General features: G+C 43.7%; 2 protein-coding genes across 3 annotated transcripts; one reads left to right on the forward strand and one right to left on the reverse strand.

Annotated features, from left to right (window-relative positions):
* Positions 1–14,994: 14,994 nt before the first annotated feature.
* Positions 14,995–71,340, reverse strand: LOC144693969 (transmembrane protein 145-like). Its single transcript, XM_078564249.1, has 16 exons — positions 71,159–71,340; positions 63,171–63,245; positions 60,777–60,854; positions 59,489–59,575; positions 53,069–53,170; positions 49,722–49,806; positions 49,572–49,643; positions 49,410–49,478; positions 39,038–39,118; positions 37,629–37,707; positions 33,456–33,549; positions 27,395–27,567; positions 26,020–26,140; positions 19,823–20,032; positions 16,726–16,806; positions 14,995–15,331 (listed from the first exon to the last, which is right to left on the reverse strand). Exons 1-16 carry the CDS (start codon positions 71,297–71,299, stop codon positions 15,314–15,316), a joined length of 1,566 nt encoding a protein of 521 aa, XP_078420375.1. The 5' UTR covers positions 71,300–71,340; the 3' UTR covers positions 14,995–15,313.
* Positions 71,341–71,518: 178 nt separating this feature from the next.
* Positions 71,519–119,568, forward strand: hps3 (HPS3 biogenesis of lysosomal organelles complex 2 subunit 1). 2 transcript variants are annotated; one of them, XM_078564251.1, is made up of 17 exons: positions 71,519–72,154; positions 72,470–72,988; positions 74,831–75,002; positions 76,648–76,733; positions 78,310–78,502; positions 81,913–81,994; positions 83,968–84,119; positions 84,847–84,955; positions 85,035–85,216; positions 92,393–92,570; positions 93,996–94,226; positions 99,749–99,925; positions 101,943–102,143; positions 112,204–112,308; positions 114,944–115,150; positions 116,117–116,207; positions 117,368–119,568. In XM_078564251.1, exons 1-17 carry the CDS (start codon positions 71,941–71,943, stop codon positions 117,493–117,495), a joined length of 3,027 nt encoding a protein of 1,008 aa, XP_078420377.1. In that variant the 5' UTR covers positions 71,519–71,940; the 3' UTR covers positions 117,496–119,568. The 2 variants fall into 2 exon arrangements, with proteins under 2 accessions (XP_078420377.1, XP_078420378.1); XM_078564252.1 differs by having other exon boundaries at positions 74,834–75,002.
* Positions 119,569–125,645: the final 6,077 nt, after the last annotated feature.

Below are 125,645 nucleotides of genomic sequence, written 5' to 3' on the forward strand. Positions count from 1 at the left end.
CTGAACAAATTCACTTGAGTCTGCTGATGAGCTTTTATCACAAAGAATAAAATATTTATAAAACAAGAAAAATGAAATATATTACATCAGACAAAAATATTTGGAACGATCGCAATAGAAACACAAGAAAACGCTTCAAGTTCACATTTGTCCTCTATCCCAGCAATATCTTTACAAACACAGAGGGCTGAATTCTCTGGTCGGCGAGTGGGGGCGGGGCCTGCTCACCGACGCGTAAAATGATGCGTGGTGATGTCGGGCGGGCGTCCCGACGTCACCACATGTCATTTAAGTTTTCAGTTTGGCGGGTGCACTGCCGAGTCGGCTGCGCGCCCGCCAAACTGTCAAAGGCCTATTAAGGCCATTTAAAACCTAATTAACTCAATTAAAGGAGGTGCCCGTCCAACCTTAAGGTTGGCGGGCAGGGAAAGAGCCCAGGCGGCCTTCATATTTATCATGAAACCTCACCCATAATTTTTCACATTAATTCTTTGACATGTCCCCACTCATGTGACAGTGTCACATGAGGGGACATATTTTAAAAGTTTTTTTTCTCCTTTATTTAAATGTACAAGTCAAACTAATCTCCCTGAGGCACCTCTTCCGGGCGAGCGTCACGATGGGTGGGCCTTAATTGGCCCGCCCACGTAAAATGGCGGCGCAGCCCCAATCGGGGGCGCCGATCGGGTTCGCGCCCGCCCCCGCCCCCGCACAACCCACCCGATGGGGGGGAATTTTTTCCCATAAATTAGTGAAGAATTACCACTACCTTGACACAAAGGCTTCTCACTTGGAAATGGCACAGTTGCAAACGGTTTTCTTCTGGTGAATTCCTGACCAATCATTCAATGCTTTTCACCCAACTCATGTCTCTCCCTGATGGTTTCTTCAACTGCAGCGCAAACAAAATGAGTTCCCTAAAGTAGCACCTCTGCTAAACAGATCACTTTACTGAGTTCTATAACTGACTATTCAGTCAACTATTGTCCCCTTGTAGCCTTTCTTATCAGAGAGCTTAGAATTCCTGTCCCCTTTCTCTCACTGATACATACTGAACTCTTGTTTTCCTGTCTTTTCTCTGTGCCTGTGTCACTTAACCACTGCTGCTAGGCAACAGTAAAGTTTTTCCACTTCGGGTTTTTTCAAAAATCAGTAAGCTTTTAACCCATCTCTTTAACTTCAGGGTTGTAAAACCTCATTAAAATGGAGATATAGAAACAAACCCAAAAGACCTGACCGTTAATCAGGAGTCTACCCAGACTCCCAGGCACCAACACTCACAAACAACCTAAGTGAAACTGAAACCATTTTACCTTTCTTAACACACAAATATATATATATATTCAACTTAAAAATTATACACTGTTCATAACATATTCAAGAAGTTGCCATGATTTGCATACTTTGAAAGTTAAAGAACATTGAATGCTTTCCATCAATGACCAAAAACAATCCAGCAAGCAGGTTAAACAATCAAAACAGCAAACAGTGGAAGGTCTTTCGTTCCATCAAATCTTCTCTTTGAGTTTCAAATATGTATGTCAATTAAATCCCTTCATACTGCTATGCTAGGTAAACAACATAATAGCCTAGATAGGCTTCTAAAAAATACACAAAATCAAATACATAAGGATCTGGATAAATTGGGAACATGGGCTGATGTGAGGCAACTGACATTTAATGTGGATAAATACAAGGTAATGATATCAGATAAGGCAACTAACGGGCTGTGTAAACTAAATAGTTCTAGGCCACAGGGATATTCAATTTTAAAATTCCCATTTTCCTTTCCATAGCTTCACTCCTCCCTTTCTCTGTAACCTCCAACCCTACAATTCTCCAAAATATCTGCATTTGAATATTTCTGAAAAGAGAGACATGGTACTGGAGCTCTGCGGTCTGCACACATCAGGACAAACAGAAGAATACCAAATTTCAAACGATCATAACAATTTATATTACAGGAGAAAGGATGCTGTTTGATTGCCAAGAATCGCATAACTGGGTTGCAGATAGGGCTTTAAACTGGGGTGGGGCGGGGGGGGGTTCAGTTACATGGAAATATAAAAAATCGAAGTTTAAGAAGAGGGTAAGAGTGCAGGTTAGTGACGAGGCTGATTGTTACCAAAAAGTGAAAGGGACAGAGTGTGTGTACGCCATATTGCACCAAAGAATCATATAAGAGTAGGGAAAAATGACAATAGGGTAAATTTAAAGGCTTTGTATCTGAATGCATGTAGCATTCGGAATAAAACTAATGAGTTAACAGCGCAAATAGAGATAAATAGGCATGATTTGGTGGCGATTACTGAGATGTGGTTACAGGGAGGACAGGTATGGGAGTTGAATATCCAAGGGCACTCAGTTTTTTGGAAGGATAGACAGGAAGGAAAAGGAGGTGGTATAGCTTTATTAGTAAAGGAAGAGATCTGTGCTATAGTGAGGAATGATATAGGCACTGGAGAGCAAGACGTAGAGTCAGTCTGGGTAGAAATAAGAAATAGCAAGGGACAGAAGTCCCTGGTGGGAATAATCTATAGGTCCCCAAACAGTAGTTCAGCAGTAGGGCACAGTATAAACCAAGAAATACTGGGGGCATGTAAGAAAGGCACGGCAATAATCATGGATGATTTTAATATGCATATAGACTGGACTAATCAAATTGGCAAGGGTAGCCTCGAGGGAGAGTTCATAGAATGTATTAGAGATTGTTTCTTGGAGCAATATGTTGTGGAACCATGCAGGGAGCAGAATATTGTGGATCTGATTTTGTGTAATGAGATGGGATTAATTAATGATCTCAGAGTAAAGGATCCTCTAGGGAAGAGTGATCATAGCACGATGGAATTTCAAGTTCAGTTTGAGAACGAGAAACGTGAGTCCCACACTAGTGTTCTGGAGTTAAACAAAGATAACTACATAGGCATGAGGGCAGATTTGGCCCTAGTGGACTGGGCAGGAAGACTACAAGGTGTGACAGTTGATGAATAGTGGCAGATATTTAAGGAGATATTCAATTCCTCCCAAGTAAAATATATTCCAAAGAGGAAGAAAGATGGTAAGAGGGGGAAAAAGCATCCATGGCTAAGCAACGAAGTTAAAGATAACATAAAGGCAAAAACTAAGACATACCAAATTGCAGAAGTCAGTGGCAGGTTGGATGATTGGGAAATTTTTAAAGATCAAAAAAGGGTTAATAAAAAAAATAATAAAAAGAGCAAAGGTAAATTATGAAAGAAAACTAGCACAAAATGTAAAAACTGATAGCAAAAGCTTCTACAAGTATATCAAAGGAAAGAGAGTAGCTAAAGTGAATGTTGGTCCCTTGGAGGATGAGACTGGGGAGTTAATAGCGGTGAACGCAGAAACAGCAGAGATGCTTAATCAATACTTTGCCTCAGTTTTCACGGTGGAGGACACTAGTACCACCCCAATAGTAACAGGTAGAGCAGAGGGTATAGAGAAGGAGGAACTTAGAACAATCACCATCACTAGAGAAAAAGTACTGAGCAAACTATTGGGATTAAAGGGTGACAAGTCCCCAGGACCTGATGGCCTACATCCCAGGGTATTAAAGGAAGTGGCAGTGGAGATAGTGGATGCATTTGTAACAATATTCCAAAATTACCTGGATTCTGGAAAGGTTCCAATGGATTGGAAAAATGCTAATATAATACCCTTATTCAAAAAGAGTGGGGGGGGGGTGCAGAAAGTAGGAAACTATAGACCAGTTAGTTTAACATCTAGTGTTGGGAAATTGTTAAAATCCATTATTAAGGAAATAGTAATGGGGCATTTGGAAAGTCAAAATGCAATCCATCGGGGTCAGCATGGTTTTATGAAGAATAAATCATGTTTGACTAATTTGCTAGAGTTCTTTGAAGATGTGACAAGCAAAGTGGATAATGGGGATCCTGTAGATGTAGTATATCTGGACTTCCAGAAGGCCTTTGATAAGGTGTTGCACAAGAGATTAATACACAAGATAAGATCACATGGAGTTAGGGTAATATATTAGCTTGGATAGAGGATTGGCTAACCAACAAAAAATAGAGAGTCGGGATAAATGGGTCTTTTTCCGGATGGCAAGCTGTAATTAGTGGGGTGCCACAGGGTTTGGTCCTTGTAAACTATTTACAATCTATATTAATGACCTGGATTCAGGGATAGAAGGTACTATAGCTAAATTTGCAGATGACACCAAAATAGGTGGGAATGTTGCAATGAAGAAATAAGAAATTTACAAATGGATATGGACAGGTTAGGTGAATGGGCGAAAATTTGGCAGATGGAGTTTAATGTGGATAGGTGTGAGGTTATCCATTTTGGTCGGAGGAATAAAAAGACAGCTTATTATTTAATAATAATGGAGAGAAACTTCAGAATGCTTCAGTGCAAAGTGGTCTTTGTGCGTGAATCACTGAAAGCTGGTATACAGGTACAGCAGGTAATAAGGATGGCAAATGGAATTTTGGCATCTATTGCGAAAGGAATAGAGTATAAAAATAGGGAAGTATTGTTGCTACTGTACAAGGCATTGGTGAGACTGCACCTGGAGTACTGTACACAGTTTTGGTCCCCTTACTTGAAGAAGAATGTAGTTACACTGGAGGCAGTTCAGAGGAGGTTCACTGGATTGATTCCAGAGATGCAGGGCTTGTCTTATGGGGAGAGATTGAGCAGTTTAGGCCTATACTCGCTAGACTTTAGAAGGATGAGAGGAAATCTAATTGAGGTATATAATATACAAAAGGGGATAGACAAAGTAGACGTGGAGTGGATTTTTCCCCTTCTGGGGCATTGCAGAACGAGAGGCCATAGTTTTAGGCTAAGGGGTGGTAGATTTAAATCGGGGGTGAGGAGGAATTTCTTTTCTCAAAGGGTTGTGAATCTGTGGAATCAGAGTGCAGTGGATGCCGGGACGCTGAATAAATTTAAGGATGAGATAGACAGATTTTTAATTCATAACGGGTTGAAAGGTTATGGGGAGAGGGCGGGAAATTGGAGTTGAGGCCGAATTGAGATCAGCCATGATCGTATTGAATAGGCCGAATTGCCTACTCCTGCTCCTAGTTCTTATGTTCTTATGTTGACTCTGATTGGCCAAGGCATTGCCCTGGAGAAACTAACGGGGAACTAATGGCTCCCCAAGCTCCCAGGCAAGACATAAAAGGTGCAAGGCTTGAACATGCAGAGAATGTGTCCCTGACGTATGAATGTATGTCACTTCCAGCAAGAGTAAATGAGGTACGTTACAAGTTCAACTGATTATCTTAACGTGGTTGTTAGTGTAGTTATTAGCACACTCAAGATTGTTCAGCAAGTGCTGCCCAATCGTTGAATCATATAAAACAATAGACTTTTGTTTTGGGTTTTGCAAGTGCAATTTTGAAACTGTAAAAGTACTTCATTGGCTGTAATGTGTTTTGATATGTCTTGAGATTAGGAAAGGCTCTGTATAACTGCAAGTGCTTGCTTTTATTGTTTAATACATCTGAGCATTGAGGAAATGCTGAAGAGTCTGTTGTTTACTCTGGATAAAAGCAGGATGACGGGAGATTTTATTCGGAATTCTCCAGAGAATAGGTAATTAGAATCATAGAGGTCTGCAGCACAGAAAAAGGCCCATCAGCCTATTGAATCTGCGCAGGTCAAACAAGTACCTAACTATTCTATTCCCATTTTCCAGCACTAGGCCCATGGCTTTGCATGCCATGGCATCGCAAGTGCACATCCAAATACTTATTAAATGCCATGAGGGTTTCTGTCTCTACCACCCTTTCAAGCAGTGAGTTCCAGATTCCCACCACCCTCTGGGTGAAAAAGTTCTTCCTCACATCCCCTCTAAACCTCCTACCCTTTACCTTAAATCTATGTCCCCTGGTTATTGATCCCTCCACAAAACGGAAAAGTTCCTTCCGTCTACCCTATTTATGCCCCTCATAATTTTGTACACCTCAATCATGTCCCCCCTCAATCTCCTCTGCTCCAAGGAAAATAAGCCCAGTCTAACCAATCTCTCCTCATAACTTTCCAGCCCAGGCAACATCCTGGTAAATCTCCTCTGCACTCTCTCCAGTGCAATCACATCCTTTCTATAATGCGGATTCCAGAACTGCATGCAATACTCTAGGTGTGGCCTAACCAGCGTTTTATACAGTTCCAGCATAACCATCCTACTATTATATTTTATGCCTCGGCCAGTAAAGACAAGTATCCCATATGCCTTCTTAACCACCTTATCTACCTGTTCCGCTATCTTAAGGGACCGGTGGACATGTACACCAAGGTCCCTTTGATCCTCGGTACTTCCCAGGGTCCTACCATTCATCGTGTATTCCTGTGCCTTGTTTGTCCTGCCCAAGTGCATCACCTCACACTTATCCAGATTAACTTTCATTTGCCACTGATTAGCCCATCTGACCAGCCCATCTATATCCTCCTGTAATCTAAGGCTATACTCTTCACTATTTACCACGTCACCAATTTTCGTGACATTCACGAACTTACTGATCAACCCTCCTACATTCAAGTCTAAATCGTTTATATATAGATCACAAATAGCAAGGGACCCAACACTGATACCTGTGGAACCCCACAGGACACAGGAATCCAGTTACAAAAACACCCCTCGACCATCACCCTCTGCTTCCTGTCACTCAGCCAATTCTGGATCCAATTTGTCAAATTGCCTTGGATCCCATGGGCTCTTACCTTCGTTATCAGTCTCCCATGTGGGACTTTATCAAAAGCCTTGCTGAAGTCCAAGTAGACAACGTCAAATGCATTGCCCTCATCTACACAACTGGTCATCTCTTCCAAACATTCAATCAAATTGGTCAGACATGACCTCCCCTTAACAAAACCATGCTGACTGTCCTTGATTAATCCCTGCTTCTCCAAGTATTGATTAATTCTGTCCCTCATAATTGCTTCCAATAGTTTCCCCGCCACTGAGGTTAGACTGACTGGCCTGTAGTTCCCTGGGTTATCCCTTCCTCCATTCTTGAATAACGGTACCACATTGGCTGTCCTCTAGTCCTCTGATATCTCTCCTGTGGCCAGAGAGGTATTGAAAATTGTTGCTAGCGCCCCTGCTATCTCCACCCTTGCCTCACTCAACAGCCTAGGATACATTTCATCTGGGCCTGGAGATTTATCTACTTTTAAGCATGGCAGACCACTTAAAACCCCTTCCCTTTCTATGCTTGTTTCTTTAATTATATCACAGTCCGTCTGCCTGATTTCCATACCCACGTTGTCCCTCTCACTTGTGCACACTGGCACAAAGTATTCATTTAGAACCCTTCCTATGTCTTCCAGCTCCACACACCAATTAACACTATGGTCCTCAATGGGCCCTACTCTTTTCCTGGTTATCCTCTTACTCTTAATGTACTTGTAAAATAACTTTGGATTTTCCTTTATTTTACCTGCCAATGTTTTTTGTGCCCCCTTTTTGCTCTCCTAGTTTCCTTTTCAAGATCCCCCCCCCACATATTCTATACTCCTCTGGGGCTTCCGTTGTTTTTAGCCCTCGGTATCTGCCATAAGCCTCCCTTTTTCACTTTATCCAATCCTGTATATCCCTTGACATCTAGGGTTCCCTGGATTTGTTGGTCCCACCCTTTATCTTTACTGGAATATGTTGGCCCTATATTCTCCCTATTTCCTTCTTGAATAAGTCCCACTGCTCTGGCACAGATTTACCTAAAAGTGGTCCAGTCCACTCCGGCCAAATCATATCTGATCTTATTAAAATTGGCCTTCCCCCAATTTAGGACTCTGATTTCTGGCCCATCCTTGTCCTTTTCCATAACAACCTTGAATCTAACGGAGTTATGATCACTATCTGCAAATTGCACCCCCACTGATACCTCTACCACTTGCCCGGTTTCATTCCCTAAAACTAAGTCCAGGATCGCCCCCTCTCTTATAGGACCTTCTATGTACTGCTTAAAAAGCTCTCCTGGATACATTTTAAGAATTCTGCTCTCTCTAAACCTATCACACTATGACTAACCCCGTTAATGTCCAGGGATTACTACCTTTGAGGTCCTGTTTTTTAATCTGCTTCCTAGCTCCCTAAATTCTGCTTGCAGGACCTCATCCCTCTTTCTACCTATGTCATTGGTACCAATATGTACCACGATCTCTGTCTGCTTGTCCTCCCCATTTAGAATGTCCTGCAGCCGTTCAGTGACATCCTTGACCCTGGCACCAGGGAGGCAATGTACCATTCTGGAGTCACGCCTACGGCCACATAAATGCCTGTCTGTTCCCCTTACCAATGAGTATCCTTCCACTATTGCTCTTCTCCTCTTTTTCCTCCATCCCTGTGCAGCTGAGCCACTCACAGTGCCATGAGCGTGGTTGCACTCCCCAGAGGAACTGTCACTCTCACTGTTTTCCAACACAGAAAAATGGTTCTTGAGCGAGATGCACCCTGGGGATTTCCTGATTACCTGCCTGACGGTCATCCATTCCCTCTCTGTCTGCACTTCTGTAAGCTGTGGGGTGACCACGTCTAAAAACGTGCTATTAACAAAACTCTCAGCCTCACAGATGCACACCAGTGCTTCTGGCCGCCGCACAAGCTCCGAAACTCGGAGCTCAAGTAGCTGCAGCTGGTGACGCCTCCTGCATACGTAGTCAGTCAGAGCGCAAGGAGTGTCTAGGACTTCACACATGTTGCAGGCGGTACATAACACGGGACTGGGCTGCCCTGTCATGCCTCTAGTTGAAAAAAAAAACCTTACTTTAAGTTAAATACAGTAAAAAAGGATTTAAATTATTTATGTGCTTTAAATAAAAACTAGAACTCTTACCTTTCCTTAATCTATTTTAAACTGGAGAAAAACTGGAGAAAAACTGGAGAAAAACACTTACCACTACTCACCAATCAGCTCTCACCTTTGTGCTGACATCACTTTTTGAAGCTTCCCCAGACTTGTGCTGGTTCTGATCTCTCCGCCACTCTCTTGCGCTGTCTTGTGATGTCACTGTTGTTATTTTCAACAAGAGCTGAATGCAGGACACTCTTCCCAGACCACTTCATCGCGATGCTGATTGCAGGACACTCTTCCCAGACTGCTTCACCACGATGCTGACTGCAGGACACTCTTCCCAGACCGCATCACCGCGATGCTGGCTGCAGGACACTCTTCCCAGACCGCTTCATCGCGATGCTGACTGCAGGACACTCTTCCCAGACCGCTTCATCGTGATGCTGACTGCAGGACACTCTTCCCAGACAACTTCACCGTGATGCTGACTGCAGGACACTCTTCCCAGACCTTTTTTTTTGTAAAAATATACTTTATTCATAAAATATCTTCAATCACATTCAAAACCATTTCAAAAACAACATTACAAGGGTACAATCCAGGTTAAACTTTTACAAAATGTATCACCAGGTGCATCAGTACAAACAATATTACAATCATTTACAGCCTTTCATTTTGATCTGTACAGCCCGAGGGGCTCTAAACAGTTCCCAGTCTCTCGGTGCGCTGTGGTAGAAAGGTCTTAGACAGCGACCCTTCCCCATTGCGCCTTTGCGGCAGCTGCCCCAAGCTTTAGTGCGTCCCTCAGCACGTAGTCCTGGACTTTGGATTGTGCCAGTCCGCAACAATCGGTCGGGGACAACTCTTTGTGCTGGAAGACCAACAAGTTTCGGGCAGACCAAAGCGCGTCTTTCACCGAGTTGATGATCCTCCAGCTGCAGTCGATGTTTGTCTCGGTGTGTGTCCCTGGGAACAGCCCGTAGAGCACAGAGTCCTGTGTCACAGAACTGCTCGGGATGAACCTCGACAGCAACCACTGCATCTCTCTCCAGACTTTCTTTGCAAAGGCACAATCCACAAGGAGGTGAACAACGGTCTCTTCCCCACCACAGCCACCTCGAGGGCAACGTGCAGAGGGGGTGAGCCTCCTGGCGTGTAGGAAGGATCTGACGGGGAGGGCCTTTCTCACCACCAGCCAAGCTACGTCTTGGTGCTTGTTGGAAAGTTCTGGCGATGAGGCATTCTGCCAAATGACTTTGACAGTATTCTGCTGCGGGGAGGCAACTTCACCATCTCCGAGGTCAAGGAGGTGGTGGGCGGGCGACTCCTCGTAGCAGACGTAATGTACAAGAACGCTCCACTCCGGTTAATTAACGTGTATGGCCCGGCACAAGGGGCTGAGCGGCTGGAGGTTTTTCAGCAGCTCCCACTGCTGCTGGCGACCTCCAGGCCGGTCATTCTGGGCGGGGACTTCAACTGCATCATCAATGCGGCTGGACGATCCGGCAGGGCCGGAAGCAGATTGGACGCTACGTCCAGATCCCTGATGGAAACAGTTAAGGATGCCAAGCTGCACGACGTCTTCAGCAACCCTGCAGACGGAGCGCAGCGTAGATACACCTGGTCGCGGCCAGACGGGTCCATTCGTTCCAGGATAGACTTCCTGTTTGTGTCCCGTGCATTCACAGTCAGATCCACCGAGGTCAAGCCGGTGTTCTTCTCTGACCACTGCCTCCTACTGGCGGACTGCCACTTGGAGAAGGACCTGAGGGTGGGCAGGGGGGCATGGAAGCTAAATGTGCAACTGCTGACCCCAGAGAACATTGAGGAGCTCAAGAGGGATTACAAAGGTTGGAGAACCGTGAAACCCCTCTTTGAGTCCCTGACACACTGGTGGGAAGCGATCAAGGGAAGCATCAAGAGGTTTTTCATCCTCAAAGGCACCCAGAAAGCTAGAAAGGAACAGAGGGAAATGTCCCGACTCCAGAAAAAGATGCAGAATCTGCTCCGGCTGCAGTCGATGGGGGTCGATGTCAAGGAGGAGCTCCAAGAGGTGAAGGGCCAGCAAGCCTCGCACTTTGCCTCGGAGGCCTCCAAGATCATCTTCCGTTCCAGAGTCCGCTCCGTGGAGCAGGATGAGACGTGCTCACGTTTCTTCTTCCAAAAGGTACACAGAGAGCGCTCTGTGATCAGCAGCCTGAAGGAAGAAGACGGCTCAGTAAAGTCATCACGGTCCGACATTCTGAGGATCAGCAAATCCTTTTATGCCGGATTGTATGACGTGAAGCCCACGGACAGCACGGCCTCCCAGTCCTTCCTGTCCTCTATCACGGAGGTCTTAGACCACAGTACGCGGGAGAGCCTGGACAAACCGCTAACTCCTGATGAACTGACTAAGGCCCTCGAGTCCTTCAAGAAGAGTAAAACCCCCGGAAGCGACGGCTTGCCGGCGGAGTTGTATTCGGCTCTGTGGGACTTGATCGGCCCAGACCTGCTAGGAGTGTACGAGAGTATGCTCCTGGCCGGTAGTATGTCAGAATCCATGAGGAAAGGCATCATCACCCTCATCTACAAGCACAAGGGGGAAAGGGAGGAAATTAGAAATTGGCGACCCATTTCACTGTTGAATGTGGACTATAAGATTCTGTCCAAGGTCATCGCCAACCGGGTCAAATCCGCTCTGGAATTGGTGATTCACCCTGACCAGACCTGCTCTGTGCCAGGCAGGAAGATCTCTGACAGCCTGGCGCTGCTCAGGGATACGATTGCCTATGTACAGGACAGGGGTGTGGATACCTGCCTCATCAGCTTGGATCAGGAGAAGGCCTTTGACAGAATATCGCACACCTACATGGGGGATGTGCTCTCCAAAATGGGGTTTGGGGAGGGAATTCGAAATTGGATCCAACTGCTCTACACTAACATCAGTAGCGCAGTCTCAATCAATGGGTGGGAAACAGATAGCTTTCCGATTAAATCTGGAGTCAGGCAGGGCTGTCCTCTCTCGCTTGTCCTTTTCGTGTGTTGCATAGAACCCTTTGCCGAGTCCATCAGGAAGGATCCGGGCATAAGAGTGACGATCCCAGGCAGTGGAGGCACTCAGGTAAAAGCCTCCCTGTACATGGACGACGTCGCCGTCTTCTGCTCGGATCCGCTGTCGGTGCGCAGACTGATGCACATCTGCGACCAGTTCGAACTGGCCTCGGGAGCCAAGGTAAATCGTGGGAAGAGCGAGGCCATGTTCTTTGGGAACTGGGCTGACCGATCCTTTGTCCCCTTCACTGTCAGGGCTGACGGCCTGAAGGTGCTGGGGATATGGTTCGGAGGGACCGGGGCATGCGTTAGAAACTGGAAGGAGCGAGTGGCTATGGTGAAAAGGAAACTGGGCATGTGGGAGCGACGCTCCCTCTCCATTGCGGGTAAGAACCTGGTCATCAGGTGTGAGGTACTCTCGCTGTTGCTGTACGTGGCGCAGGTCTGGCCCATTCCAGACTCCTGCGCGACGGCGATCACTCGAGCCATCTTCCGCTTTATCTGGAGGTCGAAAATGGATCGTGTCCGCAGGGACGCGATGTACAAGCCTCTAGATAAAGGGGGAAAAAACGTGCCCAACATCGCCCTCATACTGATGGCCACCTTTGTGTGCGGCTGCATCAAGCGGTGCGTAGACCCTCAGTACGCAAACACCAAGTGTCACTACGTGCTGAGGTTCTACCTGTCCCCGGTGTTGCGAAGGATGGGTCTGGCCACGCTGCCGCGGAACGCTCCAAGTAGTTGGACCGTGCCGTACCACCTGTCCCTGGTGGAAAAATTTATGCAGAAAAACACCTTTGACCACAAGTCCATCAGGCAGTGGTCAGCACGTAACGTCCTAGAGGCCCTGAGGGAAAAGGAGAGGGTGGACCCTGTGGGATGGTTCCCCGAGCAGACTGTCAAAGACACTCTTCCCAGACCGCTTCACCGCGATGCTGACTGCAGGACACTCTTCCCAGACCGCTTCACCGCGATGCTGACTGCAGGACACTCTTCCCAGACCACTTCACTGCAATGCTGACTGCAGGACACTCTTCCCAGACCGGTTCACCGTGATGCTGACTGCAGGACACTCTTCCCAGACCGCTTCACCACGATGCTGATTGCAGGACACTCTTCCCAGACTGTTTCACCGCGATGCTGACTGCAGGACACTCTTCCCAGACTGTTTCATCGCGATGCTGACTGCAGGACACTCTTCCCAATTGAAGCCTGTTAATGTGTTTGAGATTGCCACAAACTCTAGGATGAGTAAACAGGGGCTTAAATTTAGAAAAGGGAATTCATACAGAGATTTTAGATTCAATTACCTTATGCTGAGAATAGTGAAAGTCTGAAATGGAAATAATTTGGAAATGTTTAGAGAATTAGATGGATATTTGAAGCCATGCACAATTTAGAGTTATTAGTTATTTGTTACAGCCAGATGGGCTATAGTCTTTTCTGGACCAGTGCTTACTTATGTGCATATTATTTAAAATCACTATTCACCAAACCTTCTATGTGAATGTTGCATCTGATGTCTCTCTTGCCTCCCCTTTCTCTTTACATTTGCTTTTCCATATGCCTTTGTCTTCAGTTCTGATAATTGATACACATCTAAAATGTCACAACATTTTCTCTTTACAGGGACTGATTGACCTGTTACACATTCCCGACATTTTCTGCTTTCATTTCAATTTCTAACATTTGCAGTTTTCCTTTTAAACTTCTCAGTTTTGTCCAAAAAATGGTATAGAACAGAAGGGGGAACCAGAAGAGCACTAAGTCACACCACAAAAGAACATGTCCCATCTAGAAGACAGTAAGGAAACTATATATATATCATCAACCTGGCTAATTTATAAGAATGTTTTTTTTTAAATGGAAAAAGAGTTTATCCTGTCATGCATAACTAGCCATGGCTCATACCAGAGATCTATGGACACACACGCCAAGGTCCCTTTGTTCCTCAGAACTTCCTAGTATCATGCTGCTCATTGAATACCTCCTTGTCAAATTACTCCTCCCAAAGTGCATCACCTCACACTTTTTTTAATGCCCCTGTGGCTGCAGAAAATCAAATCCCAAAGAAATGCACTAACACTCTTTATTTTTCAAAGGCAGAGCTGTGGGCAACAAAGATGGTATGTCTGCAAGAACTCCTCTATTAAGCCTCTCAAGAATCCAGACCTGGAAAAATACATCCTTTGTCCAAAACCCAGGAGAAGAAGTGGAACCTTTGTCACATGGCCTTCTTCAAGCTGCTAGTACCTGCATTGCCATGTAGAACTGAACCCACACAGTCTACCATTTTACCACCTAACAGGTAGCAGCAGAAAGAGCTCTGTCCAGGTAAATTGCCAGGCCCTCATCTACACAGTGTACTACTGGAACATTGGAACTCCTGTATCTGAGCCTGTAAGACTCATTAGTCTTTACGTGCCTTCTTCCATTGGGGAAGTCATCGCTTCTGGGAAGACGGATCACCCTGCAACAGTTTCAGCCTGCTAACCTCTGAAGGACTTTTGATTCTGGACTCTGGACTCGCGTGAAACCATAACCCTTATTTTTATTGTGGTCTTGACCTGTACTCCTTTCTTTCTCTTATCTTTCTTTTATTGTATCAGTGCAAAAAAGGGGCGGACATTGCAAAACCCCCTCCTGCATTTTGTTTGTGTGCAAAATAAACAAACCCTCTTATTCATTGAATGGAGGAGCAGGCTTGAACGACCAAATGACCTACTCCTGCTCCTAGTTCGTACATTCGTATGTATGTATTTTACCCTATTTTGAGTTTGAGTGAAGTTATTAAAAGAGGACTAGATCACTCAAAACTGAAGGGTTGGGGAGACTATGCCACCACTTATAAAGGGGGAAATCAAAAATACCTTTCTGTTTACAGATGGGTAGTGAGAGGAGAAATCAGGGCTGCTTAAATTAAACCCCCTCCTGTCCATAACACACAGCTTTGCAGTGTAGACGAAATAGCAATCTTCTTGCCTTTCCTTAATTTTCTATTCATACTTGATCTAGGGTAATTCACCTTCTTAAAGGCACTTAAGAAGGGACAATAAATGCTGGACTTGCCAAGGACACTATATCACATTAATGAATAACATCTACTAACTTGTATATAAAAAGAAAACCTCTTCAAGAATTTAGATGTTTCTTCGTGTCAAATATTGTCCAGATCCTGAAAGATCTGCTTTTGTATTTATTTTATAATCAGGTTTTTCAGTTACCGACACAAAAAGATACATTTCACTGAGATAACTGCAATATTTATTTCTTGTAACTAAACATGTTTTGAATATGAGACTTAAAGTGGATAACCTAGCATACATAATAAGTGTTCTAAATACAGCTGCATTAATTACGCCCGCAGAGTTAGAATTAGAATGCCAACAGTAATACTGTCATACTGGACTTTACATGTTCACTTTTAGCATCAATCAGAGTTGGATCCATTTAAAACTGGCTTTCTTGCAGATGACAAACTTGGGAGTTCCTCATTAAATCCATAGGTTTGTCTTGACAAAAATGAAAATAAAACTGAATCAATTTAAAACATACAGTATGTATTCATGTTTTCTACAGTGAGCTTCCAACCCTTTTAGTCTCTAATTGAAGTAATCGTTTTAACTCAATTGGCTGGAATTTGCCAGCCGCTCACACTGCGGGATCTACCAGTCCTGCTGATGTGAACGGAGATTTCAATGGCATACCTGCCTCACCACAGCGGAACCTGGCAGGGGGGGGTGGGGGGGGGGGGGGGGGGGGGCGGGTGCTGGAGAATTCCAGCCAATTGTTACTAACTTTCATGTCTGTGAAAAAGTTTGCTCCCATTTTCTCTATCAAAACTCTTTATAATTCTGAACACTTCTATTAAATCTCCCTTACGAGTCTCTCAATACCTGCTTCTCTAAACTCGCCTCACATATAAATTATACCATGCACAAAACACAAGGAAGCAGTAAGCCATGTGTAGGGGTAATTTTATACATTTCTCACCAGCAGTGGGTTTTTAAAATTGACCTCTCAAAGGCACAAAAATTATGCACCATGTTGCTGCTGCACACGCCTATTTTTTTTTTAAACTTCCATTATCTACAGCTTGTCCTGAGCTAAAATACCGTTTTATTCCCCATGATGGGAGTATAGATTATCTATCTTATCATGTGCACAGACAGGAGCTGACATAGGTACCAGGGGTCACGGTGCCACACGTGACCAAATTGGTGGCTTTTCTCCAGACTATATTATGCCCAAGCATTCTCTTCTGAATCAAAAGGTTATTTTCATATGAAATTAAAAATATTTTTCATGAATTAAAGCAAGGGCCGGAAACATAATGGCCAGGATTTTACGGCCCCTCCCGCCTGGTGGGATATTACGGTGCCACCGAGCTGAATGGAGATTTAAATGACTCACCGGGGTAGACACGCCGCGGCAGAGGCTGTAAAACCCTGGCCAATGAATTTGTATGTTTATAGGAATCAGTTAGCATAATCCACAATATCATTCTACAGTAGTTGAAAGGAAACACAAGTGAAAAAACATAATTCCAGGTCAAGTCTTACAAGTCTTCAAAGTGCCAAAAGCATATAATAAGAAAGCCAATTGTTTCCTGCTGGTTTTTCTGACTTTGATAATTTGATCTCCAACTAAGGACAAAAACAAAGGATACACAAGCAGCTGCCAATCTACAAAGGCTTTCCTCAATAGTTATCCCCCAGGTCAGATAAACACACCGCTCCATTTTAGGAGCTAAACATCACAATCACCAAGCTCCAGATCCCAAACTGAGCAATGGTAAGGGAGATCAGGTGATAGTTTGAAGAGCTTTTTGGGTAGAAATATTTCTAAAGCATAATCATTTTATTTTTAACTTAACGTTTTAGATGTAGAACTTATTGTATTATACCTCTTGCTTCTTAATGAACCCAAATCTGGAATCAATTGGGCTTTGGGTTCTTTCCAAGAGACCTCTAGTCAAATCTGTATCCTATCAAGTAAAACAAATAAGGTCAATCACTTGTTACAATCCAGTTAGGGGCCGTTAACATTTAAGAGAAATCTGAAAATTTTGTTTTAACCAATAGAACTACACCAGAAGATTTCACTTTTTTTTTTAAACAAAACAAAACTTTATTGTATATACAAGAATTAAACAAAACAAGTACTATTAACAATATGGTTTATAACTCAGGTTTGCTTCTTACTCCCCCAAAGAATTCTCTTGTAAGACACATCAATCTTAAAGTTATTTACATCTGTACGGACCACCCATAAGAATATCACAGTCCTCTGGAGCTCCAGCTATTCTCAGAGGTAAACTTACCATCTTGGCTGCGGGTGCCTCAGTCTGGTTACTTTTCAATGCTTCCAAGTTAAGCTGCTGGTTGCTTTCTTTGGCACATGATTCTGAGGAGAACCAATGTAGATTCTTCCAGTAGTTTCAAACTAGGCAATCTTCCAGCTTCTGTTCCCTTACATAATTCAAACTGGGATTAAGCCTCCCCTGCATTCCATGTGGTCAGTAATGAAGTTAGTTTCTTTACTCTGCTTTCAATGCAGGGATATCTAACTACCATTTACTTTGGCAACTTCTCTCGTGAGCTGCAAACCACATGAAGTCCAAACTGCAACTAACTAACTCAGCAAACACCCAGATAAATTGAAACCAGAGGATCTCCAATAACAACCTAGCCTGCTCTGGGACATCCTCAAACTGATCTATTGATTAATTGTTTCTCATTTACAATTTCTTCTTTAGTCTGATTAAGTAAGTGGATTTTAAACCTTTCAGGGTTTACTGAACGCATTTGAACTAATTTAGCTCTTAACTCCCAAAACAAAAACAATCACTCTGCACTACCCTTCTTTGCAAGCATTGCAGACATCACGGCTTGAATTTTCCAGCCCTGCCCGCCAGTGGGGTCCTCCAGCCCCGCTGAAGTCAATGGCGTCAATATCTGCCGCGGTGGGGCCAGAAAATTCCAGCTCACATCTCCAGCTCTTCAGCTAAGTAAGCCTACCTGCTGTTTAATATCACTATCTTTCTAGCTGTTAACCTCATAAGTTGACGTGGCCCCAATATTTTAAGTGTAATAGACTCCAAGCTTGCTTTAATTGCATTTCTCCCATTTTCTACAGTTAAGACTCAAATTCATAAAATTAAAAATTATATATTAAACCACATGAATCATGAACTAGATATTCACAACACACCCTACAACTGCATGTCAGACACCATATTGACGTAACTAACTGCTGTACTGAAAGCTCTGGCAAAAAACAAAAAGCAACAAGTGTTGTCTTCATGAAAAAAATGCATCTCCATTTTATAGGAATATGCCAGATAAAGATTACAATGGCCTTCTCCTCGTCTTTGTCAATGCAACAATATAATTACTACTCCTCTGAGCTCTTACTGTCTTGTTCCAACTTTCCTCCTTTACCATCAATCAAGACTTGCTATGTCATTTACAACGCAAACTCATGCTTTCCCAGAATATAAAAACTGGGAAGTGCCTTACAACCTTCAGTCTTTCCTTAGTTCTACAATCTGCAAATGTTTTATTTCCAAGCTTGGAAGCCCTAATTACTACTTTCTAATTGATTCCATCATCTCTATTACACTTAGTGGTTGTCCAAGGCTTTGGATCTTGACCCTTCATTTGGTTACTCAATAAAATAAAACTTTGCCTATTGCATCCCTGTACATGTACTTTACTCTTTTTCCTGTTTCCTTTTATCTTTAAGATCAGGTCCAAAAAAAATCTGCAAGTGTTAACACCAACATCTGGAACTTCCTTCAGCAATAGAAAGTTTAAAGATATTAGCTGCTACCTGGCTGGGCCACAGATCAACTATGCTATTGAAAGGAAAACATGTTTCAGAATCCTAATGTTCAGTTGACTCAATGGTGCTTAGAGGTGTGTCTGTAGATGCTACACAGGTAGACAGAAGTATTGACAGAACTCTTAGAAATAGGCAAAGCATGAAATATTTGCCTCTTTTGACGTGCATTACAAGTCTAGACTTTGTGTCAGCATCAAGAACAAGCTAACTGCAGAGCAATGTGCTCTTCCACGGTGCCCAACGAGATACCTTTGTAATAGATAGGAAGGCATGTTTCAAAATTAATGAAGATCTAAATTAGACAAACCTACCAACTAAGTTCCCACAAAATAATTATGAAACTGAAAGAAAACTTTTGCAGCTAACATTAGAGGCTCAGATGAAAGCAAAATACTGTAGATGCTGGAGATCTGAAATAAAAACAGAAAATGCTGGAAAAACTCAGCAGGTCTGGCAGCATTTGTGGAGAGAGAAACAGAGTTAAATGTTCTGAGTCCATATGACTCTTCTTTGGAGCTAAGAATCGATTTAGAACCACTATATATCATACTTAAAGATTTCCTGCTCCTTCCTTCCAGTTATCATTTTACTGAAGAGTAGCATGGAAAGGCTGCTCTAATATAGTTCAGTTGACAACTTTCACAACAGGCCTTAGGTATAATTATTGGTATAGTGGCACTGAATCCTGAAAAGATGTCCCCACTCTTTCTGCCTCAGATGCTGACTTGATTGAACCCATCATCTCTTTAGTTTTACAACTGTTAATGTGTGATGAGAGCACTTAAGACTTTGGAGCCAAGACATAATCTAAAGCCAGGAGCTAATGTTTGGTTACCTAGTTCAGTTACATGTAACAACTAAGATGACTGCCAGGTATTTAAGATGTATTGTGTGTAAAATAGAAGCAGCCCACTTTCTTCATCAACCTTCCTTGTACAATTGTTACATGAGGTTAGGAATTTATTGTAAATTTGTGGTAAATTATAGCCAATTGTATATTTTGGAGAATTGGCTCTACAACCTTACTACTTTCCATCCATGAGTTGCAGCCCAAAAAAAGCATCTGTTCTCCCAGTCAAAGCTGGATTCTATCAAAGATACTAACACTAAATTCCACACAAGCTATTTTAAAACTGCATGGGCAGTTCTTATCTTACCTCTTGCAGTCCCATTCTGTTGGATCCATTACCATTGAGAGCTGGGGAATTGTCATTAATGAAATTTGTGACACTGATGTTTCTGTATATATGGTGTCCTAATCTCTCAAAGTTTTCCTGTGATTCTGATGCGTATCTCATAAGTGCAATCCGTGAGGTGTCAATGTGATAGGGAAATCTTATGTTTGTTTGGAATGGCCTGGTTAAAAACTAAAAAACAAGAGTATATGTTAAACTTATGATCAAACAATTTTTTTATTCATGCATTGAATGTGAGCTTCTCTGGCTAGACCAGCATTTAATGCCCATCCCTAGTTGCCCTAGAGAAGGTGGTGCCTTCTTGAACCACTGCAGTCAATGTGGCGTAGGTACATCCTCAGTGCTGTTGGAAAGGGAGTTCCAGGATTTTGGCCCAGCGACAGTGAAGGAACGGCGATATATTTCCAAGTCAGGATGATAAGTGATTTGGAGGGGAACTTCCAGGTGGTGGTGTTCCCATCCATTTGCTGCTCATGTCCTTCTAGATAATAGTGGTTGTGGGTTTGGAAGGTGCTGTCGAAGGAGCCTTGGTGAATTCCTGAAATGCATCTTATAGATGGTACACACTGCTGCCACTGTGCATCAGTGGTGGAGGGAGTGAATGTTTGTGGATGTGGTGCCAATCAAGTGGGCTGCTTTGTCCTGGATGGTGTCAAGCTTCTTGAGTGTTGTGGGAGCTGCACTCATCCAGACAAGTGGGGAGTATTCCATCACACTTCTGACTTGTGCCTTGTAGATGGTGGACAGGCTTTGGGGAGTCAGGAGGTGGGTTACTCGTCGCACGATTCCTAGCCTCTGACCTGCTCTTCTAGCCACAGTATTTATATGGCTAGTCCAGTTCAATTTCTGGTCAATGGTAACCTCCAGGAAGTTGATAGTCAGGGATTCAGTGATGCTAATGCCATTGAACATCAAGGGGCGATGATTGGATTCTCTCTTGTTTGAGATAGTCATTGCCTGACATTTGTGTGGTGTGAATGTTACTTAACACTTGTCAGCCCAAACCTTGATATTGTCCAGGTCTTGCTGCATTTGGACTTGCAAATGGCTTCAGTATCTGAGGAATCATAAATGGTGCTGCAATCATCAGCGAACATCCCCACTTCATATCTTATAATAGAAGGAAGGTCATTGATGAAGCAGCTGAAGATGGTTGGGCCGAGGACTCTACCCTGGGGAACTCCTGCGGTGATGTCCTGGAGCTGAGATGATTGACCACCAACAACCACAACCATCTTCCTTTGTGCTAGGTATGACTCCAACCAGCGGAGAGTTTTCCCCCTGATTTCCATTGACTCCAGTTTTGCTAGGGCTCCTTGATGCCACACTCTGTCAAATGCTACCTTGATGTCAAGGGCAGTCACTCTCATCTCACTTTTGGTGTTCAGCTCTATTGTCCATGTTTGAACCAGGGCTGTAATGAGGTGAGGAGCTGAGTGGCCCTGGCGGAACTGGACGTCAGTGAACAAGTTATTGCTAAACAAGTGCCGCTTGATAGCACTATTGTTGACTTCTTCCATTACTTTACTGATGATGGAGAGTAGACTGATGGGGCGGTAATTGGCCAGGTTGGATTTGTCCTGCTTTCTTTGTGCAGGACATACCTGGGCAATTTTCCACATAGCTGGGTAGATGCCAGTGTTATAGCTGTACTGGAACAACTTGGCTAGCGGCATGGCAAATTTAGGAGCACAAGTCTTCAGTACTGTTGCCAGAATATTGTCAGGCCCCATAGCCTTCGCAGTATCCAGTGCCTTCAGCCGTTTCTTGATACCACATGGAGTGAATCGAATTGGTTGAAGACTGGCATCTGTGATACTGGGGATCTCCAAAGGAGACCGAGATGTATCATCAACTCGGCACTTCTGGCTGAAGACTGTAGCAAATGCTTAAGCATTATCATTTGCACTGGTGTGCTGGTGTCCTCCATCATTGAGGATGGGGATTATTTGTGGAGCTTCCTCCTCCAATGAGTTGTTTAATTGTCCACCACCATTCATGGCTGGATGTGGCAGGACTGCAGAGCTTAGACCTGATCTGTTGGTTGTGGGATCACTTAGCTCTGTCTATCACTTGCTGCTTGTGCTGTTTGGCATGCAAGTAGTCCTGCGTTATAGCTTCACCAGGTTGACACCTCATTTTTAGGAATAGCTGGTGCTGCTCTCCTGCACTCTTCATTGATCCAGGGTTCATCCCCTGACTTGATGGTAATGGTAGAGTGGGGGATATGCCGGGTCATGAGGTTACAGATTGCGGTTGAATACAATTCTGCTGCTGCTGATGGCTCACAGCACCTCATGGATGCCCAGTCTTGAGTTGCTAGATCTGTTAGAAATCTATCCCATTTAGCACGGTGGTAGTGCCACACAACACGATAGAGGGTATCCTCAAAGTGAAGGCGGGACTTCGTCTCCACAATGACTGTGCGGTGGTCACTCCTACCAATGCTGTCATGGACAGATGCATCTGCAGCAGGCAGGTTGGTGAGGATGAGGTCAAATATGTTTTTCCCTCTTGTTGGTTCCCTCACCACCTGCCACATCCCAGTCTAGCAGCTATGTAATTTAGGACTTGGCCAGCTCGGTCAGTAGTGGTGCTACCGAGCCACCCTTGGTGATGGACATTGAAGACCCCCACCCAGAGTACATTCTGCGCCCTTACCACCCTCAGTGCTTCCTCCAAGTGGGGTTCAACATGGAGGAGCACTGATTCATCAGCTGAGAGAGGATGGTATGTGGTGGTTTCCTTGCCCATGTTTGACCTGATGCCAAGAGACTTCATGGGGTCCAGAGTTGATGTTGAGAACTCCCAGGGCAACTCCCTCCCGACTGTGTACCACAGTGCTGCCACCTCTGCTGGGCCTGTCCTGCCGGTGGGATAGGACATACCCAGGGATGGTGGTGGTGATATCTGGGACATGACTAAGGATGACTATGTCATGCTGTTGCTTGACTAGTCTGTGAGACAGCTCTCCCAATTTTGGCACTAGCACCCAGATGTTAGTAAGGAGGACTTTGCAGGGTCGATAGGGCTGAGATTGCCGTTGTCATTTCCAGTGCCTAGATTGATGCCGGGTGGTCCCCGTCCGGTTTCATTCCTTTTTTGTGACTTTGTAGCAGTTTGATACAACTGAGTGGCTTGCTAGGCATCTCAGAGGGCATTTTAAGAGTCAACCACATTGCTGTGGATCTGCAGTCATATGTAGACATGTAGGCCAGACCAGGTAAGGGTGACAGATTTCCTTCCCTAAAGGACATGAGTGAACCAGATGGGTTTTTACAACAATCACCAATGGTCATCATCATTAGACTTTTAATTCCAGATTTTTATTGAATTCAAATTCCACCATCTGCTGTGGCGGGATTCGAACCGGGGTCCCCAAAGCATTACTGGGGGCCTCTGGCTCACTAGTCCAGCAACAATACCATTATGCCATCCTCTCCCCAGAATATTATTCAAATATTAATTAATCCCACTTTTTTATTCTTTTATGGGATGTGGGGTTGGTGGCAAGGCCAACATTTGTTACCAATCCCTAATTGCCCTTGAGAAGGTGGTGTTGAGCCTCTTCTTGAACTACTGCAGTCTATTTGGTGCAAGTACACCCACAGGGCTGTTAGGAAGGGTTCCAGGATTTCGATCCAGCAACAAGTCAGGATGGTGTGTGGCTTGAAAGGGAATTTGCAAGCAGGGCCTGGGACAGCAGAGTGCACAAGGTGCAAAACACTGTGGTCTGTGCTCTGTGGGGGCCCACGCTCAAGCAAATATTTCCCATCAATCTGCTTGCTACATGACTAAACGTATTTTCCTGAATACCTGGGCAGTGTGGGGAGGTTGGAAGCAAGGTATCTGTCAATCAAATGGATTTTTGGGGGGTTTTGATCCAATCGGATAAAGACCGGGCAGTATTGTCTACAATTCCCAGGGCCTCCGCTCTGATGATTGGACCATCCCCAACCATATTAGCCTATGAGATGCAGAGGTGCGGCCAGGACTTCCAGTTAGTGAAGCTCCTACCATTAGTGCAATTTCTCACTCAGTCTGAGCATCCTAATCTGTAGGGTAAGGTTTATAAATATGTCCAAACAGAAAATACTTCAAATGAAGGGATAGCAAAATAAACACATTTGGCTTCTTTTTGATAAACATCATAATGAGGTGCAAGACCTCAGTATAACTATTAACTGTCTGATCTGTCGAATAATTAAATTAAAAATTTTACATTAACAGCCTTGTCTTTAATATTCCATCAGCCAGCTCATACCAAGAGATAACAGTGAAGGATTTAAATATGGATGTTGGGATTATTGTAATCCTGACACACTGATTTGTGGGAAGATTTCATGAGTATTTTCACACGCACACAACAATGTTAAATGCAGACATGATAAACGATGAAAAAACATTTTAAATATGCACTTGATGATGGATTTAATGATGAGGTCCATTGCATTTTGGTAAGAAAAATATAAACACACCATATTCATGATATTTTAACTAAAACAATGAGTTTAATCTAAAATAAAAGCAAAATACTGCAGGTGCTGGAAATCTGAAATAAAAACTGAAAGTGCTGGAAAAACACAGCAGGTCTACAGCATCTGTGGAGAGAGAAACAGAGTTAACATTTCGAGTCCCATATGACTCTTCGTTGGAACCGAAGAGAACATGTTTAATTTATTGTATCCCAATTAACGTAAACCATAAGGACAGACTATGCAAGTCTCAAATTTAACCCAGAGCACTGCAAACTAAATTAAATGGTTGTAAATTAATTGACATCTCTGTATTACAGTCTTTTGGAAATAAAGATTTCAATAGAGTTCAAATAGCAGGTAAAGAGCACAGTTAAGAATCTGCAAGATAACTTTATATATTGGAATTCGTCAGTGTACCCTGCAAACTAATAAATGCGGGAGGAAGGTGTCAAGGAGGTGCCAATATATCACACCTCAGAACAAAAAAATCTGTAAGGAAACATGGACAATGTGTGCTACATCCAAATGCTACAAATGACATGCAGAACTGGTGGTAGTTAAAAAATGCACATCCCTGAGCTTGTCAACTTTGGCTTAACATGAAAAGCAATTACCTTTTGGATTTATTAGCCTGAGGCTATGATATCAAATATTAATTGAAACCAATTCAAAAAAATAACATGCATGATTGAGGGGGAAGGTTAAGTAGGGGGAGGGGGGATGGGGCCTGGAAGCAGCAGAAGCACCAGGGCCTGTAATTTCTCTCCTGGGCCCTGCTTGCAGGTAGTGGTGTTCCCATGCATCCGCTGCTCTTGTCCTTCTAGGTGGTAGAGGTTGCAGGTTTGGAAAGTGCTGTCAAAAGACGCTTGGCGAGTTGCTGCAGTGCATCTTGCACATGGTACACCCTGCTGTCACTGTACACCATGGAGCACATGGAGTATTCAAGGTGGTAGATCGGATGCCGATCAAGGGGGCTGCTTTGTCCTGGATGGTGTTGAGCCCCTTGAACGTTGTTGGAGCTGCACTCATCCAGACAACTGGAGAGTATTTCATCACACTCCAGACAACTGGAGAGTATTCAATCACACTCCAGACCTGTGCCTTGTAGATGGACAGACTTTGGGGAGACAGGAGGTGAGTTGGCAACTGCATGAATAATTTGATTTTTATGGATATAGTATATAAAATGCCTCTTCCTTTTGATCATTTATTTAGTAAATAAATAATATGTTTCATATTATATTCCAACAGTGGTGCTCCTAATACAGTCTCACAGCCACTTGTGTGAACCTTTCCCTTCATCAATAGACCTTAATTCTCCTGGGCCTCTGTGTACCTCCGTTCTCTGTTTATGGCCTGCTCAGCTGTGGATATTGCTATATATTGGAGTTCAGCATTGTTCTTTCCTCTTGCTGTCTCATTGAGAGAAAGTAATGGGATGGAATCCATAGCACAAGTAGATTAAGAGTGCATATATTTTTTAAGAAAACTTTTACTGGCAGGTGTTCTAACAAGGGTTTTTTTGGCTGTTCTCAGTGCACCAGTTTTTTAAAAAAAGATGCAATCTTAACAGATGGGACTTTCTATTGAAGTACCCAATTGGTAGTGGAAGAAAATGCATATTTATACATCAATTTATTTCCACTTAGCATCACAAATACCTAAAACTCTTTCACCTACCAGCATAACAGCATAGACATAGAACTTCAAAAATAACACAATCGTGTTCATGATACGTTCACGTTTCCAGCTTACGATAATAAATTGTCCAAAAAGGCTGCTGGTAGGCACTGCAAAAAACCTGTGGATGCAAACAAAAAGAAAATCAGATGATATATTCATGGAGGGCTAATCAATTATCATAATTCAAAATGGTTTTATAAATAGAGGCATTAAGTATAAAAGCAAGGAAGCTTATGACGAATGTTTATGATACACAGATTCAGCCTCAACTGGAGTCGTGTGCTCAATTCTCAGCACCACACTTTAGTTAGGATGTGAAGCATTGGAGAGGGTGCAGAAAAGATTGACGGGAATGGTTCCAGGGGTGAGAGACTTCATTTAGATGAGAAAGAGGGGTCTTGGATGGATCCTTGGAGGAATTCCAGATGAGTGGAAATAGGAAAGAGAAGGCACTATTAGAGATATTCTAGCTACAATTGGATACATAAGGGTGGAACCATGTAAGAAGAGTGCCACTAGGCTGAACAATGGAGACGTGTTGGAGGAGCATGGAGTGATCAGCCAAGCACATAGTTATAAAAGTTGTCACTTGTGGACTAATTTGGTGCTATGGTAGCGGAGGAAGCCTGATAGAAGAATTCAAATGGAATTGTAAGAGAGATGGGCACAGATCTGGGAGGCAACACATTCAAAGATTTTGGAAAGGAAAGGGAGGTGGGAGATGACCAGAGGTTTGCAAGGAAAGGGGTCAAGGTTAGATTTTTTTTTGAGTGGGTTATTGCGATTTGAAAGGGAGAGGAAAAGGAAAAGAACAACGTAAGCTTCTGTTAATAGGTTGCCTTCCCTGATCACAGGAGATCCCAAAGTACCACTGAAATACTATGGGCAGAATATTGCGCTAGTCATTAGTGAACCAGATGGGTTTTTACAACAATCAACAATGGTTTCGTGGTCATCGTTAAACTTTTAATTCCAGATTTTCATTCAATTCAAATTCCACCATCTGCCGTGTGGGATTCAAACCCAGGTCCCAGGAGCATTACCCTGGGTTTTTGGATTATTAATCCAGCAACAATACTGCTATCGCCATGTATTTAGTCATAAATGCCATCACACAAACCGCACAATTACATATAGAAAGCTAGGAAAACCACTTCTCTCCCTAACATTGTAGGGAAATGGTTGACTCCATTTATTAAGCACGTGACGCAATATAACTTGTGTCAGGAATATATAACGTAGTTTACCATTGGGACATACTGGAACACAATGATGCTGGGCTCCTCCAGGCTGTCTCTCTCAAAAAAAAAACAGCAGCCTATCCTCCTTTAATTGTTTGCAAAGAAACCAACTAACTACTGAGCAGACTCACCATAAGGTGAACGCAGGAAAGAAGAGAAGGTAAAATGGCCGTTTCTCAGGGTGGTGTTGCATGATGTTATATGTTGACTGTGAAAACCAAAATGCCGTCAGAAACTGCAAGGCAGTGACAGCATAGCCAATAGAGGATTCCAACACGGTCTGTACCTTTCCCGGGTCTATAAGCTGCAATCAAAAATGTTCAAACAGAAACTTGTGTTTGTTATTAATTTTTTATTGCTGAGATTTTACTTTTTTTTTCATTTTGCTCTTAAACTGCAATAAGTCAAAAACCTAGGGCTGGATTTATCCAGCCTCGCGGAGGCAGCTTTGTAGAAAGGGAGAAATGGAAGTTTTGAAATCATGAGACAGCCCCGCAACTTGTTCCCACCTCCGTGTGCTTTTCTCAAGGTGGGCACCCACTGGTAGGAACCACTCACTCAGTTGGCAGAAGCAGGAAGCCACTCAATAGGACAATCAGTCCCTATTCTGGCAAAGGACTGAAGTTTTCCAGACTGCACATGGGCCCCTTGCTGTGTCAAGAACCCAGTAATGCAATAGAAGCAGCTTCACAGCAGGAGGGCCGAGGTGCGATATATTTGAGGCCTATTAATTAATTTGCCAGCAGTAAATTGCAATTCTCAAGTCTCCCCAAGCATAAGGTATGCTATTGCAGCCAGTTCATGGAGACTAATGTCTCCATTACGAACATTACGAGGAGCAGTGGCCCATCGAGCCTGCGCCGCCACTTAATAAGGTCATGGCTGATCTGATAGTAACCTGAAATCTGCATCCTGCCTACCCCCGATAACCCATCACCCCCTTGTTTACCAAGAATCTATCCATCTCTGTCTTAAAAATATCCAAAGACTTTGCTTCCATTACCTTTTCAGGAAGAGGGTTCCAAAGACTCATGACACTCCGAGAGAAAAAATTTCACCTCATCTCTATTTTAAATGGGTGACCCCTTATTTTTAAACAGGGACCCCTAGTTCTAGATTCTCCCACAAGAGGAACCATCCTCTCCACATCCACCCTGTCAAGGTCCCTCAGGATCTTATATGTTTCAATCAAATTGCCTCTTACTCTTCTAAACTCCAGCAGATACAAGCCTAGCCTGTCCAACCATTCCATTCCTGGTATTAGTCTGGTTAATCTTCTCTAAACTGCTTCCAATGCATTTACATCCTTTCTCAAATAAGGTGACTAATACGGTACACAGTACTCCAGATGTGGTCTCACTAGTGCTGTACATAACTGATGGACAACCTCCTTACTTTTGTATTCAATTCCCATCGCAATAAATAATAACATTCCATTAGCTTTCCTAATGACTTGCTGCACCTACATACTAGTCTTTTGCAAATCATGCACTAAGACACCCAGATCTCTCCGCATTTCAGAGCTCTGCAATCTCTCACCATTTAGATAATATGTTTCTCTTTCATTCTTCCTCCCAAAATGGACAATATCACATTTTCCCACATAATACTCCATCTGCTAGATCTTTGCCCGCTCTCTTAACCTATCTTTTTGTAGCTCTTGCTGCAATACGGTATTCGACTGATAGCACCTCTTCACTCCTACTGGCCTACATGGCAAAGGAGGCCAGCAACCCTATCCAGAAGCCACACTGAATGGACCTGCCGGCACTTGATGCCAGCTGCCATCCTTAATTGGATGGGGCGCCTGGAGGCAGTTTCCTAATTGGCTGCCTCTGAGTAGATCGCGACTGACATCTCTGCACAGGCCCAACCATCTTCAGCTGCTTCATCAATGACCTTCCTTCCATCATAAGGTCAGAAGCGGGGATGTTCGCTGATGGTTGCACAAAGCTCAGCACCATTCGCTACTCCTCAGATACTGAAGCAGTCCATGTCCAAATGCAACAAGACCTGGACAATATCTAGGTTTGGGCCGAATAGTGGCAAATAACATTCTCGCCACACAAGTGCCAGGCAATGACCATCTCCAACAAGAGAGAACCTAACCATCGCCCTTGACATTCAATGACATTACCATCACTGAATCCCCCACTATCAACATTCTGGGGTTACCATTGACCAGAAACAGAACTGGATCTGCCATATAAATACTGTGGCTACAAGAGCAGGTCAGAGGCTAGGAATCCTGTGGCAGGCAACTCACCTCCTGACTCCCCAAAGCCTGTTAAACATCTACAAGGCACAAGTCAGGAGTGTGATGGAATGCTCTCCACTTGCCCAGATGAGTGCAGCTCCAACAACATTCAAGAAGCTTGACACCATCCAATACAAAGCAGCCCGCTTGATTGGCACCCCATCCACAAACATTCACTCCCTCCACCACCAAAACACAGTGGCAGGAGTGTGTACCATCTACTAGATGCACTGTAGCAATTCACCAAGGCTCCTTAGGGAGCACCTTCCAGACCCACAACCGGTACCATATAGGGGCAGCAGACAAATGGGAATACCGCCACCTGGAAGATCCCCTCCAAGCCACACACCATCCTGACTTGGAAATATATCTCCGTTCCTTCACTGTCGCTGGGTCAAAATCCTGGAACTCCCTTCTTGACACCACTGTGGGTGTACCTACGCCACATGGACTGTAACGGTTCAAGAATACAGCTCACCACTACCTTCTCAAGGGCAATTAGGGATGGGCAATAAATGCTGGTCTAGCCAACGACGTCCACATCACATGAACGAATAAAAAGAACAGCCTCTCCCAGGTACCCAACACAGAATTGAGGCGGACATTGAGATTGTGCCACATCCAACAAAATTCAGTGCCTATTCTCAAATTATGCTCAATTCATCTGCACATATGATTAAATGAGGTGGTCCTTGCTTGTCTTTTTGCACCCCCCAACACTTTTACAAACTTCTTTTACTCCAGGCAAGCTTGTTTTTGAAAACGTTCTATAGTTCCTTAAAACCAGCAGCATGCAGTGGTTATTGGGTAAATGCACTGTGTATTTTGATGCTAAAGTGTGTGGGTCAAAAGAATTGAGATTTCATTCTTCATCTGCTCTCTCAATAGTTTTGTTGCTGGAGCTAGCATCAGTGCCACTGGGAGGTGAAAATTAAGCAAAGATGCTGTTCCCGTGGCCCTTGGTGGAAAATGTGTGTCTGAGTAACAGACAAGCTCAGGTTGGAACATGGCCGTGATGATTTTCATGGTGAAGCAGCCTGCCAACATACATTAATCTCCTTTTTATTATATTCGTTCATGGGATCTGGGTGTCACTGGCTAGGCCAGTGTTTATTGCTCATCCCCAATTGCTATCAAGAAAATGGTGGTAAGCCAACGTCTTGGACCACTGCAGACTGCATGGTTTAGGTGCATCAACAGCGCTGTTAAGGAGGGAGTTCAAGGATTTTGACCCAGCAACAGTGAAAGAATGTCAATTTAGTTCCAATTTGGGATGGTGTGTGACTTGGAGGGGAACTTGCTGGTGGTGTGTTCCCATGTATCTGCTTGTTCTTCCAGGTGGTAGAAGTGGGAAGTTTGGGAGGTGCTGTCAACGGAGCCTTGGTGTGTTGCTGCAGTGCATCTTGTAGATAGTACACATGGCAACCACGATGCAACTGTTGTGAAGGAAATTAATATTTAAGGTGGTGGATAGGGTGCCAATCAAGCAGGCTGCTTTGTCCTGGATGGTGTCAAGCTTCTCAAGTATCGTTGGAGCTGTACTCATCCAGGCAAATGGACAGTATTTCATCACACTTCTGACCTGGTGGACAGACTTTGGGGAGTCAGGAAGTGAGTTACTTGCCACAGAATTCCAAGCCTCTGACCTGCTCTTGTATTTATAAGACTGGTCCAATTAAGTTTCTGGTCAATAATAACTCCAAGACTTTGATGGTAGGGGATTCAGTGATGGTATTACCATTGAATATTAAGGGGAGATGATTAGATTCTGTCTTGTTGGAGATGATCATTGCCTGCCACTTGTGTGATGCTAATGTTACTTGCCATTTATCATCCCAAGCCAGAATGCTGTTCACATCTTACTGTAAATGGGCATGGACTGCTTCAGCATCAGAGGAGTCATGAATGGTACTGACACTGTACAATCATAAGTGAACATCCCCACTCCAGACCTTATGATGGAGGGAAGGTCTTTGATGAAGCAGCTGAAGACGGTTGGACCAAGGTCACTACCCTAAGGAAATGCCCTGGGGCTGAGCTAATTGACCTCCAAAAACCACAACCATCTTCCTTTGTGCTAGATATGACTCCAACCTGTGGAGAGTTTTCCCCCGATTCCAGTTTAGCCAGGGCTCCTTGATGCCACAGTCGGTCAAATGCTGTCTTGATGTCAAGGGAAGTCACTCTCGCCCCATCTCTGGAATTCAGCTCTTTTGTCCATGTTTGAATCAAGGCTGCAAGGAGGTCTGGAGCTGAGTGACGCTGGCAGAACCCAAACTGAGTAATAGTAAGCAGGTTATTGCTGTGCGAGCGCTGCTTGATAGCACTATTGCCGACACCTTCAATCACTTTGCTAATGATCTAGGGTAGACTGCTAGGGCAATAATTGGTCAGATTGGATTTATCCTGCTTTTTTCTGCAAGGCATACCTGGGCAATTTTCCACATTATCAGATAGATGCCAGTGTTGTAGCTGTATTGGAACAGCTTGGCTAGAGGCGTGGGTAGTTCTGGAACACGTCTTCAGTAGTACAGCAGGATGTTGTCAGAGCCCACAGCCTTTACTGAATGCAATGTGTTGAGCCATTTCTTAATAACACATGGACTGCATCAAATTGGCTGAAGACTGGCATCTGTAATGTGATTGTCACGGACAGATGCATCCACGACAGGTAAACTGCCGAGGATGAGAACAAGTAGAATTTTCTCTCATGCTGGTTCCCTCACAAACTGCCTTAGGCCCAGTATTGCAGATACTTCAGGACTCAGCCAGCTTGGTACTACTGATCTATTCTCGATGGTGGGCAGCTGAAGGATGTAGGTGGTTGATCAGCAGGAGGTTTCCTTGCCCATGTTTGGCCTGATGCCATGAGACTTCATTAGGTCCAGGGTCAATGTTGAGGACTCCCAGGGCAACTCCCTCCAGATGTGTTGCCGACTCTGGTGGGTCTGATCTGCTGGAGGGACAAGATATACCAATGGATAGCGATGGAGGAATAGGGGACATTGGCTGTAAGGTTTAATTTGTTTAGTATGACCAAGTCAGCATGTTGTTTGACTAGTCTGTGGGACAGCTCTCCAAACTTTGGCATAAGACCCAAGATGTTAGTGAAGAAGAGTTTGCAGGGTCAACTGAGCCAGGTATGCAGCACTGTTTCCTGTGCCTAGATTGATATTGGGTAATCTATCCAGTTTTATTCTCATTTAACTGTTCTGTATCGGCTTGATAGGCAATTTTAAACATCGGTTAAGAGTCAACCACGTTACTATGGGTCTGGATTCACCTCTAGGCCAGAATGAGTAAGGACGGGAGACTTCCTTTCCTGAAGATTATCGGTGAAGCAGATGGGTTTTTACGACAGTCCAGCAATTTCATGATCATCATTACTGATACTAGCTTTTTGTACAGATTTATTAATTAATTGAATTTAGATTCCCCCAGCTGCCATCATTGAATTCAAAATCATATCTCTGGCTTTCTCATTCAGTATCGTTATCACTATGCTATCCTGCAAGAATGTCCACTTCCGTGGGGCACTGAAGATGGCTGATGTCCGTGGAATCATAACACAAGGTAAAATCAATGCCTTGGAGAAGGGGAGCAAAAATATTCCACTACTGTTTGCATATAGTCTAAATTATGGAGCAAATAAAATAATTTTTATTTTGACAACTTATAACAGAAATATGGATTTAAAATGAATTGGGTACTATATTTTTGAACTAATTCCAAAACAAGGTTGAAGTTGCGTGTAAATATTCAAATGTAATATGCTGTGCAATATTGGCATTTGAATACTTAAAGCATATTTTAACAGAATTGGATTAACAATTCACCAGAAGTGTGGACAAAGGAAATTGAACATAAAGATGCTTAATGCATTCAGATAAGTTTGTGGAGAATAATTTCAAAATTCACAATCGTTAACAACTTACATGTTTCTCATTAATGAAGAACCAGGAGTACATAAGTGCAAAGGTGACCACCAACAGACAGACAGTGACAGCGCTAGAATGATGAATTTTTGTCCTAGTCTCAGAAAAAAACAGTTGGCTTTGAGCAAAGTCTACAGTATTTGTTTCAATGCAGTTCTTAGTACTGTAGTAAATTTTAATTGCTTTTGTTGACATATATCTGCAGTGTCTACTCCCAATACGAGCTTTCTAACAGACTGTGTGGCACAATGAATTATAACACTGGGACCTTAGTTCAAACTTAACCTGGACAGGTGGGGTTAAAGTCTACAGAAGGGATAAGGGTTCTAAGCAAATTAATTTTGATCATTAATCCATTATATAGGATGAATAAATCCACAGCAAAAATTGCTTATAGTGTTGACTAACTGATCATTCCAAATTAGAGTAATGGGTAATGGAGATGTAATAAAGGGTCAATGTATAATATTTTTGTGAGCTTAGAGTTAAGGAATGTGGTTGAGCCAATGTACCAAGATCATCCTGCATTTAACAGGTGCTACCAATGATCCTTTAAAGCGTTTAATACAGATGATGGAATCAGAACATAGGACAGAATCTTTGGCTCGGTGAGTGGGAGCGGGGCCCGCTCGCTGAGGTGTAAAATGACGTTGGGTGACACCAGGCGTGCGTCCCGACTTCACCGTGCGCCATTTAGAGTTTCAGTTTCAGCCAACTTGGCTATGTGCCCACCGAACTGTCAAAGGCCAATTAAGGCCATTTAAAAAGCCACTTAAGCAATTACCTGAGCTGCCCGGCCAACCTTAAGGTTGATGGGCAGGCGAAGAGCCCAGGCGGCCTTCACATTTTTCATGGAATCTCATCCACGGGCAGGATGAAGTTTCATGAATGATCTAAAATTTTCACAAAAATTTTTATTAAAATGAATGCACATGTCTCAGCTCATGTGACAGTTTCACATGAGGGGACATGTCACAAAAATTTTTCCACCACTTTATTCAACTGTTTAACCTTAAAATTGATCTCCCTGAGGCACCTTAATTGGTAAAATGGCAGCGCGGACCCAATCGGGGGTGCTGATTGGGTCCGCGCCCGTTTCCGCACTGCCCGCCCGACAGGCAGAAAATTCTGTGCATGTAGAATTACCCCAGTATGGTTAAATTTGCTTATAAAGATGAGAGGGCATTTTACACTACTTCACTTCAGTGGGTGGTCTTACACAGCATGTATAATACACAAACATGGCATTCGCCATAACCAGTCCATGCCAACATTTATGCTTCGCTTGAGCTTCCTTCCATTCTTTCTCATCTAACACCATAGGCATAAACCTCTTCCCTTCTTCCTTATATACTTATTTAGTTTGCCCTTCAGTGCATCTATACTATTCATTTTAACTACTCCCTCCACATTCTTACCATTCTCTAAGTGAAGAAGTTTCTTATAAATTCCTTATTTGATTTCTTGGTGACACCTTATATTGATGGCCCCTCTAGTTTTGCTTTTGTCCACAAGTGGAAACACTATGTCTACTCTACATTATAATTATGAGGTTCATAAGGTTATTTTGTTTTGGGACTGTGTATTTAGATTAGGACAAAAATGAAGGGGTCATGTGACCTGTTCTGAAGTCTGACTGACAGCAAGCCTGGGAGGTTTGATTGTTAGAGACTAAAGGAGGGTTTTACTGAGAAGAAGGTGCATGTAGAGACAATGGCAACAGTCTATGTGCTAACAGTGGATAGACTGCAAGTCCTAGAAAAGTGCCGAAAATATTAGGTTGTAAACTTCTGTGTTTTAAACTGTCCATTTAATTCCAAGATAAAAGAGAATTGGACTTTCAAGGGTAGCTAATCAGCATCTCTACCTTGCCATGGTGATGGGCTTTGAGATGGGAAGGTTACAGAGGAAGCGATTGTGATATTGTGTTACAGGCATTCCTAAAATATAACCAAATATCACAGCAAGGTTAGCCTGCCAGGGTCTGAGAGAGAAAGAGCAGCTACAGGCCAAAGATCTCTGCAATTCACTGAGTCAGAATGTGGATGGAAGCTCATGCTTGGATTGAAAAGACCAAATTCGTGAGGAGTTAAAATAAGGCTGGAAGATTCATCTAGCTTGCGCTAAAGAGAGGATCTTCAGTAATATCCTCACCGTGAAGGGCAGTTCCGGGATTAGATGTTACCAGGCTGAGAAAGGAAAAGAAGAGAAGTAAACCCTCAGGGGACTAAGAATCACTTTGCACTATTTCGAGAGAATTGAATGTTGACTTAAAGGACAGTGTAGTGTATACCCTTGAAGTGTGTTTTTTCAGTTGTGCTAAAAATAGAAGGGGAATATTCTGTTCTGTGGTTTAAAGTATAAGTTGCCCACAAATATAATGTTTAGTCAATAGAACTTTTGATCTTTTGTTACAGTAAAGGTCTTAAAACGCGAAATCTTGTTGCATCATTCTTTCAGCTATTAACTGGAAATTCGATTTTTTTTTTGAAGTTATCAGTCCCTATGGGAATCATAGCATTTATCAAAACTTATCATAATTTTAAAGACCTCTGTTAGGTCAGCCCTCAGCCTTTTCTTTCTGTTGAAAAAGAGAACCAGCCTGTTCATCCTTTCCTGATAGGTATAATATGCAGTTCTGGTATCTTCATCATAAATCACTTTGTAACCTCTCCAGTTCCTCTATATCCTTTTCACAACATGGCAAACAGAACTGCACATAGTACTCCAAGTGTGGTCTCATCATGGTTCAATATAATCTTAGCACAACTTCACTACTTTTCAATTCTATTCCTCTGGAAATAAACACTATTGCTTAACTTAAGCAAAATAATTCATTTGCAGCTTGCCCTAAGACCAGTGGAGAAGCATCTGCCCCTGCCATGCCTCTTGCAGCAATTTGCTTATGTGATTACCACCTGTTTTAGCAGTTCTCTCCAATTCCTTAAGAGTCTGAATCAAGCATTAGTGTTCAACGAAATCTGACTGCTTCTATCCCCTTCTCCCAGACTAAAATCATCCAGTCTAACTTGGCAATGAGCTCTGCTCAGCCCGAGTCAAAAGAGTATTGGTAGGAGCAATGCTTGCAAATGATCACCAGCCCATTTTCCCCCCACCAAGATCTTGAGGACACTGATCCAGACAGCTGGTCTAAAATCTAATCTACACCTGCCTGTCTGCTATCCTATTAATTCAATTCCTTGGTAGCAACAATTAGTTCAATAGCATTAATATATATTACTTCAAATACCTTCTGTGGCAGATGGTCTGAAATCCAGAATTTTTCAGTCATCTATCTAAATGTATAATATTACTGTGAAATCTGTTTTTGTTTCAAAGAAGGACTACAAATTTTGGAATATTTTTCTTTTCAACATCTTTGTGGTTTATTTAATCCAATGTGTATTTATGTTACTATCTCTATTGGAATCTGTGTGTGGGTGAGATGGTATGGAAGGTCTGTGAAACTATCCACCGATGTCAAGAGATGGGGGAGAATTTTCTCCCCGTTAGGGGGGCTGAGTGGGAGCGGGTGCGCAGCTGATCACCGCTTGCGATTGGCTGTGCGCCGCCATTTTGCGTGCAAAAGAGCACAGAAAGAGCATAGTTTGATTTTCAAAACTTTTAATAAAGAAGAAAAAAAATTTAAGACATGTCCCCTCATGTGAATGTGTCACATGAGCTGGGACATGTCAATGAACTTTGATTTAAAAAATTATTTAATTTATAAACCCTTCATGAAACCTCATCCCGCCCGTGGGCGAGGTTTCGTGATAAATGCGAAGGCCACCTGGGCTCTTAGCCTGCCCGCCAACGTTAAGGCTGGATGGGCAGCTCAGTTAATAACTTTAATTAGTTTTTAAATGGCCTTAATAGGCCTTTGACAGTTCGGCCAGCGCGCAGCTGCCTCTGCTGTGCGCCCACCGAACTGAAGATCTGAATGACGTGCGGTGATGTCATCGCACATCATTTTACACGGCCCTCCCTCCGCTCGCCAACCCGAAGATTCTGGCCATGATCTGTGAAACTATCCACTGATGTCAAGAGATGATCCTCATGCTGATAACATAGTCATGTCGCATGGAGTGACAGTTCTATATTCTTAGTACTTTTAAAATATTGACATGAATTTGCCACATCATTTCTGCTAAATTATATTTGAATGATTTCCACCTTGTAATTGTAAATCCATGGCTCATCAGAAGCAGCATTGGAACAAGTAGTAAGTAGCTAATTACAAGCAACAACCTTCCTAAAAAAAGAAATAAATTGTAAAAAAACAAAAATGGGTACATTAGAAACTAACAATTACAGAATTGGCAAAAAATGCACAAAACAAAGTTGTACTGTGCATGATTAGCGGAGTGTCAAGAAGATATAACAATTCTCATAATGTTATTGGAATTTATTGTAAAATAGAGTAATAGTGGGATGTGTCACTGTGTCTCTATGTGTGTGTGTGTGTGTGTAAGACTTAGTTGAATTAATCTGGATTCTTTGATCTAGGAAGAGAGGTTAGGTTTGAAATGTTAATTAGATAAACATGGGGAAGTTTGGAAACATGGGTGTCAAGGAAACATTGGCATTTTGAAATAAACCAGACTAGATTGTTTTCAAAGGAGGGGTGAAATGTGTCACCTAGCCAGGTGAAGTTTAGAACAGTGCGTTTATTTTTCCCAAAGATTACTGGTAAAACTTGGTACTATGAGAGGGTTTTCTTATCAGGGAGATAAAGTCCAAAGACATAGTGAAACAATGGGCATTTGCATTCAAAGAGGAAGATATGTATAAAGAGGAGAAGACTTGTAAGGGAAGGCATCTTTAAGACCTTACAAGTGTGTGAAAAGCCTTCAGCATCTATGCCTCAAGTTGCTATCCTTAAAGGATTGATGTTAAGAAAACTCACTTGGAATTCGACTTGTTCAGGGTATCACGTTTCTTTGCCTGGGTCTTTTAAAATCTATGCGTCTTACTGTTGCCTTAATGAAAGTGTAAGTGGGAGTTAAATTGATTAGGGGATTTAGAAGTTATCATAGTAGTAATTTGTAGATCTCCGTATGTATGTAAAAACATTTCTCTTATTAATAAGTGTTTAATCTAATTTTATAAAAACCTATAAGACTTGGTGGTCTTATTACTGCTGTATTCAAGGCACGCATTTCAAAATTTATACAAATTGAAAATTAGTTGTGACAGTTGTTTCAAGCTTCCCTCTGGTATTTGAGCAACTCAGCATTTACCATGGGCCATGTCATAACAGGAGGAACACTTAGTATGTCTGTAAGATGATCCCTATCTGTTATTTTAACTGAGGTGGTGGCCATTTTAAATAAATCAATTTAAAACAATAAGTTGTCTTACAAATTAGTAGACCAAGTGATGTTATACAAATTCGTACACTAAATATTGCACAATACAATTTTAAGGTAAGCTATCTTGTTATAATTGTAATACTGTGTCAATGAATAGTAATGAAATATCATTGTAATATTTACTGAATAGGTTCTTAATTAATTGACACAGTTGTAATCATATTTTAAACTGAAGTATTCACTTTTTTCCCATCAATGCTACATGCTTACCAATTATTTTCACTGATTCACAACCAACACCATTCAATGCATAAATGCCAAAGTGAATGCATAGAAAGAAATGGCCTAGAACTGGAAAGATATAAAAGATATGAAAAACAAGTTGTACAATTTTTTCCCTTAAAATATACACTTACCATCCACTAAAGTCATTATCGATCAACACCAGCATGCGTGATTTACACAGGGAGATGTTGGTGATAGTGGTAATGTCACATGTGAAGATAGGTTTTTAAAAAATATTTTTGGGAATATAGTGTAAAGAAGGCTGTGGTGTGTGTGTCTTTGGAAATTAAACTGGGGGAAAGTTAGTAAAGACAGCTTGTCTATGGGGACTGAGAGATAAAGGTAAAGGTGCTAGATGTATGCATTTGTAATGAGAGGCTATGATGAGGTTGGAATTACATTGGTTGGGTTTTAAAATTTGCATGAGGTGATCAGTAAGGACTTGACTTTTCAGCTGTTAAATTTCGAAGGGAGTTTAAGGGACTTTTACAACTTACAAAGGTTTCATAAGTAAACAGGGAAGGTGATTAAATTTTATTTGACCCGAAAGTGGAGGCAATAGGAAAACATGAAAGAATTTTATATTTTGGAAAAGTTGAGTTCAGAGAGGTGCTTAGAACAATGAAGTCTAAGATGAAAGGGAAAAATGAAGATATTAAAGGAAAGCTGTTTAGCTGAGTTGTGGTGGCTGTATGGGGGAGATGTCGTGAGACCGGTTCGGTGCTGTGAAAAGTTGTGAGTTTGAAGCAGCCATCCCATTTCAAGCCAGGAAAGTTATTTTCAGAAAGTAGTCAGTTTCTGAACTTTCTTGGGTTTCCACAGCAGAGTGGAAGAGATTGTGAAGTTGTGTGGTATACTTTACTAACAGCAGTTTTTGCCTTGGGTAATATTACTGGATTTTTATGGTTAATAAGCTATAAGGGAGCTGTTGCCATGTAGTTTACTCGTGTGTTCTGACCAAGTTGGGTTTTTTTTGGCCGGGGGGTTGGGGGGTGCGGGGTAGGGGGAGAATGTTTTGAAAGACTGTTTTAACTATGTAATTTTAATCTTGTGCGTTTAAGATTTTTTTCTTCTTGTTAATAAACCTTTTAACTTTAAAATCCTAGAAGTGTTACTGGGATTCAGTGTTTCTGGGATCAGTAGTTTTCCCCTTGTTTTCAAAATACAAAAGCAAAGGTTATGATCAGTACGACAAGTTTCCCTCTGGGATTTGGCTTCCTCAGCAAATAACATCAGCTGCAGTCATTACACAGTAGGTCAGTAACCTAGAGGCCCAGACTAATGCTCTTGGGGGCAATAGGTTCAAATCCCACCATGGCAGCTGATCGAATTTAAATTCAATTAATAAATCTGGAATTTACAGCTAGTTTCAGTAAAGGTGGGCCATCCTTACCTGTTCTGGCCTACATGTGACTCCAGACCCACAGCAATGTGATTGACTCTTAATTGCCCTCTGAAATGGTCCAGCAAGCCATTTAGTTCAAGGGCAATTAGAGATGGGCAACAAATGTTGGCCTTGCCAGTGATGCTCACATCCCATGAAAGAATTTTTTTTTAATTCTCAAATGTGGCTGATAAAAACAGCACCTGTTTTCTCCCCAAGCAAAACATTGATTGATTCACGGCTTGTGGCCTTTACTGGGTGGGCCAGCATTTATTGCCCATGCCTAGTTGCCCCTGAGAGGGTGGTGCTGAGCTGGCTTCTGTATCAGCTGCATGTGGCGCACTCACACTAACAGTACCGCTTTGGGGGCGAGCTCCAGGATCTGTACCTAGGCGCAGTGCTGGAACGCCAAAACACTTCAAAGTCAGGACGCTGAGTGACTTGGAGGGGAACTTCCAAGTGGCAGGGCAGCCATCCATATCCTTCTAGGTAATACTGCTTCCTTGCTTTGGAAGGTCATACAGTGTGAGTGGCAAATGTGATGGAGGCAGCATCTGGGCAAGGGGGTCAGCCCTGGCTGCTGGGAGTGAGTGTATGGCAGCTCCAGGGTCACGAATCAGATGAGCCTTGCAATGTTTCACTCAGGTGGGGGTAGCAGCGCTGCAATGGCAATCCAGGTATAGGGTGGTCTAATCAATGCTCCTCTCTCTTTCAGGAGAAGACCGCACACAATAACGCAGAACAGATACAGACTGGCGGAGGGCAGGCCCTCCTACTCATACCCACCTGATACGAGTAGGAGGCTCTCAAGCTAAAGAGGCGCCATGTGCCCAGGTCTACCGGCAGCGATGAGGTTTGGGTGCCAGTGGAAGGTAAGAGTGCCGTGCACTGAGGTCACAATGCCTATCGTTGCAATCATTCCACTGTTGTCTGTTTATTGAATTCAGCATCCAACATGGGTTTCCCATTGATTTTGGAAGAAGGAGTGCATCCTGGTCCTGGGGCCAGGCATGCACATGAACAGTGTTACGATTTCAACTAATCAAATGTCCTTGTTCTTCCTTTCAACCTCACCAGCGCACGCCCGGACTGAGATGGCAGAGGGCCCGCCACTGACACCTGAGGGCCCTGAACAGATATGCGCCCCAGCATCTCACTCTCTCAGCCAGGCAGGCACCAGCACAGGTATCAGCACCTCGGTGGGGATAAGATCTTCGGCTAGTGTCCTGGGGCACATTGGTGAGGGCATTTCACACTCGCTTGAGGTGCAGGCGGAGACAGAAAGTGCCCATAGCGCTGGCAGTCGGAGGACTGCTGAGGACCAGGAAAATGCTCAGTCGGTGGCTGATGATGTGCCTCTGGAGTCGTCCCTGAGACAGCAGATGCTGGAAGTCCAGCAGGGTGTGCGAGAGGATCTGGCCGAGATACATGAGGCAATGTGTGCCATGGTCTCTGTGAAGGAGACCCTCATGCCGAATGCCACGCTTCCTACATGGAGAGGGTGGTGACTGTAATGGAGAGGCTCCTCCAGGAGAACAATCAAGGCTTCCTGGGGATGCATTCGGACCTGCAAGCTCCCACAGCAGCACTGACCTCAGCTAGTCAGTGTCAGTATGGGAGATGGATTGGGCACCCAGTAACCCAGCAAGGTGCCCATCCATCAATGGTGAGCAGGGAGGTCCAAAGCAACCTCACATTGGCACACGAGCTGCCTGTCATCTCTGTGGGATCCTCTCAGGGCGCTTCAGATGAGGGCAGCAGTTCCTCTGCCCCTCTGCCAGTGACCATGGCATCCGATGAGGCTGCGGCGAGTGGGGAGATGCCAGCCATGCCTCTGGCTGCTCCCTCCCAGGCTGGGCCAGAGGACAACCACCAAGGTCATCAAGGCCAACAGGACAGCAGAGTGAGCAGGCTGTCTCCAATGCCAGTGCCAGCGAGGGGAGCACCGAGAAGTAGCACCCAAAAACATAAGCGTAAAGCACCTTAGGCACACCGCGGACTTATCACTGTTGGTTTTTTGTTGCCCCCTTATTAGTTGCTTCTTAGTCAGTGTGCAGCTTAACACCTCTGAATGAACTTTCGTTTGTTTGGTTGTAAGAAATCATTAAATGTTTTAGTTCTGAACAAGGCTCAGGGTATTTCATTAGTTCTGCAGGTGTAGGGGAGCCCATGATGTTATGAGTGACTTGTTTGTCATTGAGCTTTATTGACAAGGCACACAGTTAATGTTCCTAACCAGACAGATGTTGCTCTCAGGTGTCAAGTATGGAGCCTGCAGCCCTGGCATGTGTTGGAGGTCCATCTGTGGTGGGCTAGCCGAAGGATCGTTGGATCAAAGCCTCCCAGGTGTTCCTGCTTCCCTGGAGGTTGCCCGGGTTAGTGTCTATCCCCTCAACGTTCTCCTGAACATGGTCATCCTCCGACTCACTACTGGGCTCATCGTGTGCAGCCAGAGCATCTGCGTCAACATCTTCTTCCTCCACTGCGTCCTGCCCTTTCCAGCGCCAGATTGTGGAGAGCGCAGCGTGCAACCACTATCAGCGACACATGATCTGAGGGGTATTGGAGTGCACCCCCTGAACGGTCCAGGCATCGGAAGCGCATCTTGAGAAGACCGATGGTTCTCTCCACCACAGCCCTTGTGGAGGCATGGCTCCTATTGTACCGCTGCTCAGCCTCTGTTCTTGGATGGTGGAGAGGCATCATGAGCCACTTTTTGAGGGGATAGCCCTTGTCACCCAGCAGCCATCCATCCAGCCACGCTGGAACACTGAAGAGCCTCGACACCTGGGAGTGTCTCAGGATGGGAGCTGCTGGGTACCTTGCAAAGGCTTGTAGAATCAGCATCCTGTGATCAGACACTATCTGCACGTTCATGGAGTGGAATCCCTTCCTGTTGACGAAAGCACACGGCTCACCTGCTGGTGCCTTGATGGCCACATGTGTGCAGTCGATTGCACCCCAGATGTGGGGGAAGCCAGCAATCACTGCGAAGCCTCTGGCTTGCTCGGCTTGGCTGGCTTCGTCCGAGCGGTAGTGAATGAAAGTCAATGCACGCCTGAACAGAGCGTCAATCACCAGCTTGACACAACTGTGGACAGCTGACTGGGACACTCCGCAAAGATCACCCACCGACCCCTGGAAAGAGCTGGAGGCATAGAAGTTGAGGACAGCCATGACCTTCAATGCCACTGGGATGGGGTGTCCACCCACACAGTTGGAGCTGATCTCAGGGCCGATCATCTGAAAGATGGAGGTCACTATCTCTCGAGAGACGTAGCCTCCTTCGGCGCTGCACCTCAGGCATATTGAGGTAGCTGCATCGCCGCCTGTAAACCCTGACAGCAGGATAGTGGAGTCTTCTGAAGCACCTTGCACTTCCTGTTGGTCCTGCGCCCTTGTGCCTGCGTCTCTCCTCCCAAAGGTGGCTCCCCTGGAGGCTGAATATGGACTCCTGGCCTCCTCCCCCGTCTGGCCCTCCCTCCTCAGCGGAGGTGCCTCCAGTGGAGAGCACAACCCCCACTCTCAGGGTAAGGAAAGACTGCCTGAAACCTGCAAGGCCCCAAGAATTATGTTTACTCCAGAGCCCTGAACTGAAGCCTGTTATTCCTGTAAAAGCAGCTCTGAAGAGATTTGAAGTTCTCCTGTTCACACAGCAAGTAGCAATAAGTTTCTAAAATAAATGACTAACAAATAGCATTCATGAGTCCCCTCACCCCTCGTATCCCACCCGTGGGTTAGGTTTTTAAAAATGTGGCCTACCCGCCTGCCCGTTGCGCCCATGCGATATTCTGAAAATTGCACGGGCTCTGAAAAATCATGATGTATTAATGGCTCAAGGGCCTTAAGTGAACGGTTAATTAATGGCGGGTATCATAGCGCGCCCGCCCACCAAAATATCGCGATGGTGCGCGGTGACGTCGCGACACACGTCCAATGTCATCGTGTGTCATTTTACGCGTTGGCGTGTCGGGCCCGCCCCCGCATGCCAACGTCAAAATTATGCCCTATGGATACCTATTGCACAACATTGAAAGTAATAGTGACCTTCACTATGTGGCAGATGGTTGGTCATTCCTGAAGGCATTTGTATTTCCAAGTGGCACAGCTCAATCACAGGTGATCTGATGAGCTTAATCCTCTCTGCGTAATGATCTTTGCTATGAACATGTAGCTAAGTATGTTGTAACATATTTGTTGCCTTGATGAGTACCTGTGGGAAATGTGCCCCCTTTTCCCCTCCGCAATCCTAAATTTCCCCTCTTCTGGTTCCACAGCAATATATCCACCTATACTCTTGCCCTGTACTATTCATATGTCTTGCTGTTGTGGTGACAATTCAAAAAAAATTATTTCATTAGATTCCAAAACAATGGAAGCAACTTTAGTCTCCTTACTGTCAGGGAACTAAGAGCTCACACTGGATATCATCCTCATGGTTAATTTCTAAAATTTTAAAAACTGTACAATACCCTTTTAAAATGGCTGAAGCTGTGTCTGTCTGTGACCCTGAACAAAAAGAGCTACCATGCCACAGAAACTCGCTCATCGTTATCTCTGAAGAGACACTAACAACACCTTTGGACTGCAGAGACCAAATTCATATACAAAGGCCATCTGCATTCCATAATTCACGCCTGGCCAATGGGAGCCTATTCATCTGCTAGGACAAAGGACCCCGCAACCTTCCCTTTAAGTCTTAGTGGTTGGAACATTTAACCATCTCGGGAACCCAGATGAGGATACATAACCCTTTGTCAAAGACACTGTGAAGAGGTGGGAGCCATGTGACATGAACCTCTAGCTGGTGGAACCAGTTATATTGCCTTGCCTGTACCACAAAGCTGTCTGCCATTTTAACATCTACAAGCAGCAGCACAGAAAGGGACTCTGCCCAGATTGAATACCTGGCCCCATCTACACTGTTTCTACAGGAACTTCTGTTTCATCACGTACAAGACTGATTCATTTCTGCATGTCTATCTCATTATGGAAGTGAACTCTACTGGAAAAGTGATTATACAGCATCAGTTTTCAGTCTGCCGACATCCGTGAAGGAATACCTCATTGAACTTTGATTCTGGACTCTGGACTCACGTGAAACAATAATTCTCTATGGTCTTTGTTCTGTAAATCTTTCTTTTCTCGATCCCTCTTTTACTGTATGAGTGCAAAGGAGGCAAAGTTGCCACCCTCCTCCTGCATTTGAGTGTGTGCAAATAAATTAACCCTTTGAGTTCATCCCATCTTGAGTTTGCTGTGTGATTATTAATAAAAATTGTGTCACACCAAAACTGAGTGGTTGGGAAAAATACCACCGCTTATAAAGGAGGAAGCAAATCAAAATCCAAACACCTTTACAGACGGATGGTCAGAGGAGTCAGAGCTGTTTAAATTAAACCCCCTCCTGTCCGTTACATTACTGATCACTTGCTCTCAGAGGTAGAGAATGGAGTGCCAATTCCTCCCACGGGTTGCTGAATTTGCTTGATTTTCTACTGTGTGGACGAGGGGAGAATAGGATAACTTGCAAAAGCCACCACAGCTCCAGTCTTAAACAGGCAGGAAGTCTCAGGAATATATAGAAATCAGTGACAAGTGATGTAATTGCAATACAAATGCAATTTCATAACTTTATCATATGACCAATACCGCTGGCAGGTGGTGGCAGCAGTGAATGCCACCAATATGATGCACTGCAGCAGCTTGCCAAGACTTCTTCAACAGCACATTCCAAACCCGCTACCTCTACCACATGGAAGTACAAGAGCAGCAGGCACATGGAAAGACTATCACATGCAAGTCCCGTCCAAGTCACACATCACCATGACCTGGAAATATAAGCCATTCCTTCACTGTTGTTGGGTCAATATTATGGGACACTCTTTGGGAGTACCTACACCACACAGGCTGCATCAGTTCAAGAAAGCGACTTATCACCACCTTCTCAAGGATATTTAGGAATGGGCAGTAAAGGCAATGACACGCACATCCCATGAACAAATAAACAAAAACAAAGTTCTGTTCATCTCCATAAACCAAAGACAATTGAAATGGTCACCTCAGAACTTATAACACTATTTAAGGGACCCTCTGTTATTCTTAGGCAAGCTGCATGAGGCTTGCATTTATGTTTATCTTAACAGTTATTTAATGACCTTTTAATAACTGTTGCAGTCCTTTCAAGATCGCTGCAGCCTTTAACACATTCTTGAATCGCAATATTACGATCAGGTGAGGAGGGCTAGAATGGGTCCCCTCTTCTCCACTCCTCATTTTACTGCAGCAGGATGTGCTTGCCAATTCAGTGTGTTTAATTATTTATGTGCTGTAACTGTAAAACACACACACAGATAGGTTTCCCTGTAGGTTTTTAAAAAGAGAACAGTTTTTATTGTACTTAACGTATTCTAATCAAAATAATAAAAATGCTGTAACTTTCACACAGAGAGAGAGAGAGAGAGAGAGAGGGAGAGAGAGAGAGAAAGAGAGAGACACAGACACTCAGGGGTCCTGCTTCTGTTTCACAGCCTGGAGAAAAGCAGTTTCTTAAAGGCAACAGAAGGGTAGTTGGCTTGTCACATGATCCTCTCTCTCCAACTGATTAGTTGCCCCAACATGGTCATGGCTAGTAGATTCCAAGTCCATGGTTTAGATGATTAGCTTACAGCAGGATGAATTCCTTTTCTTAGCCGGAGTTTATTGTTTGTAGTGATTACGTCTAATGCATGACCCCCACCCGGTTGAGTACACAGGTGATTCTCTGGATACTTTGTGAATGGGTTAGGGGATTCACATTCATTCACACGCCTTCAAGGGGAAGATGGTGGAGTGGTGGCATTGTCACTGGACTGGAAATCCAGAGACCCAGGGGAATGCTCCAGAGCAGATGGTGAAATTTGAATTCAATAAAAGTCTGGAATTAAAAGCCTACTCGGCAATGTGGAAAATTGCCCAGGTATGCCCTGTACACAAAAAGCAGGACAAATCCAACCTGGCCAATTACTGCCCCATCAGTCTACTCTTGATCATCAGTAAAATGATGGAGGAGTCATCAACAATGATATCAGGTGGCACTTGCTTAGCAATAACCTGCTCACTGGATGTCCAGTTTGGGTTCCGCCAGGGCCACTCAGCTCCTGACCTCATTACAGCCTTGGTTCAAACATGCACAAAAGAGCTGAACTCCAGACGTGAGGAGAGAGTGACTGCCCTTGACATCAAGGAAACATTTGACTGAGTGTGGCATCAAGGAGCTCTGGCAAAACTGGAGCCAATGGGAATCAGGGGGAAAACTTTCCACTGATTGGAGTCATACCTAGCACAAAGGAAGATGGTTGTGGTTATTGGAGGTCAATCATTTCAGTTCCAGGACATCACTGCAGGGGTGCCTCAATGTTCTAGGCCCAACCATCTTCAGCTGCTTCATCAATGACATTCCGTCTATCATAAGGTCAGAAGTGGAGATGTTCGCTGATGATTGCATAATGATCAGCAACATTCACGACTCCTCAGATACTGAAGCAATCCATGTCCAAATGCAACAAGACTTGGACAATATCCAGGTTTGGGCTGAAAAGTGGCAAGTAACATTCATGCCACACAAGTGCCAGGTAATGATCATCTCCAACAAGAGAGAATCTAATCATCACCCCTTGACATTCAATGGCATCACTATTGCTGAATCCCCCATTAGCAACATCCTAGGGGTTACCACATTGACCAGAAACTGAATTGGACTAGCCATATAAACACTGTGGCTACAAGAGCAGGTCAGAGGCTAGGAATCCTGTGACGAGTAACTCACCTCCTGATTCCCCAAAGCCTGTTCAGCATCTACAAGGCACAAGTCAGGAGTGTGATGGAATATTCTCCACTTGGCTGGATGAGTGCAGCTCCAACAGCACTCAAGAAGCTTGACACCATCCAGGACAAAGCAACTTACTTGATTGGCACCCTTTCCACAAACATTCAATCCCTCCACCAGAAGACGCACAGTGGCAGCAGTGTGAACCATCTACAAGATGTACTGCAGAAACATATCAAAGCTCCTTAGGCAGCACCTTCCAAACGCACGACTGCTACCATTTAGGACAAGGGCAGCAGACACATGGGAGCACCACCACTTGAAAGTTCCCCTCCAAGCCACTCACCATTCTGACTTGGAAATATATCACCGTTCCTTCACTGTTGCTGGGTCAAAATCCTGGAACTCCCTCCCTAACAGCACTGTGGGTGTACCTACACCACAGGGACTGTGGTGGTTCAAGAAGGCAGCTCACCACCACCTTAAGGGCAATTAGGGAAGGGCAATAAATGTTGGCCTAGCCAGTGACGCCCAGATCCCGTAAATGAATAAAGAACAGTGATTTTTTTCTGATGGGGTTTTTTGGACAAGTTGACTCCATTTTAATGGCTTTTAAATTTGTGACATACAGTGATGCAAAATTTCAGCCATCTTAGAAACTGCTCTTTCAAGTAAAAGCCATTTCAGTCTTATAAAACTCAGTCGGTGGTTTTCAGCCAGTAAATACATAAAGTCATTTTTGATATAAAACATGGCGTTATAACACAAAGGATACCACTCCATTAATGTTCAGTGTTTGCACAAATTCAACACTAATAACGAGTGACAAGGACTTAAACAAAAAAAATCAAATATGACTTCTCATTTTTCACTAATGTCCCTCTTTGGAGGAGTTGGTATCTCAGGATAATATTAGACGTGGTTGATTTGTCTGTTAGCACTTGCTACCAATATCACATTACCTTCTAGTCATGTTTATTTTTTACTAAAAATTGTGAAGATAGAAATGTTGGGCTCTTTTTAATATAGGAAAAGGATTAAATGGCTCTGGCAAATATAGAAGCAGTAAATAAATATATTAATCGTTATGATATTGATTGTGTTGTCCACAATCTCATATTTAGGGTGGGAAATCTTTTCTGATATACAGCATGTTACTATCTCACCTTCTGCTCCTATAGAGACCATTAACATCTGATAACTGGAATGCAGCAAGCGTCGTTTCTTCAAATGACCTATATATAAAAAAAGGCTGAAAGCTTCAAAAAGCTTTGTTTAAAATGTTCTCACCATAAAAGTACCTCAACCTTCAACAATATATTACTTACGAGCAAAACAGATGCAAACTCCAAATGTAATTATGAATAACAATACTGATAGTATGTGCACTTCAAGTATGCCTGTAAAAGAAAGGTAACAATTTAGTTTTGTCTGATCATTTCCATAAACAAGCTAAAAAGGAGGCTGAACATCCTTACCAATTTGGTTTGCAGAAAAATGCCTTCTCCACAAATCTTTCCCATTAGACATTGTAATTTTATATTCCAAAGTTATTCCTCCACCCTAATTAAAATACAGAGAGTTATACAAATATATCTCACATAACAAAAAATGGCAAGCAAGGTTGTGTTTGGACACTATTTGTAACATTCGAGTGTACTGCATGGTCATGATAACACATCTGTTCAACATTGACGTGAATATTGCAGAAATAATGACACATCTGCAACTTTTTAGGTATCTTCAGGAAAGAAATGGGGATTATACAAATTTATTGACATGCACAAATGCAAGAAAAAAGCATGCACTTAAACGGAGCCTTACAACACTTCAAACCGCTTCATATATTATTAATTATCTCGATTTATAAGAGACCATCATGAAGGCAGATTCAGCTGCAACTTTACATGCAGCAAGATCTCCTAAAAGCAATGTTTTTGGGTTGATGTAAGGAATATTGGCCAGAACTTGGAAATAGTGCCATGGGGTCTTTAATGTACTCCTGAACTAGCAGGGGTCCACAGTTTTATGTTTTATGCAAAGCATAGCATTTCCACTGATCCACCACCCCTTAATAGTGCGTTAGGAGTACTAGCCTAAATAACGTGCTCAAACTGGAGTGCAGCTTGAACCTGTTACCTTCTGACTCAGCGGCAAGTGTGTTACCAACTGAGCCAGACTGACACTTGAAGAAAAAACATTCACAAGTACCAATATTGATTTTGAAGACCACTAAATAACAGTCAAATGTACACATTGTTCATTACAGAGAAACAAACTCTTTTAAAAAAGAAGTCATTGCTGGAAAAGTAAATCTCCACATCAGGATTTGTATTTAAGTTTTATTCTGACCTTACTCTCATTAACACTTATAGTTTAACCACTATTTAGAACATAATGCATCTTTTCTTCATCAAATTGGAATGCATTTTCCATTAAGCATCTTGATTCCTTTGTTCCCTTAATTGAAAGCAGTGGTTCTCAAACTGGGGTTGGTGGGCTCCTTGGGTTTCTTAGAGACTTTCCACAGGATCAGCGAAATAATGTGAAGGTGACCTGTAGCTGCGATGGCACAGGTCAGGTACACATCAGGCAGCGTGATAGCAATGTTTTAGTGCAGAGAGGCTGATAAACAGAATGAGAATGAAAAAACCCTGCAATAAGCAGCAGCTGCACTTGAGTGAGCAGACGGTTGAAGGTTACATCTGAAATAGTGACACTGTTCTCATCAGGAGCAATCGAGTTTAATCTCACTCCAGGAAGGGCAGGGAGGTGTGTCATCCGGTGAAGTATTCTACAGGCATATTGTCGAGATGTACGGTTGTCTTTCAGCTGAAGGGAAGATAAAAGGTTTTGCAACATCAATCACATCAATGCTCACCATATTGGATAGGCCTGCCAAAGTGACATGCAATTTCCATTAACACCGACACTAATGAAGTTTACATTTAGAAATGTAAATGTACAATAAGTTTTTTGTATTATAATTTCAATGGGGGTGTCCACGGTAACTAATCCATTTGAAAAGGGTTCCTTCAACCAATAAAGTTTGAGAATGGACCATCACAGGAAAAAAGCTTGTCAGTTCAAAATGAAAGCCAGTTTTTTATCCTCTAAGGGCAGCCCTCAGATTTGGAATTTAAGGAGGAAAGTTTTAAGCTGAATTAAAAATATATTTAATTGGGGAGGTTTTAAAAAGGGAGACATGCAGAATTTACAGAACATAAGACTTAGGAGCAGGAGGAGGCCATTCAGCCCTTTGAGCCTCCATTCAATAAGATCATGACAAAATATTTAGTGCATTGTATCACACTGAATAAGCTACCTGTATTGAGGCTAATGTCCACTGATCCACCTGTCATGTAGTCATGGAGTCATGTAGTTGGTACAAATATATTTGTTGTGGGAGACAGGTTAAATGAGAAACACTTTTTTTTATGCCTCGCTCGCAGTACTGGAGTTAATGTGCACAGAGAAACATTCATTCTCTTTCTGAGCACCTTCAAAAGCACAATTCACAAGTACCATATGACCAAGACCAGGAATCAGTCATTGTCAGGCACTCTGCTGATGCCCAGTTGTGGTTGTTAAATGATAGAATAAGAGGAATGCAGCAAATGTCCTGCAGTATCATCGTACTACATCTACTTTTTCTCACATGGAAGGAATCTTGTGACGACTTTAAATACTAGCACAGACTAGATGGGCAGAATGGCCTATTTTGATGCCTTATTCTATGTAATTGTATGTAAAAATATGTTCTTCATTGTGTTGGTTTGGGTGCTCACCTTGAATCTTTGTTTCCTCACTTGTGTTGGAAACCAGCATGTGGGCTCCCACATGGGCATGTTCTCCTCCCCTCCCTGCTTTGCTGTGTTCACTACAACCAGGCTACCTAATATCTCCAAACAGGGCAACTTTGTCCTTTTTTTATTTTCAGTGCTCCTTAGTTTGTATTGTTTATTTCTGTGCTTAAAACAAAATTGGGGATAATGATAATGGTTTTCTTATAGAAAAGCTAGAAATCATTTTCCTCCAAAATTTAGCCACTGCCTGCAACAGTACTGTCTTCATTTGAACCCATTATCTTGAAAGCATTGACAGCTTATGTCTCCCCCGATTTAGATATATTTGTATTATAATCTGCAATGTGCATAAACTGCAAGGGATAATTCTGGAATAAGAATACAGCGAGCATTAGGTTTATTGCAAGCTAGGTGCAAAGGGAGAAGGCCATTTAGTTCATCCCTGTTCAAGAGAGCATTCAATTGTTTCCCAATTTCTCCAGGATTTTTGCCTCCAATTCACTGCCAGCAATTTGTCAGTTTACTCCCAGGCCATTCTGGAACTTGCACAAGAGCACTCCAGATTGTCTCTCTCCTATTATATCTGTTAAGGTAGCATTTTAAACCGTAAGAGATTGCATAAAGTTTGTTAAAATAAGATACCTAAATTACCGATATGCTTTATGCTATAGTTACAGTACCTCAAATCCAGCACCCTTGGGATATTTCCGGATTTCAGGTCGGGCGGTTCGAGCCGTGGGCAGGTCGGGTCAAGTGAGGTCAAGGTCACTTGGAGCGTGGGATAGAGTGGCGCGTGAAGTGGGGCAGCTGGAGCCTCATGGCGCCATTGCAGCGCCTAACCAAATTTGCCCCGATAAGTTTTTTTTTACATTTTACTCACAAAATTGATGCAGGGAAGATTATAAAAATGTCCGGTTTTTGGACACCACCGGTTTTCAGGTAGCCAGATCTGAAGTACTCTACCAGTACAAAAATGGCCTTGTCTGTGACTAGTAAACTGTGTAGAAAACTATTCATACCCTACAATTACTGATTGCGAGGAACCACCATCTTTCCCTTACTGAATGAACGTTGACTATCTTTTGACAATCCGTGTAATTTATTCCATTTGTTTCTACCACCTATTTGGAAAGATAAAGGAGGCTGTAAATTCCATAACTAAAACTGTTAGCTGAGATTACATTTTTTTTGTGGGGGGGGGGTGGGGAGGTGAAGCAGTAAATGAGTATGAACTGTTTATTTAAACTGAGCCATTGAACATTATTTGCGATGCTGTATGATAATGCATTAAACTGACCAAACTGAACCGAAAATGACTAAACTGTGCAAATTTAACCGCTTACGTCAGATGTCCCCAAAATTTACTGTGCACCCCATTCCAGTGCTACCAGCTGCCAACGTGCCCCTGCAGTATAAAGGTTTAATATCTTAATCTGCTCAATATCCCAATATGGTACAAAATGAACAAATTATCACACACATGTACAACTTAAACAATGCCTTAATAGTATTACTCGTCATTATTGTGACGGATGAAGTAGTGTTCACACAATGGGACGAATCTTCTGAGGAGTAGCAATCACTGTCAGACTGCCACGTCGCCAGAATTTACTTGGCATGCACTGGAGCTCCACATTTCTCACCCGGACACCCAAACCAGGCCTCCTGAGAAACGTGGAGTGTACCGGTTCCAGAGTCCTTCCTTTGTAGTGCAGGAACGTCGGGGGAAACCAATCCAAACCCCCTTTTTATGGCACTAGCTATCGTATATCAGTAAGTTAAAATGTCCCAAAGCAACTTTGACAAGTTACGGAGAGAATGCAAGTGTATAAGGTAAGTGAGTGAGGGGGTATGGTGGATTGGGGGTGGAGTCCAGAGTCAGGGGTGTGGGGCTTTAGTTGGTTGGTCAAGGGTGGGATGCAGTCAGAGGGTCAGTAGTATAATTACCCAAGAGTTGGAACTGGTTTAAATCCTTCTAACTTTTCCTGGGTAACTATTCTGCTAAGTGAATCAGAATCCCTAATCTCCGACTATAACTCAGAGGGAGGAATCATCCGTGCCCACTGGCGTCGGGCGTATTCATTGGCGTAAGCGGACAATATGGTGAGAAGGCCAAAAATCAGTTTCAACTCCGTGAAACCAGTTTGTGATCATCTGCTTAGCCCGTCGATGGCGGGCTGTGTTTCCGCCATCGGACGTTGGGAACTTCATTGTAATACATCAGCTTGTCATTAAAAGGGTAGCCCCGCAGGGTTCATCCTACACACACCCCACCCCCCCCTCGCCCCCCTCACTCCCGCTGGATCGTCTACCCACATCACGTATTTCACAACAGAATATAAAAGCCGTACACCTGGCGGGCTGCATTTTGAGAGGAATTCGGAGGGGAGTGCACAGTAACATTGCAGAGCACTCGCAAGGGATGCCTGTTGGATTTTAAGGTTGAGGCGCGTTGTGGGAGTGAAGGGGGGGGGGGGCAAAGGCTGCCCTGCAGTTGAGGCAAAATTGGGGTGGAGGAAGGGGCAAAGGCTGCCCCCAATGGTTGAGCAATTAATGCAACTTTGGGGGAGGGGGAAAAGGCTGCCCTGCGGTTGGAGGTAGTGCGGGGGGAGGGGGGTGGGGGCGGAGGTAGACGAGGGAAGCGGCCACACATCAGGGAAACTTTGTATAAAGTGACCATTCCTCTGCAGCCGAGACAGCTCAGGCACAGCCACATTGATATGATTGGAGTCGATCTCCTAGCGTATCTGCCCACTCAAGCAACGCAGAGGCATCAAAATGCCACCAAGTGCTCCAGAGCTTTCCACCCCTCGGGCACAGACTGCAAACTAATGACCGTTTTAGTGAACTGCAGAAAAGCTGAACGACAGGGCAAGTTGTACAATCTCTTTGCTAAAGCTGGGCCATGGAGCAGTCACTGCTGTTGGCGCTCACAGTCCTTTGCAACGTCATCATCCCGTTTTGGACCAGCCTCCTCCATGGTTTAAACTAACAGTTCAGGCTTGCAGCGTGGGTTAGGAGAATGTCTGCGCCTGAGCTGAAAGCACAGCATGCAGTCCAATGGGCAAAGCTGCCGCCAATCGGTCGGGTGGAGTGGAGCGGAGGTGGGAGGGGTTTCGGGCAACCATACAGCGCACTAATCTCTGGTCATCAATGTGGTGACCAGCACCCTCTGGGATGCATTAAGGGGCCTTCAGACTTAACCAAGACAGGTTCTTAGTACACATATGCTAACCCATGCATCTCTCTGTTTCATCCTGCAGGAGGGGTACATCAGGAGCATGCAGCCTGGTGACCTAGCTGTATGCCTCATGGTGTATAGAGAGCGAAGACGACGGAGAAGAGAATGACTGAGGTGCCTGGCTGCACAGAGGGAGGAGCAGTACCTTCTGGAAGAAGGGGTGGCTGGGGCTTCCGCACACGCTGTTGAAGAGCCACAGAGAGCCATCGCTGGTCGGCAACTAGCTAGACTGCGCATGTCTAGGGAATTGGTTGGTCACATCTGCCAGCTACTGCAGGATTTGGCGCCATGTGAACATGGAGGGTATCCACTGCCAGTGGCCTTGGTGCTCAATTTCTACGCCAGTGGCTCCTTTCAGGGCTCCACAGGCGACCTCTGTGGGATATCACAAGCCTTCACCCACAAATACATCCATGAGGTCACGGGTGCCATCTTTGCAAGGGCACACAGCTTTGTGCATTTCGCTTACAACCTGGAGAGCCAGGATGCAAAAGCGATTGGATTTGCCCAGATCTTGGGTTTCCCCACAGGTGCAGGGTGCCATCAACTGCAATCACGTGGTGCTTAGATCTCCGTTGCAACATGTGATCCACTATGTCAACCACACGGGATTCCATTCGCTGAATGTGCAGCTGGTGTGTGACCACCACAAACACATCCTGCAGGTCTGCACATGGATTCCAGGGAGTGTGCACAACTCCTACATCCTCAGTCGGTCACAGATCACTGACATCTTCTAGAGTCCACAGAGGCTGCAGGGGTGGCTCCTCAGAGACAAGGGATACCCGCAGAGGACGTGACTGATGACATCCATGCCGCAGCCTCAGACTGGAGCACAGCAAAGGTATAATGAGGCTCATGCTGCAACTCGCACGTTGTTGGAACAAACCATCACAATGCTGAAAGTGAGGTTCCGGTGCCTGAACTGGTCTGGTGGAGCCCTGCAATATAGTCCACAGAGGGTGTCACGCATTGTTGTTGCCTGCTGCGCCCTTTACAACCTGGAACTGCAACAGGGAAAGGAGCTGGCTGAGGAGGAGATGGAGAAGATGGAGGTCTCCTCTGATGAGGAGGACACCGACGGTGATGAGGGTGAGGAGATCCTTGAAGGTGACGGTGACAACTCACATAGGCTAGATGAGGCAGGTGCGCTCAGGAGGCCCTCCTAGCTGCTAGATTTGTGGAGGATGATGGTGACGTGCAGTGAGGAGACACCATAAGATCCTCACATTGTATCAATGAACGTTTGACTCCAGTCTGGTTTATGGCAGCACACATACCCTCTGTGATAATGCTCCTGTCATGGAGTCGCAGTGGAGGCCCTAATAGTCATAAGATTGCAGGAGGATGATGACGATATGCAGTGAGGACACTCCATAGATCTTCACATAGCCTCTGAGAATGTCTGGCTCCTGTTTGGCCGAGGACAGCTCATTTGCACTCTGCGATTAGGGTCAAATCATAGAGATGCAGCCATGAAACTTTAAAAGCATCTGATCCTTCGTCCACCTTGAGTACCTGACCCCTTCAGGCGCCTGGTGTCACTGGTCACAGATGCTGAAGAGATAGGGGCCAACCCCACCTTAAAGGTGCTAAGCGCACAGAGAAAGAATGCCAGAACTCTGTGATGCCTGGCCATGACACTCTGACAGCAATGACAAGCACCGTCAATGTGCAGGCATCAGTAATGTGTCCAGGGAATGAAAGGCCGGACCATCACTTTGGTCTGAAGGCTGTACAAAGCACACGGAAGAGGCCATGCACTGAGACACCTGCTTTTATCTTGTGCAGAAAGGTTCCACATCTGAGTGACATGAACACCCTCATCAGAACAAGGAGCCAAAGGCAGGGAGACATTCTTGGAAATTTATTGGCAATAGTGAACATTACGTACAAGTGATTAACACCCGTGCCCAGGCTGTGTAACTACCTCTTCTTAACTTTCCTAACCCTGCCACTACGTCTCGGTGTTCCCGGGACATCCACAGCAGAGGTGGAGGCAGCCTGCTGACTGCTACACCCTGTCTGTGATGACCTTAACAGGCGTTCTCTGGAGGGCTGAGACCTGGTGGGCTCAGGCCTGCTTTCAGGGTCCTGCTGTGCGGCAGTGGCAGCCTCCTCAAGCTGTGAGCTGCTGGAGTCACAGGAAGAGGGGATTCGGATGGGCTGGACACTCCTGGAGTCACCTGGATGGGTGGCCCCAGCACGTGCACCTGCTGATCCTCCTCCCTATGGGTGCTCATGGGTCCCTGGCTGAATCCTTGGGAGAAGGGGTAGCTGGAGTGAAATTGAGCTGCCCAGCACCCTTCCCGCATACGTATTGTTGGAGGCAAACTATGGCATCAGCGATGGAGTTCAGCCCACACAGCAGTGCAGGAGCAACATCCTGGACCAAGGTCTCCATGGTGGCTGCCATTCACCAGTGTTAACCTCGGTGCGTCGGCATGCCGGCACTATCACCTCAGCCTGAAAGTGGCCGGACTCCTCCATCGTGCCTTGCAATCTGAGGAGTACAGTGGACATCCCTTCCTGAGGTTCCCGAGCTTGCCTTTGCAGCTCCAGCGACTGTGGCATGACCAAGTCCAGGGGCTCATCATCTGACCGGACTCAGCAAATTTCTGGCTTCCAGCAGTCCTCCAGTGCTAGACACGTGGGAAGTTGCTGCCGCCGCCTGCTGTGGATCAGACAGTGCGATGTGCTCACCAGATTGTGATTCCGAGGCTATTCTAAAGCTAGGTCTCACCGAGATGTGCATCTGCGCTGGTGGAGGGTGTGGGTGACGCTGTGATGGGACTTCAGGGAGGCTGCCTTCAGATTCCTCTTCAGAGGTTTCTTCGGGGCTTGATTGGAGGCCCTGGGTCATGGACTCCATTAGCTGTTTCCCAGATGTGCCTGCGAAAGCAAGAAAAGATAATTAGTGCATGGCAGTGTCCTGTGAAACAGGACACATCAGTCACAGCATGGTTGTCTGATGGATGTTGCACTGCTGGATCCTCACTTGGTAGAGCAGCGCCGATCTCACCGTCAGCACAAGGTCAGTCCCGGTCATCGCCGGCCAGCTGGATGGCTCTGTTTGCAAAGTCCGTGAGGATCTTGATATCAGGCATTCCTCCACTGGCCTGTGACCTCTCCCTCTTATGGGCCAGCTTGTCATGTATAAATAGAGATGGAGAGAGTGTAAGCAAGATGCCTGCCAGGCCAGATGATAAGTATGCCTGGTCTGTGTGAGTGGCCCCATGGAAGGGATGAGGGCAATGAAGGTGTATGTGTGAGAGTGTGAATGGTGATGTCCCTTCAACCGGCAGTGAGTGAGGGCCCTGTGGATGCGTGCTGGGTTTGTGAGTGTGTGAGCTCAGCGTGATGAGAAAAGCGACTTACCCTGGCGGAACAAAGGAGGTCATTCATCCTCTTGTGGCATTAGGTGGCTGTTCTTTTTTGCAAGGCGTTGGCACTGACCACTGTTGCCACTGCCTCCCAAGCTGGACTAGTGAGTTTGCTGCCCGTCCTGCGGCCAGAGCAGGGGTATAGGATATCACGGCGAACCTCCACTGCATCCAAAAGGTGCTCGAGTGACATGTCATTGAACCTGGGGGCTGTAGTCTTTTTGCCTTTCAGGGTCATGTCTTCTTTGCAGCAGTCGTGAGCTGGCAGCACTGAGATGTGTGCGTGCAGCTGAAATTTAAATATGGTGCCCAGTGTGATGAAGCGGCGAGATGATGGCATGGTGGGTGAATTGGAGCCTGCCCATTAAGTTATCTTAATGAAGTAGCAGCAAGTCAACTTTCCAAAAAAATTTAAACCTGGCAAATGCTACAAGCAAACACTAAAGTCTCCTTTATTTTACTGCTCACAGTGCCATCAATATCGGCAATTGCAGCTCCTAATTTAATGCAAATCGCAACAAGCTACAGTGAAATGGGAGAAAACAGGCAAGGGAATGCGCAAGAGAGTGTGAAAACAGAGGGGCGTGCAAGAGGATCTGCCGGTAGACAATTTATCCCATGTAAACCCCCCACCACCAGAAATGTCTTGTGTACAGCTACTCCACTTCCCTTTTGTCCCTTCTCCACCTTTCTAAATATATGTTAAACCCTTTGAGCCTAAGGAGAATAAAAATATGAAAATGTTGCTTTCCCCTCACCGTACCACTGTCAACTTATTGAGTGCAAATACTCACATACAAATACAGAACACATACCTGGCAGCCAGACAGCAGAAAGCTTTGAGTGAGGTTCAACAGGTGATTATTTCCACTGGCAGCCACTGCTTCTTTACTCCAGCAGTCCTGATTAAACATTTTCCAGAATTAATTGATAATGCACACAGAAATGTTTAGGTATTCAAAGTCAGTTCCAAACATAATGGTGCTACCAACAGTAACCTAGTAAGTATATCTATCAGCGCTCTTCCAAGAGATTAGTCACTGAGTGTGCTACCTTGTATGGTAACTGAGCCATATAGATAGGAAAATTCCAGGATCAATTTTTGGTCTCTATTTAAAGTCCACTGATTTAATTACATCAGCAATTCAGGTGTTAGATTGGCCACAGCAGCCTGAGTTAGGGAGGGGAAATAGCAATCAGTTCATGATCTCTATCCAATAAGTCCTGCTTGATCAATGTTGATTGTACTCCTAACAATATTGTCTCAGCTCAGACGTGAAGAGGGGTCAATGAGGTGCACAATGGAGACACACCTACTGCCTGTCACATGTTCCAGCAAATATTGGCTCCACAGAATTCCAAGCAATGGTACTACCTGGGAGAAAGTTCCACAGGCAGGAAAAGAAATGTGTTAAGTTGCACCATTGATATTCTCTAACGATCTAACAACACCTTCTGTAGGAATAATTAATGGAAAATTATCTCTAATAAACAGTGCACACATATAGTTCAAATGTTAGATTCTAGGATAGTGTTGTCTAATGCATTAGCATGTGACTAATTACATTTTGATTAGGAAATAAAACGTGAATAATAATGCTGGGCATGTAGCCATAATACTCATTCTCAAGGCAATGTACAAATACTTAAGTTCTTTTTGTGTTTGTTGTTAAAATGGTAAGCTAAAATTAAGGTACTAATGCTTTACACCTTTGGTTCCTGCTAAAATGCTGTGTAATACCAATGAAAACTATGGACTCCATGGCGACGGAAACACTAGAAGTATTGTATGGAGAGTTGAGAGGTCACTATAGTCAGATTGACCAAATTGGAATAACCGCTTCAGGTCAGCAGAAGAAACCAGTAACAAGCAACTCCAACAGGGCATGTTATGGCCGGGGGCAGACAGCATCCAGCTGCATTCTGTCTGGGGAGCAGTAGCAGGTGTAGCTTGTATTGTGATTTGGTTGTGAGGTGGTTTCCACCAAAAATTGGGGATTTCATTAAAACATTAGTTGCTGAAACACTACTTTATTAACTATTTCATCTGAATTTGTACGAGCATATAATGCTTATTCAACTATGGTTTGTTGCCAGACCTACCTTTGAGCTGTTCTTATACACGGAGGGCCATTGGGTCTTCTCATCATAGTAAAACAGTAAATTCACATTATGTTTCTCCTAGCAAGGGTATGTGAAAACATTTTAATACACAATATTATGGAAATATTTGGAGTTACTATTTTCAGAGTTCCCCATATTCGATTCAAGTATTTTAAGGGTAAAAGTTGGTATACAAATACACTGCACAATAACACAGTATAGCTGCACCCATGACTGATAATGTCACCCATGTTACTAGCTCAGAGGAAAGGAAGAAATAAATCATTATTTTGCTTTGTGCACCTCCTTCCAGTGCAAAATGAACAGCATTAGTCACCCTTGGGATTTGTAGGTCAATTACTACCACTCTGAGTAGAAAAGGTGACCAGAATATGAATCACACTCCATCAAAAAGTGCTTTCAGATAATTTTAGTAACGCAAATCAGAGAAATATCTCAAAAATCAAACATCTCTCTGCAAAACAGTCAATGCTGCTTAGCGTTTTTTTTTTGAACGTCCAATAAGAAATTCTATTCCGTGAAGATTGTTTAATTCCAAAGTAACCAGAAAATGCTAGAAAGACTCAGCAGGTCCGGCAGTGTCTGTGGAGAGAGAAAGAGTTAACATTTCAAATCTGCAACTTTTCATTATCCTTTAATTGTAAACTTATTCACCAACATGATTTCTGCCTTGTGCTCTAAACTACCTGCTGCTGCAGGCAAATATTTTGAGAATCTCAAGGACCTATACATTCTCAAAATAATTGCCCTCTACAGCAGAAACCTGATAAGGATTGAAAAGAGACAAAGGACTTGTGCTTGACCAAACAAACTGACAGCTTGAGGGCAAATGTAACCTGATCCTTGGGAAGGAGACATGATTGGGTGCAGTGCAAAGCTCATTTTACATCCTGCCCAATTTTACAATCCATTGAAGTCAAGGGAGACAAACATTGAGGGACATGTTCCACCCGATCCCATGGGATCCAGTTGCCTGAAAATTACAAGCTGCCGCTTGACGACATCAAGTGAAAACACAGCATTAGTTTTCACATGTACTGATGACACCCAGCTTCAATTCTCCGCCACCTCTCTCAACTCCCCCACTATGACTAAATTAACAGGCTGCTTATGTGACATTCAGCACTGGATGAGCAGAAATTTCCTCTAATTATATATTGGAAATACTGCAGTCATTGTCTTTGGTCCTTGCTACTAACTCCATTCTCTTGGTATTAATTCTCCCTGGCAACTGTCTGAGGCTGAACCAAACTGTACACAGCCTTGGTGTCATATTTGATCACAAGATGAGCTGCCAACCACATATTCGCACTGTGACTAAGACCACTTACTTCTACCTCCATAATGTCGCCTGACTCCGCCCCCCCCTCCCCTCAGCTCAACCATGCCTTTGTTACCTCGAGACTTGACTATTCCAATGCACATCTGGCTGGCTTCTCACATCCTACCCTCCATAAACCTGAGATCATTCAAAACTCTGCTGTCCGTGTGCTCACTTGTGCCTAGTCCCGTTCACCAACCTACACTGGCTCCCAGTCACCAAAGCCTCGATTTTAAAATTGTCATTCTTGTTTCTAAATCCCTCCATTACCTCACCCCTGCCTATCTCTGTAATCTCCTCCAGCCCTATAACCCTCCGAGATATCTGCACTAATGTAATTTTGGCCTCATAGGCCTCCCTGATTTTAATAATTGCACAATTGGTGGCTGTTGCCTTCAGCTATCTATGTCCTAAGCTCTAGAATTTTTCTCCCTAAATCCTTCTGCCTTCCTCCTTTAAGACACTCCTTAAAACCTACCTCTTTGATCAAATTTTGGCCACCTTCCCTAATATGTGGCTTGGTGTCTAATTTTGCTTTATAATGCTCCTGTGATGCACTTTGGGATGTTTTATGTTAAAGGTGCTATATAAATATAAGTTATTGTTGTTGCTACCTCCTTCATTTCAGAAGTTTCTTTAATTGGCGCCATCCTCTTACCAACTGCATCCAGATTTCAGGAGATGTAGTATCAACTCCACACTGATACATTCCAGTTAATAGACAGCACTCTAGAGAGGTACTGAGCAGACACACTGCAGGACCATAGCCAGATAACTCTCCACAAATATAGGGATATTTCCTGTTACAAGCCTGCTCATCACATCACTCAACAGACATGGAATCAAGTTCAAAAATAAAATTTATAAGATTAAGTTTCTAGCAATTAAGTTATTTAATGCAAAATTGCCTCAACTAACTTAAGTGGTGTCAAGACACTGTCCATCAATAGGGTTATTAATTTCTCAATCTCTTCATTGGTATACATGAGGATATTCCATCATATTTTTTCAACCACCAGAAATTCTGTGGCTGTTCTACATTTAATCCTTACCTTGGCATAGCGGATATGGTAGCTGATCTGTCCTTTGTCAGACAAGAAACAAAATTTGGTCAAAAATACCCATTTCTGAAAGAAAAATATATCAGTTGCAATAAAACAGGGAATTATTTAAAGGGAAAGTCTCTCACCTAAATATAATTACATATTAATTAACAAGTGCTGCTTATATTTGCACTGCTGTGTGACCAAGGATTTTTTAAGAATTGTTATGACCCTTGGCCAGATCACCCAAGTCATTGGAGGGGTCCAGTTAGGGACCAATAATGTTTTGTTTAAAGTTTGAGATTTAAAGCACTTACTCAGTGAAGAAAGCCACAAAATTCCAAAGGTTTTGAACAAACAAAAATAAACTTTCCTATACAAGGTTAGAATGACAAAACAATTTACGATATTTATCTTATATTCTAATATTCAGGGCAAGTATGGGGTATGCATGAATTGACAAGCCAACTGTGGTCAAACACACCACACTACACAATAAATGACAAATGCAACCAAAGCCAATTCTATGGATTTCTCAATAACGCAACTAGATGACCATTACATTGCGAGCCAACTACTCTCACTGAAACTTCGCCTTTCTCATGAGGGTGTCCAATCTCCACGTTCAAAGATCCTGCCTTGGAGTTCTCTGCAAAAGTCACTCCAACTCAGAAGGTTTCAACAATTGCCAACCGCAATCTTGCCTTCCGAGATTCCGTTCCCATGGGTTCCCGAGCACACTCGGGCATCAAGTTACAAGCACAATTTCAGCTCTTCGGCCATGCCAAACAGGACACTACTACTTCAAAAGATGTACCTTTACCCCAACGGCTGCAGCACGGAGTCACCATCCTTCAGTTGCCTTCTCAGATCTTAAGAGCTTCACTTCAGCCCTCTTCGACTATCAGGACTTCTCCCAAGGCCACTTCTCTTAAAGTCTGCTCCCCGCAGCTCTTTCTTTAATTGGAGGCTGTTTCTCCTTTTCGTAACTCACCTGGGACCTGTTCTTGGCCCCTGTCTCTTGTCCCTGCCTCTGAGACACTTCTTGGGACCTCTCCCTAAACCCTCCCTGGTTTGGGACCTTCTCCCTTGCTCCTCTCCCTGGGACACTTACTTGACTATGGCGCTCTGCACCTTGTCACGTGACCTGGGCTTTCATATTGTTCTTCTTTTCTTCCTGTGCACAGATGCACTATGCCAGTCCATGGCCTGAAGAATGTGAAATTTCCAAACCGTGCATGTGCAACCAGTTCCCAGCCGGAAAATGCGCAGGAGGCGCAAGGTTCACTGGGAATTGGCATTCCCAACGTCACAGGTAAGTTTGAGTTTCTTAACAGAGTACAGGACACAAATCAACTCCAGCGCATCTATTCTATACTTTTAATATTCCTATCGGCAACAATATGTTAGTTCATCTTTTATGTGGTCCTCAAAGAAAATTTGGTGCCTTGCTCTTTCCTCTGTATCTGTGCCTCTGCTTATCTCCTTCTTTCTGAATCCCTGGCTATCTTCAGTTCTCTTTGTGCCTGTTGTTTTTCTCCCTCAGTCTACACATGCCTGATGATTTCTGTCATCACCTGCATGGAAGTCCCTCTCTTTCTGTACATCTCCCTTTCAGTATTATTACTGTTTTATTTCTCTCTGTTGCTCCTTTTCTGTATATGTTTTTTTTCTTTATTCTTTTATGGGATGTGGGTGTCACTGGCAAGGCCAGCATTTGTTGCTCATCTGTAATTTCCCTTGAACTGAGTGTCTTGCTAAGCCATTTCAGAAGGCAACTAGGAGTCAACCACATTGCTGTGGGTCTGGAGTCATATGTAGGCCAGATCAGGTAAGGACAGCAGATTTCCTTCCTTAAAGGACATTAGTGAACCAGATAGGTTTTTTACAACAATCGATGATAATTTCCATGGTCGGTATTCCTGAGACTAGCTTTCAATTCCAGGTTTATACCAATTGAATTTAAATTCCACGAGCTACCATGGTGGGATTTGAATCTCTGTCTCCAAAGCATTAGCCTGAGCCTTTGGATTACTAGTTTAGTGACATTACCACTACAGCACCATCTCCCCCTAAACATTGCTCTGTGTTTCACATTTTTTTCAGCTGTCATTGTATGTCTCACCTCCCATCAAGACCTGGAAACAGGGTGAAGACTTCAATCCTTTGACAGGCGCAGAAATTATCTTCTGACTATAAGACTACAACTCTGCTCACAGGTTGCAATATAATCCAGGAACACTCTTAAGCGTTCAACCACTACAGTAACTCAAAAGCCAAGTTACAGGCCTTTCCTCATACATGCTGTATCACTAAGTTGGAAGATTGGTTTATGAAAGGTGGCAGTGGGAATCCATTCAGATCCTTGTCCCTTCTCAAATTCACCCAGTGCTGATGCTTCTTCCACTGAGCTTTCAATATAAAATTGTTGAAAAGCAAGTTGCTGTCAATACCTTCTCAAGTAACCTGGGAACACTGGGAGCAGAGTGGAGTACCTGACATGGGGCAGATGGAATCCCTTACATATTGGTTTTAAATGCATACTTAGCAGTAACCGGCTGCAAAAGGGTTTCAGGGGCTAATCGTTTAGCAGTCATGTAATTCGTTCAGACCAATGAACTTGTCTCTTCTAAATTAAAGAGATACTGAATCGTCCCTGCCTCCAACCCTCCCCAAAGAAATCTAGCAATATGGCCCATTTATAAAGGGATATGACTAGTAAAAGTCCAAATCATGAAAAACGTATAACGTTCTATTTGATTTAAGATTGTTAAGACCATCCCCCGGGTGAGGTCCCCCAGTTTGTTAACTTCCCGAATGGCATGCCAATTTTGTTGTGCTCCCAGGGTGAGGAGGAACGAGCTGACTCCCATTCTTTATTCAACCCCCTCAGTTGGTTGCAACTAGGTTAATTTAAAAGTGATCCCTTCTCCCCTGTGGGTACCTCTTCCCAGTCCAAATGTATTTATGTTTTAGTAGGAGCCAACTTAACCAGGATTTCTTGAGTCAAAGAAAAAGAGTAAATTTATTAGTTACCAAAATCCCGAGAAAAAAAAAATTAAAATGCAACACACAGATCAGAAATGAGAAGCTGAGTCCAAATAAAAAAGTTTGAAAAGATATACGGATCAGCCTTTGGCTTGTCTGTGTAGTGTAGATGGCGAAATGTCGTGACTGTTGAGTTGGTTGATTCCGGTGGAGCTGACTTTGGCAGTTTAGCAGCTGGTTTGGAGACACTTGGTTCTGCAGGTTGGCTGAAGACGCTGTCCTATTTCCTTTTGGTTGTGGCTTGCTGACTTGTCTCCAGCAACAGAAAGAGGGACAGAGAGGCTTTGCCTCCAAGTTGCACGAGTGCCTAGTTGATCTTACCCTTCTGTCACTCTCACAGAATACTAGCGTACAGCGGTCAGGTCTGCAGCTAACTTTTTAAACCCACATCCTTGTGTATTCCTGGAAGGAAAAACAAACATGTCTTTTGCGTAGATTCCTTTTTCTTTCAACCCCGACCATTTCCACATTCTGAGGTATAACTCAACGGGGGATGTCTGCTGATGTGGCAATCAGTCTCCATTGTCTCTGCAACAAGGATATTAAAGTTCAGTCTTTTGTATTTCATCTCTTTCCTTTCAACTGTCTCTGTCTGTGGTAGGCCTTGACACCTTTTTAAGTGAGACATTCTATGCTCTCTCGGGACTAGTTGGTCAAGTATGATCCACATAAATTTTCAAGAAAGTGGTTACTTTACATTCCCAGCCATCTTTTGTTCAGTGTCTTTGATTGGATGTCTTTTTAAAAAAAAAAACATGTTTTTCTTAGCAAGTCCAATATGCCCGTAAGTAATTCGGGACTGTAATCCACTGTCATGACAAGATGTATGTGAAACTGTTACTTTCCTGCTTGTTCACAACTTCTACCGCTAAGACGTCAATATGCAACTTCAAAATCTTTACCAGTATTAATTTATGAACCACAGACAATCCCCACCAATTTATCAGTTCCTGGTGGTTCTTCTTGGTTGTGACAGATACCGAACCGTCGTTTTACTTGTCTAAAAGCAAAAACAAAGTATAGATGTCACAAATGCGAGATAAGTATTCAGTTGGAACATTTTTTTGCTGACGGTGGAGGGAAGCAGAACTCTGTATTCTCATTAACTGATAACAGTCAGATTGTGCATTGCTGGGTATTTTTTGTAGAAGCATATATATTTAAGCTTACATTTCTCTATGATCGTAGTTGTGTATTACAAGGCAGCACACAACACTGACCTTGAAGGATGTTACAGTAACTTATGTATCACTTTTTGCAGACTAAACAGGCTCCTTAAAGTAGCTCCAGGACAGTGTTTTATCAAAACAAATACTTGATGATTAATATTGAGCATCTTTCAAGATATGCTTAACCTCAGCTCTGAGGAATAAACATGTAAACTACATCATCATGTAGGAGCCTGCTCAGCTGTTCTCACAGACTGCCTTTGTGCTCACTGGCACCTGACGATAGGGATACTCAGAAGAACAGCTCCCAGCAATAGTCCATAGGAAAGTAGATATGTTTATTTTCTGCCTCCACTCAGTTGGTGAAGATGAAGCCATTGATATAGTTACAAAATGAGGATACCATGTTCCAGTGATTCACTCTTAAAAGGGTCTTGCCTCTTCCATTCTATTTTTATAACTCATCTCAAATCCTTTCACCACTGCTTGCCCGTTCTATCTCTCTAGCTGTACCAACTATTATTTGAATACATCCTTATACAATCCAATTGGCACCTATCACATGCAATTGAAACAACAACTTGGAGAACGAGCTATTTGGTTATGACATGTAGAAAATTCTCAAGAAATGAGAAGAGGTTAGAAAAAAACCTGCCCCTCCCAAAACAAATGACATTTCCCAGACAGGCTGGTTGATTCACAGTAAATTCGCCTCCTGGCTGGCTGCAAACATCACCAGCTGCAGCCTGGTAACTGACCCGAGTGGTGAAGTTCCAGGTTTCAACCTTCCACAGAAAATCTGGAGGCAGTGCTTGAGGACGGGCCAGGGAAGATGTAGCCACTGGCTCCACCAGTGGGACATGAAGAACAGCTGAAACTGTGACTGTGGCCACCCAAGTCAGACCATCGCCCCACATACCAAACTCCTGCCCCGAGAGATCCATTCCTGGTGGCATCTCAACCACTTACACTCCGTCAGCTGAAGCCATTGGATGGATTGCTAATCTCAACATCGAACTATAACTGCTTCCCCAGTCGCCCAAGTTAAACTATTCATAACTTTGTTTGGGGATAAATTAGTAATTTTAAAGGGGTGTATATATGTTTAGAAAAGAGATTGAATGTAGACAGTTGACTTGCAATCAACTAAATCCACCCATAATTGTTTTGATGATCTCCTTTATACATTGGAGTAAAATGACAAGAGCAATTAAAGTTTTAAAGTATCACTCTTAACAGAGATTGAGAACACCACTAATCCCCAAAAGAAAACAAAAATCAGACTCTTAAGCCCACAACTGGGATAGAAACACCAATTTGGACAACCAATAGAGTAAGGGCTGAGAGTCCCGTTACCTGAATCATGTTTAAATACTAACAATTGAAAATAAAAGTTACCTTGTCTGTCTCTAGTCTCCCTGCTTCGTACTTCCCACTAACTAATGACAAATGAATGATGAGAAAAGGACATAATAACACCCCGCCCTGCCCACGCCAACCCATCTGCTGAGTGGGACCCCGGTTGGCTCAGGGCCACCACCTGGGCGGCTGAACCACGCCCCTAACGGCCACTGCACCTGGCTGGGCGCGCATACCGTTCCCCTCAGGTAGGAAAACGTGTTACGTCACAAAGAGCAGGCGGCTCGCTTTCTCATTGGGTAACCACGACGGTGATTGATAGCCTGATAGACCAATAAGAACGAGGAAGGCTATAAAGCGCCCCCTCCCCGTCCTCCATGATATTACGGCTGAGGAATCAGGAGATGTTTCAAAATCAGGGACTTAACTCCCCAAAGTATTTTTTTTTTTAAAGCCATGGATTTACTTTTCACCCCCCGTTATTTACAACCGACATTGCGATGTCTCAACTTCCCGACCCTCCCTTCTTAATTGACAGAAAAGTTAACCAATAAACGCTGGCTGCGTTCTGATAGACGGTCAGATAAACCAATTAGCAATCAGTGTATGGATTTACAGCTTCTCATTGAATGTAGCGTTTAATAGTTTCAATCAATCACAAGGAAGAGGCGGGTAACCGCTTCCCATCACAAGACAACATTGCATGTGATTTGTGTTGCATTTAATTTTTGTTCTGATATTGGCTTTAATTCCATTAAACCGTTATTCACTCGATGTTATCAATATGTTTTCATGGCCGGAATGTTTCAATTCTCTAAAAATGTGGTGTTCTAAAACTGTTACATTCTGGAAACCAGAACTAGGGGTCATAAACAGAAGCTACAGTGGTCAGTGACAAAATTTAGTAGGGAATTCAGAAATTCCTTTAGCGAGAGAGTGGTTACAATGTGGAACTTGGTACCACAAGAGGTAGTTGAGTCAAATAGCACAGGTACGTTAAAGGGGTAAGCTTGATAAGCACGTGAGGGAGAAAGGAGTAGAAGGATATATTGATAGATCTAAGTGAGGAGGCTCGTGTAAAGTTTAAACACTGGTAATGGAGCTGTTTTTGTACTGTAATTACTATGCAATCCCATAATTTAGCTGTAGATGACATGAGTATGGTGATAAACTTCAAGAGGGCATAGGCCGTAGAAAGGGCAGATGTGGGAGAAGAGATTAAACACAGAAGTGCAAAGTGATACATTTTAATAGTAAGAATGAGGAGAGACTAAAGAATTCAATTCTAAAGGAAATGCAGGAAGAAACACCTGAGGGTGTAGAAACAGTAAATGATTTGCAGCGCAGAAGGAGGCCATTAGTCCCACCATGTCTGTATCAGCTGACTAGAGTTATCCAGTCTAATCCAATCTTTGAGTTCCTGGTTCGCAGCCTGCAGGTTACAGTTCCACAAATGCTTCTTAATATGAGGATTTCTGCTTCTACTATGATTGGTGTGTATATATATATATATATATATATATGCACAAAGTGTTGAAGATGGAAGGGCATGTTGAGAAAGCAGTTAAAAGGCATACTGGATCTTGGGCTTTATAAATAGAGGTATAGAGTACAAAAGCAAAGAAGTTACGTTGGACTTTTTTCTTTAAAAAACTGGTTCGGCCTCAACCACAGTATTGTATCTAATTCAGGGTTCCTTACTTCAAGAAAGGTGTGAAGACTTAGTGTGGGTGCAAAAAACATTTACAAAAACGGGGATGAGGGACTTCAGTTATGTGGATAGATTGGAGAAGATGGGGTTGCTCTCAAAGAGAGGATTGAGAGATTTGGCAGTATTCAAAATAATGAGTCTGGCAGAGTGGGTAGGAAGAAACTGTTCCTACTGGTGAAAGGTTCGATACCCAGAGGACCCATTTGGAGTGATTGGCAACTGAGTAAAAGAAAACATCAGGAAAATATATTTTTTTTTACACACAGTAGCTACAATCTGTAATGCACTGCCTGTGAGTGTGGTGGAGGCAGATTTAATTGCTTTCAAAAGGGAATTGGATAAGCAGTTGAAGGGGAAAAAATGCAGGGCTACTGGGAAAGGGGACTAGCTGCTGACAGAATGTTTGGCCTTGTGGGGGAATCTAGAACTAGGTGACCATTTCAAAACAAGGGATCTCCCATTCAAGACAGAGATGAAGAATTTCTTCTTTGGGATTCACTAACCTACATAACAGTGGAGGCTGGGTCATTGAATATATTTAAGGCTGAGTTAGACAGGTTTTTAATCTACAACAGAGTTGAGGGTTGGTGGGGTGAGGGGCAAGCAGGAACCTTGAATTAAGGCCACAACCAGTTCAGCCATGATTTTATTGAATGGTGGAGCAGGCTCTAGGGACCACTCCAGCTCCTATTTCTTATGCTACTTTGTACCTGAAATTGCTCTTGCAGAGCCTGCAGGGGGCAGACGGGCCGAATGGCCTTTCTCCTGTGCTGTAACCATTCTATGACTCCAAAAGTTGATGACGACACATTGACACTCTCTCCCTCCGCAGAGACTGTGTTTTGCAGCATTTTCCGTTCTGTTTCAGATTTCCGCAGTTTTGACTTTGGTGGTTGTTTGTTGAGTCAATCCCCGACATTGATTGACGTCCCGTTCCTTATTCCGGATTGGCTGACTGCCTTTGATGGACAGCAGCGCCATCCCGGCTGGCGATTCCAATTGGCTGAGGCAACAAATCGGCTGATGTCACAATGGTTACGGAAGCAGCCCGGAGTTTGTGACATTCCGACACCCACAAGGTCTCGTACTCACCAGAGGGAGAGAATCCGAGCTGAGGAGACAAGCCGACCAGAAGCTGGTGCAAAAAGTGAAACATGCAACGATGTGAACCCGGAGGAAAGTAACGTTCCTGCAACTCGGTTGGTTGCATAAATTGCCAGTTATAAAATTGGGGAGAGAATATGACGTTAAGTTGCGCACATTAAATTGCAATCTTTAGTGTGTCCTTAGTCACTGCTATTTATGAAAGTTGACCTAATGTTCTTTTCTGAGACTATGTTTAACCAACAGGCTGGACAATGCTTTAATGTGTATTTTCCCCCACCCCCTTCCCCTTTGACTCTAACAATTTAAAGGGGCACCCACCACGCCTCGTCTCTCGATCTGCACCATTTTTTTTATTAGACAGAGAGATCTTGCCAATGTGCTGGAGATGGTGCGAGTGTACAACTGTCACCCGTTTGCTGCCCAGCTGATCGTTCCCGTTCAACACGAACCCGACACTTTCTGCTGCGGGCGGGACACTCTCTTCGTTGTCTCTGCTGGATGCAAGGTCGAAGCGTTTAACATTACGGAGAGTGGCTGCCAGCCGATCTGCACTTGCGTTACCCTTGGGAAAGTCCGGAAAATTACCTTCAGCGGAATAGGTAAACATTTCTGCATGGAACCTGTTCAAATTAAATAAAAAGGCATTCCTTACTGTAAAGGCTTTGCATATTACCCATAAAGAAAAAAACAGTTCAAAATTGTTAAATCCCAGTAAAAATCAGTAATGCTGGAGTTTCATTTTGAGATATATACAAGCTCAGTTGTGGAACACGTTTTACTGGTATACTTCCTAGTTTTACTGGGTTTTTTGTACCTTTGGGGCGACCCGTGACTGCCTAACAAATGATCTAGTCATATTAATGAAGTGATTCACTTTGTCTTTTAGTTATTTTACTCCCCAACTTTGTTTTCAGGAGACTATCTTGCTACAATTGAAGAGAAGAGTAAGGTCCTCTCGCTCCGTGTCTACTTGAATTGGAGGGGATACCAGGCACGGGGCAAGTCCCGAGTTGGTATCCGGATGGTGGGACATGTGTTGCAGGCTCCATTTAAAGGGGCGCCCAAAGACCAGATGGAAATTGTGGAGGTGCCGCTGTCGGACCCCCCGCTCTCCCTTTCTTGTTGCCCGGTGAAGGGTGACCTGGCGGTCGGGTGCCACAACAAGGTGGTGTTCTTCCGCTTGAAGGAGGAGATGCTGGACGGCGAGAGCCCCGTGTTAGATTTTGAGCGTTTCCTGATCGTGCATGTCAGCCTAAGCCTGCTGGAGGTCGCTTTTTGCGATGGCTGTTTAGCCCTGATAGCGGACCTGGAAGTGCTGGTGCTAAAACTGGACAGTGTCCAACAAGTGGAGAGGAAAAGCCAGCAACAGACCGTTCAGGAAGAAGCGCCAATCGACGAGGGCATTGACAAAGAGGACAATAACCCTACAGAAGGTTTGTGGTAAATTGACCCCCCCCCCTTACAGGATACTATTCAATTCTGTGCAACTTAACATTGGCACTGAGCTCTACATAGGTGGGTCAGCTGTGGTTCAGTGGATAACGCTCTTCTTGCCTCTGAATCAGAAGGTTGTGGCTTCAAATTCCACTCGAAGGGTTTGAGCACAGATTTTGGGTTAACATTCTCAGTGCAGTAATGAGAGCGTACTTTTGAGGTTATCGTCTTTGGGGATGATATGTTAAATTGAGGCCCTGCCTTTCTGGTGGACGTTGAAAGGTTCCCTGATGGTATTTGGAAGAACAACAAGGGAGTTCACCCTGGTCTCCTGGCCAATATTCTGCCCCACTCAACATCACTAAACAAGTGTTATCACACTGCTCCTTGTGGGAGCTTGCTGTGAGCAAATTGGCTGCCGCGATTCCTATATTCAACAGTGACAACATCTCAAAAAATAAGAACATATGAACAAGGAGCAGGAGTAGACCAATTTTCCCCTTGAGCTGCTTTGCCATTTAGTAAGATCATGGCTGATCTGCTAGTAACCTGAAATCTGCATCCCACCTGCCCTGATAACCTATCACCCCCTTGCTTACCAAGAATCTATCCACCTCTGCCTTAAAAATATTCAAAGACTCTGCTTCCACCACCATTACAGGGGGAGAGTTCCAAAGACTCACCACCCTTTGAGTGAAAAAATTTTACCTCATCTCTGTTTTAAATGGGCGACCCCTTATTTTTAAACAGTGACCCCCTAGTTCTCGTGCTTTGGGATATGCTGTGGTCATGAAAGCTGCTCCAAATACTTGCGTAAATACAAGTCTTTCTCTACGTTTTCTGGGCTGATCAGTGATGGAGATGGTAAAATCGACAGCCTTGATGGGGGACAGGGATGTGAAAGTTGGCCATATTTGTCACCAACTCGTGTATATCAGTGGATGTCAGGTGTAGATACAATTTGGTTTGGCTGGAACACCCTCCCTTTCTGTTCAGTCAAAAAAAAATTGAACGCTAGAACTCTCAGATGACAGGGTGGACAAGGCATCAGTGCCTGTAATATCAGAGCCCAGTAAAAAAGTAGTGAGTACTTCAGGTGAGGGAAGGAACAGTTGTTGGGATGGGTAGGTGAAACAAAAAGTTTCAATCCTGTCCTCACACAACATTCTGATAAGAGAAGTCAGCTGGTGCAGCGTAATAATCCATGCCAAGTCTTGCAAATCTCTGTATCGAGAGGAACTTGCTGCCGAGAGGCTCATAGTTTTGTATTAAGAAATATCTGGGACAATAACATGCCAGCTCATTAGCAATAGCAAATCACTTGCCATAAGCAAGATGCTTCACTTGAACGATAAGGGGTAGGGGTGGGTAATTTTCAATTTGGCAGAAGTTTAGCCTCTCGGTTAGATTTAAATGACCCCTTGACACTATTCAAAGAAAAGCAGGGGTGTTCTCTCCGATGTCCTGGTCAATATATGTAACTTCAGCCAGCACCTAGAAACTGGTTACCTGGTCATTATCACATTGCTGCTTGTGATTTTGTGCAAATTGTCTGCCGCATTTCCTATATTACAACCATATAAACAACAGTTTCATTGGTTGTAAAGTGCTTTGGGACGTCCAGAGGTCATGAAAAGTGCTACATAAATTCAAGACTATCAATTAAAAGGAAACTTGGGTGGGATGTATATTGGGCTACTGATGGAATCCAGCCCCTGTCGAAATTGAAAATAGCCCCTCGTAATGCAGGGCAGTGTTGCTTGCAGCCCACACTATACAGGATTTCTGGTCCCAGCTTGTGTCAATGTAATGGTCTTAAAGCATTTGTGCAATTCTTCTAGCAGCATCTCTGAGCCAAGGACAGGATGAATTTGTCCTCTTTCAAAGCCCTTTGGAATTGCTTGGCGAAGACGCCAGGGGATCAGGAGTGTTGGTCAGTTTGGAGTGGACAGGCGTGGAGGGTTTGACAACTGATCTGCGGAATAATCTGTACCTACGACCAATTCTGTACAGGTGAGGCAGGGTTGATCTTTGGGATCTGTAAACTACCACTCTGCAGGCTAGTGTATAAAATTCATTTTGTAAAGGCTCTGCAGGTGCTCTGTGCTTGTCTATGGGATTTAAACTTGATAGTGTAAAATGGGGACATCACTTTGCAATAATGTTCATATAACCAGCCACTCTCGGTTCTTCACACATGTGACATGCATTGCATCCTCGTGATCAGGTCAAACAGATAATGTTTCCCTATGGACTTGCTCCTGGCAGTCTAACCAGTTATTTGATGCTCTACAACATGGGACAATTTCAGGTTTTGTTCTAATTCCTGTTATCTCTCCAACCAATTTGATGGTAAGGCTGAAATAAATAATTTGCTGAGTGCAGGGGAGCAGTATGAACCTCTAGTATATAATGCCCTAAAGTGGTAGTACATGGGTTCACACTTGTGGTGTACCACATGTTGTAGTATACTTAAATGTGAGCATGCCTCTGTATGCATCACTAGAAGGGAGATGTGTGTAGTGTGTTCCAGTTTTAGTATCACGTTGTCATGTGCCTAATCTTAATAAACCCACAATGTGTTTATCCAATCCCTTATGAGTGATTGTTGCCTTGTGTCTGATACAGCAAATAAGCTCAAGGAGCTATGTCATAATAAGAACATAACACACACAGAGTCCTGAACTTTGCCATGCTATAGTGGAGAAATGCTCAATACAGGAACTGCCTGCATCCAGTGTTGGTAAAGGCCTCTGAGCTGGTCTGGAGCCATTCTTGTCTGCTATGGAAACTCCCCCAGCTAAGAGAAGGCAGGAAGGTCATGTGCTATATGGGGAATTGCAAACACACTTAATACTGAGACTTTATTCATCAATGGGCAGGGACACACTTGATGTGGATATGTCTATTATAGCTTCTCTTCATTTATTTGCATTGGCACAGATCAGTTTGAGTTATCATGATGGCTGCATAAGTTCTTGATGGGAATGTGTGAATGGGATTTCATTTCCACAACATGCTGGATTTTTGCACCAAAATAAAATCTACTTTTTAAAAAGAGTTTTGATTTAAGGAGAAATGTTTTCCACCGACAGGGGGCTCAGTAACCAGAGGGGACAGATTTAATGTAATTGGTAAAAGAACCAGAGGGGAGATGGGTTATTTTTATGCTGCAAGTTGTGATGCTCTGGAATGCATTACCTGAAGGTGATAGGAACAGATTTGATAGTAACTTTCAAAAGGGAATTGGCTGTATACGTGAAAAGAAATAAATTGCAGGACAATGAGGATAAAATAACTCTAACAAAGAGCTGGCACAGGCACAATGGCCTGAATGGCCTCTAACCATGTTGCATCATGCTATGCCTTTTCTCATTTGAAAGTGCTATGTTTAATTATCTTCCTTCAAGCCTCCCCTCCCAAACCATTATACATTTGAGCCTCACTAACTCACTCACTTCTAGAGAATTTGAATACATACCAGTTCCCATGGTGTCTGTTCATGCAGTATAACTCAACCACTTAGCAAAGCAACACAGTATCCTAGCAATAATAGTCCTTCCAATTTGTTTCTGATTTATGATGGGGTTTTTTTTAAATGATGAACATGCGTACCTTTGAAAGATAAATTGTAATTTTCATATTTTTCTATTCCAAGGCGTTTTGCTCCAGATCTATCCCACATTTACTCTGTTGAAGAGACGGCTCTACATTCACTTCAGTTACTCCCAATGTACTCGACAGGTACCGTAACTTACAGCACAACAGCTTTGAGTTATGTACACAAATATTCTAGAGCTTTACTTGATGATGTTTGGGCATCAGGGAGGTGTTATGTAAAACTTTACCTTGGGTGATTCAGTCTAGTTTCTGTGCATGAAGTCTGGGCACATGTGAGGCTGTGTGTTCTTTAGATGTTGTGTGTACTTTTTTTTGCGTGTCATAATAGTTAGTCCATGTTAATTCCTTAACAGCATGAGCCAACCTGACTCTCATGATCCCTTCCAGGAGATTACATAATCAGCCATCTTCCACACTTTTACTTCCTGCCCATATTTCCTATTATTTCCACCCAATTTTCCTATTTTTCTTTAGTTCTGTTCAGCTTTCTACTTTATCTTTAGCTTTCTTCCTTATTGCAGTTTACCCTTCCCTCCCTTGTAGTCAGGATCTTCCAAGCTGAGCCTCTTTGCAATCCCCAGAACTGGAATTAAACTCTATTCCTACGTTCTGGCCTTCTCTGGCTCTCTCCTCTCAGGGGGACACCTTTCAAATCTTAGGTTCTGATCTTTTCATTATATCCAGTCTCCCAGAGTCAATCCATTGCACGTTTCCCATCTAGCCACGGCACCAGGGCTGAGCAATTCTTCTTGAGTCCCTGCCTGAAGGCAGGTCCAACCCACAGTGTCATGATCTTCACCAAGGGTAGGGCAAGAGGCTGGTCCCCAATCCACCCCAACCAGAACAGGGATCGAACCCTGTGCTGTTAACACCAATCTGACCCACACCACCTGTCCAGCCAACTGAGCCAACCAGCCCCCGCCCCAAGGAGTCAGAGTTGCTGTGGCAGCATACATGTTTACATGCATGTTGTATCCTGGAGCTATGGAGGACTGCTGCATAAAAGGGGATGTTTGTCCCTGAAGGCAAAGGCGACCATGCCCATCATCTGGGGTGATTGGTGGGGTTCCAGTGAGTACGTAGGTGACCTGCACTCAGAAGGCTCTGCTGCAAACAGAACAGGATACCACAGATGATTAAGTTTTGGACAAGTTGCTGGCTTAGGATTTCCTCTGTTTGCGTTTTCTCTCTCTGCCTCTGATATGCATTTACTTTTGGAGGAGGCCGCACCCTTTTTAATTTGGTTGCACCAGAGCAGTGATCCTGGATGAGCTTCTCCTAGTACTGAAAGTCAATATCAAAACTCCTAAGCAAAGACTTCAGAGTGTCCTTTGTAGATCTTCCTCTGACTACCATGATAGCACACCCCGGACTCAAGCTCTCCATAGAAGGTTTGATTTGGTAAGCGTCAGATATTCTGGTTACATGACCAGCCTAACTCAGTTGTGACTGCCACAGTACAGTGCGGATACTTGGCATGCCAGCTCGGTTGAGCCCCTCAGTGTCTGATATTTGTCCTGCCATCTGATCTTCAGACTGCTGCATACTACATGGACAGATACTTGGCTTTCACATCTGCACATCATGTTGTTAGCTTCTCAAGAAAAGTACACTGATGTGCCCTGTGGCTCTAACTGTGATTATACTTTATATTAAAAAAAATAAAATAACTCGCTTCTCATCTTGTATTTTGCCTTAGGAGATCTAGAATCAGACGTTGGCTCTGGGAGGAAGGAGAAGCAGCTGCTCAGCCTCTTCTGTTTCTTTTCGTTGCCGCATGTGGGCTACCTGTACGCTGTTGGCAACATGGTGCAGCAACTGTCCACCTATAGTTACCCAGAAAAGGCCAAGCAAGCAGTAATCAGCCCTCAGTTCCTGCACGTCATTACCAGGTACAAAGAAATTTGGACAAGGAACACTCTGTGCTCTTGCCATCAGAGCTGAAGTGTGCAGAAAAACCTTATAGTCTTGTCCCTCTTGTATTGTACAAAGCTTGTATTGATGCGTAGTCACCTTTGGCTTTACATTGATGCAAACAGTACCATTCAATTTAGGTGTGAAGTCACCAGATCTGTACGAGGGTCATTTCACATGACTTGGACTTCATAACTGCAGCCTAGTGAGAAGCGTAAAATGTGCACACAGTTCACTGGATCACCTCAATGTTAGTCAGCTGATCAAAGAGTTAAGTTTCCCAACATCAATATTTATCTAGTATTTGAATGTTTGTGAAAGGGGCTCTACGCAATCTTACAAGCAGTTATAATTGGCGATGGTACAGTGCTTTGAGGTGTATTCAATGTACAAGTCCAGCAGTGAACATAAGAAACAGGAGTAAACATAGGCCAAAAGGCCCCTCGAGCCTGCTCTGCAATTCAATAAGATCAGCTGATCTTTGACCTCAACTCTGCTTTCCCGCCCTAACCCCACATCCCTTGATTCCTTTTGTGTTCGAAAATCAATCTAACCCAGTCTTGAATATACTCAATAGCTGAGTATCCCCAGCCTGCTGGAGTAGAGAATTCCAAAGATTTATAACTCTGAGAAGAAATTTCTCCTCGGAGTTCTGGACTCTGAAGTCATGGGAAACAGGTTCTTAGCAACAACCCTTTCGAACCCTCCAATAATTTTATGTTTCAATTAGATCACCTCTCATTCTTCTAAATTCCAGAGAATATTAGCCTATTTTGTTCAATCTCTCTTCTTGGACAAACAATCAATCTAGTGAACCTTTATTGCAGACCTGCTACAATAATGATTCAGATCCACTTCCACTGTGAGCAGAGAACTAAAATTCTAAATTCTGTGCACAACTTTAGGCTCTTTATCTCTGGTTTGTAAGCCAATTTGTTTTAGTTTAATGCTGTAAGGTTAGATTTCAGCTTATAAAGTGCCAACTTCACAGAAATAATACTACTTAACTTAACATTAACAAGCAGCCATGGAGCTAGGCTGGTTTGAAATGTTAATTAGGCAACAATGAGCAGAGACCTGCATGAAGTATAAACGAGCTCCTCAAATATAAGCACATCAGACTATTTACCTTAATATGTCATGTTAGTCTTGGTGATGCAAATTGTTTGTTAGAATTCTAGGTATTTTTCACCATTGTGTTAGAAGATTATTCATTCAACACCATTGTGGGGTCCTTGCCTAAACATACATCCTAGTGCAGTAAAAAGAGAAAATGCTGGAAAAACTCAGCAGACCAGGCAGCATCTGTCAAGAGAGCAACAAAGTTAAGGTTTCAGGTTTGTGACTTTTCATCAGAACTGGCAGGAGTTAGAAATGTAATGGCTTTTGAACAAGTGAAAGTGGGGAGTGCAGGTTGAAGTAAAAAGGGAAGGTCTATGATAGGGTGGAGAGCAGGAGAGATTAAACACAAAAGGTCCATAGATCTCTGAAGGCAGAGGGACACGTTAGTGGGGTGGTGAAAAAGGCATATGGGACACTTGCCTTTATCAATCGAGGCGTAGATTGCAAAAGTAGGGAGGTCATGTTGGAGTTGTATAGAACCTTAGTGAGGCCACAGCTGGAGTACTGTGTGCAGTTCTGGTCGCCACATTGTAGGAAGGATGTGATTGCACTGGAGGGGGTGCAGAGGAGATTCACCAGGATGTTGCCTGGGATGAAACATTTAAGTTATGAAGAAAGGTTGGATAGACTTGGGTTGTTTTCGTTGGAGCAGAGAAGACTGAAGGGCAACCTGATCGAGGTGTACAAGATTATGAAGGGCATAGACAGGGTGGATAGGGAGCAGCTGTTCCCCTTAGTTGAAGGGTCAGTCACAAGGGGGCATAAGTTCAAGATGAGGGGCAGGAGGTTTAGGGGGGATGTGAGGAAAAACTTTTTTACCCAGAGGGTGGTGACGGTCTGGAATGCACTGCCTGGGAGGGTGGTGGAGGCGGGTTGCCTCACATCCTTTAAAAAGTACCTGGATGAGCACTTGGCACATCATAACATTCAAGGCTATGGGCCAAGTGCTGGTAAATGGGATTAGGTAGGTAGCTCAGGTGTTTCTCACAGAATCGATGGGCCGAAGGGCCTCTTCTGCACTGTGATTCTGTTTCATGATGCAGAGCTGAAGGGAGTGATAAAGAGACAAGTAAAGAAGTGAATGATGTGTCTAGAGAAGATGTGAATGGCAGGATAGCTGCCATCAGATGCAAACTGAAGGAACTAAGAAAGAAACGAGAGGGGGGAAAAAGAACGAACCAGCCAAGGAACACAGCAAAACGGGGCAGAGGTTATGATCCAAAATTGTGCTGTTCCATAAACTTGTGTTGAGCTTCTTTGGAACACTGTAGCAAGCCAAGGACACGCGTCAGAGTGGGATCAAGGTAGAGAATTAAAACGACAAGCAACAGGAAACTCGGGGTCAAGATGCGGACTGAACCGAGATGTTGCGCAAAGCGGTCAACTAGTCTGCATTTGGTTTCCCAAATGTAAAGGAGACAGCATTGTGAGCAGTAAACGCAGTATACTAAATTGAAAGAAGTACACCTAAATGGCTGCTTCACTTGGAAGGAGTGTTTGGGGGGCCTTGGATACTGAGAAGGGAGGAACTAAAAGGGCAGGTGTTGCATCTCCTGCAATTGCATGGAAAGTTGCTCAAAACCTATTGCGTTTCTAACTTTTGCCAGTTCCAATAAAGGCCACAGACTTGAAAAGTTAACTCTATTTCTGTCTGACAGATGTTGCCAGAACTGCTGAATATTTCCAGCATTTTTTTATTTATTTCTGATTTATGGTATCTGTGGCATTCTGCTTTTGTATGAATGCTGGTGTTGTTGGCTCCTACAAGAAGCCAGAGGCATGCCATTCGGGGTGGTAACTTTGGTTGATGGCCCAGTGGACCAGTCCCTCTAAACTGGGGTCCGCAGTTCAAAAAATAAGGGCCTCCAATATAAGACTGAGATGAGGAGGAATTTCTTCTCTTAGAGGGCTGTTAGCCTTTGGAATGCTCTTCCACAGCAAGCAGCAAAGGCTGGGTCACTGAATATGTTCAATTCTGAGTTGTGCAGGTTTTTTGATCTGCAAGGAAGTTGAGGGTTATGGAGGGAAGTGGAGTTAAGGCCACAGTCAGATCAGCCATGATCTTATTGAATGGCGGAACAGGTTTGAGGGGCCAAATGGCCTCCTCCTGCTCCTATTTCTTATGATCTCATAATCTTATGATTAAACTGTTTGGATTCCACTATCAGTGAAGAGGCATGTTGAGCATTTAGTAAACTCACAGATCTTTACATTCAGCTCCATTAGTTCCTGGTTATAATCCTCGTTGTCTCACCCACTACGACAGGAATAACTTGCTGTGTTACACAGTCAGGTGCAGTGCGGTAGCTGCTCGAGATAAGGATCCAGAGATGGACACCAACAACAAGGTATTGTTTTTTTTCACTCATGAATGTGATCATTCATGCTACACAGCAATTTTTTAAAAATAATTAAAATATGTAATGCTTTATCACAGTATAGTGACAACCATTTTGCCTGCGCAAATGTAGTAACCATTCTGTGTTGCTGGTAAAACAACAAGTTCAATGATGAAGTTCTTCTGAACTATTAAGACACATGGGAACACCAGCACCTGGAAGTTCCCCTTTGAGCCACTCACCATCCTGACTTGGAGCTATATCACCATTCTTTCACTGTCGCTGGGTAAAAATCCTGGAACTCCCTTCCTAACAGCACTGTAGATGTATCTACACGACATGGACTGCAGTGGTTCAAGAAGGTGGCTCACCACCACCTTCTTGAGGGCAATTAGGGATGGACAATAAATGCTGGCCTCGACAGCGACACCCACATCCTGCAAATGAATTTAAAAAAGGGATGATTGTGGCAAGAAATGGGAGAATTACCAACTCTTTTTGAATAATGCCATTGAGTCTTCAGCATCTGGTAGAAGAGACAAACAGAGCCTCAGAAACACAGAATTGTTACAGCACAGAAGGAGGCCATTCGGCCTGTCATGTCTACTGCCGGCTTTCCATAGGGGTAATTTACCTAGTGCCACTGCCTGGCTTTCTCCCCATAGCCCTGCATGTTCTTCTTTTCTAGATAACAATCCAATTCCCTTTCGAAAGCCTCAATTGACCCTGCTTCCATCACACTCTCACGCAGTGCATTCCAGATCCTAACCACTCACTGCGTGAAAACGTTATCCCTCATATTGTCGTTGTTTCTTTTGCCAGTTGGACATGGACTGCAGCGATTCAAGAAGGCAGCTCACCACCACCACCTCAAGGGCAATTAGGAATGGACAATAAATGCTGGCCTAGCCAGCGATGCCCACATCACAAGAATGAATTTTAAAAATTACCTTAAATCATCTTGTTTTCGATCCTTCCACCAATGGAAACCATTTCTACCCTACCACTCGGTCCAGATCCTTTGCGATTTTAAATACCTCTGTCAAATCCTCTCCCAACCTTCTCTTCAAGAAAAATAGTTCCAACCCCTCCAACCTATCGATGTAACTGAAGCTCCTCACCTCTGGGACCATTCTCATGAATCTTTTCTGCAATCTCTCTAATGCCTTGATATCTTCCCTAAAGTGTGATGCCCGAAACTGGATGCAATACTTCAGTGGAGGCTAGACCATGTTCAATGCACGTTTAACATAACCTCCTTGCTTTTATACTCTATGCCCCTATTAATAAAGCCTAGGATGCTGTATGCTTTATTAACTGTTTTCTCAACCTTTCTTGCCACTTTAAATGGTTTATGCACATATACACCCTGGTCCCTCTGCCCCTACACTGCCTTTAGAATTGTATCTTTTATATTGTCTCTCCACGTTCTACCTATCAAAATGAGTCACTTCACACTTCTCTGCATTAAATTTCATCTGCAACTTGAACGCCCATCCCACCAACCTGTCTGTCCTTTTCAAGTTCTACACTATCCTCCTTAAAGTTCACAATACCTGCATGTTTTGTATCCTCTCCAATTTTTGAAATTGTGCCCTGTGCACCAAGGCCTAGGTGATTAATATAAATATCAAGTAGAGCAGATTAACAGTTCGTCTGAAATGTAGAACCTTGGACAATGCAGCATTTCCTCAGTGCTGTGCTGACGTGTCAGCTTAGTTATCTGCTGGTCCCCAGAGTGGGGTGGGGGTGATGGTGGTGGAGAGACTTGAACCATGACCATTTGGCTCATAAGTGGCAATATCACCAATTGAGCTTAGATGACATAATAGCATTGATAATTCATAGACAAATACAATCTAGCTCATATCAAAAGATGTGTGGTGATGGGGAGAAAGTACCTTTGAGCAGTAAATCTCATGTATTTGCTTGCTGAGTCTCTTGCATAATTGTTTTTCTTGTCGGTATTTCTCTTTGGGTAGGCCTGTCCACCGTTTTTCATGCCAGTAAGTGCCTTGCGTATGCAGCTCTTTATCGGACTAAGAGCGGTGTGTCATTCCAGAAACCACTTGATTCTGCTGGCTAAAACAGAATGCCGTGTCCCAGATAGACAAACCGAGCCAAAGAAAGGATCGTGAGTACAAAGCTTTTCCACCTTGCCGTTCCATATCACTTTAATGTAAGAGCATCCCCTGGAGAACTCGTTCTGAAGGGCAGCATGCAAATTGGAGACAAAAAAAACTCAACATTTACTGATGATCAGGTCCATAATTAGACTCTCATTCCATTCCCGGTCAACCTTTATTGCTATCGTCATAATATTTAAGATTTAAGATCAACATTTGAAGTTCCCACTACAGTTGAACCCACTTGTGATCATTCAAATATAAGGCTCTAATTTCTAGTTGCAAAATCAATTTGTGCACAATGTTGAAGTTCTCCATTTGTGCTGGATTCCATTAAATGTACTGCAGGGCTGGTTAATTCTGCTGGATACCTGCTTATATCTTAGCATTAATGATTTTAATATCTGTTGATTTTACATTTTTTTTGTAATAATATGATTCAGCCCTAGACTGCAGTTCTGAATAAGATACAGCTCAGCACCAATGGACAATTGAACTTGGCTCTGTGGGACTGCAATAAAGGGGGGAATTGACTATAATCACCACAGTTATAGTGAATGTTTTGTTTATTAGCCAGATCCTTCATTATACGTTGATTCTACTGTGTAAAGTTGGTCTTAAATTGAGTTAATGCTTTGCTCCAATTGCAAAACCATTACCATTTAACTCCAGGTTCATCTGATTCGGGGATGGTATTAAATCATTGGTAAATTTTCTTCTATTTTTTTTTTGTAGGCCTCAAAAGTTCAAGGCTACTAATAAAATGCCATCAGTTACGAGTGAACCGGGGTGGAATTTATATTGCCTTCAGATGGTTCCAACAGTCCTGTTGTGCAGGGAGATGGTGAGTAGTTTGCATGCCATCGTCTTTGACATGATAATTGGCTGCTGCACTGAGCTTCAACTTTTGAACTCTGTTGCAGGTTGACTATAGCAAGAGGTACAAGGCCTGCAGTCCACAGAGTTATGTTCACCTGCTGAGTGAAGCCCACCTGATGTTGGAAGCAGCTCTCCTGGACCCTGATCTGTGCAACCAGACTGACAGTGAAGAATTAGTGCCTGCTTTCAAAGAGAATTGCGCCCAGCTGGGGGACTGTTACAGCCAGTATGTGCTATTTATCTTCCTGGAAAACATTATTTCCAATGCGATGTATTGATTTAACATCACAGGGATCAAGGGTTGCCAATTGTTTTCTAGATGCTTGATCATGTGGTGTCTGAGCACATGATATTTGTAAGCGCTATTATGTTAACCTTGTATAGATTTGATCCACATCTAGGGTATGGTGTACAATTCTGGGCCCTGCACCTTAGGATTTATTGACCATAGAAGGAGCGCCGAGCAAGTTCACCAGAATATTACCGGGCTCCGAGTGTTAGATCAGGGCTTCCCAAACTGTGGGTCACAACCCCCAGTGGGGCTGAGATTTTGAGGTCACGAGCTCTGAGGCAGCAATGGCGACGAGACCCCTTTAAATCCTCTCATTTTTTTTTCTATTGTTGGAAATGGCCTAATGGGCGGGTCCCTGATGCCTGAGTACTGCTGCAAAAAAAAAGCCTGTAAAAGGGTGTTTGTTTTTATTTTTTTTTAAAAACCCTGCAGCTTAAACAGTTCTCACAATGCTGAGCTTCTTTCCCCACCTCCACTGCTGAGGAGCTAAAGTACCCCCTCTCCCCACAGGAAATAAAGCCCCCCACCCACTTAAAAGCTAAACCATACCCCCAGCCCCAGAGCAGCTGAAGCTAACCCCACCCCTGAGATCACACGAAGCCTGAGGCATTAAAATAGAGTCACACTGGAAAAAGTTGAGGAAGCATTGCATTAGATTATAAGGAGGCATTCATAAGCTAGGTTTGCATTCCCTAGAATATAGAAGGTGATTTGACTGAGTGTTTTAGGATATTGAAAGAAATTGAAATTGTTTTCCACTGGCGGGGAATTCTAGGACAAGGGGATATAACCTTAAAATCAGAGCCAGGCTGTTCAGGAGCGAAGTTAGGAAACATTTGCATGAAAAAGCTGGTAGAAGTGTGGAATTCTCCCACAAAAAATAATATTCGATGCCAGCTCAAATAATTTTAAACCTGAGACCAGTAGGTTTTTGCTGGCCGAGGGCATTAACGGATATGGAGTCAATGCTGCTGGGTGGAGTTAGGCTACATTTGAGCCGTGACCTTTATTCAGTGGTGCAATATGATCGAGGAGCTGAATGGACTTTTCCTGTTCCTGTTCCCCTGGTAGTTGAATGTCTTTGTTCTTGGTTTTGAGCCTTTTTAGATCAGCTGTTAAAACCCAGGCCTGCAGGTGAGCCTGGGGAGAGACCAGTTTCAAACTGGGGCACTGGTGAAAGGTCACAGACCTGAAACGTTAGCTCTGATTCTCCCTCCACAGTTACTGTCAGACTTGCCGAGTATTTCCAGAATTTTCACTGGTACTCTGCAAAGGCCCACTATCCTACTGGCTGCACTGATTGGGAGATTTGTGTCCCATTCCGAGAGACTCCCAGACAACCCCTGGAGGTTTGGCAACCCTAGAGAAATTCTGAAAGCAATTTGGGGGGCCTAAGATTTCAATTTAGTAATTTTACCTGTGCACTGGCTACTGGGAAAATCCTGCTTCCTTAAGCAGAGAGAAAGAGAAACTCCAGAAGCGAGATTGTGACCTGGGAGAGCTTAATTTCATGTGTGGATCTCCTGTTGTACTTGCAAGTGTGAGAGATCAGTCCCTTATTTGTGCTACTTATATATGGACATAAGAAATAGGAGCAGGAGTAGGCCATCCAACCCTGTCATTCAGTGTATCATGGATGATTTTCAACTTGCACTACAACCTGCCATCCTAACCCCCAAATCCCCTGATTCCCTTAGTGTCCAAAAATCTCTTAATATCAGTCGTGAATCTACTTAAAGACTGAGCATCCACTCAGGTAGAAAATGAGGTAGAAAATTCTAAAGATTCACAGCCCTCTGATTAAAGGCATTTCTCCTCATTTCAGTCCTAAATGATCAACGCCCTATGCAGAGTCCATGACCCCGAGTTCTAGACTGCATAGCCAGGGGAAACAAAATCTAACTTGTCAAGCTTTCTAAGAATTTTACAAATTTCAATGAGATTGCTTCTCATTCCTCTAAACTCCGGAGAATATAGGACCTTTCTACTCAATCTCTCTTCATAGGACAGTCTTCTCATCCCAGGAATCAATCTGGTGAAACTTTAAGTAAATGAATTGATCCCTGCACATTTGAAGTAAATAAATATGATCTGGTAGCCATAATGGAGACGTGGCTGCAGGACAACAAGGATTGAGGGGTACATGACATTCAGGAAAAGTAGGAAGATAGGTAGAGGTGGAGAGTTGGCACTATTAATCAAAGATGGCATTGGTGCAATAGTTAGAGATGACCTTGGTTCAGGAGATCAGGATGTAGAATCGTTTTGGGTGGACATGAGGAATAGGGGAAAAAAGTCATTAGTGGGAGTGGTCTACAGGCCCCCTGAGAGTAGCCACAGTGCAGGGCAAAGTATTCAAGAAGAAATATTGGGTGCTTGAGATAAAGGGATGACAATAATCATGGGTGATTCTAATCTACATATAAACTGGAAAAATCAGATTGGCCGTAGTAGCCTGGATGAAGAGTTCTTGGAATGCTTTCGAGAGAGTTTCTTAGAGCAGCATGTTCTGGAGCCAACCAGAGAGCAGGTTATATTAGACTTGGTATTGTGTAATGTGGCAGGATTAATTAATGACCTCAGAGTAAAAGCACCCCTCGTAGCGACCACAATATGATTCAATTTTACATCTAGTTTGAAAGAGAGAAGCGTTGGTCTAAGACTAGTATTTTAAATTTAAATGAGGGCAATTATGTGGGCAGCAAAGATAAGCTAGCTGAAGTTAACTGGGATACTAGGCTATCCTAGAGAAGCAGTGGTAGATATTTAAGGGGATATTTCAGAATATTCGGAATAAATATAGTTCTACTATAAAAAATTCTAAGGGGAGGACCCACCATCTGGGTTAGCTAAAAAGTTAAGGAAAGCATCAAATTTCAGGAAAAAGCAATATAACTGCACAAAGATGAATGGCAGGACAGATGATTTGTCAGAAATATAAAGAATGGCAGAGAATGACTAAAAGATTAATCATGAGTAAGAAATTAGAGTGTGAGGGGAAGCTGGCTGGAAATGTAAAAATGGATAGCAAGAGTTTCTACAGGTATTTAAAAAGGGAAAGAGTGAGTAAAGTGAGTATTGGTCCTCTAGAGAGTGACAGTGGGGAGTTAATAGATAATAAGGAAATGGCAGATGAAATGAACAAATTATTTTGCTTCTGTGTTCACTATAGAGGATACAAAAAATATTCCAATAATAGCTGTAACTCAGAGGTGGAAGGGAGAAAGGAACTTGGTGAAATTGCAGTCACTAGGGAAGTGATATTGTGCAAACAGATGGACCTGCGGGCTGATAAGTCTCTGGATCCTGATGGACTTAATCCTAGTATCTTAAAAGAGGTGGCTAAGGAGGTAGTAGATGAGCTGTTGTTAATTCTCCAAAAAGGTTCCATCAGGCTGGAAAGTAGCAAATATAAACCACCCTATTCGCGAAGGGAGGAGGGCAGAAAACGGGAAACTATAGGCCAGTTAGCTTGCTGTCTATCATGAGGAAGTTGTTAGAATCAATTATTAAGGACGTTATAGCTAGGTACTATAACTCAAGGTAATCAGGAAGAATCAGCATGTTTTGTCATAGGGAAATAATGTTTAACCAATTTATTGGAGTTTTTTGAAGGAGTAACATGTGCTGTGGTTAAGGGAGCCTGTAGACATGCTGTACTTGGATTTCCAGAACTTGCTGCACCTCCAACCAAGCTGTTCCAGTACAGCTGCAACACTGGCATCTTCCTAGCAATGTAGAAAATTGCCCAGGTATGTCCCGCACACACAAAGCAGAACAAATTCAACCTGGCCAATTACCGCCCCATCAGTCTACTCTCCATCAACAGTAAAGTGATGGAAGGGGTCACCAACAGTGCTATCATGCAGCATTTGTTTAGCAATAACCTGCTCACTGAAGCTCAGTTTGGGTTCTGCCAGGGCCAGCTCCTGACCTCATTACAGCCTTAGTTAAAACATGGGCAAAAGAGCTGAACTCCAGCGGTGAGGTGAGAGTGACTGGCCTTGACATCAAGGCAGCATTTGACCATGTGTGGCATCAAGGAGCTCTAGCAAAACTGGTTTCAATGGGAATCGGGGAAAACTCTCCGCTGGTTGGAGTCATATCTAGCACAAGGGAAGATGATTGTGATGTTGGAGGTCAATCATTTCAGCTCCAGGACATTACTGCAGGAGTTCCTCAGGGTAGTGTCCTAGGCCCAGTGATCTTCAGCTGCTTCAATGACCTTCCTTCCATCGTAAGGTCAGAAGTGGGGATGTTCGCTGATGATTGCACAATGTTCACCATTCGTTACTCCTCAGATACTGAAGCAGTCCATGTCCAAATGCAGCAAGACCTGGACAATATACAGGCTTGGGCTGACAAGTGGCAAGTAACATTCGTGCCACACAAGTGCCAGGCAATGACCATCTCCAACAAGAGAGAATCTAACCATCACCCTTTGACATTAAATGGCATTACCATTGCTGAATCCCCCACTATCAACATACTGGGGGTTACCATTGACCTGTAACTGAACTGGACTAGCCATATAAATACTGTGGCTACAAAAGCAGGTCAGAGGCTAGGAATCCTGTAATGTGTAACTCACCTCCTGACTTCCCAAAGCCTGTCCACCATCTACAAGGCACAAGTCAGGAGTGTGACGGAATACTCCCCACTTACCTGGATAAGTGCAGCTCCAACAACACTCAAGAAGCTTGATAGCATCCAGGACAAAGCAGCCCGCTTGATTGATATCCCGCCCATAAACGTTGACTCCCTCAACCACCGACGCACAGTGGCAGCAGTGTGTACCAGCTATAAGGTGCACTGCAGGAACTCACCAAACCTCCTAAGATAGCACCTTTCAAACCCATGACCACTACCATCTAGAAGGACAAGGGCAGCAGACACATGGGAGCACCACCACCTGGAAGTTCTCCTCCAAGCCACTCACCATCCTGACTTGGAAATATATTACCATTCCTTCACTGTTGCTGGGTCAAAATCCTGGAACTCTCCCGATCAGAACTATGGGTATACCTACACCACATGGACTGCAGTGGTTCAGGAAGGCAGCTCACCACCACCTTCTCGAGGACCATTAGGGATGGACAATAAATGCTGGTCTAGCCAGTGATGCCCACATCCCATGAATGAATTTTTAAAAAAATTTGATAATGTACCACATCAAAGGCTATTGCAGAAAATAAAAGCTCACGGTGTAGGGGGTAATTTAATAGCGTGGATAGAAGATTGGCTGGCTGGCAGAAGACAGAGTATGCATAAATGGGTCTTTTTCTAATTGGTGGGATGTGACGAGAGGAGTCTCGTAGGGGTCTGTGCTGGGGCCTCAACCTTTTACAATTTACATCAATGACTTAGATGAGGGGAGTGAAGACATGGTAGCTAAATTTGCAGATGACACAAAGATAAGTAGGAAAGTATGTTGTGGAGAGGACATAAGGAGGTTGCCGACGGATTTAGATAGGTTGAGTGAGTGGAAAAAGATCTGGCAAATGGAGTATAATTTGGGAAAATGTGAAGTTGTTCACTTTGGCAGGAAGAATAAAAAAGCAGAGTATTACTTAAATAGAAAACAACTGCAGATTCCAAGGTGCAGATAGATCGAGATGTTCTAGCACATGAGTCACTAAAAGCTAGTATGCAGGTACAGCAAGTAATTAAGAAGGCTAATGGAAAGCTGTCCTTTATTATGAAAGGAATTGAACATAAAAGTAAGGGTGTTATGCTTCAGTTATACAGGGCATTCGTGAGAGTACACCTCATAACTGTGCAGTTTTGGTCTCCTTATTTAAGGAAGGATGTAAATCCATTGGAGGCAGTTCAGAGGAGGTTTTCGAGATTGATACCTGGAATGAGCGGGTTGTTTTATGAGGAAAGGTTGGACAGACTGGGCTTGTTTCCACTGGAGTTTAGAAGAGTGAGATGTGACTTGATTGAGGTATATAAGATCCTGAACGGCCTTGACAAGGTGGATGTGGAAAGGATGTTTCCTCTTGTGGGTGGGTTCAGAACTAGGGGACACTTTAAAATTAGGGGTCGCCCTTTTGGAACAGAGATGAGGAGAATTTTTTCTGAGGGTTGTGTGACTTTGGAATTCCCTGCCTCAGAAGGTGGTGGAGGCAGGATCATTGAATATTTTTAAGGCAGAGGTAGATAGATTCTTGTTAGGCAAGGGAGGGGGTAGATGTGGAATTCGAAACACAGTCAGATCAGCCATGATCTTATTGAATGGCAGAGGAGGCTTGAGGGGTCGAATGGCCTGCTGCTGCTCCTATTTCTTTTGTTCTTATGTTCATTGTACAACCTCCACGGCAAATGCATCCTTCCTTTGGTAAAGGGGCCAAATCTGTACATAGCATTCCAGGTATATTCTCACCAAAGCCCCATATAATTGCAGCAAGACTTCCTTCCTTTTATACTCCAATTCATTTGCAATAAAGGCTAACACACCATTTACTTTCTTAATTGCTTGCCATGCCTGCGTACGGCCCTTGTGTGATTTGTGTACAAGGACACCCAGATCCCACTGAATACCAAGATTTACTAGTCCCTCACTTTTTAATATTTAACCTGCTTTTCTCTTCCTCCTACCAAAGTGGATGATCCCTCATCTGCCCACATATAATCCATCTGTCTTTTTTTCCCCTGATATGCCTTTCCATTAACAAATTATTTACTTGATACTGCAACAAGGAAAGTGGGTCAGTTTTTCCACACTAAGATCATGACTTAATTTAAGGAAAAATTTGCAGCGCCAGACATGAAGAGTAGGACTAACTGGAGCTTTTCCAAAAAGCCAACACAGGGATGATGGGTCAAATGCTCTCTTTTCTGTGTTGTATGATTCTATGACTGCCGCTTTGATTTTCCCCAAGGGTCCCATGGAATTTCTCTCAAGCTGTATCACTGCTCACATTTCAAACAGTATTCCCTGGCACCATCTGCTTTGAGAGTCAGTAGGTTAGTTGAACTCCGCTCCACGGTTTTCCATTGACTGGTAGTAAGTCCGAACGAGAACTAAATTAAGGCATTGCGCAATCGCAGGTTTGTAATCTGTGCTAAAGGTTGTTTGAACTGATGGTGGACTTATTTTGGCAATAGGTTTGAGATGGATGATTTTCACCTCGCTCTCCCCTATTATAAGATGTCAGGCTTGTCACTGAATGACCTAATCAGCAGAAGGCTTTTATGGGAAAATGAACACCAGAAGTTTGGAAAAGGATTTATGTACTACTTGAAGCATTCTATCTATGAGGACATTGAAGAGCCACTGAATGAAGTAAGCAATTTTAAGTATAACCTTGGATGCAACCTAACACAATCCAGAGTATTCTGTAATAAAAACAGTAAGTTGACTGACAGCACCTGTGAAGAGAGAAATAGAGTTAACGTCTTTGACCTGAAACATCAACTCTGTTTCTCTCTCCACGGATGCTGCCAGACTTGCTGAGTACTGTAATTCCGACATTTTTATTTCAGATTTCCAGCATCCGTAGTTGCTTTTATGCCAGAGCATTCCATGCTGTGCTGCCTAACATTGCTTGGCTGGTTCAACTAGACTAGGATTTAACTGTCAACCAATTGACTCTGTAAATTAAATAATTCAGATGATTTAGCTAATGGGCAGAATTGTTGAATGCTAAATTTAGAAACAAAAAGTAGACGCCCATGAGGAAACCAGTTGACCCATCCACCCAGAAAGAGGTTGGGATTCTGTCTCTTCTCACAACCCTGCCCCACATTCCAAGCTTCGAAACAAATGGTTTCAGAATTTTTCCATGGTACTGTGTTCAGAATCCATTGTAGATGTCAATCTCCCTTTGCATAAAGAACCTTCCAACATCGTTTATCTCTTCTTAGTTTGAACTTGTGTCCCGTCGTTCTGCTGTCACAGTTTAGAATGAGGTGGTGTTTAGGATTTGCCTGTTCTTTGGCAGTTACAAATTTACAAACCTCTGACCTCCCATCTTAATCTCCACCTCACCCGCCAATTTCCCGTTCAAAACAAAAAGCCCAAGTTTCCCCTATATCTTTCTCACTGTTCAATACTCTGACTCTTGGGAGTAGCCTCTTGCGCTTTTCCTGCATTTCTTCCTTGGAAATGCTTATTTTGCATCTTGGGGATAAGAATTGGACAATGTGCTCTTATTTGACCAGAGGACTATACAGTTTTAGTATAACCTATACACCTTGTACTTAATCACACCCAAGTCCCATTCGCCCATCACTCCTGTGCTCGCTGACCAACATTGGCTCTGGCAACTCCTCGATTTTAAAATTCTCATCCTTGTGTTCAATTCCTTTCAAGTTTTCACCCCTCCCTATCTCTCTAACCTGTTTCAGCTGCCCAACCCTCTGGGATATCTCTAATGCTCTGAAGAAGAGCCATACAAATTCAAAACGTCAACTCTGTTTCTCTCTTCACAGATACTGCCAGACCTGCTGATTTATTTCCAGCATTTTCTGTTTTTATTTCATATTTCCAGCATCTACAGTATTTTGCTTTTATCCCATATAAATGCAAGTTGTTGCTTTATGTTGTTCAATATTTTGTTTACTCTAATTAATTTAAAGGTTTAGAGTAAGAGTTGACTTTGAGTAACCCAGTGAAGTTTGGAGCTGACAGTGGTTGGATGGGATATTCTTTTAATCAATTGCTTTTATTTGCTTTCTGAAAGTACAGTAATACTTTTATATCCCATAGGAAACGGCGAACCAGGTGTTACATGTATTCAAGCTGGCCGAACCAACTCAAATTCCTCATGCCTTGTGCAGCCCGTGTATGAGAAATGTGTGCCTAAGGACTGCATGGGACCATTTGGAGAGGTTGTCTGCAATCAGCCCGTCGCCCCTGGTGATGCTGACCAAAGCAACAGTGGCACTGAGACTCGAAGACCTGCAAAAGTACCAGATGGCCATGGAGCGATACACAGAGGTGGAGTTGATGTAGATGAACCTTGCAGAGGTGGAGTTGATGTAGATGAACCTTGCAGAGGTGGAGTTGATGTAGATGAACCTTGCAGAGGTGGAGTTGATGTAGATGAACCTTGCAGGGGTGGAGTTGATGTAGATGAACCTTGCAGAGGTGGAGTTGATGTAGATGAACCTTGCAGAGGTGGAGTTGATGTAGATGAACCTTGCAGAGGTGGAGTTGATGTAGATGAACCTTGCAGAGGTGGAGTTGATGTAGATGAACCTTGCAGAGGTGGAGTTGATGTAGATGAACCTTGCAGAGGTGGAGTTGATGTAGATGAACCTTGCAGAGGTGGAGTTGATGTAGATGAATGAATTTCTGCGATGTCCACTTGAAAGCTCCTGCCCACAAGCCTTCCGAGACCCAAGCTTGGCATCATGTGAACATGGGCCAACTGGCTTATTGGTTGGCGCAGCACAGTTTTGGTCCAAAAGGAGCTAACTTCACAGCAAACGCTAAGTGAAAATTGTAGTGGGAATTGCGCATCAGTGTTATTGTGCAATGGAGTTTTGAGCTGAAAATCTCAATATCCTGGTTTGACATTGTCTAACACATTTGAACAGTTGTTTTTGAGTGCAAAGCCTGGCAAAATTTGGCCCAAAATTTGCATCAATTCCCGCTCGGCTATAAGGATAGTTGGGGGCATGGATTAACAATGTCACGCTGGTATGTTAGCCGGTGCTTCACTGGTCTTCACTGGAGATTCAGGTTAAAGTGCATTATTGGAGCAAAATGGAAGAAGCATTACTCTTCAGTTGGCCCAAGTTGTGCCTGAGCTGAGTGCTTGTGTAAGTGGTGGTAAAACTGGAAAACAGTTCCATTCCTTAGCACTGTTATCGTTTCCCCTTGTTACTTACATAGAATTTATAGTACGGAAACAAGCCATTCGGCCCAACTGGTCTATGCTGGTGATTATTATGTTCCATACGAGTCTCCTTCCACCCTAAATCAAGGATAAATGGTCAGTAAAAAGGCAACTTCTAAACACTTGTAGCTGTACCTTCCAATATTTAATGATGACGTGAATCTCTCAAAATTAATGTAAGTGATAAGCGAGGAATCTTCCCCTACCCCACCACCCTCGGAGTGTTTTCCTTTGCTGTGGGCAAGCATGCTGCACTTCCTAACTTGTTGGCCATCTTGTCAGGGATGTCCCATATTTGTAGCTTAATTTATCTGAGGAGCCAGGCAAAGCACAGGACCTGACCGAAGATGAGGGAGAAGGATAGATGGGTACAGTAACAAGTGATTTGGTGATGCACAGATTCTGTTTCAAATGCCTGTGAATTGCAGGAGGAACATGGGATTTGTTAGACAAAGGAAGACCAAGTCCATTTAATTTGCCTTCTACCATTCTGGCCACCTTAAAATCATAAGTAACAGGAGCAAAGCATTCAGCCCATCAAGCCTGGATTGCACGATCATGGCTGATCCAATTATGACATTAAACCCACTTTCCTGCCTGTCCCCCATAACCCTTGACTCCCTTGTCAATCAAAAATCTATCTAACTCAGCCTTGAATATATTAATTGACCCCAGCCTCCACTGGGGAAGAGAATTCCAAAGATTAACAACCCTCTAAGATAAGAAATTGCTCCCCATCTCTATCTTAAATGGAAGACCCTTATCTTTAAACGGCGCACCCTTGTTCTAGACTCCCCCACAAGGGAAACATCCTGTCAAGCCCCCTCAGAATCTTAGATGTTTCAATAGCATTAAAAACACCAGTGAGTATAGGACCAATCTGCTCAACCTCTCCTCATAAGACATCCTAGGAATCAGCCTAGTGAATCTTCTCTAAACTGCTTCTAAAGCAAGTATATCCATAAGACCAAGGTGCAGAAATTAGGCCATTCGGCCCATCGAGTCTGCTCCGCCATTCAGTCACGGCTAATAAGTTTCTCAACCCCATTCTCCCGCCTTCTCCCCGTAACCTTTGATCCCCTTACCAATCAAGAACCTATCTATCTCGGTCTTAAATACACTCAATGACCTGGCCTCCACAGTCTTCTGTGGCAATGAATTCCATAGATTCACCACTCTCTGGCTAAAGAAGTTTCTCCTCATCTCTGATCTAAAAGGTCTTCCCTGACTCTGAGGCTGTGCCCTCGGGTCCTAGTCTCTCCTACTAATGGAAACATCTTCCCCATGTCCACGCTATCCAGGCCTTTCAGTATTCTGTAAGTTTCAATCAGATCCTCCCTCATCCTTCTAAACTCCATCGAGTATAGACCCAGAGACCTCAAACGTTCCTCCTTCATCAGCCTTTCATTCCTGGGATCGTTCTCGTGAACCTCCTCTGGACCCTCTCCAGGGCCAGCACATCTTCCCTGAGATACGGGGCCCAAAATTGCTCACAATATTCTAAATGTGGTCTGACCAGAGCCTTATAAAGCCTCAGCAGCACATCCCTGCTTTTATATTCTAGTCCTCTTGAAATAAATGCCAACATTGCATTTGCCTTCCTAACTACCTACTCAACCTGCAAGTTAACCTTAAGAGAATCCTGGACTAGGACTCCCAAGTCCCTTTGCACTCCAGATTTCTGAATTCTCTCCCCATTTAGAAAATAGTCCATGCCTCTATTCTCCCTACCAAAGTGCATGACCTCACACTTCCCCACGTTGTATTCCATCTGCCACTTCTTTGCCCATTCTCCTAACCTGTCCAAATCCTTCTGCAGCCTCCCCGCCTCCTCAATACTACCTGTCCCTCCACCTATCTTTGTATCGTCTGCAAACTTAGCCAGGATGCCCTCAGTTCCTTCATCTAGATCATTAATGTATAAAGTGAAAAGTTGTGGTCCCAACACTGACCCCCAGCCCTCCTTAAGTCACAGGATACAACAATAATGGAGTTGCTGACTAATAAAAGCAATTAACCACTCATCAGTGAGTCCGCGACAGACCCGGACATGAAGTGAGGAAAGCTGCCAGTCGGGGTGAACTTTGAGAACCATTGGCCCAAACTCACCTGTTCCTCCCCATGGGGCGGAATTTTATGGCCCCTCCCGCCGGCGAGATTTTCCAGTCCCACCAAGTTCAGCTTCAGTGGATTTTTGAATGGCTTGTTGCATTTTCCTGCCCTGTTACAACAGGGCTGTAAAATTCCACCCCATTCATTTCTCAAATTACCTGTGTCTCCTGATTCTTTTCAGAAGGTAAAATTTGATCTAATTTGCATTTTAATGAATCTCTACTATCTTGTTCCACTGCCTCCTTTTAAAGAGCTTGTTCTGCTCTCTCACTAAAATCATTTTGCCACGGATTTGTCTTGAATTTACTCCTGTTCCCGTGCCCACATTTCCCTCCCCCCAAACTCCCCAATGTTCAATTGCAGGAGGAGGAAAACTTAAGCTGCAAAAGAATGAGCGACTAGCCAATGGGGATTGACTGCAACATAGTGGGGCTATAAGGAGGAGGGAGTGCGCATAAGCCTTTCATTTTTCAAGCTGTAAAAAAGCTCAGAGGATTTAATATATGTTGTTAAATGCCAATTTTTAAATCGACACTGGCACCCCACAAGATAATTACTAATGACGTGAGGTATTTATTAAATCCCTCCTCTTCAACTTCTAATCATTCTTTTCCATCACTTCACTTTTCCCTTCCTTTGCTCTTTTTCCTCCTTTTCTTCTGTCTCTCACCTCCCCCCCCACTGCACTCTATCCTCTTTTCCCTCCTCCCTTTCTATATTCCTCCTTCCACTCTTTTTATTCATTTGCCTTATATTTGTCTTTTTTCCCCCCCTATGTCCTATCCACCTCTCTCTCTCGCCCCCTCTCTCTCTCCCTCTCTCCTCTTGTTAAAGCATAGAGATTTGCATTTAGTCGTTTGGTACTACAAAACTTGAATATTGCTGAAAAAAGCGACATGCTGTTGAAGCTTTTTGTCTTGCGCTTATCAGGACAGCTGTGCAAGATAAACCAACTGTAAAGGGAACAACAATTAATACTGCATCAGAAGAGTGTTCTCGTGCAGTATAAATTGTTGTTCCGTTTACAATTGGTATTCTTGCAAATTCGGTCCTGATGAGTGCAAGATGAGATGCTTTGACAGCATGTCTCATTTTTCAACGTTTATTTGGTACCTCTCAGGATGTCCCCAAAGCTTCACAAACAATTAAAAAAATACTCTTGAAGTTTAATCACTGTTGTAATGTAGGATACGTGGCAGCCAATTTGCACGCCCAGCAATGTGATAATTATGTTTGCGTTTTGATGTGTGTCGAGGGATAAATATTGGCCAAGCCACCGGGCTAACACCCCTGATTTCCTTAATAGCACCAAGGGATCTTTTCTATCCACCTGAAAGAGCAGACAGAGCTTCGGTTTAATGGGGAGAATTTGGGTTGGGTGGGAGTAGGGGCTGATCACCACTGATCATTGGTTGCACGCTGCCATTTTACGTGGGCGGGCCAATTAAGGCCCGTCCAGCGTGACGTGATGCGCACCCCGAAGTGCAGAGGGCTCCCTGTGCGTGTTGGGGGAGTAGGCTGAGTCGGGTCCTGTGCATGTGCGCGAAAGAGCGCAGAAATCTCCCTGAGGCAAAGAGCTGCCTCAGGGAGATCAGTTCGATTTTTAAAAAATTTTAATGAAGACAAAAAAAAATCTTAAGACGTGTCCCCTCATGTGATAGTGTCATGTGAGCTGGGACATGTCAATGAATTTTATTTTAAAATTTTATTAAACTTTAAAAACCTTCATGAAACCTCATCCCGTCCGTGGCTGAGGCTCCATGATAAATGCGAAGGCCGCCTGGGCTCTTCACCTGCCCCCCCGCCAACCTTAAGGTTAGACAAGCAGCTCAGTTAAGTATTTTAATTGGTATTTAAATGGCCTTAATAGGCCTTTGACAGTTCGGCGGGCGCGCAGCCAACACCGGTGTGCACCCGCCGAACTGAATATCTGAATGGAGCGCGGTGGCGTCGGGACGCACGCCCGATGTCACCGCACGTCATTTTACGTGTAGGTGAGCGGGGCCTCCCCACTCGCCGACCCGAAGATTCTGCCCAATGTCTTGTCCAAAATTCAGCACCTCCGACAGTGTGGAACTCTTTCAGTACTGCGCTGAAGTGTTAGTCTAGATTTTCATGCTCAAATACCCCACAAACTTTGACTCAAAGTCAAAACGGCAACCAGCTGAGTCTCTGCTTTTTTTTCCTACATTCAGGATTTTAGAATCAAAGGTTGGCATCCCCTTATCTCTAGTTCTTGATTTGTCTTCTAATCTTCTTGCCCTTCATGATGTCCTCTACCATGGACATTAACGCTTCACCTAGAATTCAAAAGTTTAAAAATAAGAAGGGAAAATTATCTGGAACTTGAATTAAAGTATTTTTTCTGGCGCAACTCGATAAATGGGCCTTGGCTAATTAGCAGCGAGTTACATTAGTAAACACCTCTGAGATGGTCTAGTCATTGAAACATCTGGTCCGGTGATAACTGCAATCCATTAATTTGCCTGCTTTGTTCTTTTGACAGACGAGGTTGGTTTGTGGTTTTGTGGCGGAACCGAACCTCTTGCGACATCATGGCTTTGTGGCAACGGAACTATCTTGTGAGCTGAAGAGGACTCAGCCGGGCCTCCTGGTGGCTGTCTTTGTAGCTTTGCTGGAAAGTAACAAAATTCAACTCAAAGAGGCTGAATTGTTCTTTAAGGTTGGTTTGCAGTGCTTTTTAGATCTTCTTTGTGGAAGTCCATTTTAGAATCATCTTACACCAGTGACAAGTCTTCCCATTGGAGGAGAGCAAAATGCTGTGTTATTGAGTCACAGAATCTTAGAACAATAGAGCACAGAAGGAGACCATTCGGCCTGTCGTGTCTGTGTCGGCCTTTTTGGTAGAGCTAACCAAATAGTCCCACTTCTCTGCTCTTTCTCCAAAGCCCTGCAAATTTTCCTTTTTCAGACATGTATCCAGTTCCCTTTTGAAAGTTACGATAGGATCTGCTTCCACCACCCTTTCTTAGGCAGTGCACACTAGATCATAACTTTCAGCCTCCACCATCTCCCCCCTACCCAGCACTTTTGCCAATTACCTTATATCTGTGTTCTCTAATTATCAACCCTACTACCAATGGAAACCATTTCTAATGATTTATACTTCATCACTTTGTATAGCTCGAATAAACTTTCCCTCTACTCTTAAGGAGAACAATCCCAGCTTCTCCAGTCTCCCCACATAACTCAAAGCCCCTCATCCCTGGTACCATTGTAGTAAATCTCCTCTGTAACCTGTCCAAGACCTTGACATCCTAAAGTGTGGTGTCCGGAATTTGGCACAATACTCCAGCTGAGGTCTGATCAATGATTTATGAAGATTTAACATAACTTTCTTGTTTTTTTTTTTCTTGCTTTGACTTCAGATCCTAAAATTCAGAATTTATATTAACCTTGAACTTTAAGGCTACGATCAAACCTTTGTACGTAGCTTGTCACTGCAACTGTGCTTGTTTATGAACCTCAGTCTGACTAAGTATTCAAAGGTTTGTCTGAAAGACCTGCGTTATGGACAGACCAGACTAAATGCTGTGCAACACCATTGATTTAGACAGTTGCAAATGTTCCACATTTGTCTGGTTGTAGATTCTTTTTATAATTCCGACCTAAAACTGAAAAATAAATTCCACAACCACTCAAACAGACTTCATCAAATCATTCCGAGCTTGATTTGGTCTTACATTCCTAAGATGATTAGCACTATGTTGTAACTCCACGCCCCATTCCACAGCAGGTCAACTCATATATTGATAAGTTGCAATCTCTTCCATCTTTTTGTCAAACCTGAGAAGTGGAACTTTGGTACATCAGCACTGCTTAGAAATTTCCATTCTGGAAAAATTATTGATTAGGCATGTTTTATTTAAAAGGTGTGCCATAGTCTTAGTTATTTGCTGTTTTGGTAACTCAATTCTCATAGTGAATGTAACTGTACACTGGCTGGGAATGTTATGTTTTAGATGGTGTAGTATGTAAATATATATGGAACCAGCAGAGGGAGGTAGTGCTCTTCATTTGTTAAACCCCTGGCTGGGATGAAGCTGAACATAATCGTATAGCACAGAAGGAGTCCAATTCATTCAGTCCATTGAAAAAGCTGACTCCCCCCCACTCTTTCCCTATACTCTGCAAATTTTTCCTTTTCACTTATTTATTCAGTTGAATGGAAATAAAAGCTGGGGCGCTAACTCGCTGTCACGCGTTTTACACCATCGTACAAAAGTCAAGATCAACCTCTTCATGTGAAAAACAGACTCCCGCTCCCAATTTTATTTCTCTCAATAAGTATCACAAAAAGCAATAACTGAAAATGCTAAAAAGATTAAAACAGGAGAGAACATCGCGGAGTTAGATAAGATAATGAATAGTACGCAAAAAGGTAAATTGCAGAACTATTTCAAATAATTCTGCCATCAGTCCTAAATTTGACTTTTACCAGGTCCCCTTTACTCTTTTTTTAATTTGAAATAATTCTGCAATGTACCTTTTTTTCTTACTATTCATTATCTTTTCTAACTCTTATGATGTCCTCTCCTGTTTTAATCTTTTCAACATTTTCAATTATTGCTTTTTTGCGACGCTTAACGTGAGAAATAAAACTGGGAGAGGGAGTCTGTGGAAGGGGGGGAATGGGGGAGGGAGCTGCCCACCTCATGGCTGATTCTTGTTGTTGGCAGGCGCTCTGTGCAAAAGGTGATGAAGCAAATGAAGAGGAGACTCCACAGCTTCTGGTTGATTTCTGGGAAGCCATGTTGATAGCCTGCACTCAGGAAGCGATGGTTCAGGTACTGCTCATGAAGCTGGTGTCGGTGTACGTCCAGAGAACAGCCCGAAAACAACAGCCTGATAAGCGACCACTCAAAACCGTCGAGGATCTGGTATGTCCCTGCTTCCCACTACTTCCGTACTTTAGAATCCTATTTTCTACATTACAACATTGGCTACGCTTCTAAAGTACTTAATTGGCTGTAAAATGCTTTGAGTAATCGTGAAAGGCACTGTATAAATGCAGGTGTTTTTAGTGCATCCATCATGGCATTGTTCAAGCTGTCAGAGAGTACAGGGTACTTTGGAACTACCATGCCACCTAATGGCTGTGGCCTGCAACTACAACACTGCTGTGATCTGTTTACATAGGAAAATTCAATTATAACTGATTGCATGGGCATTTTCAATTTTAAATACTGACATAAAGCGATCACAATAATTCAAAGTGAAATCTGTGGTTAACAAATGAGCAAAAAGCAACATTGTCATTGATCTGAAATGATGAACATTGGGATTAGAGACTAGCGGTAGTCCTGGGGGCAGGAAAAAAATAGTCATAAATCAGCCCTCATTCCCGATATAAATTCATATTTCCGCATTTAACAATGGATCAACCCGTGTAAAGTTGTCATGCTGTAATGTCACCCTCCTCCTAGTGCCTCCACTGGTGGGAAGATTTAATAACAGTGAACTACATTTGCACGGGTCATTTTCTTCATAAATGTAGGCTAGAAGATGGACAATTAGACGTGTTTCAAGTGAAGAGAGGAGTATGACTAGCATTTGTACTGTCGCCAAAACTATTCAATCTGTAAACAGAACAAATATTCAGAGAACTAGATGCATTTCCCGGGGTAAAATTGGAGGAGAGAACATAAACTTGTGATATGTTGACGAGGCAGTGCTACTTGTCGAATCAGAAGAGCCTTTACAAAATATCATCGATCGAGTAAAATCTAGAAGTTTAGAATATGGATTGAGTATGAACACCAAAAAGACACACACAATGACAGTTAGGAGGAATACATTAGAAGAAACTTGAGTGAGAATTGAAGTGGATGATGTCACACTGGAACAAATAGGTAAGTTTATCTATTCAGGACAAATTATAACAGAAGATGGCAGATGCAATGCCAGAATTAGAAGGATAGAGATAGCCAGAAGTAATTTTGTAGAGATGAAGGATGTATTAACAATGAGAAAACTCAAGGAAAAAAACACAAGATGCTACATTTGATCCACTTTCCCATCTGCCTCAGAAACCTGGACAGTGAGTAAAGATCCGTGGAAGACAATGAAGGCCTTTGGAACGCGGATGCTTAACTTTTGCTAAAAATTCCGTATAGAGACCATAAGACAAACAAAGAGGTGCTTGAAATTGCAAGAGTGAAAAAAACTGTCAAAAGTGACATCAAGAAGAGCAAATGTCAGTATTTCGGCTATTTGATTAGCGGTGAAAAGCTACAGAGATCTCTTGTGGAGGGCAGCAGAAAGTGGGGTTGACCTGGGCGTAGCTATATGACGGGCGTCACAGAGCAGTTGCAGACGAGCTGCGGTGCATGTGTGAGGATGGTGCAAGACAGACGAGTGGGACATACCATGACAGCAGATCTGAAAGGAGTAGCTACAAGCAACAGGAATTTGTGTGGGGAGGAAGTGTCAGAAGTGCATTCAGATCTGATTTTTAATATATTAAAACATAATCTATAATAGTCCTTAGTCTCAGCTTGGCTCAGTGGTAGCATTTTCACCTTGTGAAAGGTCTTTAAGCTCCCCCAGGACTTGAGCACACAATCCAGACGCACATTGTGCTGTGAAGCAGAGGGAGGTATGCGCTGTTGAAGGTGTCATGTTTTTACTGTATTGATGTTCAATTGAATCCTCAACTATCTGCATGTAAAAGGTCTGAGGTCATTTATGGAAGAACAATAAGAGCGGTCTCCTGGTGTCTGAGCCAACACTTATCCTGTAAACAATACAAACAATACTCTTCTAACCAAGATCTGACATTTGACTGAGAAATTTACATTACTGTAACAACCCCCCGTATGGAAACTGTAAAGCAAAATAAACAAATTTACCAAATGAGCCCAAAATGAAGAAATTGCCAACAAGATTTTTGTAGCTCTTACTTTATATCTTGAATCAGAATCATCATAAATTAAACATGGATGAACATGTGAATGATACTTCAAATAAAATAGTAAATTTCACTTTAAATAGTCGACGCAACAAAGATATGTCTTACACAGCCAAAACCATGCCACCTTTAGTATGTATGGTATTACAAAGCTACACAATTCCACAACATGCTGTTCTTTAATCATGCAGGGTAGGTCAGGAGCCCTATCTGACAACAGCTTTCACCTCCAAGTTTCACTGCTACAATTATCATCAGCAAGACACACCAAACCCTCTCTTCCTCGGGTCACGACAGTCCTGATGGTGTAGCTTTCCAGAATTCCTTTTCAGCTTAATAACCAATAACATCCTGGTTCACAGTTTGGCCACTTCTGGGGAAAATACTCAGCTCTTTAGTTTCTCTGAGCTATTTGTGAGTCTTTCCAAGTTTTAGACCTTTTTTAGCCAGCTCGCAGAGTGCCTCCAAGAGCTCCTGTCTCCTTTTCTGCCAAACAGAAAAGCTGACCTCTTCCTCAGATTGCTTTGCTTATTCCCCTCAAGAATTCTCAATGTTCCTCTTTCTATCCCTGTCTGCTTACTCTTTGTGTCTGGATCTGAGTCTTCAGCCTCCAGCTCCTCTGCTTGCAGTTCTCCTTTGTGTTTGCAGCTCCTCTTTATGTCTGGCCATACAACATACATATCTTAACTTCCTTCTTATTGATACAGCTTCCAGGTCGACGGTTGCCAGGCCCCATAGACCAGTGTTTCTTAATCTCCAAGAAAGCTACAATTGGTCTCTTTACAGTTGATGCAAACTCTTAAAAGTCATTTTCAAACATTATTAAAAATGACTACAGATTCCACAGATATTTTAAAGAAATTACATATTTTCCTTATTCTACTGCTTCCAGATCATTCCTTTTTTATACTGGAATGTAGGAAGGACTGGGTAACATAGTGGGTCAGGCACTGGCCTTTTAGCTCTGGGAACATGGGATTGAATACAATACAGGATGAAAGTTATCTCCTGAGTGCAATGTGAAATGAATTTTGCCAATGTTTTTCTGCAAATCTGGTCCTAATTCAGCACAATATCACTTGGGCCATAAATGAGCAGTGTGGATAGTCAAAAAATACCACCGGACTACAGCGGAGGGCTTTCTCCTGCAGTTCGGGGACAACTGTGCTGCGTCTGAGTGCTTGCTGCTGTCACTGGCCTCCACTGACATCCCTCGCCTTGAGTTTAAAATGTACACAAAATTGTAAATAAAGAAGGGGCAAAGGGGAGGTTTAGTTATTTAAAATAAATTGAAGGGTGGAATTGATTCTCTGTTCACTGGCTCACACTGTGACACTGCAGCTGGGGATTTCTGACTCGCTGCTCATGAGCTGATGATTGTGATCCATTCGTTTTAATACTTGAAGAATGTAGATGGGCAGGAGCTGAGACACAAACCTATAAGCTCGGTGTTTTCAAACTCTAATATGCTACCTGTGTTAACTGAATTAATATCTAATAATTCGGATGGAGTTCCATTTTGATTGTATCTTTGTGCATCAGAGAAAGTGGCCTCAGTATAGTGGGTCAAAATCCTGGAACTCCCTCCCTCACAGCGCTGTGGGTGTACCTACACCACGTGGACTGTAGCGGTTCAAGAAGGCAGCTCACCACCACCTTCTCGAGGGCAATTAGGGGTGGGCAATAAATGCTGGCCCAGCCAGTGAGACTCTCATCCCATAAATACATTTTTAAAAAAGTAAGTGACAAATTCCTGGCTTAAAGAGATAGACATAAGAAGTCGGAGTAGGAGTGAGACATTCGGCCCCTCGAGCCTGCTCCACCATTCAACTAGATCATGGTTGATCTTTGACTTTCAATCCTGTTTACCCACACCATGCCCATATCCCTTGTTGCCTTTAATATCTAGAAATCTATCTATCTCTGTCTTGAATATTATCAATGACTGAGCCTCCACAGCCCTTTGGGGTAGAGAATTCCAAAGATTCACCACCCTCTGAGTGAAGAAATTCCTCCTCATCTCAGTCCTAACTAGCTTGCCCTGTTATTGGGAGACTATGGGTGGTATCATCCCAGATGTGCACAAAGTACAGTAGTGGGCGGGAAAAAGGTCATTTAACTCGCCGACCGCAATGGTGGGTTTTCGCACCGTATCATCCCATTCACGGCGCATCCCACCTTATTAATAATGCATTCCCGGGAAACGCAGTGGATGGCTGGTGGAGCGGCCTCTGATTTGCCTGCCCGCCAGCCATCATCACAGACCTTCAGTAATCCGGGCGTCATATTTAAAGTGCGCCCCTACACAGAGCTGGCTCTCTCTAAGGGATCGGAAGCTGCTACAAAGTCATGGCTGCCAAAGGGAGGAAACATGCTGTCCCCAAATTTAGCGACCCCTCCCTTGTGCGCCTACTGGATGAAGTCGAGGCCCGCCGTGAAGTCCTGCACCCCGGCTCTGGGTGAAGACCAGCAAGCAAGGTGACCAATCCAGCATGAGTGGCAGTGGTGGTCAGTGCCAATGTGCTGCAAAAGAGGGCAGCCACCCAGTGCCAAAAGAGGATGAATGACCATCTCCATTCTGCCAGGGTAAGTCACTCTTCTTCATCACTCTCAACTCACACACTCACAAACCCATCAAACATCCACTGGGATCTCACTCACTGCCAGTTCAAGGAACATCACCATTCACTCCCTCACACAATCCTTCATCTGCCCTGTGGGTCATGTCCTCATCCCATCCATGGCACCACTCATCACCCACACATGCCAGGCATCCTTCTCATCTGGCCTGACAGGTGCCCTGCTTACACTCTCTCCATCTGTCTTCATGCAGGACAAGCTGGCACACAACAAAAGGGAGAGGTCGCAGACTGATGGAGGAATGCCCGGTGCCAAGGTCCTCACGGACTTTGAAAATAGAGTCATCCAGCTGGCCGGCGAAGATCTGGACCGTTCCTGTGCTGACGGTGAGGTTGGCAGTGCTTGGTCATGTCACAGTTGCTGGAGCTGCAAAGGGAAGCTCAGGAACATCAGGAAGGGATGTCTGCTGCACTCCTCAGATAGCAAGGCACAATGGAGGAGTCTGTCCGCCTTCAGTCTGAGGTGATAGCATCGGCATGCCAACGTACCGAGGTCAACACTGGTGGGATGGCGGCCGCCATGGAGACCTTGGTCCAGGACATCACTCCTGCACTGCTGTGCAGGCTGAACTTCGTTGCTGACACCATAGTTGGCCTCCAATAGTGTGTGCGCGAGAGGGGTGTGGGGCAGCTCGATCTCACTCCAGCTTCCCCTTCCCCTCAAGGAGTCAGACACTCATAAGGAGGGGGTTCAGCAGGTGCAAATTCCAGGGCAACCCACCCAGGTGACTCCGGAAGCGCCCGGCCCATCCGAATCCCCTCTTCGTGTGACTCCAGCTCCACAGGCCGAGGAGGGTGCCACAGCCACACAGCAGGACCCCAACAGCAGGCTGGGGCCCTCCAGAGGATGCTCACCAAGGTCATCACAGGGCATTGCAGTCAGCAGGCTGCCTCCACCTCCGCTGTGGATGTCGGGAGAGCTGCAAGACGTAGCGACAGAGTTAGGAAGTTAAGAAGATGTAACTCTTGTAGAGCCTGAGTACGGGTGTTAATCACTTGTACATACTGTTCACTATTGTAAATAAACTCCCAACAATCTCTCCTTGCCTTTTGCTTCTTGTTACAATGAGCAATGTTCGTGTCACTCAAATTTGAAACCATGGTTCCTGCACAAGATAAAGGCAGGTGTCTCAGTCCAGGATTGCTTCCCTGTGCAGTGTGTAACCTTCAGACCAAAGTGACGGTTCAGCTTCAAACGCAGCGGGAGGATTAGTGATGGTGCTTGTCATTGCTGCCAGAATGTTGGGAAGATGTCACAGGGTTCCGTCATTCTCTCTGTGCTTTCAGCACCTTTGAGCTGGGCCATGCCCCACCATCCTGTCAGCATCTGTGACCAGTGACACTGCCCCTGAAGGGGACAGGTGCTGAAGGCTGACAAAGGATCAGGTGCATTTAAAGTTTCACGGCTGCATCTCTATGATAGGGCCCTGTTCACAGAGCGCAAGTGAGCTGCCCTCAGCCAGACAGGAGTCCGACATTCACAGGGGCAATGTGAAGATCTATGGAGTGATCTCACTGCATGTCGTCATCATCATCCTCCTGGAATTAGGGCCTCTGCTGCATCTCCATGACATGAGCCTGAGCACTGAGGGTATGTGCGCTGCCATCAGCCACACAGGAGTCAAACGTTCACCGATGTAAGGCGAGCATGTCAAGACTCTCCTCACCTTATCTCGTTGTCATCATCCTCCGTGAATCTTGTGGCTGTGACGGCCTCCTGGCTTGTCTGGCCAGAGCCATAGCCTCAGCACCGGCATCCTCGCCTTTGAAGATGATGTCGCCATAGTCATCATCAATCATCATCTTGATGTTATTGCTGCCAGAATGCCGGGAAGGCTGCACCTGTGGGAAACCCGAGACCTGCACAAATCCCAGCATTCTTGCTTCCTGGCATTCCTGATCCCAGTCGAAACGCACAAAGTTCTGTGTCTTAGCGAAGATGGCGTCTGTGACTTCCTGAATAAACTTGTGCATGGAGGCTTGCGAGATCCCACACAGGTCTCCTGTGGAGCCCTTGAAGGAGCCACTGGTATAGAAATTGAGCTCCGCGGTCACTTTCACAGCCACTGACACTGGGTGCCCTGCATGTCCCCATGGCACCAAATCCTGAAGCAGGTGGCATATGTGACTGACCAGTTCCCTAGACAGGTGCCATCTGTAGACCCCTGGGTCTAGCGAGGAGCCTACAAGTGACAGCTCGCTGTGGATCTTCAGCTGTGTGAGCAGCTGGTCCTGCCGCCCCTTCATCTTGAGGGAGGTGCTCCTTCCTTTGCCAAGCCTTCTCTGGTCTCTCTAAGCTATAACACTAAATCGACTCCATGATCCTGATGGCCAGTGTATGGTACGCCCCACACTTCCGCCCAACTCCATTTGACCAATTGGCGGCAGCTAAGGCCACAGGACTGCTCTTAGCTCAGGCGCAGGCAGTTTTTTTTTAATATTCATTCATGGCATGTGGGCGTTGCTGGCCAGGCCGGCATTTATTACCTAGTTGCCCTCGTTCAGAGGGCATTTAAGAGTCAACCACATTGTTGCAAAAACCCACCTGGTTCACTAATGTCCTTTAGGGAAGGAAATCTGCCATCCTCACCTGGTCTGGAGTCACATGTATTAGGGAACCAGGTGGGTTTTTTACAATAATCAACAATGGTTTCATGGTCATCATCAGACTTTTAAATCCAGATTTTTATTGAATTCAAATTCCACCATCTGCCCTAGCAGGATTTGAACTCAGGTTTTCAGAGCATTGGGTTTCTGGAATACTAGTCCAGCAACAATACCACTCCACCATCGCTTCCCCAGCACGCAGCAGTGACTGCGCCAAGGCCACCTCTCGCAAAGGGATTGTACAACTTGCCCAGTCGGCCAATTGTCCTGCTGCCCCCAAAAGCGCACAGTAATTTGCAGCCTGCACCCGAGGGGTGAAAAGTTCTGGAGCTCTTATGCTTTTGTATTGCTTGAGTGGGCAAAAAAGCTTCAGAGGCCCGACTCCAAGCCTGTCCATGGAGCTGCTGCTGAATGGTTTCAGCTGCGGAAGGATTGCTCATCTTTTGACAAGCTTTTCCAAGTGCGTGGCCGCTTCCCTCACACCCCGTGGCATGTGCTTGAGTACTTCCTTCAGTCTGTGCTGCCTTGCCACCCCTCCACGACTCCCCACTAGCCTGACCCATACTGGAGCCCTTGCCCCAACACCACACTGAAAGCCAGCCTGGATAAAGCGACTTGCCTGTGTCCCCTGCAAACGCACGGCGCCTCTTCCTTAATGTCCTACAGACAGTGCTTGCGAGCGCTGTGCAAGGTTGTGTGCACTCCCCTCTGAGTTCCTCTCTAAGTTCAGGCCAGCAGACAGTCGGCACGAGCGGCACACCATTCTGAAGTCACGCCGCCTAGGTAAGGAGACCAAAACTGCACACACACTACCCCAGGTGCGGTCTCACCAAGGCTCAATACAATTGCAGCAAGACCTGTTTACTCCTGTACTCAAATCCGCTTGCAGTCAAGGCCAACTTAACATTTGCCTCCCTAATTGCTTGCTGCACCTGCATAATTTTCAGTGGCTCATGAACAAGGACACCCAGGGTCCCTTTGGACATCAGTACTTCCCGATCTCTCACCATTGAAGAAATACTCTGCATTTCTGTTTTTCCTACCAAAGTGGATAACTTCACATTTTTCCACATTATATTCCATCTGCCATGTTCTTGCCCACACACTTAGCCTGTCTAAATCCCCTTGAAGCTTCCTTGCATCCTCCTCACAACTCTCATTCCTGCCTGGTTTTGTGTCATGATCAAACTTAGAATATTACAATTGATCCCCACATCCGAATCATTGATATAGATTGTGAATAGCTCGGGCCCAGGAACTGATCCTTGTGGTACCCTACTAGTCATAGCCTACCAACCCGAGAATGACCGTTTATTCCCACTGTTTTCTGTCCATTAACCAATTAGCAACCCATGCCAGCATTTTCCCTATCCCATGTGCTCTAATTTTGCTTACTAACCTCTTGTGTGGGACTTTAACGAAAGCCTTCTGAAAACCCAAATACACCACATCCACTGGTTCCCCCTTATCTATTCTGCTACTTACATCCTCAAAAACCTCCAACAGGTTTGTCAAATATGATTTCCCTTTCATAAATCCATGTTGACTCTGCCGAATCCAACCATTATTTTCTAAGTGTCCAGTTATCACATCCTTTATAATAGCACTTTCCCTACTACTGATGTCAGGTTAACAGGTCTACAGTTCCCTGTTTTCTCTCTCCCTCCTTTCTTAAATAGTGGGGTCACATTTGCTACCTTCCAATCTGCAGGAACCATTCCAGAATCTATAGAATTTTGGAAGATGACCACCAATACATCCACTATGTCTACAGCTTCTTTCAACACTCTGGGATGTAGACCATCCGGTCCAGGGGATTTACCAACTTTCAATCCATTAAGTTCTCCAATGCTACTTTTTCCTAATACTAGTCTTTTTCAGTTCCTCACGCTTACTAGGACCTTGGTTCTCGCGTATATTTGGGATGATTTCTGTATCTTTCTCCGTGAAGCTGGACACACAGTATTTGTTTAGTTTCTCTGCTATTTTCTTATTCCCCACTACAAATTCTCCTCTCTCTGCCTGTAATGGGCCAATATTTTTACTTTGTTAATCATATATATATATATATAGAATCAGTGAAAAGCCTGTTGGAAATTTAGGACAAGAATAGAGGCCAATTACCATGAGTAATGTTTGATTTGAAGTTTTCCTTTTAGCACTATAGTAAAGATCCATTGACACACCAGTGCGGTGAGAGTTACATTGATACTACCCCAAACTGTAACAGCACACTGTTAATTAACCATGAGACACAACAAACGGACCATAATATTGAGACTAGACGTTACTGATGTCAACTGATGAAAGTTTAATATATTCATCCAGTTCATCTCCTTTGACAGCCCATGTTCACTCTATGGCATAGCCAACATCAGTAAAACAGATCACTTGGCCAATGCTGCTTGTGGGAGCTTGCTGTGTGCAAATTGGCTGCTGCTGTTCCTACATTACAGCAGTGACTACGCTTTGTAAAACATACTTTGTGGGCTGTAAAGGCACCCTGGGCTTGTAAAAGACACGATGTAAATGCAAGTCTGTCTCTTTTCCACGTGGCATTCCTTTGGACACCATTTTAGCATAGGTGTTAACTCATTCAAAAAAAACAACTGCTTTGAAACGCCAGTCGGAGGAATGTTTGCCGGTATTTGTGCATGTCCATGTCACAACAGTGTACTACTTCCGTAAAATATATTTACCCGTCAACACGGGATAAAAATTGAATTGGACAAGAAAGCACCGATTTCATCTGTATTCACTTTTTTTTTTCTCTCTTTTAAACAGATAAATTCGTGTGGTCACTTTGGTAGAATTTTCTCATGGATCCACGCCATTAATGCAGCTGGTCGCCATTCACAAGATACTTCGGGGGATCTTCAAAAGTTACAGGTTTGTGCTGGCTTTTTTTTACCTTTGGCGAGGCATAGCTTAAAGGCCATAGTGCAGGGCGCCAACCAAGAGTGGAAAGACTTGGAGAGAAGACGGGATAAATCACAGTTTAAAATGGTTGCGATCTCAAGCTTCCGTTCCTAAGCTGCAAAAATCGCAGAAGGTTAGGCAGACCTGAGGGCGGTGAAACGTTCCCTGTTTTGAGCTCCTAGGGGAAAGTCTGAATTGGAGTAGGAGGTAGTGCACTTGTGCAGTTACACCATTACAATACAAGAACGTTGAAGAATTCTCCCGTCTGGAGTATTGGACAGAGTAGATGGGGAGAAACTGTTCCCTTTGGTGGAAGGCTCAAGAGCAAGAGGGCACAAAATTAAGGTGACTGGCAAAAGAAACAATGGAGACGGGAGGAAAATCTTTTTCATGCAGTGACTGGTTGGGATCTGGAATGTACTGCCAGAAAGTCTGGGAGGTAGTTTCAGTTGAGGCATTTAAAAGGGAATTGGATTATTATCTGAAAAGGAAGAATGTGTAGGGCTACATAGAGAAGGCTAGTGAGTGACACTAGGTAAATTACTCCTTCAGAGAGGCAGTGCAGTCATGATGGCCCGAATGGCCTCCTGTCCTGTGATTCTGTGATTCCCCCACCCACCTTAATCCCTATCCCAATTTATCATTACTCATCCAGCTTCTTACTCTTCTGCCACTATCCAAGGCTTGAATCCACCCCCCCATCAATAAACCTATACCTTCTCTTGGCATTCACTGGCAGCCCATCAAAGCACCCATACTATCACCTTATAAACAGCAACCCAATTGCTTCATCTGCCTCTCTGTGACCTTCCTGCCCTGTGTCTCTCTTAGGGTAAGAGCCTCACCAACCTCCTTCCAGTTCTGTTCACCTCAGCCACCACAGTCACCTTGGACTCAGGCAATGGATTAACAGTCACTGCTCCTCTCCATACCGCTCTCAAGAATGGCCATTCGCTTTCCAATAAGGCCTTTGTCATCCACAATCTTATTGTGTATTCTTGGGTTGGCATTTCAGCTATGACTGAAATTTTTCGCCCAATCTGTGATGCTTTACCCTTCATTGAAGTCTCTAGCCCAGATATTCTTCCCATCACCTGCAGCCCCTCCCTAAACACCCCATAGTGGCAGTGTGACCTGTGGTGTGTGTTATAATTATATAAAAGCACCAAACACTCCTAAGGGATTGGGTAAACCTGCTGCTGTGGGTTCATTTTTTAATTCTAGGCACATGTGAACATTTACACAGAGGTATAAAGCTTGAAGACACCAGCAGCAAAGCTGTCTGTGCTGTGCTCTTTTCGAAAGTGAAACTAAAACTGGATCGCATGACATACTTCCTTCTAGTGATGTCATGCTGCAATCCCTTGAAGGCATATTACAACATGATCTATCACCAAATTGCACCTTGGACTCTCCCCCTACTTCTCCTTCAAGCACTCCACCTTATCCTACCCTGCTTTCCTTTAATACATAGAATATAAAATCTTAATTGCCACCCATCTTTGACCTTGTGATCTCATGTGGCCTGCCTATCCATGACCTCAATCATAAATAAAGCCATTTATGACCACTTTCTTCTGTGTGAGAACCTGGAATAGAATCTTCTCCTAAGTCACTTAAACCTGCGACCACTTAAACCCTCTATTTGCCATCATACTTCTGCAGCTGTTGATCTGTTCAACGATTCAGTGGCATCACCATCACTGAATCCCCCACTAGCAACATCCTGGGGGTTGGCATTGACCAGAAACTGAACTGGGCTAGCCATATAAATCTTCAAGGCACAAGTCAGGAGTGTGAGGGAATACTCTCCACTTACATGGATGAGTGAAACTCCCACAACACTCGAAGCTGAACAATATCCAGGACAAAACAGCACGTTTAATCAGCACCCCCTCCACCAACTTAGACATTCACTCCCTCCGCACAGTGGCAGCAGTGTGCACCATCTACAAGATGCACTGCAGCAACTCATTAAGGCTCCTTCGACAGTACCTTACAAACCCGTTACCTCTTAGGAGGGCAGCAGGCACATGGGCCCACCACCGCCCTGACTTGGAAATATATCGCCGTTCTTTCACTGTCGCTGGGTCAAAATCCTGGAACTCCCTTCCTAACAGCACTGTGGGCGTACCTACATCACATGGACTGCAGCGGTTCAAGAAGGCAGCTCACCACCACCTTTCAAGGGCAATTAGGGGTGGGCAATAAAAGCTGGCCGAGCCAGCGACGCCCACACCCTGTGAAAGAATATAAAAAAAACTCCCTCATCTCCACCCTAGTAAAACTTTTACTCTCTCCCTTATGGTCATACCTTCTGGCACAGAACAAACTTCCTCATGCTCTAGTGCTTAAGAGGCGCAGAGTTGACCACACTCGGCCACGTAACTGGTTTAGCCGTCCACCAACAGGTCTGGCTGGGCCATGGTGAGCACTGTTGGGCCCTGCTCTCTGCTACCAAAACCCTCCACTACTCCAGGGGCATCTGTTTCCTTAAAACTTTCACAAGTGTGAGGATCTCATTAAGATCACTAGGGTGTAACAGTGTAAATAAATTTTCTCTCAGACTGGAATCTTGCTAGCATTTCTTTCGTTTTATCCGTAGTCCATTTTGTGCGGTTTTTCGATCGACGTGAAATCTGTTCTTCCTCTTCTACATCAACTCCCTGAAGATGAGGCTCCTGGCCTAAGTATCCATGTGCTGTGTTCTGTAAGGCTGGGTGAATGTGAGCGTGTAACTGACCAACTCCTTGACCGATGTCCTGAGGCAGTCCTACCATTTGCCAATTGTGAGATGCAGCAAGAAAAACAGGTTTGCCTCAAAAGAATTCCTCTTGTGAATGCATTTTGCTTTATTGCATCTCGGGGGGGAGTAAATATATTGGAAATGGAAGATGCCTTGGAATGCGCTAACTTTGGTTCAGATGGTAGAAATTTCACCCTCTTGAGTCAGAATGTTGACTCAAGTTCTATACCTAGCATATGTTCCCAAGGATATCTAGCACTTGGACTCCCTTGTACCGTCCTTCAGATGAGCTAGGATCCCAACTTCCTGTTGAGGTGGGCATTCACAATCCCATGACACTAAGTGAAGAGAAAGAAGGAGTTCCCCTGGGAGTTTGGCCAACGTTCATCCCTCCAACAATATCTCCAAAACTAAATTAACTGGTCACTTATTTCATGGTTGTCTGCAGAGCCTTGGTGGTGCAGAGTGGCCATTGCCTACAGAATAAGTAACTGGGCTCCATACATCTTTCTGTGAAGAAAATTATCTTATTTATTTGAACACTATTATAACAATTGGACTTACAACAATTAGATTTAAGAAAATGGTCAAGTTCTCTTTCTTAAAAGAAAACTGTAATCCATTCAAAACGTTCTTCCATTCCAATGGACTTCATTTTTATGTCTTTCTTTCCTTCGTTGAGAGAGTACGCTGGAGACTTCCTAGGATGCTAGCTAGGTTTATCTGCAATTAAAACCAGTTATTAAGCATTGCATGATAGTGGGACTGGCCTAATGTAAGTTCTTCCCCTGTTCTCCCCGCCCTTCTGAGTGGAGCAATGCCAGGATCCATTCTGAGAGACGACATCTACAGACTGGATTCAGCCCCAGTCCTAGGTGGCAGTAGTCCTCCTATAGATTGGAATTTAATCCAACTCTTTGGTGTTGATAGTCCTCCTACATCTCGGCTTCCATCTTGACCTCGGCAAGGTTTCCACCATGGCGGGTGTCCCATCGTTTCACTGAGGTAACACTGGTGTTTTACTCCTTTCAGTCCCTGTGGTGGAAAAAACTCTTGCCTGAACTTTGTAAGAGGACAAAAGGAGCTGGAAGAGAAAACAGAATATTGGTTGCTTCACTGAAAGGTACTTTGTTTGTGTTTCTCGTCCTTTTGCAATAGGTTTGATACCTGCCCTGCCTCAGCTGTAATTCCGCTTCAGAACTGCTCCATTGGCTGTAAAGCTCTTGGGGTTGTCCTGAGGTTGTGAAAGACGCCATATAAATACAAGTTCTTTCTTGCTTTCTTTGACGCACAAACATGGGCCAAAGAGGGAAAAGTTATTTTTCTAAAGTTCTGGTAATTTTATTTAATTTTTTTTAATTACACTAAATTTAATTAATTTTTTTTTTTTCTTTTTTTCTGTCCCTACCTCTCAAGAAGACCATACCACATGCTTGGATATGTCTCCTTGGAAGTGGCCCTCTAGGGCATCACCCAAGCTCACACTTATGAGTTTTGACAATGAACATAAGTGGGATGTTTGAGTATGGAAGCCTATCACAGTCAAACCTCCCCTATCGTCGACAGAACCCAACAACACTTTGTCTTTATATAGCACCTTTTTAACATAAAACGTTTTGAGGCATTTCAAAGGGGCATTACCAAACAAAATTTGATATCAAACCACATCGAGATATTAGGATAGGTGACCGAAAGTTTGGTCAGAGGTAGCTTATAAGGAGTGTCCTGAAGGGAAAGAGAGGTAGGGAGGTGTAGGCAGGGATCTATAGAGCTTAAAGCCAAGACCGCAGAAGGCATGGCCATCAAAGGTGGAGCAATAAAAATCAGGGAAGTACAAGAAGCCAGAATTGGAGGGGCTTAATGATCTCAGAAGATTGTAGGGCTAGAAGAGAGGTTACAGAGATTATAGAAAGGGTGAAGCGACAAGGGGATTTGAAAACCAGGATGAAAATTTCAAACGCAATCATTTCTCTTTTTTAAAAAAAAAAGTTCCATTGCCAGCTAGCAAATGGAAAATCAGTTGTAGCAATCAGTGGACCAGGCATCAAACCCAACACTCTTCCTGCTCTGTATGGCTCAGTTTAACCATATATAGTCACTGGGGGAGTGGAGAAAGTGGCCTGTTGCTGCATACATAAAAACAGAAAAATGCATGATGATATCGCTAACAGTCTTCGAGTGTGCCTTTTGCTTTGCTGCACTTGGTATCTCTCCCCATAATGTGAGGGTTTCTTCATGCAATCGCCTGGTTTGTAGGTTCTGATTCCAGTATTTCTCCCCCAGAAACCTTGGCAATGGTGGCCACCACACTACAGCCTGTGGATTTTCTAAGTATCTTGCCAGATGATGGTGTTGCTTCATTTTTCCTACCCCATCTCCTGGAATGCAGCAGGAAGAATTCGATAACCTGATCCAGGGCGGTGAGGAGCAGTGCTGCACCAGGGGACGAGGCGTTCAAGCTTTCCGGGAGCCCTGGACAGAACAACATGAGTCCGCTCTCATTGTGGTGCAGAATGGAACAACTCGCTGTGTGTCCACCTTAATTCTGGTGCAGAATAGAACTGCAAAGATCAACCCAACTCTAACCTCCACTGGCAAAGTAAAAAGCCCACTGGAAAGCTGGTCGATTTTAGGTGTTGCGGTGCTGCTGCATAAGAACACAGGAGTAGAAATTCATGCCGAATGACAAAAGTTTGCTCACGGACGGTTAACACACACTCCTGGCTGCTATTTCTATGCCGGCATTAATAAATGCGCAAGAACTGCACCCCAGCATCTAGTACATGCAGTTTAAGGCTCATCAATGAACTTCACTGGAATTTTTTACCTTTTGATCCATTGATACGCAAAGTATCAGAATGTTTAGCATATCTATTTTAACCTGGAAGTTTTTTTTCAGTCTAGTTAGCTGCTTTTTCCACTTTCCCCTCTTCATAATGATCTCCATGCCAAATACCATATATAAACCGAGAGGATAGATGCATGACCGAGACCTAGTCTACTCTGCTTCAAAGGTCTGGGGAGCTGCTGCAGTACCATTCTGCTATATAGGGTGTGCTGTCAATACCATTCTGCTGTATAGGGTGTGCTGCTACAGTACCATTCTGCTGTATAGGGTGTGCTGCTACAGTATCATTCTGCTGTATAGGGTGTGGTGTCACAATACCATTCTGCTGTATAGGGTGTGCTGCTACAGTATCATTCTGCTGTATAGGGTGTGCTGCTACAGTATCATTCTGCTGTATAGTGTGTGCTGCTACAGTACCATTCTGCTGTATAGTGTGTGCTGTCAATACCATTCTGCTGTATAGTGTGTGCTGTCAATACCATTCTGCTGTATAGTATGTGCTGTCAATACCATTCTGCTGTATAGTGTGTGCTGTCAATACCATTCTGTTGTATAGTGTGTGCTGTCAATACCATTCTGTTGTATAGTGTGTGCTGTCAATACCATTCTGTTGTATAGTGTGTGCTGTCACAATACCATTCTGTTGTATAGTGTGTGCTGCTATTGTACCAATCTGCTGTATAGTGTGTGCTGTCACAGTACCATTCTGGTGTATAGTGTGCGCTGCTGCAGTACCATTCTGCTATATAGTGTGTGCTGTTACCGTACTATTCTGCTGTATAGTGTGTGCTGTCACAGTACCATTCTGCTGTAAAGCGTGTGTTGCTACAGTACCATTCTGCTGTATAGTGTGTGCTGCTATTGTACCAATCTGCTGTATAGTGTGTGCTGTCACAATACCATTCTGCTGTATAGGGTGTGCTGCTACAGTACCATTCTGCTGTATAGGGTGTGCTGTCACAATACCATTCTGCTGTATAGGGTGTGCTGCTACAGTACCATTCTGCTGTATAGTGTGTGCTGTCACAATACCATTCTGCTGTATAGGGTGTGCTGTCAATACCATTCTGCTGTATAGGGTGTGCTGCTACAGTACCATTCTGCTGTATAGGGTGTACTGCTACAGTACCATTCTGCTGTATAGTGTGGTCTGGTGTGTGTTGCTACAGTACCATTGTGCTGTATAGTGTGTTGCGGTACCATTTCTACTGTGTAGTGTGCACTATATTAACATTCTGCTGTATAGGGTGTGTTGCTACAGTACCATTCTGCTGTATACTGTGGAATGCACCACGTTACATTCCAATCTCTTTCCATCTAGCACACCACACCCACCTTTTTTTTAAAAAAATCATTCGTACCCGGTGACTTCTAGCTTAATTATACCAATTAATCTCCTCTGAACTCTTAAATTTCCACCAGTATGTGCTTTTAACCAATTATTTGTTTAACGTGTTGATACATCACCTAACGTTCACATACCTCCCAAAGAAAAGTCTGGTCCATACCTATGTAACCGGACAGTTGAGACCTCCCTTTAGATTCAAACAATGCTAATTATTTTATTTAAGTTCCACTTTGCTGACCATGCAAGCATTGCTCATCCAAAAGTGTGCAATAAAGCTCAATAATCAAACTCTGGTCATTCAAGTTACTGACTTTTACTTACAATGATATTTAATTAAGTTTGGAAACTGAAGTAAGCACATCTGCAATATGTCCCTTTTGTGATCATTAAATAATTCGACAGCAGACTTCAGTTGTGTTTTTTTTTAAATTACCACTGGGAACACGGGATGGGTGAGGTTCCTGTGTCAGAGTGGAGCCAGGTGTTTGAAATGAACGCAGAGAGTTGAAGATGAATTACAATTGAACACGTGGGTTTTGAAATCAGCCCTTGGCAGTGAGGGAAGGACAAGGGATCGGCTGCAGCAGACTTCTATTTTCCATGGAAGTCAACAGAAAAAAAATCTGCCAGGGTATATAATGAGCTTCCATTTGTTCATGCCAATTATTTAAAGATTATTGAAGACCAATCCCCGCCTCACCCAGCCACTTCTTTGATGGCTGTATAACCCACTTTTCTGCTGCACACCATAAAAAAAAAGCGTATTGCATTTGTGCTAACATTGCAGCATGAAGTTTTGTGCCAGCCCTGTATTTGCTGGGAGTCGAGCAGAGCAGAGCGGAGCGGACCCGCGAGAGACAGTCGAGAGCTGAGGAGCGCCTATAAATACAGACTGGGGATTCCAGAGCGGCCTACCTTGCTGGGAGTTGGAGTGGAGCGGATCTGCGGGAGACAGTCGGGAGTGGAGGAGCGCGTTGTGAGGCTGCAGTCTGGGAAAAAGAAAAAAAATAAGCAACTGTGATGTCACAGGAAGCTAATAAATTGATTGGCCGCCAAGCGCTCAGGCTAAGGGACAGCGGGTGAGAAACCAGTTTAGGACAGGCGAGTTCAGGTAGATCTATAAATAAAAAGAGCTAAAAGTTTAAAATTTTTAAAAAAACAATAAAGATAAAAATGCAATAAAAATCAAGTAATTTAAACAAACATCTATAAAACACAACTTTGTATTTAAGAAGTATATAACCTTTAGTTGTCAGCGGTACCAGCATTCAATAAACACAGTAAATTATAGCATACATAGGAAGAAAGTAATTAAAGTAAATTAACTAAATAACATAAGTTAGAATGGTGGGACAGGTGTTATGTTGCAGCTGTGGGATGTGGGAGCTTTTGGATGCCAAGACGATCCATGACAAACACGTCTGCAGGAAGTGTAAGCAGCTAGAGGAATTCTGGATCAGGGCTATTGACCTGGAAGCCGAAATGCAGACACTGCACAACGTAAGGGAGGGGGAGAAATACCTAGATACTTTGTTCCAGAAGACAGTCACGCCTGAAGAGGGACATCTGCTTTGGTCAGCAGTGAAGGGCAGGAGGATGTGATTGTCGGTGAGGCAGGTAATGGGACTGAGCAGACAGTAGGGGACGAGCCTCAGGCTTTGCAATTGTCAAACAGGTTTGAGGTGCTCACAATCTGTGTGGATGAAAGCAAGGTCTGCAAGCTGGATAAGCTGACTGGCCATGGCACTGTGGTACATGAAGCCATTCAAGCGGGGGAGCATAAAGGAATGTAGCGGTAGTAGGGGATAGTATAGTGAGGGGGGATTGACACTGTTCTCTGCAGCAAAGAGTGAGAGTCCAGACTGCTGTGTTGTCTGCCCGGTGCCAAGGTTTGGCACATCTGCTCAGGGCTGGAGAGGAACTTGCAGGGGGGATCCAGTTGTTGTGGTCCATGCAGGTGCCAATGACATTGGTATAACTAGGAAAAAGGTTCTGCAAGGTCAGTATGAGGAGCTAGGTGCCAAATTAAGAAGCAGAACCTCATTAATCTCTGGATTATTACCTGAGCACATGCAAATTGGCATAAGGCAAATAAGATTAGAGAGACAAATACATGGCTCAAAGACTGGTATGGGAGAAGTGGGTTCCAGTTTGTGGGGCATTGGCATCAGTACTGGGGAAAGTGGGGGCTGTACCATTGGGATGGTCTACACCTGAACCGTGCTGGGGTGAGTGTCCTCGCAAATCGCGTAACTAGGGAAGTAGAGAGGGCTTTAAACTAAACAAGGGGTGAGGAATCAAGATTGGGTAGAGGTAGCAATTCAAGGTGTAGAGTCAAGACAGGAGAGCAAAATAGTAATATGAGAAATGAGTGTCAGAGAATTGCAGGAAGGGACAGAGAGAAAAAAACCTAAGAATACATCAACAGTCAAGACTAGATGTTACAAAGGAAACGAAAAGACGAAACTGAAAGCTCTCTATCTGAATGCACACAGCATTCATAACAAAGTAAATGAATTGATGGCCCACATTGAAGTAAATAAATATAATCTGATAGCAATTACAGAGATGTGGCTGCAGGACGGTAAAGATTGGGTCCTTAATATTGAAGAGTCCATGACATTCAAGAAGAATAGGAAGCTAGGTAAAGGTGGAGGGGTAGCACTATTAATCAAAGAGGGCATTGGTGCAATAATTAGAGATGACCTTGGTTCGGGAGATCAGGATGTAGAATCGGTTTGGGTCGAGATGAGGAATAGTAGGGGAAAAAGTCATTCGTTGGAGTGGTCTACAGGCCTCATAACAGTAGCCACAGTGTAGGGCAAAGTATTCAAGAGAAAATATTGTGTGCTTATGATAAAGGGAAGGCAGTAATCATTGGTGATTTTAATCTACACATAAATTGGAAAAATCAGATGGCAGTAGTAGTCTGGATGAAGAGTTCTTAGAATGCTTTTGAGTGAGTTTCCCAGAGCAACATGTTCCAGAACCAACCAGAGAGCAGGTTATATTAGATTTGATATTGTGTAATGTGACAGGATTAATTAATGACCTCAGAGTAAAGGTGCCTCTAGGTAGCAGCAATCACAATATGATTGAATTTTACATCCAGCTTGAAAGGGAGAAGAGAGGGTCTCAGACTAGTATCTTAAACTTAAATAAGGGCAACTATATGAGGATGAAAGCTGAGCTAGCTGAAGTGAACTGGGGAACTAAGCTAAATGATAGATCAATAGAGAAGCAGTGGCAAACATTTAAGGGGATATTTCAGAGTATTCAAAGTACATTCCTATTATAAAGAAAAATTCTAGGGGGAGGACCCACCATCCGTGGTTAACGAAAGATGTTAAGGAAAGCATCAAACTTATGGAAAAAACATACAACTCCACAATGACGAGTAGCAGGACAGATGATTGGGCAGAATATAAAGAACGGCAGAGAATGGATAAAAGGTTAAACAGGAGAAAGAAATTAAGAGTCTGAGAGGAAGCTAGCTAGAAATGTAAAAACAGATAGCAAGATTTCTGCAGATATTTAAAAATGAAAAAAAGTAGAGTGAGTGTTGGTCCTCTAGAGAGTGACAGTGGGGAGTTGATAGTGGACAATAAGGAAATGGTGGAAGAAATGAACAAATATTTTGCTTCTGTGTCCACTATAGAGGATAGGAAAAAACATTCCAGTAATAGCTGCAAATCAGAAGGCGAAAGGAAGTGAGGAACTTGATAAAATTGCAATCACTAGGGAAACGGTACTGAGCAAACTGATGGAGCTGCAGCTGGCAAGTCTCCAGGTCCCGATGGACTACATCCTAGGGTCTTTAAAGAGGTGGCTAATGAGGTAGTCGATGCGCTGGTGTTAATTTTCCAAAATTCCCTAGATTCTGGAAAAGTTCCATCAGACTGGAAAGTGGCAAATATAATCCCTCTATTCCAGAAGGGAGGGAGGCAGAAAACAGGAAACTATAGGCTAGTTAGCTTGACATCTGTCATGGGGAAGTTGTTATAATCGATCATTAAGGAGTTATAGCTGGGCACTTAGAAGAGCTCGAGGCAATCGGAAAGAGTCAGCATGGTTTTGTGAAAGGAAAATCACATTTGACCAATTTATTGGAGTTTTTTTTGAAGGAGTAACACGCGCAGTGGATAGAGAGCCTGTAGACGTAGTGTATTTGGATTTCCAGAAGGCATTTGATAAGGTGCCACATCAAAGGTTATTACGGAAGATAAAAGTGCATGGTGTCGGGGGTAACATATCAGCATGGATAGAAGACTGGCTGGCAAGATCAGAGTATGCATAAATGGGTCTTTTTCGGATTGGCAGGATGTGACCAGTGGAGTTCCACAGGGGTCTGTACTGGGGCTTCAACTTTTTACGATTTACATCAATGACTTAGATGAGGGAAGTGAAGACATGGTAACTAAATTTGCAGATGACACAAAGATAGGTAGGAAAGTATGTTGTGAAGAGAACATGAGGTTGCAGATGGATGTAGGTAGGTTGACTGCATGGGCAACGATCTGGCAAATGTAGTTTAATGTGGAAAAATGTGAAGTTGTTCAAAGGAACAGAAAAAAGGAAAGTATTACTTAAATGGAGAACAGCTGCATAATTCTGAGGTACAGAGGGATCTAGGTGTTCTAGTACAAGTCTCAAAAAGTTAGTATGCAGGTACAGCAAGTAATTAAGAAGGCTAATGGAATACCATCCTTTATTGCAAGAGGGATTGAACATAAAAGTAAGGGTGTTATGCTTCTGTTATACAGGGCACTGGCGAAACCGTACCTCGAATACTGTGTGCAGTTTCGGTCTCCTTATTTTGGTCTCTTTATTTAAGGAAGGATGTGAATGAATTGGTGCAGTGGAGGTTTACTAGATTGATACCTGGAATGAGTGGGTTGTCTTATAAGGAAAGATTGGACAGACTGGGCTTGTTTCCACTGGAGTTTAGAAGAGTGAGGGGTGATTTGATTGAAGTATACAAGATCCTGAACGGCTGTGATAAGGTAGACGTTGAAAGGATGTTTCCTCTAGTGGATGAGTCCAGAACTAGGGGACACTGTTTTAAAATTAGGGGTCGCCCTTTTAGGACAGAGATGAGGAGAATTTTTTCTCTCAGAGAGTTGTGCGACTTTGGAATTCTCTGCCTCAGAAGGTGGTGGAAGTGGGGTCACTGAATATTTTTTAAGGCCGAGGTAGATAGATTCTTGTTAGGCAAATGAATCAAAGGTTATCTTTGATGGCATTGAAACACAATGAAAATGTGTTCAAAAACGAATGTGGAAATTGAAAAACAAGAAGATCAGCCATGATCTTACTGAATGGCGGAGCAGGCTCGAGGGAACTCTTGTTCCTATTTTTTATGTTTTAAGTTCTTCTTGTATGTTGAAGTATTACTTGTGAGATCAACTTTCTTCAGGAAACTCCTAAAATAGAATTAGAAGAGGCTGGTGTCATTAATCCAACTATTTCATAAATTCTTAGCTGGTGGGATATTTCTGTGTGGCTAGCACAAGTTCCCTTCTGGACTACTACTTTTCTCCCTGGCTAGTTCCCAGGGAGAATGGTGAGAAGTAGCAGTCCACGCTCAATATTCTTCTTTACCTAGGAGCTGCTCCACAGCAGCCAGCTGACTTATCCTCTTCCCCAGTGTAGAAGCACTGCAACATTTTACCACAACCTCCCCAACTTTACCCACATGCACAAAACACCCCCCAGTGCTTTGGCGGACAGTTTGCTATGTGCAATTGTTGAGCAAGAAGGTGGTGCCCTCCTGCTGCTTAGTGGAGCCTGCCACTTTAAAATGTTATTTGTAATGTTTCCTCTATCCCTTTCTTAAGATCTCTGTTTCTTTGAGCTGCAGTTATTAGCACTGTAGCAGGCCTTGTACAAAGTCCACCATTCATACTCTTCCTACAACAGTGACTGTTTCAAAAAGCACTTCATTAGCTGAAAGCAGCTTCGGATGTCTTGAGGCGTGAAAGTCACTGTATACATGCAAGTTTGTTCTTTCTTTCCCTCTTGTTAACGGCTGGCTGTGTAAAGATATGATTTGTTGCTGACTTGCTCCATTTACTAAAGTACTGTAGAGGAGATTTGAAAAGAAATTGTGTATTTTTTTTTTGTCGGACTATCATGGGAGCTAATGGCCATCTGAACAAGAGTGGTCTATCTGTATAATTCGACGACAAAACACAAGTTGATCCATACAAGTGAAATGACAAATGGCAGTTATTAGAGTACAGTAACTGGTAACACCAGAATCTAAGCTGTACAGTCTGCACTCTCATACTAACACACTAAAGTTACCTGATGAGCTGTGTGCTGTATTCCCTGTTACCCCTCTCTGCATAATGGTGGTCTACAAA

The sequence above is a fragment of the Cetorhinus maximus genome, chromosome 19 (genome assembly GCF_964194155.1).
Source record: "Cetorhinus maximus chromosome 19, sCetMax3.hap1.1, whole genome shotgun sequence".
NCBI lineage: Eukaryota > Metazoa > Chordata > Chondrichthyes > Lamniformes > Cetorhinidae > Cetorhinus > Cetorhinus maximus.

Coding starts and splice junctions, on each gene's coding strand:
- hps3 (XM_078564251.1), top strand. CDS start 71,941: ATGGTGCGAGTGTACAACTGTCACCCGTTTGCTGCCCAGCTGATCGTT. Junction 75,003..76,647: donor CTACGACCAATTCTGTACAG/GTGAGGCAGGGT, acceptor TTCTATTCCAAG/GCGTTTTGCTCCAGATCTAT. Junction 102,144..112,203: donor TCAAAACCGTCGAGGATCTG/GTATGTCCCTGC, acceptor TCTTTTAAACAG/ATAAATTCGTGTGGTCACTT.
- LOC144693969 (XM_078564249.1), bottom strand. CDS start 71,299: ATGCTGCAAAACACAGTCTCTGCGGAGGGAGAGAGTGTCAATGTGTCG. Junction 63,246..71,158: donor CTCTGCAAGAGCAATTTCAG/GTACAAAGTAGC, acceptor TTTTTCTTTCAG/AAATGGGTATTTTTGACCAA. Junction 26,141..27,394: donor TTTCCTGCGTTCACCTTATG/GTGAGTCTGCTC, acceptor TTGCATCCACAG/GTTTTTTGCAGTGCCTACCA.